This window comes from Cucumis melo, chromosome 7, assembly GCF_025177605.1.
Source record: "Cucumis melo cultivar AY chromosome 7, USDA_Cmelo_AY_1.0, whole genome shotgun sequence".
Taxonomy (NCBI): Eukaryota; Viridiplantae; Streptophyta; class Magnoliopsida; order Cucurbitales; family Cucurbitaceae; genus Cucumis; species Cucumis melo.
The window spans coordinates 22,268,665-22,412,843 of record NC_066863.1 but is presented as its reverse complement, the minus strand read 5'-3'; the positions used below and the strand labels follow the sequence as shown (position 1 = coordinate 22,412,843).

At 33.9% G+C, this 144,179-nt stretch overlaps 9 protein-coding genes and 1 long non-coding RNA gene across 31 annotated transcripts; 2 read left to right on the top strand and 8 right to left on the bottom strand.

Annotated features, from left to right (window-relative positions):
• Positions 1-20,673: 20,673 nt before the first annotated feature.
• On the bottom strand, positions 20,674-21,156 carry LOC103493240 (transcription factor bHLH149-like). Its single transcript, XM_051088110.1, has one exon. It carries the CDS (start codon positions 21,154-21,156, stop codon positions 20,674-20,676), a length of 483 nt encoding a protein of 160 aa, XP_050944067.1.
• Positions 21,157-59,611: 38,455 nt separating this feature from the next.
• LOC103503147 (uncharacterized) lies at positions 59,612-63,503 on the bottom strand. 6 transcript variants are annotated; one of them, XR_007822155.1, is made up of 6 exons: positions 63,275-63,500; positions 62,946-63,170; positions 62,693-62,803; positions 62,049-62,118; positions 59,948-60,037; positions 59,612-59,854 (listed from the first exon to the last, which is right to left on the bottom strand). XR_007822155.1 is itself a non-coding variant. In XM_051087032.1 (5 exons), exons 1-4 carry the CDS (start codon positions 63,307-63,309, stop codon positions 62,080-62,082), a joined length of 414 nt encoding a protein of 137 aa, XP_050942989.1. In that variant the 5' UTR covers positions 63,310-63,457; the 3' UTR covers positions 59,797-60,037; positions 62,049-62,079. The 6 variants fall into 6 exon arrangements, 4 of the variants coding, with proteins under 4 accessions (XP_050942989.1, XP_050942988.1, XP_008465524.2 ...); XR_007822156.1 differs by having other exon boundaries at positions 63,271-63,457; XM_051087032.1 differs by having other exon boundaries at positions 59,797-60,037; positions 63,271-63,457.
• Positions 63,504-90,709: 27,206 nt separating this feature from the next.
• Positions 90,710-95,390, bottom strand: LOC103492962 (solanesyl diphosphate synthase 1, chloroplastic). Of its 2 annotated transcripts, none has more exons than XM_008453558.3 (6): positions 94,618-95,390; positions 94,382-94,509; positions 92,953-93,080; positions 92,749-92,852; positions 91,710-91,837; positions 90,710-91,540 (listed from the first exon to the last, which is right to left on the bottom strand). In XM_008453558.3, the coding sequence occupies exons 1-6, from the start codon at positions 94,844-94,846 to the stop codon at positions 90,992-90,994; spliced, it is 1,266 nt and encodes a 421-aa protein (XP_008451780.1). In that variant the 5' UTR covers positions 94,847-95,390; the 3' UTR covers positions 90,710-90,991. The 2 variants fall into 2 exon arrangements, with proteins under 2 accessions (XP_008451780.1, XP_050942987.1); XM_051087030.1 differs by having other exon boundaries at positions 94,614-95,220.
• A 1,382-nt stretch (positions 95,391-96,772) lies between these two features.
• On the bottom strand, positions 96,773-101,473 carry LOC103492960 (mitogen-activated protein kinase 19-like). 7 transcript variants are annotated; one of them, XM_008453552.3, is made up of 10 exons: positions 101,033-101,473; positions 99,923-100,331; positions 99,613-99,740; positions 99,482-99,541; positions 98,759-98,908; positions 98,481-98,636; positions 98,134-98,345; positions 97,927-98,028; positions 97,532-97,674; positions 96,773-97,331 (listed from the first exon to the last, which is right to left on the bottom strand). In XM_008453552.3, exons 1-10 carry the CDS (start codon positions 101,054-101,056, stop codon positions 97,237-97,239), a joined length of 1,479 nt encoding a protein of 492 aa, XP_008451774.1. In that variant the 5' UTR covers positions 101,057-101,473; the 3' UTR covers positions 96,773-97,236. The 7 variants fall into 7 exon arrangements, with proteins under 7 accessions (XP_008451774.1, XP_008451775.1, XP_008451778.1 ...); XM_008453553.3 differs by lacking the exon at positions 97,532-97,674; XM_008453556.2 differs by lacking the exon at positions 97,532-97,674 and having other exon boundaries at positions 97,183-97,331; positions 97,927-98,045.
• A 6,788-nt stretch (positions 101,474-108,261) lies between these two features.
• On the top strand, positions 108,262-110,644 carry LOC127150149 (uncharacterized). Its single transcript, XR_007822154.1, has 2 exons — positions 108,262-108,503; positions 109,756-110,644. It is a non-coding gene; the product is annotated as an uncharacterized LOC127150149 (long non-coding RNA).
• Positions 109,239-113,155, bottom strand: LOC103492959 (ribokinase). The gene is made up of 4 exons (XM_008453551.3): positions 111,382-113,155; positions 110,180-110,365; positions 109,782-109,977; positions 109,239-109,574 (listed from the first exon to the last, which is right to left on the bottom strand). Exons 1-4 carry the CDS (start codon positions 112,018-112,020, stop codon positions 109,483-109,485), a joined length of 1,113 nt encoding a protein of 370 aa, XP_008451773.2. The 5' UTR covers positions 112,021-113,155; the 3' UTR covers positions 109,239-109,482.
• A 158-nt stretch (positions 113,156-113,313) lies between these two features.
• On the top strand, positions 113,314-115,329 carry LOC103492958 (ABC transporter G family member 10). Its single transcript, XM_008453550.3, has one exon. It carries the CDS (start codon positions 113,314-113,316, stop codon positions 115,327-115,329), a length of 2,016 nt encoding a protein of 671 aa, XP_008451772.2.
• A 359-nt stretch (positions 115,330-115,688) lies between these two features.
• On the bottom strand, positions 115,689-121,337 carry LOC103492957 (cold-responsive protein kinase 1-like). 10 transcript variants are annotated; one of them, XM_017045714.2, is made up of 10 exons: positions 121,127-121,336; positions 120,922-120,972; positions 120,426-120,447; positions 120,211-120,276; positions 119,814-119,931; positions 118,841-118,956; positions 118,519-118,732; positions 118,198-118,435; positions 117,283-117,433; positions 115,689-116,340 (listed from the first exon to the last, which is right to left on the bottom strand). In XM_017045714.2, exons 5-10 carry the CDS (start codon positions 119,884-119,886, stop codon positions 115,990-115,992), a joined length of 1,143 nt encoding a protein of 380 aa, XP_016901203.2. In that variant the 5' UTR covers positions 119,887-119,931; positions 120,211-120,276; positions 120,426-120,447; positions 120,922-120,972; positions 121,127-121,336; the 3' UTR covers positions 115,689-115,989. The 10 variants fall into 10 exon arrangements, with proteins under 10 accessions (XP_016901203.2, XP_050942981.1, XP_016901202.2 ...); XM_051087024.1 differs by having other exon boundaries at positions 120,211-120,447; XM_017045713.2 differs by lacking the exon at positions 120,426-120,447.
• Positions 121,338-124,573: 3,236 nt separating this feature from the next.
• On the bottom strand, positions 124,574-129,968 carry LOC103492956 (protein DJ-1 homolog A-like). Its single transcript, XM_008453546.3, has 8 exons — positions 129,669-129,968; positions 129,354-129,554; positions 128,774-128,923; positions 128,490-128,672; positions 128,186-128,266; positions 127,022-127,222; positions 126,811-126,951; positions 124,574-124,995 (listed from the first exon to the last, which is right to left on the bottom strand). The coding sequence occupies exons 1-8, from the start codon at positions 129,807-129,809 to the stop codon at positions 124,789-124,791; spliced, it is 1,305 nt and encodes a 434-aa protein (XP_008451768.2). The 5' UTR covers positions 129,810-129,968; the 3' UTR covers positions 124,574-124,788.
• Positions 129,969-138,564: 8,596 nt separating this feature from the next.
• LOC103492955 (epidermis-specific secreted glycoprotein EP1-like) lies at positions 138,565-140,260 on the bottom strand. Its single transcript, XM_008453545.3, has one exon. The coding sequence runs from the start codon at positions 140,243-140,245 to the stop codon at positions 138,827-138,829; it is 1,419 nt and encodes a 472-aa protein (XP_008451767.2). The 5' UTR covers positions 140,246-140,260; the 3' UTR covers positions 138,565-138,826.
• Positions 140,261-144,179: the final 3,919 nt, after the last annotated feature.

Sequence of the window (144,179 nt, the reverse complement as noted above, 5' to 3'; positions counted from 1 at the left end):
TCCTCTCTTGATCTTCAATCTTTCTTTTCTTTTATCTAATTTTATTTGATCACATTAGACTTCAAATGGAGATAATGGAAGCAAAGTAAACTTCTTCCTATTTAAAATAAATGAGTATTTATTTAACAATCCATTGTAGGCGACCTCCCTCTTTATATCACCCACATGCATTGGTACTACATCACAAAGGACTTCATTTTTATTTCTTTCCAAGGTAAAAGAAATAAGAACTTGGGAGTTTACCTTAAGTTCATCTTTGTTTGTCAACCATGGAAGCTTGTATGGTTTTGGATGTGAAACGAGTAGTAAGTTGGAGTCTTTTTATGAGAAAAGTACTTACCGCATTGGTGCAACTTCCAATATTAATTACCAGGCTACATGGAGTTCCTTCAATCAAGCATCTTTTGTGAAAGAAGTTCTCCCTTTGATCTCTGACCCCTCATTCCTTGATTTGCACATTAAGTACTCGTCTTGCAACTAAGGATATGAAGCTACCTCCTTCAATGTACTCATTGTCATGTGCATCAGATTCTTCCTCAAGTTGTGTCAGACCCTATCTCGAAGCACCTCTTCAGTAGGCTTAAGATGTGGCGTGAAGTCGACCGAAATCGTTCTTCTTCTAACAATGCCTGCCAGCTCTACTTAACCTGTAACTCTAATCTAAATCCCTTTATGACTTTAAACATAAAATGCGAACAAAAGTCTAACTTGAAAATAATAGGTTAAAGCTTTACCAAACACTTTCAGGTTTACCCAACCATTGGTTTATTCGTAGTCTTATATAGGACAAAACTAAGTCCAGAGTTCCAACCATGGTAACACCAAAAGAAAACTCAACAAATTCAAACCTTATACTAGTCTATTATAGAAAATGACAACTAAATCTTCTATTAGTTTAATTACAAATTATCATGCATGCATAGAATAAGCTACACAAAAATCTAGTCAAACTTCTAGCATAGTAGTCAGAGCTTTAACAAGAGTCAGAACCACGATCTCTACCTGTAAGGGAATTAAACATTGAAAGGATGAGTTATAAAGTTGGGTGAGTGACAACTTTTAAAACAAAACATATATTGAAAAACTTTGAAAAAATATACATAAACTTAGCAAAATAAAATTCTTTTCAAACTTAGCTTTTAACTTTCTCTTTTCTTTCTTTCTTGCCATACCTTAAACTTTTTACATCTATGAGACGACTCTAAGCGTGAAAGTCCTATCTCTCGAGACAGTACCTGTGACATGAAAGTCTAGGTGTCAGTAGATTCTTATCTCACTATAGCTATCATGAGATGAAAAATCTAGGCATCCGTAGAGGCTACCATCTCTTACATAATCTATGTGATGGAAACTCTAGGCATCTATTGGATACCTTCATCACACGACCTCTATGCACAGAACAATCTCTCCCATAGGGTTGCTATCAGATCAAGACATCTCGATATAGACTTAAGCATTCCAAGATAGGAAAAACAATTTGTGTCCATATTACCTCGTGTAAAGAGTTATAAAACCGAACAACCTGAAAAGATCAAAGAAAATACAATTAGGCAAATCCAAATGAATGAAATAAAGCATAAAAGTTGAAAGAACGAAAGCATATCTATTCTAATAACTGAAAGTGTACCCGTACATTAGAAGGAAACAAAGAACAACAAACATAAAAGATAGAAAGTAAATAAAGTAGAGAAAAATAAAAGCCTCAGAGGTTTGAAATTTTTTCAATCATTGGAACTTGAATTTCTTTTATTTGAGTGTAGTATATAAGGCAAATATTAAACAACAAATTGATCAAAAGATATAAATAGAGACATAAACAAACTTTTTGAAAAGATGAAATGAAAATCAATTAGAAAATGCATTACAAAGAACACACATGTGAATGATCAATATAAACAGTCAATCAAAAAAGCCATACCAAGGAAGGATGTATGTTTCTAGGTGGGATGAGGATGAATGAATACGACTACAGATGGGAGTATATTTAATAGAGCTGGTTCAAAGAAATTTATGATGAATGGATCATTTACGTGAATGAAGTTCAACAACTACTGAAACAAGTGAAGATGGTATAATCACTCCCAAGTTTAAACTAAAATGGTCGAGAGTTGAAGATGAAGTTGCTGTTGGAAACTGTAAAGTGTTGAATGCCCTGTTCAATAGGGTGGAATCAAATGTATTTAAATTGATAAATATGTGTACGTCTGCAAAGGAAGCCTGAGACATTCTAGAAGTTGCATATGAAGGAACCTTTAAGGTCAAGACATCTTGTCTACAGATTCTCACAACTCGTTTTGAAGGACTTAAAATGGGCCATGACGAAACTCTTGCAGAATATAATGTAAAGGTCCTCGATATTGCAAATAAATCTTTCCTATTAGGAGAAAAAAATTCTCAAATCAAAACTTGTTAGGAAAGTATTACGATCTCTTCCTCAACATTTTAACATGCTGCAATTGAGGAAGCCAATGATATCACCAAGATGAAATTTGACTAATTATTTGGGTCGTTGAAAACCTTCATATTAACACTTGAAGAGGGCGACTCAAAACGGAAGTCAGGTATTACCTTCTAAATAGTTAGCGAAGAAAATGCACAAGCTCAGAAGGAGCCTATTAGTGAAGAATCCCTTGCTGAATCTATAGTTCTCTTAACAAAGGAAATGTCAAAGCTTATAAATCAACTTTACAAGCATGTTGGAACAAATAAAAGTCAGAATATTCGAGATGCCTCGATATCTTCGTCATATTCAAATGCTAATAACAGTTTCAGTCTGAACAGACAAAAATAGTATGACAAAAATGACAGGGGGGCTGCATTCTCGAGATCTAAGAAAGGCAGCCAAAGTACTAAATGCCATGAATGTGAAGGGTTCGATCACTTTCAAGCCGAATGCATAACATTCCTGAAAAGGAAAAAGGAAAGCCTGACTGCAACATTATCTGATGATGACATGTCATCATATAGTGATATTAAAGAATTTGGTCTAGCTCTCATCGGCATATCATTTGAAAAGGAGATTATAATAGAAGGTGATACTAGTAAGCGAAAAGAATCTGAACCAACCAGAAATAATCTAGGCTCATCCTCAAGTAATGAAGCTGAAAATAATGTTGTAATGAAGAAATGAGAAGCTGATCAAATGGCTCTCAAACAACTAAATGAAAAGGTTCAAGTGTTGGTTGAGGAAAATCACCAATATCTAATGTCCATGTTACACTGAAAGCAGAGTTGAAAGAAGCCTGTTATGAGTTTGAATTGTTTTCAAAGAATGTCAAGATGCTAACCTTTGGAACGCAACACATGGAGACTATTCTAAATGATGAAAAATCTCCATCAAACATAATGGGACTAAAGTTTTCAAAAGGATGTCATGGCAATACATCAACCACTGTTCTTGTGAATGCTTTAAGTAATTCAGACCTTCCTTCCGAAATTAAGGAAGATCAGCAGGTACACAGAGAAAAGAAGAGACGCTGGATCTGCCATTTTTATAGGAGACCTAGACATATTCGTTCATTTTGTTACCCTTTACATGGTTTTTCAGATTTTACCAAGTCTGTGTTTAGAAATAATGTGTGGAAGAAGGTAAAGATCGAATGGAGGCCAAAGCAAAGAGATGAAAGGTGTAATGTTGCACTAAATTTAGTTCATTCCATGAGAGCTACTGCCTGGTATTTCAACAGTGGATGCTCTTGTCACATGATAGGAAATGCTGCATTCTTCACTAAATATAACAAATGAAGTGCTAGACATGTTATGTTCGGTGATGGAGTCAAAGAAAAAATTATTGAGAAAGGGTCAATAAATTAACCTAGTCTTTCGTGTCTTCAGGATGTCAAGTTGGTAAAGGTCTCTTTGCCAATTTTATTAGCATAAGTCAACTATGCGATCAGGGCTTTCTTAGTAAAGTTTGCGAAAGACAAATGTGAGGTGTACAACCACAAGAATGAAGTAATATTAAGTGGCATCAAACACTTGATGGAACAAAAACATCAGAGAAACATGCAACAGCGGAAAACTAGGATCATGCTTTACTCTATATGCATCTAAACGATTTAGAAACTAACATGCTGCAACTAAACGAAAGACCTAAACAAAGAATAGAGAAGGTAAACGATGAGCTTACCTTTGTAGTCCTTAACTTCTTCTTCGTTCAAAAACTTCTTCTTGCCTGAAGATCACGAGCAAAGGACAACCACTATGTTGACCTACTAATCTCAGGATTAAGAATCGAGTTGTGGGACTCGCTTTTATGGAGGAACATTTAGAGAGATGGATGGAGGAAGGTGTACGGTTTAGAGACTTTTCATAAAAAACATCATCTTCTCATTCTGTAAATGGAAGTTTATAAAGAAAAATTACATGCAAAATGCATGCAATTTACTTTATGAAATCTTAACACCTAATTAATCCATTAACTATTATTGGAATTAGTGGCTTATAAATTCATTACATGCTACCACATTTCCCACTAACATTTAGTAATAAATATATTAGTCAAAGGGCAATTTGGTCATTTGTCCAATTAAGTCAAAGTTGAACTTTGACTTTTCTTAGTTAAAGTCAACTTTTTGATTTTTTGCTATTTTACCCATCTTGACTAATTCTAACCTCCCGAGTACAAATCCGCATTCATTTTTCTAAAATTCAAATCATATTTGAATATAAATCTGGTCAAAGTTTTGTTTTTCAAATTTAAAAGTCAACATGTTGACTTTTACAACTTTGACCGTTTCAAAACTTTCCAAGCTTCTACATATGAATCCATATTCATATTTTTATTATTTAAATCATATTTAAACATAAAGCTTAAAGTTTATATTTACCGACTTATATCATATATACTTGTCGGTTTCTTTCTCTTTACCTAATTCGAACAATTCGAGTTATTCCAACATATTGTTCTAAGTTGAATCCATATGAGCTAGTAGGGGAACCTAATGGACCTATAGATCATGGGCTCCAACAATTCGAGATTAACTGGCTAAACTCTTTTAGACCAAGCTTAATCAACATTCGTTAACTAATGAGTCGTTCCACTAAAGACTCGTAGTTGCACTCCCCTCACTATAAATATATTTCTGTCCACCTGATATAACCCGATGGGTAAGTTGATCCCCACCTGATATAACCATGATGGGTAAGTTGATCCTTCACAGGTTGTTCGTAATCTTGGCTGGGTCAAAATACTGTTTTACCCCCCGAGATTACATCTTGCTCCTTAAGACCCACTGATCTACTATTGAACAATTGGTTTAAGGTCTAACCTATAAACCTGAATCCTTCTTGGATCAATGAGAAGGTGGGACCCCTTGTTCAAGACTTGGATTCAGTCCTTAAAGGAACAACCTATCTACTATCCCAGAAGTGGGTAGGAGTGAATTCCGTCTTGCACCTTATGTTCCTAACTATCCACTCGATCTTATCCCTGAAATGGGAGGCTTATTGGGCCAGCGAAGATGAGCTGCCCTCACCTATGCAGATCTAAGGATACTACCGAGTGAACAGAAGTTCATAGTTAGTTCAGGATTAAGATCAAGTTACCTAGGTCATTATAATTGAAATAGTCAGTTTATATAGTTTACAGCGTTATAACTAAAAATGACTATTTCGTGGTTCCAATCTTATGCAAACCATTTACATAGGATGCCCCCACTCTCATGTCTCCACATGAACGATTCAGGATTACGTCGTTTGTACTAACTATGGAGCGGGTCGCATCCATAGTGTTTTTCTAGAATAAGGCGCCCAACCTTATTTATATACTAGAGACTATTTGGGTTATTAACTCGAACTTAATCCATGTTTATGTTTTTACATAAATTTCAAGTGTATTGACAAACTTAGTAAAATAGCCTGGGAAATTTAATTTATTGGTTTTAAGATTATAACATTCAATAATAAACTTATTGAATCAAATAACAAAGTACGAGTTTTAGGACATAAATTCGAACAACTCTATGATAATTGCTACCACTAAGACTCAGAAATAGCTATTTATAACCTGTCAAAAACTAATGAACCAACTTTGTGGTATAAACATCTTGGTCATCTTGGCAGTGGAACAATATGTAAAGCTATGGTCATAAACGAAGTTCTAGGTATTCCAATGTTAAAATCTAATGTGAATGACTTTTGCAATGAATGCCCAACTGGGAAACAAACTAAGGCATCTCATCCGTCTCTTGGGAAATGCACTACTTCCAAAGTGCTTCAGCTTTTACACTTGGATCTCATGGGACCAATGTAGGTGGAGAGCCTAGGTGGGAAACGCTATGCCTGTGTGTGTGTTGATGATTACTCTAGATATACTTGGGAGAAATTTATGTGCGAAAAGTCTAAAGCATTTAAGGTTAGTTATGCTTTGTTCCTGCACGTTCAACGTGAACATAATACTGGAATTGTTTGTATTTGTAGTGATCATGATCGCGAGTTTGAGAATAGTGCTTTCAAGGACTTTTATGAATTTGGAGGCATATTTCATGAGTTCTTAGCTCCCCTTATGCCTCAATAGAATAGAGTTATGGAACCAAAAAATCAAACCCTACAGGAAATGGTCAGAGTAATGATGCATGCTCAGTCTGTTCCTCTCCATTTATAGGCAGGAGCTCTAAATACTGCTTGTCATATACAAAATCGTGTTATACTACGTCTAGGGACTACAAAGATAAATTATGAAATATGGAAGGGACGAAAACCAAATGTGAAATACTTTCATATATTTGGGAGCTCTTGTCTCTCTCTTGGAGACAAAGAGGTACATCGCAAATGGGACTCTAAATCTGATCGTGGTATTTTCCTTGGTTATTCCACCAACAACTGTGTATATCGGGTGTATAACTAACGAACTACGATGGTAATGGAATCTATAAATGTCATTGTTTATGAAAACAACAATGATAGACGATGTGATAAAACGATGAAGCCCATTCTTTCAACAGAACCTGGTCTGCGAAAACAGAAATTCCTCTTGGGAAAGATAAAGCAAATGATAGCAATATGAGTCCTTCAGTTGATCCTCCAGTTAATTGTCGCAGTACTGACTCCAGCGACAACTTAGTTCTGAAACCTTTTATCCCTCACCAATCAATAACTTCGAAATCACACTTCCCCTTACTTCTCTCTGAATAAAGTTTTTGGTTCCTTCTTCTCATGTATCTAAAAATCATCCTATCAGTTCTGTGATTGGAGATGTTAGTAGCACTCTAACCACTAGAACGAAGGAGAGGAAGGATTATGCAAAAATGATTGCCAACGTATGTTACACTTCACAGGTTGAACCTACGTTCGTAAAAAAGGCCTTGAATGATGAGAAGTGGATTCTAGCACTGTAGGCAGTACTTCATCAGTTTGAATGTAATGCAGTATGGGAACTAGTTCCTTGTCCCATACATGTAAATATTATTGACACGAAGTGGATATTAAAAAACAAGATCGATGAACATGGAGTCATTACTTGAAATAAAGCATGACTCGTAGCTTAAGGGTATGCTCAAATTGAGGGCGTCAACTTTGGAGAAACCTTTGCTCCGGTGGCACACTTAGAAGCAATTTGCCTCCTCCTTAGTTTCGCATGTATTCATTAGATTAAATTGTTTGAAATGGACGTGAAAAGTGCATTCTTGAATGGTTTTCTTTCTGAGGAAGTTTATGTTGCACAACTGAAGGGATTTATCGATCCCGTTCATCTTGAACATGTCTACAAGCTACGCAAGGCTTTGTATGGGCTTAAGTAGGCACCAAGAGCTTGTTCTAATCATCTATCTGACTTTCTAGCTCAACAAGGATACAATTGTGGCGATGCTGATAAAACTATGTTTATCAAATTGCTCAAATTTATATTGACGATATAATATTTGGTGGATCCTCTATTGCTTCGATTTCTGTGTTTGTTTGCAAGCAGATTTTGAGATGAGTATGGTCGGTGAGCTCACGTTCTTCTTGGGTTTCCAAATTCAAAAACGTTCTTCTGGTATTTTTTATCTCAAGGAAAGTATGCTCGAAACCTAATCTCCAACTTTGGCTTGGATAAAGCCAAGCCTAAGCAGACCTCTGGTGCTCTTCATCTCAAGCTCCTCAAAGATGACTCAGGAGAGAAAGTGGATGAAAGTTTGTATCGCAACATCATTCGGTAGCCTTCTATATCTTATCGCTAGCCATCCTGGCATAGCTTTTGCTTTATGTGTCTGTGCTCGTTATCAAGCATCCCCTCGTGTGTCTTATCTTTATTCTGCATAAATAATTTTGAAATATTTTCTGGATACAACCGATTATGGTATGTGGTATACATTTGATATGTTGTCTGTCCTTATGGGATTTTGTGATGTTGATTGGGCAGGTTGTTCAGACGATCGAAAGAGTACCTCTGGTGGTTGTTTCTTCTTAGGAAATAATCTGACAGTGTGGTTTAGTAAGAAATAAAATAGCATTTCATTGTCTACCACAGAGGCTAAATATATCGCAACAGGAAGCAGTTGTACCCAGCTTCTTTGGATGAAGCAAATGCTCTTCAAATATGGTATTCCTTAGACTTCAATGCTTCTATACTGTGACAATATGAGTGCGATCCATATTTCAAATAATCTAGTCCAGCACAGTCGTACAAAGCATATTGATATTCGCCATCATTTTATTCGAGAACTTGTTGAATCCCAAGTTATCACTTTAGAACATACGAGGAGTTCTATCCAACTTACAGATATTTTTACTAAACTGTTGGAGGTTTCGGTATTTGAGGGCTTACGGGCATCTATTGGAGTGTTCTCATGTCCAGAATAACAATTAATTTATTTGGCTTGGGCCGAGCTTAAAGGGTTCTCATCTTTCTCATGGGCCGATTTAAGATTTCCCAATTCACAAGGAATCTATTTGAATTTTATTATTATTTATTGGCCGCTTACTTAAATGTTTCATCTTCTACGTTTCTTGGTGTATAGGTTTTGGTCATTTTAGTTTCTGTAGAGCACAACTTCTAAACCTTTGTTTGTTTCAACTATGGTTTCAACTCGAAAGGCTAAGATCATCTACCTACTCCTGCATCCATGGATTCTCCATCTTCCAAGGTTGTTCCTCCTGCTAGTGGTCGTTACATTAAGAGTATACCTCGTCATCATTCGTATAAATGTCTTCATCGATTGGGTGAGATTGAGAACCTTACGCTCCCTATTGTTTCACCTCATACTTCTGTTGTTCCTCATGTTACTATGGGAGTATGATGCTTTTGCAAGTCATTCCACCACTCAAAGCTCTCACAAATCGACTTCTGTACCTTCTACTCCTCTTATTTCTAGGTCGTCTACTTCATCGACTGCTCTTTGGTCTAGGGTTTCTATCGAAACAATCCAGGTTGAATCAGACACAGATTCGTCTGCTGGAGAGGACAATGTGGTTCTTTCCAAGTTTTTTCATTGCATGCATCGTATGTAGTCACCTACACGTCGTTCTGTATCTCTCCTGCTGTCATCTCTAACCCCACCTCCTCATTCGACTTCATCGGTGCATGCTACTACAACTGTTGTTGACACATCTAATTCACCTGATAATACTGGCTTTATGATTCCTGATGTTCGAGGAGAGTTTTCTATACCTACTGATGTTCCTTTTCACCGCTCTCCATCTCTGGTATGTTTTTCTGAGATTCCTGGTATGCCTGTGGAAGAGAATGTTGAGTCTTCCACTATTAGTCCCTTTGAGGTTCTTGCTGCCGCTACTGATCTGTCTTCTTCCACTACTGTTCATTTAGCTCCAATTGAGCAGCATCAACAACCTCGATCGGGTGAGGCTGTGGGTGCTCTTCTTTCCCTAAAATGCTTCGTTGTCCTCTAACCAAAGGATAGTATGTGATTACCACAAAGGCTAGATGCCAAAAACTTCCATCTAATGATCCAGCTGTTCCTGTAGATAGGGTATCCTTCCACTCTAAGGATAGTGTGCACAAGTGGAAGTATGATATGCAGAGGCCTACTGTTGATGAGTGGAATATATGAGACCTACACTATTCTTGCACTTTTTTGATTGAGTTGATTAAAGCTACTGGATTGATTAAAACAGTTGAAGATGTTAGCCTGTTTTATCCCCAACTCATACGTAAATTAATTGTAAACTTGCCTGCTGAGGTCATTCAACTACGAGATTCTTGCACTCTTTGTGGTATTTATGTTACTATTTCACCTACTTTGTTGAATCAATTTCTGGGGTTATCTGTGCCTGATGATTTATCCATTAAATAAGCAACTGGCCATGGAATTAACAGGGGGGACTATTCGCTCTTGGCTAAATGATGGTCAGTTACCTGTTGTCTCTTTGAGCATAAAGTGTGGAATCCTACACAAAATAGGTATTGCAAACTGGATCCCTTCTACTCATGTATCCACTATATTTGCTGCTCTAGGGCATTTTCTATACTTAATTGTTGCGGGGTCCGTGCTGAATGTTGTGAGTTTGTATTTCATCATCTGCTGCACCATGTGGATTCTTTTTGGATCAACATTCCTATTTGATTTCCTAGACTTTTGTCTACCTTTCTTTTATCTCAGCATGCTTCTTTACTTCTGCATGTGGATGTTGCTGGTTCTGCACCCAAGACATTGTCTTTGAGCTATCGTCTGTTTCAAGGGGCTCATGTTCCAGATTTTCCCTCTGAATTTTGTCTTGCTCTAAGGGGTTATGCATCACAATTCTCTGAAGCTCCTATCCCTGCTGATGGGTTGCATCTTTCTTCGGCAACTGCTACTCGGGTCTTTTAAGTATTGACTGAGGAATCGAGGGCACTTACCAATACTATTTGAGACTTATTAGCCCATAAGAATGCAGTTATGTAGTTCTTCAGGAGCTTCTTTGTCTTGTACTCTCATCTTCTACATCTGGACGCCCTTCCTAATTATATTTGCTAGACCGCAAAGGGAAGAGTTTTGGTTTTGGATTTTTGCTTCTTCTATTGTTTGGTTAATGTTTTGTCTGATTTTCTTTAAATGGTTTCAAAACCTTATTAGTTTTCGTTGATAGCTGCTTAGTGATCTGGATTCTGATGATCTGATTTTTATTATTTCTGATTTAATGTATCAGTTTATGATTAGCACAGAAAAATGTATGAAGTGTGAAACCTTATGTCATAACATTGTAATCATTATGTTCTTAGAAAGTAATATAATCTCTTCTCATGGGTCTGAAGCCCCGTATATGTAGATGTTGTATCATCGAACTGGGTTACCTATAAACCCGATATTTTCTTTTGATTTTTTAAAAAAATATGAAAGAAATAAAAGAAATTGGAAATTAAATATAATTTTTTTATATATATAATTAATTATGTTTATAAAATAAAAAAGAAGTGAAAAGAAAGGATATAAAGGAAGAAAAAAGAATAGAGAGAAGAGAAATTCCATTTTTCTTTTTCTTCTTCTCTTTCCACCGCCAAGTTTCTTTCATTCCATTCTACACCATTTTTTTTTCACCATTTGTTCACCAAATTTCAGAGAGGTTTCAAAGGGTAGAATTCTGAGAAAGAAAGAAGAAGAAGTTCAAAAAAATGTATGTTGAAGAAGACAAGGAGTTTGCAAGACAAACTTCTCTATAGTTCATTAAGCACATCTCCGATTTTTTTATTGATTTCAAGCTATAAAAAAAGATTTAAGAGGTGAGGTTTAAATTTACTGAAAGCTAATTCATTTTTGAACAAATTTTATGAAGAAAGCTATAGCAAATAATGATGTTCATTGGGTGAATTTTGACAGAGAAGACAGGGTAGGTTGTTTTTAATCGAAATCAAGAGATCTCCGATTTTTTTAGTATTTCAGGGTGTACCGATGGAGTTAGGATCTCTATTTGGTATGGTTGGAAAGATTATTCAATTTAATACAACTTTTATGAAGAAATCATGAACCAAAACGATTGAAAATAAGTTAAATTGTAGGGACAAGTTAAAGGAGTCGTGATGTACGCGATTGTTGGAGTGGTTCTATTTTGAGGGATGTCTAAGATTATACACAGGGAATCAGATTTACATGTCTTGAGATAAGTTATAGAAGACCTCAAAATGAAGATTTTGACATAAAGAAGTTCTTTAAAAGAACTCTCATTTTAGTTAAGTATTGGAAGAGTTATGATCATTTGAATTTCATGCTGCAAAGCTGAAAAATTTAAGAAATGTGTGGAATATGGTTTTATTTCTTAAAGTTAGACTTCGTAAGCATCATCTTTAATGAGCCATGTCAAGCATAACATTTGAAGATCATAATGTTTAGGTTTCTAATAAATAGGTCAGCTTTACACACTGGGAAACTAGTCTAAGACTGTAAGTGACAAAACAAGTTTTGAAAATGATTCTTAAAGAAAAAAAATTGAAAACTATTTCTTATAACTAAATGTTTAACGTGCTTGACTACGAGTTTATAAATGATACATGATTTCTATGTTAAGCTTTCGAGTATGAGTTTTGAGCTTAGTTTTCATAATGGAGTCCACATGTTAGCATGTAATTAATGAGTTTTGAAAAGCAGTTGAAATGACATTTGTTTAAGCAAAGCATAGTTTAAGCAAAAATTATTTTAAGATTTTCGATTTTCCACAAACAAGCTGAGTAAGTTTGAGTTTATGCAAGGTTAAGATAAGCATACATGTTTTAATGTTTTCATATGCTTTATGATATTTCCATTGACTACATGACTGAGATCTTGAGCTTGAGGCTAGAGGATATCGTGTGTACACAGGTTACGTTTCGTTGTTGACATTGAGTCTACTCTGTGATGATACTGTCGTAAGTGCTGGGTGAGCCCCACTACGACAAAGACAATGGGAGTGCTGGGTGGGTCCCACTACATTTGTAGAACTAGTAAACGTTGGTTGTATTGGGCGTGCCTTGCACAACGTAATGAAGTCATGTTAGTTAAATAGTTTATAAATAGAAAATGTCTTGCTAGATTTTATAGATATACGTATTGCATGTTTGAAGGAGCTATTTTTTGAAAATATTTACAGTTAATGCTTTGCTTGTTAGATTTATACGTTTTCAAAGATTATTACGAGTTCAAATTTATAGTTTTAAAATATTGTCACTTACTGGACTTTATAGCTTACCCTTCCAAAATGTTTTACCCACTTTCCAAGTAGAGATCGAGTTCCTGGTGCCTGATAGACTGCCTTAGTCTGCTAAAGCTCCAAAATCGATTGCCAGTACATGGTTAGAGTTGTGCATAGAGTCTATTGTGTTATGATGTATATATCTTTGTATGATATAGATACTTTACAGTTTGTGTAAGCTTTAGGAGTTGCGATTATGTAAACCTTTGTTGGTTATCTTTTGGTTAAGGTGTCTCTAAGTTTACTTGTGAATTCAGTTATTTTTGGGCTACACTTTATGTATGTATATGAATAGTCTAGGTTCTGCTGTGTTGTGTTGCATGTATGATAGTTTATATACTAGATTAACAAGTTTATCACGTTAAAGAATTCAGCAGAGTCGACAGATATCGGTAGAGAAATGCATTGTGAGTCGACTTCACGCCGTCTTTCGGTCTAAGCTAACAGGCAGTCCGGTAGGGGGTGTGACATTACCAAAGTTGTTTATGTTGCTCTACTTAATTATCATGTTTATGTAGTTATTTTGGATGCTATTAACTTCAGAATCAACAATATTTACATCTGTAACTGAACATTCACTTTCTCAAGATGGGTGAAATTAAGTTATGATGTTGACAAAACACTACCAAACAATAATCGTAAACATTTGCCTAAATATTATGCACAGTAGACCATACAAAAATCCCAAGAAAGACGGGATATGACAATCAAAGATTGTGAGGTTCTAATTCAAAAAATGGGAGTCTTATTAAAGAGGAGCCTTGCTGGGAAGTTGCCTCAGATAAGTGTAAGTATGAGGCATTTTTCGAGGAAGGATGCGATAAGAGAAAAGGCTCTGCGAAAAGAAATGTTTAGTTTAAGTTCTATCGGGTTAAGGTAAGAGATGCGATAAGAATAGTTGGTGAAGAAGAAGTATGCGTTGAATGCCAGAAGCTAGGTGTTTAATGTAGTAATGTCGGAAGAGGTACCTACACCTATGGTAGTGTAGTGAAAAGTAGATATTCTATTGACAAGACTTAGATGACTTTCTAAGGAAAGCAAATTTCTGTTGCTTTCCAAAAAGATAAGAAGAGTCAGACGATCAAAGAGTTTGACTTTTTAGAAGATAAGGTTGGTGTCTCAAGGGAGCGTCCAATCACTGCTGACATTTTAGCCTACGTATCGAGTGTAGGTTGGTTGCATGACACGAAAAATTGATAAGGAGACACTTGTAAAGCATGGAATAGACCAGCGGATGTGAAAGACCACTATAATTAAGGCCAAAGGCTGAAGGAAAAAGGAATTTTCCTATAGATGATGGATTTTTTTGGTGAAAACGACGAGAGGAAGTTTTGGATGCTAAATGGTCGGTTGAGAGGACCACTAGGAAGAGGAGAAAGTCGAAAGCAGATAAGGAAGGAGTTAAGGCTAAGTATTTTTGTGAGTGATCCTTATAAATAAAAAAATGTTGTGAGTGATTCTTATAAATAAAAAAATGCTGTGAGTGATCCTTATAAATAAACAAATGTTGTGAGTCATCCTTATAATGATCAAATGTTGTAAGTGACAAAACAGATTTCTATAGTGGCTTTCAAACTTTTATTTATGTTTAAATGTTTTTTATGATCGAATACAAGTTAATGAATGGATGTTGTGAATGGTTCTTTCTAAAGTAAAATGAGTATTTCTGTACTATCGAATGGTTGTTTACAATGAAAACGTTTGCACTTATGATCTTCGTTTGGAAAGAAACATTTTATAAATGCTGTACAAATATTCTTTCGTAGCCTTGTGTATATGCTTATTGCATGACTTTGCTATTGCTGTAATAATCAGTGTTAAGACTAAGTTGTGAGCTAATACTCCCTTGTTATTAACTGAGTAGTTTATGCATTATGGTGTGGCATGATCTTTCGTAATATGCTGGTGGAAATCCCAAGTAACTTGCATGACGTTGGTCGAGTGTGAATTCCAGGTCTCTCAGCGAGAGGAAAATTCTAGGTCGGGGTGATTTGTGATGAAATCTTAACGCTGGATGTTGGTTGAATGTGAAAGCCACGTCTAGGCGAGGAATGATGATGAGAAGTTGGTTGAATGTGAATCCCAGGTCTGAGAAAAGATTGAACGTGATGAGATGTTGGTGGAAATCCCAGGTAACTCGTGTGACGCTAGTTTAATGTGAATCCTGGGTCTAGATGAGGGAAAAATCCCAGGTCCTGGTAATGAGTTGGAACTTGTGTTGGCTTGAGCGCATGAAAATTATTGTGCTTGTGGTTTGATGCATTAAGACTTGTTTGTGTTTTGATCTTGTTCTTATTTATTATCTAAATCTTGTTGTTTTTCCCAAAAGGTTTTTCTCAAACCTATCACTCACTAAGTCCTTTTGACTTACGTTTTAAGTTTTCTCCTCTCTAGACGGTATTTTGATCCAGCCAAGATTATGAACAACCTCTGAAGGATCGACTTACCCATCATAGTTATATCAGATGGACAGAAATATATCTATAGTGAGGGGAGTGCAACTAAAAGTCTTTAGTGGAATGACTCTTTAGTTAACGAATGTTGATTAAGCTTGGTCTAAAAGAGTTTACCAAGTTTATCTCGAATCGTTGGAGTCCATGATCTATAGGTCCATTAGGTACCTCTACTAGCTTATATGGAGTCAATTAAAAACAAGTATGTTGAAGTAACTCGAATTGTTCGAACTAAGAAAAGAGAGACAAACCGACAAATATATATAAGATATAAGTTGGTAGAAATAAACTTTAAGCTTTATGTTTAAATATGATTTAAATAAATATGAATATAGATTCATATTTAAAAGCTTGGAAAGTTTTGAAATGGTCAAAGTTGTAAAAGTCAACATATTGACTTCTAACTTTGAACTTTGACCGGATTTATATTCAAATATGATTTAAATTTTAGAAAAATGAATGCAGATTCATACTCGGAAGGTCAGAATTAGTCAAGACGGGTAAAATAGCAAAAAGTCAAAAACTTGACTTTTGACTAAGAAAAGTCAAAGTTTGACTTTGACTTAATTGGTCAAATGACCAAAATGCCCCTTTGACTAATTACTTAATTAACTAAAAGTTAGTGGTCATTGTGGCAGCCTATTGTGAATTAGAAGCCACTAATTTCATTAAAGAGTTAATTAATTGATTAGGTGTTAAAATTATATGAAATAATTTGCATGCAATTTGCATGTAAATTTCATATATAAACTTCTCATTATAGAATGAGAAAGGATGATGTTTTGCTGAAAAAATCACCTAAACGATACACCACCTTCCTTTCTCTCTAAGATTTACTTCACAAAACCGAGTCCCACAACTCCGTTCTTGGTCATGAGATTAGTAGGTCAACTTAGTGGTTGTCTTTGCTCGTGATTTTCAGGCAAAGAAGAAGCTTTGGATCGAAGAAGAAGTTCAGAACTATAAAAGGTAAGTTCATCGTTTACCTTTTATGCTCTTCGTTTAGGTCCATTGGATATCATGTGCATGTTAATTTCTAAATTGTTTAGGTGCATATAGAGTAAAGCATGATCTTTTTCCTTCCGCTGCTGCATGTCTCTTGATGTTTTCCCTTCATCTTGGACATGCAAGGAATGGGAAAAGGCTAAGCTTGGGTAAATGGGCAAAGCATATGCTGATTTTGGCCATCTTTCATTGAGGACAATGATAGTTGTAGTGCAGCATGTGACTACAGAGGTAGATACAACCCTAGAAAATGTGTGGAAAATTGCGGAAATCCTTCTCAAAGATGGTATCATGTTCCAAGATCATTTCTTTCAAGCAACACAAACACATTGATTTTATTTGAAGAAATCGGTGGAAATCCACAACAAGTATCAGTTCAAATAATCAAAATATGAACTATATGTGGAAATGCTAAGGAAGGAAGAACCTTAGAGTTGTCTTGTCAAGGAGGATATGTCATCTCTGAAATCCAATTTGCTAGTTATGAAAATCCAGAGGAAAAATGTGGTTCGTTTAAGCAAGGTTCATGAGATGTTACAAATAGTGCTCTTTTTGTGGAAAAAGCTTCCATTGGCATGGAAAGTTGTTCAATTTATGTATCTGCAAAGTTATTTGGATTAGACAATGCTACAAATTTATCTGCAAGATTGGCAGTTTAAGCACTATGTGCACATAATTAATTAATGGTGTAATAAATATTCATTTCTTTTAACAAACTGTGTATTTTTATTTCTTTCTTTTTCATTGTATATGATTTTTTAGTCACAAACGTATAAGAAATTATAAACACCTTGTGGTATATTAATGATGTACCATATTGAAAATATTGGTCTATCGATGATAGCCCATAAAAGTCTCGATTGGAGTATGTGACTAAACTTTGTTATAGTTGATTTTTTGTTTTAAAACGTTATTATATATTTTGTCATTATTCTTAATTTTAAAAAAAATTAGCCATTATGCCAAAACCTCCCTCGGAGGGAAATAGATAGATAAATTATAAATCTTTGGTTATAGAGTGAAACCCCATTCCGTGACATCATCTTGCTTACTCTCTCTAACCCTCTCAACAGCCAACCACCGAATGCAAACTTTATTGACGTCAACCTCATCGTGACAATGCTCTGCTGCCAGTAAGGTCAATCCACCCCGAAATTTTGAATAATACTTGTCCTCAAGCATCACCCGGTATCATTGCTTGTTCCCAAGCACTATTCCAACCCCAAAACTTACCTTCCTCTTTGCGTCCCTAACCTTCTCATAATACAGGTTAATCTGATTCGCTATTAGGGTGTACTCTCATTGCATACTCCCTACTATGAAAATATTTCCAGGTTTAGCACGGGACAAGTTTAATACTTAAAATACGCTTGTTCATTCCCTAGAAAATATTACATTCAATTTTAAGAAATGGCTAATTTTTTTGAAGAGTTTTGAATCCTTTGTTGCGAAGAACACTTTTTATTTACTTATTAGGCAGGGAATTTGCATTGAGTGGAAAATCATAGACACTTTATAAGTTCGTCACTCTCTACAACTATAACTCTTATTGACACTTATTAACTCAACTCTCAGTTTTTTTTATGCTTTGCTTCTTATTTTTGGTGAAAGGAGACAACATTGGAGTTGTTATTTTGATTGAATTAATGAATAAAAGAATTTTTGAAATTTTCACATTTTTTACTTCCTTTTAACTTATGTTAAAATGCTTTATAGGATTTTCAAAAAGTTTCAAAAGCTTTAGCTCGGACCTTGCACACCTCTAAATTTAGAACGTAGCAAGGTCCTCATTGTTAAAAAATGAATGATAAGTTTACTGTAGAAAATTCTTACAAAAGAGGTTTGAGGTAATGCTTGCTTATCTAATAAACTATCGAGAAATATTTGTTAAGTTTTCTTAACAAGTTAAACACCTAAGTAACAAATGAAACATACTAACAAATGAAACATACCTTACACCATTATATCATTGAAGTAATCATTGAAGCACAAAGAAAAATTGAAGCATTTAAATGCTGGAGTGAAGCTTGCGACAAGGAAAACTAAACACGTGATAATTGCATCAAATTTTGTACTTGTGTTGTAAATACGATATATACAAAAGGATATAAGTTGCATAAATACGAATTCAAAACTTACAAAATAAACAACCAATACAAATTCAACAGCGTTAAGGATCTCTTCTTGCTCCCTTAACTTAGTTGTTTTCTTCTTCTGCCAAGGCCTTAACAGCTTGCGCTTTAACCTTGTTCTTTAACAGCTCAGATTTGTCCTACTCGTGTTTCTCTCGGGCCTTTTTCACAACCCTCTCAAATTCTGTTTGGGCCACAAGCGAGGAGGTAGTTTCTTTATCTTTCTCGCCTTGTCTCCTGTTCTCCTCTTGTCTTTGTGTTTCTTCCTCGTCTGCTTTCTCCTTCATTTCTTTCTCTCCTCTTGCCTTCTCCTCTTGTTCCTTTCTTAGTTTTTCCTTCTCTTTCCTCTCTTTCTCTTTTTATTATTTTTATTCTTTTTCTTTCTTCTTCTTCTCTTCCTGGGTTTAGACAGTTTTTGACTATAGGCATTTGACGTACTCAGTTGCATTCGCTTTTAATCGCATCAACTAAGATTCCTCTTGTCATCGGTGAGAGATGCACTCAATATGTGGGTAAGGTAAAGTCCATGCATCACAGATTGCTCTGGTACCACAGACCTTTTCACACGATCTTTGGCTGAACGTGTGATTCACCATAATCAAGTGTTTGTCCAAAATCAAAGTGAATACTTTATGTCTAATTTTGAAAGAGAAATTCTTGGGCAAGACTGCCATAAACTTGCTTATTGTTATCTCCATACACATAATCCAAGCCAAAAACTTGGTTGTTAGATTTGTGTGTGGTTTGCATGCGACATTTGCTCATCTTTAGGTCATATGTTAAGCTCTAAGCGGTTGACTTAGTAGGCGATTAGGATAGCATTATGCGATAAAAGGTGCTTCCTACCTGTATATTGTCGATTTCCAATTGAAAAACATGTAGCACAAGTTTTCCGATCACTTGCTCAAGTGTAAGTGAAATGATAGGTTTCCTGGGTAAGCAAAGGTCTAACTTAGGGAATTTCTATCAAATTTTAGCTAAAAAGCTTACTTCTCATTTAGGCGGTATATAATAACTATATAATATAAAGTAAAAGTATGTTATGTGCTAAAGCTAATATTTACACTAGAGATTCTGTAAAAGGTCACATGGAATGGCGAGAAGACGAAAAATGAACTAACTTATGTTAAAGAAAGTGTGAAGGAAGGTTTTAGTGTTATAAGTGATTAAACTAGTCCTTGATGCAGTAGAGATCAGTTAATCATCTTCCAATTAAGGCAAACACCTCTTATTGTCTTAAACGCCACACTTGCTCATCTCTCAGGATGAAAATGATAAAGTTTAATTAAGCGATAACTATCTAGAAGTTGTTACTTATAAGACTCATATTGCCTTTCTTTTAAGGGTGACAACCTCTCGACACCAAGTTACCACTCTTGTTCTCCCTATTAGAAAAAAGACCTTTCTTGACGGTTGTAGTTTTTATTTCTTGACGTTTTTTGAAAAAACTGTCAAGAAAGGAGTGATTGAAAGGACAAATTGTCAAGAATTTTTATGGAAGATCAGTTTTCAGCTTTCTTGACGTTTTTTAAACATCAAGGAATATGTATTTTTTCTTGATGTTTTAAAAACATCAAGGATTATCTATTAAATTCTTGACGTTTTCTAAAACGTCAATAATATTTATAAATTCAATATTCTTGACGTTTTGTAAACATCAAGTAATATGTATTTTATCTTGACGTTTTAAAAAATTAAGTTATATCAATTAAATTCTTCACGTTTTAAAATGTCAAGAATTTTTATAAAAACACGGAGGTTGTTATTTTCCAAATTTTTGGACGTTTTAAAAACGTCAAGAATTCCAAAAATTTCCAAAAATTTCCAATTCACTTCCTCATACTCTTCAATCCACTACCTCGAATCTGTCTCAGCGCAAGGCGATCCTGATTTTCGAATCTATGGAATAATTACAAATCTCAAGAATTGTTCGAGATTCTGCAATATTCATTTGATTTTCGACGAGGAGTTCAGGAGCGCCGCCGTAACTTTTACCTACATCTCTAAAGCCGATATATAATCCGTCGCTTCTTCCAGAAGATTGGAAACGAGAGTTTCCGACAATTAAGAACCAAACCACCAAGAATTTTCACCTTTCTCTGCAACATCGGTAACTTCCTAGCCTTCTTGTTCTTAAGCTCTGGTTTACAAGCGAGCAATATTGTTTTCATCCTCTGTCGTCGTCTAGCAAACCTCTGGTGGAATCGAGTGGCTAGAATCGCTCGACTCCATCGAGTCCTTCCCTTGATTGTAGCGACAAGTATAGAATCTGCAGTTTGGCGAACAAGGTTTCCGTTGCTTAGAGATGAGGAGCGTGGATTAGTGAATCGGCAAAGCGCTTTCGCGAGCATAAATGAGTAGATCTGTTGTTGGATATCAATTTTCCCTCTGTATTGTGTAGGTTTGACGATTAGAATTTTAGGTGGTTGCTTATTGGCTAGGTGCGGCAATAAAGTTGTGGAATTGTTAGATTCATCGGCGTCCATGGAATAGTATAAGAAAGCGTTGAATTAGAAAGAAATCAACGAGGATCTGCAAGAGGACAAAGAAACAAAATAATTACATGAGGCAAAAACAAGGAAGCGTAGCAATTGAATAAAGAAGAATGAATGAATGAATTGAAGGATAGCATACAATCGTAGTGAAAATAAGGATCGAAATTTTAACCTAGATGCATCTAAAATAATTTAGATGTTAACATGCTTAAGTCAAAAAGCCCTAATTACACTAATTAGGGTTTTGAAAAGAACACTTATCTTCGAAGCTCCCGATGCTCCAAATCTTCTCACATCACGAATTCAGGACCCCACTAGAGTTGGTCTGCTATACTCCGGACTTAGAACCAGATTGTGGAACTCGTTCAATGAAGAAAATAAAGAAAGATGGATGGAAATTGGAGAAGGGAATTTTAGGGTTTGAGATTTCGGAGAGAGAAAAACTTTAAGTTAATTTGTAATTCAAAATTACAAAGTGACAAAAATCTTCTTCAATTTGAAAATTGCCCTTTAAATAGACTAATTACATGCAAAAATTGCATGTAAATGAATCACCAAAGCCCAACACCTCATACTCTACTAACCATTAGTGGATTTATTCACCATTCAATTATCTCTTAGTAGGCTCGGTGCCATCATCATAAGCTAGTGGGATTATCCAACAAAATGTTGAATTTTTCCACTTACTTTAGTCAAGGGGCAAAATGGTCATTTGACCATTCTAGTCAAAGTCAAACTTTGACTTTTTAAGTCAAAAGTCAACATTTTGACTTTTTATCATTTTGTCCATCTTGACTAATTTCGACCTTCCGAGCATGAATCCACATTTATTTTTCTGCAATTCAAATCACATTTGAATATAAAGCCGATTAAAGTTTGACTTTTCAAAGTCAAAAGGCAACATTTGACTTTTTAAAACTTTGACCATTTCCATCAATTTTGAGCTTCCGAATATGAATCGATATTCATATTTTTAACATTTAAATCACATTTAAACATAAAGGTCATTCCACTAAAGTTCCGTAGTTGCACTCCCCTTACTATAAATATATTTGTGTCTATTTAATATAACCATGATCAGTAAGTTAATCCTTCACAGGTTGTACGTAACCTCGACTAGGTCAAAATATCGTTTTACCTCTGAGACTACATCTTGTTCCTTAAGTCCCACTAATCCACTATTGAATATTTGGTTTAAGGTCCAACCTATAAGCCGAGTCCCTCTTAGGCCAATGAGAGGGCGGAATCCCTTGTTCAAGACTTGGATTCAGTCCATAAGAGAACAACCTATCTCCTAACCCTAAAGCAGGTGGAGTGAATTACGTCTTGCACCCTATGTCCTAGCCATTCATCCGGTCTTACCCCTAAAATTGAGGCTTATTGGACCAGCGCCGTTAAGCTGCCCTCACCTGTGCAGATCTAAGGATAATACTGTTTGAACAGAAGTTCATAGTTAGCCTAGGATTAAGATTAAGTTACCTAGGTCATCATAATCGAAATAGTCAGTTTATATAGTCAATGGTGTTATAACTTAAAAGTGACTATTTCATGGTTCCAGTCTTATGCAAACTCTTTACATAGGATACCCCTCACTCCCGTGTCTCTACATGAACGATTTAGGATCACATCGTTTGTACTAACTACAGAGCGAGCCACATCCATAGTGTTCTCGAAATAAGGCACCCAACCTTATTCATACACTATAGACCGTTTGGGTTATATACTCAAACTTGATCCATATTTATGTCTCTACATAAAGTTCAAGTCTACACTAGATAGCCTCGGGACCTTAGTTGTTTGATTCAAGATTTAGTATTCTATTTTCACTAACAATTCCTCAATAAACACTTTATTGAATAGAAGTTAATTGTAAACTATAAACTACGAGTTTTAGGACATAAATTCCAACATTAATGAATGAATATGCCGTTGAGAAATGGAGAATTGAAGATATTGAAGAATTGAATGGTAAAATTTATTGTAGTTCAGAAGCAAAGACGGGTTGTTAGAGCTCAGATAAAGAGAGATGCCTATAGTGATCCTTTGACCAAGAAGCTCAAGATCAGGCAACAACCTACTTATGTATCGAACAAGCGTAAGTGTAAATTGATGAAGAAAAAATGCAGAGTACGGTTTTCTGTTTTGCTTTCTTTTGTTTCTAATTTATATTTTCAATTCAAAGTGTCTCTGTTGCGAATTGGTTGTTCTTTTTATTTCCTTTTTTCTGATTCTTACTGTTTTCAGGAAGAGAAGGAAGCTTTACAGATGGGTCTGACGAACATGGAAGATGTTGAAATGGCTGTTGTTGAAGGTAATGAAGCTTTCTTATGCTTATTGTTAAATTGTGTTACTTGATGAAACTGGGATGCTATTGCTAATTTCATATTTGAACTGTTTGCTTCAATTTTCAAGTTCCTATGGGGGGTTTCTTCCAATTTTAAATCGTTGGAATGGAGGAGCGAATGTGTTTCATTACTAGGTATTAAGTTTTTTTTTTCCTACTCTTAAGTTAGTTTAGGAATCAAGCGGCTTTTAAGCTAGTCCAGATCGATTAATTATACAAATGACGTAATGAATAGAGGCAATTTTGGTTAGATAAGTGTTCCCAACTTGCTAGCTTTTTCTTAATAGAGATGCTTTACACATATTATAAGAAGTGCTATTTGGACTCTGTGAGTTTGTTTAAACTAAGAGTGGCATGGGAATCTCTTATCCCTAAGAAGGTGGGATTGGAATCACTTGAACAACGACGTTCATAACAATGCTCTGGTTGTGGAGGCTTGGTAGCGACAAAGTATGGTGGATAGAATGATATTTTTATGTATTCTAGTTTACTCTCCTCTTTATATTCTAATGTAATAAGATTAGGATAATTTGGTAAATTCAAATTAATCTTAGTTAATGTTTGATTAATTAAATTATAGTCTCTTAATTAGTTTTTATTTACTTTTAGTATCCTATCTTACATTTAATTCTCTTTAAATAGAGGATTCTTTTCATGTATTAGACAACTTTTGAGTCATAATAATGACTTTGATTTGATTCTTGGAGAAGGTTCTCCTTTTATCTCCTTAGGCTACATCATATTCTCTTGGTAAATTTTTCTAAATATTGATTTTATCGTGTTATTATGTTCATTGGAAGTTAGCAGCCTTGCAATTATTATCAATTTTGTAGGTCTGGTAAGCAGTATTGACTTGTTAGAGCCCTTGTGCTACCTCCAACAGAAGATATTGAGACATGGTTAAAGTTTGCTTCTCTTTGTCGAAAAGATATTGAGACATGGCTAAAGTTTGTCAGAAGATATTGTGGGAGAGTTAACCAAGCAAGATCTACTCTTGTTAAGCTTTTACAGGTTAGTGTTTCATATTTATTTTATACGTATACTTTTAGAGGGAAGTTTGGCCCACCCCAACTTCATAAGCAGGGTTTAAACTATTCAACTTCAGTAGTAAACATTATTGCATTTATACATTTATTGAGGAGTTCCGTCTTCTCCTTTTCCTATTTTGCACATATATTGAAGAACTTCATCTTACTCATGATTTTGCACAGTATGATCCAGAAGCTTCTAAAAATGGATGGTATTCTAGACCACCTCAAGTGATGTTGGCATACTTGAAATACCAATGGTCACTTGGGGAGGATATTTTCACTCAATAACATGTGCTACAAACTCTAAAGGTGTCAATGACAGTCTACAAATGTACATCAATTTCTCATTAAAAGAAAAAAGAAAACTCCGATGAATAATATATTTCATTTAGATTTCTTTTCTTTTAATATGTAGGTAATCGTGTAAACTTTGGTTAGTCAACCATATCTGGTTTCTTTATTCTCTACTGCATTCTGCTTTCAAATCATCAGCCTAGGACTTGTATGGATTTTAATTGATAAGAACTGTATGATTTTCAATTAACAATGTTCGTATTTGTTCATTCTGTTACAGAAAAAAATATGGAGATATGCACGGTTTAGCTTAGTTGAGGTTGAAGTAAAAATATCCATTGACTTATTTAAATATCTTGAGTTGCAAAGCTCTTTATTCGAGCTTTATTTTAGCATATACTATGTTAAAAGGAACCATTTATCATGTTTTTCTCATTTCCTTGATTAAGCTCTTTTTACTAGTTTATGTGCTTATTTTCGCCATCTCACCACATAACGTCTTTGTACCTTCTTCAGGATATCCTCAATCTTCTCAGTTTATGGTTTAACCATGGAGCCACTTGCAGATGTCCAAATGGCACTATAAAATGGATTTGCTCATGTAAATATCAACATGTGGCTTGTAGTCTTACCTTAGATAATTGCAAGGATATACTCAAATAATTATGTAGTAAGAGAACTCATACAGTCACTATTGGTTAGAATTGGGCAAAGCCATCCTCAGGTTTGTTTCCTATATCATCCTTTTGCATTATGTTTAGGTTCGGGTAGGTACATCAGGGTTTCCTATGCACATGATATTTTCCTTCTCTTGATATAAATTTGAATTACTGGGTTGCTGTGTGAAATTTGAAATTTACATCTTTTATTTATTTCAGTTCATAATAAAAGTTAATTGAATAGGCATCCTGCATATTGATCTTTAGGTTATTTTGCTTATTGTCTAACTCTTTTGTACTATGAGCTTGAATCTCATTTTTATCTAATAATAGAGGCTTGTTTCCTTAAAAAAAAAAAGGAATAGGCATCCTGCGTAACTCTCACTTAGATATTGGGGATAAGCTCAAAACAACATTTTTGCAACAAAAGACACTATATAGATGAATCCCATATGGAATTCCTAAAAGTTCTTAATCTAAGAGGCAGTGGAACTTCCCAAATCCCAAATCCCAGGTCTAAAAGACCTACAAAATGAAAATCAAAGAACATACTGGGAGCAGTAACATCAAATTTTTTCGACATAGAACTTTTTTTGCAACTTGTATTTAAGGAGGTGCCTAGTCATAAGTTCACTAGAGCCAAGTGATCATTGATTTAATTAAATTGTTACGTATCATTAAGATATTTAGATATCTGAACCTGGTTATAATTCTTGATTTCTTTGTCATAATCCACTAGTTGGAAAAATCTACATAAGGTCAAGCTTCTAAAGAAATAGGCTACTTTGCAATAGAATGGGGTTCATTTTGCTGTTTAATGATCTGTAGTCTTTCCTTGCATTACTATTCTCTCTTGTGATTGCTTTAGAGGTTAATTTTTTTTTTTTTTATGGAAAGGTGTCCAACGGGATGACTTTTTCTGAAAGTGTTAAAATCTCTCTTTTTTATTTTAACAAGAGCTTATGAACCCTCTCCTTGTAGCATGTAAATGGATTAGCAATTTACACCGAGCTGCAGCTCAAGAAGTTGTTGACAAAGTTCGACAACATAGTGACGTTCTTGTTGATTAGGTTATTTCAAAGCAAATGTACATACTTTTACTTGTAGGCTCAAGTTGTATATAAAGAATTGATTCGAGTTGCCATACTTTGGCATGAAATATGGCATGAGCCTTTAGAGGAAGCTAGTCGTTTGTACTTTAATGAACATAACATTCATAAGAGTTGAATTGTTCATTGGTGAATTGTTCATATAGAGGGGGGGGGGGGGGTTGATAGGTGAATTGTTTATAAGAGTTGAATTGTTCTGAAACTTTGTTGTGGTAGCTATTCTGAAACTTTGTTGTGTTGTGTAGATGATATACTTTTGGGCTAAGTTAGTCAATTATAGGATGTTGAGTTGAATTCTTGGAAATCTGATAGAATTTTTTATATTGGTTTTGTAATTGATATGAATATTTACAAAGTTTTGGAAATGACATGGTGAAAGGTTTTATATTTGATGAATATTGTCGTTTATATGTATTTATAGAACAATTGCTGGACCACTGTACAGGACTAATGAGAGCATAATATAGGAACAAAAATATAATTGACGGTTCTAAAATTTCATAAACAGTTGCATTCTTCATTGTTATTAAATGTCATAAATAGTCATATTCTTGACGGTTTTTGTAAAATCGAAGTTCTTTTTGGATTTTTTAAATAAAAAGAATAATAGAAAATGGAAATTAATTATATAATATATTTATATAATTAAAGGTTTTATTTAAAAAAAATGAGAGAAAAGAAAAGATAAAAGGAAAGAAAGAGGAAAAGAGGGAAGAAATATATTTTTTTTCTCTTCTTTTCTTTCTTTCGGTCATATTACCCTCTAGTACCAAAACAATCTCTTCACCATTTTATTATCCATACTTTTAAAGTTTTCTTTAGAGAGAAACATTGGAGAGAACCTAAGGAAGAAGAAGAAGATTTCTTAGTTCTAAGGTTGAAGACGAAGGGAAAAAACTCAAAGGAAGTTTCAATCATGGCAGATATTGACCTACTTTGCACGCTTTTGGTTTTTTATTTGGTTTGATTTTCTCAAGAAGAACTAAGAGATAAGGTTTAAATTTACTGAAAGCTAATTCATTTTTTAACAATTTTCGTGAAGGATGTTTGAGTCAATTTTGTTGTTAATTGGGTAAGATTTGACAGAGAAGACAGAGCAGGTGTTTTCCACGCGAAATCAGATATCCTCTGGTTTTTTTAGTTTTCCAGCGTGTATGCGTTAAGTTAAAACCTCTAATTGATATGGTTGGAAAGCTTATTTAATTTCCTATACCTTTTATGAAGATACTGGGAGCCAATTCTTTTAAAAATATGTTAATTTATAGGGACAAGTTGAAGGTCTGTAGAATGTGCGATTTTGGAGTGGTTTTATTTCGTGGTGTTTATGAGATTTTCTACTGAGCATTTGGGTTACATATCTTCAGGTAAGTTATAGAGGATATCAAAGGAAGATTTGGACGTAAAGAACACTAATTTTGGTTAAGTAGTGAGGGCGTTATGGTCATTCCAAGTTTGTGTTAGAAATCTGAAAAAATATACAAAGTTGTTCAAAAAGGATTTTACTTCTTAAGCTTTGTTTTCGTGAGCATCATCTTTAGTGCGACTTGTTAAGTCTATCTTTAGAAAACCAGAATATATAGAGTTCTAATACTCGATTTGGTTGTTGACAGGCCGAGAAGAATTAAACCGAGCTTACAGACCAAGGATCTAGCTAAAGATAGTGAGTGACTAAACATATTTAAAACAGATTTCTAAACTGTTATTTATGACTATATTTCTATGAATAGTACATGATTTCTAATAATGGTTTCTAAAATGTTATCTATGATTATATTTCTATGGATAGCACATGATTTCTATGAACGGTTCCGAGCATAAGTTCAAGCGGAAAGTTTTATGATGAAATTTGTAGATGAGCACGTTATTATCGAATTTCTGAAAACTAGTTGAAACTGAATCATTTTAAGCAAGTATTGTTTTTAGATTTTCAGTTTTCTACAAACAATCTAAGTAAGCTTGAGCTTTATGAAAGATAAAGATAGCAGACATGTTTTTATATTTTCTTATGATTTTCTGATGTTTACGTTAACTACATGATTGAGATGTTGAGCTCGAGACAGATGGTCAATATGAAAGGACCATCCCCAGACAGATGGTCAGTATGAAAGGACCATCCAAACCTTAGAGGATATGTTAAGAGCATGTGTACTTCAATTTAAGGGAAGTTGGGATACCCACTTGCCACTTATGGAATTTGCTTATAATAACAACTATTAGTCTAGTATCGGTATGGCACCATATGAGGCCTTATACGGCAGACCATGCAGAAGTCTCGTGTGCTGGAATGAAGTGGGAAAGTGAAAGCTAGTAGGTCTTGAGTTTATTCAGATTACGATAAACAATATTAGGTTAATCAGAGAAAACTTGAGAATAGCCCAAGATTGACAGAAAAGTTATGCAGATAAGTGACAAAGAAACTTATAATTTCAAGTTAAAGATCCAGTTTTCTTGAAATTATCTCCGTGGAGAGGTGTTATTCGTTTTTGGCAGGAAAGGTAAGATAAGTCTTAGGTATATTGGGCCTTATCAGATAAAAAAACGAGTGAGACTAGTAGCCTATAGTTTTAAATTGCCAACAGAACTTCACATGATGTTTTTAATGTATCCATGTTAAGGAAATATATACCAAATCCATTACATGTGTTATGAGAGCAACAAGTTGAGTTGAAAGAAGATTTGAGTTATAATGAAGAAGTAGTTCGAATCCTCGACAAAAAAGAAAAGGTTTTGAGGAATAAGACAGTGAGTGACAAAACAAATTTCAAACAGATTTCTAAACTGTTATTTATGACTATGTTTCTACGAATAGTACATGATTTCTATGAATGGTTTCGAGCATAAGTTCAAGCAGAAATTTTTATGATGAAATTTATATATGAACACGTTGTTATCAAATTTCTGAAAAATAGTTGAAACCAAATCATTTTAAGCAAGTATTGTTTTTAGATTTTCACTTTTACACGAACAATTTGAGTAAGCTTGAGGTTTACATAAGATAAAGATAGTAGACATGTTTTAATATTTTCGTATGATTTTCTGATCTTTCCGTTAACTACATGACTCAGATCTAAGTCACTTTTGAGCTCAATTTTGATGCTATAATCTTTGTTATTGTTATTAATGATTCCGAGACAGTTTCTTGACAAAGGATAGCTTGGGTAAAACATTTAAGAATTTTTTTAGAATGAATTTACAGTTTTGATTAAGGGCTCTAAAAGTTGAAATTTTTTTTGTCCATATTTTAGTAGACATGTTTTAATGTTTTCGTATGATTTTCTAATCTTTCCGTTAACTACATGACTCAGATGTTGAGCCCGAGGCTATATGGTACTGTGTGCACACAGATTAGGTTCTGTTATTGACATTGAGTGTACTCCGTAACAACGATGCTGTCGTGAGTGCTGGATAGGGCCCACTACGATAAAGACAATGAGAGTGTTGGATGGACCCCACTATATCGTAGAGCTTGTAAACGTTGATTGTACTCGGTGTGTCCTACACAACGTAGATTTGTCATGTTAGTTAAAATGTTTTGATATACTTGATATGCCTTGCTAGATTTCAATGGTTGTACATACTGAGTATTTGAGAAAGCTATTCTTACTATTATTTGTTTATATTTATGACTTGTATAAAAAGATTTATATGTGTAAGCTTTCACGTGCTCCTATCTTTAAATTTATAGTTTTAAACTGAGTCACTCACTGAGCTTTATAGCTTACCCTTCCAAAATGTTTTACCCACTTTCCAGGTAAAGATCGAGTTCTCGATGCTCGATAGAATGTCTTAGTCTACTAAAGCTCCAATATCGATTGCCAGTACGTTGTTAGAGTTATAAATAGAGTTTGTTGTGTTATGTTGTATATGTCTTGTATGCTATAGATACTCTACAGTTTGTGTAAGCTCTAAGAGTTGCGGTCAGTAAACCTTTGTTGGTTATGTTTTGCTTAAGGTGTCTCCATTAGTTTTACTTGCGAAATCAGTCATTTTTGGGCTACACTTCATGTATGTATATGACTAGTCTAAGTTCCGCTATGTTGTGTTGCATGTATAATAGTTTATATACTAGATTAGCAAGTTTATCATGTTCAAGAATTCAACAGTGTGGACAGATAGCGTTAGAGGAAAGCAATGTCAATCGGCTTCACGTCTTCTTTCGGTTTAAACTAGCAGGTAGTACGAGAGGGGTTGTGACAGTTTTTGTCGTGGATACTCATATTCTTGATGGTTTTAAATTGTCATGAACACTTATACTCTTGACGGTTTTAAACTTTCATGAAAACTCGTATACTTAACGGTTATAAACTGTCAATGTTCACTATTCTTGACGTTTTTATCAACTGTCAAGAACTTTGACTTTCTAAACACTGTCTTCAATGACGATTTAAAAACCGTCAAGAATAATAATTCTTAACAGTTTAAAACCGTCAAGAGAGTCTGTATTTGTAGATTCTTTCTGTACAAAAATGATAGAGGTTTAATTACAAAGATAGAGCTTGTCTCTAAACTCCCTCTTGCACACGTTAGCTATGTCCTTGCTACATACACCATCGAGAAGTTGGCAATATACATTGGCCAACTGAAGAAGTATAACTCAACTAACTAGATGAACCTCATAAGTTAAACCTCTCATCAAGAACTTATCACGAGTCCAAACTACTTATAACACTTTTGACAAATAAAAAGTAAAGACATGATGGATTGAAAAGGGCATAAATTTACACATGTTAGAGCCAAAAGTAGCCTTGTCAAGTCGCATAAACTCCAACTACCATTCTTGTCTGCAAGTGAATCTTCATCGCGTGATGATGTGGTTCCTCGCCAAGATATATTTAATCACCATGCAAGCTTCTTATAGCATAGCTTCTTCATACACTCCTCTCATGTGTGCAAAAGGGAAACCCACACAGTCGCCACCGCACTCTTACGTCAATCTGCGTTCAGCTACTATAACCGACTGTTCGAACGGGTTTGATTTTATTAATTCACTTCGTTTTAATGTTGGATTTGAGAGGTAGGGAACATTTCGAACCTTATTTAGCAAGGTATTGTTGTTCTATACGAGTTTCTTTAGTAGTGTTGGTCTAAGTCACTTTTGAGCTCAATTTTGATGCTATAATATTTGTTATCCTTATTAATGGTTCTGAAACAGCTTCTTGACAAAGCATAACTTGGTAAAACATTTAAGAACTTTTTTTAGAATGAATTTACAGCTTTGATTAAGTGGTCTAAAAGTTGAAAAAAAAAATTGGTCCATATCTAAGAATTTCAATTAAGGGGTCTAAAACTTTTTTTAGAATGAATTTACAGCTTTGAATAAGGGGTTTACTTTGAACATGAATTTTAATTAAAGAGTTTTAGTGCTAATTGAGTATAATGAGAATGATTAAAACCCACAATTTAAGAGATTGTTAAATAAATATCTTGAAGTCAAGAGAGTCTATTTTTTTTTGTTCCGTATTTTAGAATTTCAAAAGGGTTCGGCAAGCCAAGAGAAAGATTAAATTGATATAAATTTAGTTTTGACGTCCTAGAATTCATTTGAGATAGGCAAAATGTAATTAAACATTAAGGCATGCTAAGAAAGTTTATGTGATGGTATGTCTAGTTTATGATGACAATTTATAAAAACGTGCTATAAAGTTTTAAGTTACCATGATATGATTATATAGTGTGAGATCCCTTATTGCACGTTGTGTATAAGTTAGTTGGCAACTACCCTCCTACCTATAGCTATGTACACACTAGATTTGTGTACTTTCAGGTCAGCTAGATTTGTGTACTTTCAAGTCAGCTAGATTTGTGTGCCTAATGGCCAAGAAGTATGGTTCTAAAATTGCATGCATAGTAGTAATGACCCTGGTTAGGGACCTAAAAAAATTGGGTTGTTAAATGCAAGTTCTTGAGTTCATAATTGCATCGATATCTCTAACTTGCAAAGAAGGTGATATAAAACTAGGTGTAATTTAATGTTATGTTGGCTCCTTTGAATTTATAGTAGAGTATGTCTTTCTTGTTTTGTATTTACTTGATTATATCTTCTAGTGGGCTCATTATTGAAGAGTAGGCAATATGTTAGAATTGATATTCTGCTTCGGAAATATTCTGAAAAGTGTGCCCTTTGTTCACCCTTCTCTTGAAATATACTGCCATGTTGCACCAAGGTGGTTTAAGATAAATTCTTGAATCATCATTTGGATTTAGCACATTTTTTATTTCCTTCTATTTTTGCAATAAAAGTTGAAAAAGGAGATGCATCATGCTTGCAAAAGTTATGGAGAAAAGGTCATCCAAAAGTAATTTTTTTTAACTGACAAAATGGTGATGATTATCTATCATGTTACAGTTGAACACTATCATTTTTGGTTTTGCAGTATTATGGTTTTGATGGTAATTGAAGAGAATTTCTCGATATTAACATAAATTAAATTTTCAACAGTTTTTCTTTTTGTAATTTTGTTTTCCCCCGAAAGTCTGTTACTTCCTATTGTTCTGTTGATCATTTCTTTTTTTGTTCCCTCTCGATTGACTTGGATTTATTTATCTTCATTGTTTCAACCATCACCGTCACATATCCCACATCCTACATCGTGATATATAAATTAAAGAAGTATTTTTAATAATGAAACAATAGTTTCACTAAAAAATCAACATCTTTAATTTGAACATGAATTGTAGTTAAAGAGAATTGAGTGTAATGAAAATGATTAAAATCCACAATTTAAGAGTTTGTTAAATAAATATCTTGATGTCATCTTTGCTTTAGATGGATAAATATAATATTTATCTATATATTTACATTCAATTGCTTATATTATATTAGCTTAACATAAAGTTGATGCCTTGCAACATTAATTATGCCAAATGTGAAAAATGAAAAATATAATCCTAAGTTGTCGGCGAAAAAACATAATTTTGTTAATTGCATATAACAGTTGTAATTTGGTAAAAGATTATTTAAGGATAAGGTCAACTAGAATTCTACAATTTCAGAGGATACAACTCATATTAAAAAACTTTTGTCAGTCGTTTTTCTATGTTTAGAATTGATCAACAAATTAAACATATATATAGATAGGAAAGAACTTTCACCTTATCACTATGTATTCTATATAAATAAACACATCGATTCAGGAAAACAAATAAACCAAAGACATAAGTTGTGGGATCAAAGATGTTTAAGCTTTAATGGGTTATTGCAACTCTAGCTTGCTTGACTTTTTGCATAGGAGATAATGTTTCATATGATTCAAATGCGATAATTATCAATGGACAACGGCGTATTATCTTCTCATGCTCAATTCATTATCCACGCAGCACTGAAGCAATGTGGCCTGTCTTATTCAAAAAGCTAAAGATGGTGGACTTAATGCAATTGAGACGTATATTTTTTGGGATTGTCACGAGCCACAACGACGAAAATATGACTTCTCTGGACGTTTGATTTTATTAAATTCTTTCAGCTTATCCAAGATGCTGGACTTTATGTTGTCATGAGGATTGGTCCTTACGTGTGTGCCGAGTGGAATTACGGAGGCTTTCCAGTGTGGTTGCACAATATGCCAGGAATCCAACTACGAATTAACAATCAAGTCTACAAGAATGAAATGCAAACTTTCACCACAAAGATAGTGAATATGTGTAAACAAGCCAATCTCTTTGCTTCACAAGGAGAGCCAATAATATTAGCTCAAATCGAGAATGAGTATGGAAATGTGATGACACCGGCTTATGGAGATGCAGGAAAAACGTATATCAACTGGTGTGCTCAAATGGCCGAATCTCTCAATATTGGCGTTCCATGGATTATGTGCCAACAAAGTGATGCCCCACAACCTATCATTAATACATGCAATGGATTCTACTGTGATGACTTTACTCCAAACAATCTTAAGAGCCCAAAAATGTTCACTGAAAATTGGGTGGGATGGTTCAAGAAATGGGGTGACAAAGACCCTTATAGAACTGCAAAAGACGTAGCATTTTCTGTGGCAAGATTTTTTCAATCTGGTGGCGTCTTCAACAATTATTACATGTATCATGGAGGTACCAACTTTGGACGAACGTCGGGAGGTCCATTCATTACTACATCTTATGATTACAACGCCCTACTTGATGAATATGGAAACTTGAATCAACCTAAATGGGGGCATCTCAAACAACTCCATGCATCAATCAAGTTAGGAGAAAAGATTCTCACTAATGGCACACGCTCAGACCAAAATTTTGGTAACTCTGTAACTTTAACGAAATTCTTTAACCCAACAACAGGGGAGAGGTTTTGCTTTTTAAGCAACACAGATGGAAAAAATGATGCCACTATAGATCTACAAGCAGATGGAAAATATTTTGTACCAGCCTGGTCTGTAAGCATTCTTGATGGTTGCAACAAAGAGGTTTACAACACTGCAAAAGTAAATTCTCAAACATCTATGTTCGTGAAGGAGAAAAATGAGAAGGAAAATGTACAACTCTCGTGGGCTTGGGCTCCAGAACCTATGAAAGACACACTGCAAGGAAATGGTAAATTTGCGGCAAACCTTCTTTTGGAACAAAAAAGGGTCACAGTTGATTTCAGCGACTACTTCTGGTACATGACGAATGTTGACACTAACGGAACATCTTCACTTCAAAATGTGACTCTCCAAGTGAATACAAAGGGTCATGTGCTTCATGTTTCGTTAATAAAAGATACATTGGGTCACAATGGGGGAGTAATGGCAAGAGTTTTGTGTTTGAGAAACCCATTCTACTAAAATCGAGAACCAACACAATAACTCTTTTGAGTGCCACGGTTGGGTTGAAGAATTATGACGCATTTTACGATATGGTGCCAACGGGAATCGATGGAGGTCCCATCTATCTAATTAGAGATGGAAATGTGACAACTGATTTGTCATCAAATTTATGGTCTTATAAGGTTGGATTAAATGGAGAAATGAAGCAAATTTACAACCCGATGTTCTCACAGAGAACAAATTGGATTGCACTAAATCAAAAATCCATTGGAAGGCGAATGACATGGTACAAGACTAGCTTTAAGACACCTGCTGGAATTGACCCAGTAGTCTTGGACATGCAAGGAATGGGAAAAGGCCAAGCTTGGGTAAATGAGAAAAGCATAGGTCGATTTTGGCCATCTTTCATTGCTGGCAATGATAGTTGCAGTGCAACATGTGATTACAGAGGTGCATACAACCCTAGCAAATGTGTAGGAAATTGTGGAAATCCTTCTCAAAGATGGTATCATGTTCCAAGATCATTTCTTTCAAGCAACACAAACACATTGATTTTATTTGAAGAAATTGGTGGAAATCCACAACAAGTGTCGGTTCAAACAATCACAATAGGAACTATATGTGGAAATGCTAATGAAGGAAGCACCTTAGAGTTGTCTTGTCAGGGAGGACATGTCATCTCTGAAATCCAATTTGCTAGCTATGGAAATCCAGGGGGAAAATGTGGTTCGTTTAAGCAAGGTTCATGGGATGTGACAAATAGTGCTCTTTTTGTGGAAAAAGCTTGCATTGGCATGGAAAGTTGTTCAATTGATGTATTTGCAAAGTCATTTGGATTAGGCGATGCTACAAATTTATCTGCAAGATTGGCAGTTCAAGCCCTATGTGCACATAATTGATTAATGGTGTAATATATATGGTGTAATAAATATTCATTTTATTAACAAACTATGTATTTATATTTCTTTCTTTTTCATTGTATATGATTTTTTAGTCACGAACGTATAAGAAACTACAAACACCTTGTGGTCTCTTAATGATGTACCATACTGAAAATATTGGTCTATCCGTGATAGCCCATAAATGTCTCGATTGGAGTCTGTCACTAAACTTTGCTATATTTGATTTTTTTGTTTTAAAACGTTATTATATATTTTGTCATTATTCTTAATTTGAAAAAGTAGCCATTATGCAAAAACCCCGCTCAAAGGAAAATAGAGAAATAAATTATGAATCTTTGGCTGTAGAGTGAAACCATCATCCGTGACATCATCTTGCTTACTCTTTCTAACCCTTTTGACAGTCAACCACCAAATGCAAACTTTATTGACGCCAACCTCATCGGGATAATGCTCTGTTGCCAATAAGGCCAGTCCACCCCGTAATTTTGAACAATGCTTATCCTTAAGCATCACCTGATATCACTGCTTGTTCCCAAGCACATTCAAGCTTCAAGACTTACCTTCCTCTTCACGTCCTTAAACTTCTCATAATGCAGGTTAGTTCGATTCGCTATTAGGGTGTACTCTCATTGTGTACTCCCTACTATGAAAATATTTCTAGGTTTAGAATGTGACAAGTTTAATACATCGAATACCCTTATTCATTCCTTAGAAGATCTTACTTTCAATTTTAAGAAATTGCTAAAATTTTCGAAGAGTTTTAAATCCTTTATGGTGAAGAATGGTCTTATCGAAGTTTAATACATCGAACACGTTTTGACAATGCTTCTAGCTCGCACAATGGTCTTATTGCATAGACGCCTACACTTTTCGCCTAATTGTTATGCAATAGAACTCACTGCTTTCCTAACTTGTCAAAATTTACTACTCTAAAGAAAAAATAAAGGGAGCACTAAAAGATAATTAAAAAGTAACTATTAATAAAAGTACTATACAAAAAATTGTTAATGCATTTTGGCGATGAATATGAAGAAAGTTCAACATTACAAAAGCATCCATGCATTCTGATTCTTGAATGTGGATGACTTGGTTCATTGCTATCAGTGCTTCGCATAGCCATCTTATACGTATATCTTTCTAAACGACTATGATCATTTGCGACATGACTCTCTACTAGACGACCATTCATCGAAATATGTCCCTGCTACACGATTGCGCACTACATTGTTGCAAATGGTCTATTCGTCCTCTTATTGCATAGTCAGTTAAGACAAGGTGTCTTATCGAGCTTCTCGTGTGGACACTTCGTTGATGCCTTAGTAAAAACTCCTCTACAAAAGAGGTTAAACAGTTTTTAACTCTAGGCATTTGACGTACTCAGTTGCATTTGCTTTTAATTGCATCCACTAAGATTCCTTTTGTCATTGCCGAGACATGTACTCAATATGTAGGTAAAGTCCATGCATCACAGATTGATCTGGTACCACAGACCTTTTCACACGATCTTCGGCTGAACTCGTAATTCACCATAATCAAGTGTTTGTCCAAAATCAAAGTAAATACTTTATGAATAATTTTTAAAGAGAAATTCTCCGGCAACATCGCCATAAACTTGCTTATGGTTATCTGCATACACATAATCCAAGCCAAAAACTTGGTTGTTAAATTTGTGTGTGGTTTGCATGCGACATTTGCTCATGTTTATGTCATATGTTAAGCTCTAAGCGGTTGACTTAGTAGGCTATTAGGATAGCATTATGCGATAAAAGGTGCTTCCTACCTATGCGTTGTCGATTTCCAATTGAAAAACATGTAGCACAAGTTTTCCGATCGCTTCCTCAAGTGTAAGTGAAATTATAGGTTCCTTGGGTAAGCAAGGGTCTTACTAGGGGAATTTCTATCAAACCTTAGCTAGAAAGCTTACTTCTCATTTAGGCAGTATACAATAACTATACAGTATAAAGTAAAAGTATGTCGATGTGCTAAAGCTAATATTTACACGAGAGATTCCGTAAAAGGTCACATGGAATGGCGAGAAGACGAAGAATGAATTAACTTATGTTAAAGAAAATGTGAAGGAAGGTCCTCATTGCTGAAAAATGAATGATAAGTTTACTGTAGATAAATCTTACAAAAGAGGTTTGCAGTAAAGCTTGCACGCCTAGTGAACTATCGAGAAATATTTTTTAAGTAAGTTTTCTAAACAAGTTAAACACCTAAGTAACAAAAGAAACTTAGCTTACACCATTATATCATTGAAATAATCATTGAAGCACGAAGAAAAATTGAAGCATTTAAACGAGGGGAGTTAAGCTTGCGACAAGGAAAACTAAACATGTGATAATTGCATCAAATTTTGTACTTATATTGTAAATACGATATATACAAAAGGATATAAGTCGCATAAATACGAATTCAAAATTTACAAACAAAAAACCAATACAAATTCAGCTGCGTTGAGGATCTCTTCCCGCTCCCTCAACTTAGGTTTTCTCTTCTTCCGCCAAGGCCTTAACGCCTATCAGTCTGTAATGACGCTCATTTAATCAGAGTATTCAACGTCTGGATTTAAGTCTGAGTCACTTCATTTTGTGTCCTGAGCACAGCCATCTCTGACTTTAAGCTGTGAACTTGAGCTAGATGACAAAGATCTGAATTGTCAAACTTAAGTTCTAATACTGACAACTATTTTTTAGTCCCCAGCTACATTTCTTGTAAGTTTGATTGCCATTGGAAAACATCTTCATATTCTATGTAACATTGTCATTGACAAACTTGAAGTATCAATCCTCGTCATCTTCCTCATCCCTTACTGTCTCTTTCCGTTTGATATGCTATCTCGTTTTGCCCCTAATGTAGTAAGAGATGAGGTTGCCAAGATCGACAAGTTTGTTAGCGATCTCAGATTAGACCTCTAGGGTTTCATTCGAGCCTTCAGGCCAACCACCCATGCTGATGCACTGCACCTGGCAGTGGATATGAGTATGCACGAGAGTGCTATCCATCCAAGGTTGTAGGAAGAGGGTCAACCCCAGGTCGGAAGAGGAAGGTTGAGTTGCATTCTATTGTAGCGCCACAAAGGAATCTGAGGTCAGATAGTGTTTTTCAGCGGCATTGTCAAGAGATTCCTATAGTAGGAAAGACCTTGAGAGAACTACTTGTCTGTCGTAGCTGTGAAACTACTTGTCAGTTTGTTAGTGCAAGCAACCAGGGCATATAACTGACTTTTATCCTCAGAAACTGTTTGAGACTACCTCGAACCAAACTTCCACTTTTCAGCAAGGATGAGTATTTGCCACTACTCATCTGGAGGCCGAGCAAGCTGGTACTGTGGTGACATATACGCTCCCAATCTTAAGGCACTTCGTATTTGTGTTGCAAAACTCTGGGTCGTCTCATTCTTTCACACCCTCTGTATTTGTTCAGCATATGTGTTTAGAGGTAGAACCATTGGGTAGTATACTATCTGTTTCTACTCCATCTAGTAAAGTTATGTTGTCCAAGGAAAAGATAAAAGCATGTCAAGTAGAGGTAGCAAATCATGTGTTAGATGTAACCTTGCTAGTTTTGGACATGCGATATTTTGATGTAATTCTAGACATGGATTGGTTGTCTGTCAACCATGCAAGTATAAACTATTCTCATAAGGAGGTAGTTTTTAACCCTCCTTCAATTGCTAGTTTCATCTTTAAGGGGGCAGGGACTGTGGTCCTACCCAAAGTTATCTCAGCTATAAAGGCCAATAAGCTACTCAACTAGGGTACTTGGAGTATCTTGGCTAGCGTAGTAGACACCAAAGAGCTTAAAGTTTCCTTGTCATCTAAGCTGATAGTGAGAGAATATCCCGACGTTTTTCCTAATGAGCTTCCAGGACTTCCACCTCTCAGAGAGATCGATTTTGCTATTGAGCTAGAGCCAAACATTGTTCCTATATCTAGAGCTCCTTATAGAATGGCCCTAGCTAAGTTGAAAGAGCTAAATGTCAAGTTGCAGAAGTTGCTAGACAAGGGTTTCATTCGACCTAGTGTGTCACCTTGGGGAGCACCAGTACTGTTTGTGAAGAAGAAAGATGGATTGATGCACCTTTGCATTGATTACAGAGAACTGAATAAGGTGACAATAAAAAACTGCTACCCATTACCCAGAATTGATGATTTATTTAGTCAATTACAAGGAGCCACTGTGTTCTTTAAGATTGATTTACGTTCAGGCTATCACTAATTGAGAATTAGAGACAGTGATATTCCTAAGACTACTTTTCGTTCTAGCTTTGGGCACTATGAGCTCATTGTAATGTCCTTTGGTTTGACCAATGCTCCTGCTGTATTTATGGATCTGATGAACAGGGTGTTTAAGGATTTCTTAGACACTTTTGTTATAGTTTTTATTGATGACATCTTGGTTTACTTCAAGATAGAGGCTGAGTATAAGGAGCATTTGCATCAGGTTTTGGAGACTCTTCGAGCCAATAAGCTATATGCTAAGTTTTCTAAGTTTGAGTTCTGGCTGAAGAAGGTGTCTTTTATTGGCCATGTAGTATCTAGTGAGGGAGTCTTTGTAGACCCAGTGAAGATTGAAGCCGTTACTAGTTGGCCTCGACCTTTACAGTTAATGAAGTTCGTAGTTTTTTGGATTTAGTAGGTTATTATAGAAGGTTCGTGGAAGATATCTCTCGTATAGCCAGTCCTTTGACTCAGTTGACTAGGAAGGAGACTCCTTTTATTTAGAGCCCTACATGTGAGAGTAGTTTCCAGGAGCTTAAGCAAAAGCTTGTGACTGCACAAGTCTATAATGCCAAGTGGATCTGGAAGTTTTGTAATCTACAGTGATGCCTCCAAGAAGGGATTGGGTTGTGTTTTGATGCAACAAGGTAAGGTGGTTGCTTATGCCTCTCGTCAGTTGAAGAGTCATGAGTAGAACTACCTTACCTATGATTTAGAGTTAGCAGCAGTGGTTTTTGCATTGAAGATATGGAGACACTACTTGTATGAGGAAAAGATACAAATCTCTACTATCCGTAAGAGCCTGAAATACTTCTTCACCCAGAAGGAGTTGAACATGAGACAGTGAAGATGGCTTGAGTTAGTAAAGGACTATAACTGCGAGATTCTGTATCACCCAGGTAAGGCGAATGTGGTAGTTGATGCGTTTAGTAGGAAGGTGTCACATTCAGCAGCACATATTACTGAGCAAGCCCATTTGCGTAGAGACTTTGATAGAGATGAGATTGCAGTTTCAGTAGGGGAACTTACCTCACAGTTGGCTCAGTTATCAGTGCAGCCAACTTTGAGACAGAAGATTATTGTTGATCAGCTAAATGATCCATATTTGGTTGAGAAGCGCCACCTTGCAAAAGCAGAGCAGGATGAGAAGTTCTCCGTACCCCCTAATGATGGACTTATGCTTAAGAGGTGTTTATGCATCCCGGCAAACAGTGCAGTTAAGGCTAAGCTTTTGACTGAGGCCCATAGTTCTCCATTTTTTATGCATCCTAGCAGTACAAAGTTGTATCAGGACTTGAAGCGTGTCTATTGGTGGAGAAATATGAAGAGAGAAGTAGCAGACTTCGTTAGTAAGTGCTTGGTGTGCCATCAGGTGAAGGCACCAAGATAAAAGTCAGAAGGTTTGTTGCAACCCTTGAGAGTGCCAGGGTGGAAATGGGAGAGTGTGTCTATGGACTTCATTATAGGACTTTCTAAGACTCTGAAAGGTTATACAATGGTCTGGGTTGTTGTTGACAGACTTACGAAGTCAGCCCATTTCATTCTAGGGAAATCCATTTACACTGCCAGTAAGTGGGGACAGTTATATATATGACGGAGATAGTAAGACTAGATGGAGTGCATATATCGATCATTTCTGACAGAGATGCTCATTTCACTTCGAAATTCTAGAAAGGACTTCAGCTTGCCTTGGGCACGAGGTTAGATTTCAGCACAGTCTTTCATCCTCAGACAGCTGGTCAAACAGAGCGTTTGAACCAGATTTTGGAAGATATGCTGCGAGCTTGTGTGTTGGAGTTTTCAGAGAGTTGGGACTCTCATTTGCATTTGACGAAGTTTTCCTATAAGAACAGTTACCATGCCACTATTAACATGGCACCGTTTGAGGCTCTATATGGTAGGTGTTGTAGATCTTCTGTATGTTAGGGTGAGATTGGTGAGTAGAGAATGTTAGGCCCTGAGCTAGTTCAGACCACCAATACTACCATACAAAAGATCAGAGCTCGTATCTTGACAGCGTAGAGCAGACAGAAGAGTTATGTTGACGAACGACGTAAGGATCTAGAGTTTGATGTGGGAGACATGGTTTTTCTGAAGGTAGCACCTATGAATGGTGTTTTGAGGTTTGAGAAGAAGAGAAAGCTAAGTCCACGTTTTATAGGGCCATTTGAGATAATTGAACAGATTGACCCTGTAGCTTATCATTTGGCATTGACTCCATCGTTTTCTACAGTCCATGATGTATTTCTCTATGTTGAGCAAGTATGTAGCAGATCCGACGCATGTAGTTGACTTTGAACTATTACAAATTAATGAGAACATGAACTATGAGGAGCAACCAGCTGAGATTTTGGCAAGAGAGGTCAAGATGCTCCACAGTAAAGGAATTACACTAGTCAAAGTTTTCTAGCGAAACCATGAAGCTGAAGAGGCCACATATGAGAGAGAGGATGGCATGAGAGCCCAGTACCTCGAGCTGTTCGAGAATTAGAACTTTCAAGGACGAAAGTTTTTCAAATGAGGGAAGATTGTAATACCCCAAATTAAAGTAATTTTAATCTTAATTATCCCAAGTTTAATTTTGACTAATGTTGAAATTTCTGGGTGTTATTTGATGGAATTGTTGAAATAGTTTGCTTTAAGCTATTCGTAATTGAGGAAATTTTGATTAATTATATATGATTATATAATTAATCGAATTTGAAGTAAAAATAATTATATTGTGAAGATAATATAATTACTTAAGAATATAATGTTTTGGGGAAGATTAAAAAAAAAAAGACTTGATGGGAGGAGTTATTGAAGAGAGAGAAGATTTGAGTTTTTAAAAGACATTTGGTTGGTTTTAAATGAAGAGAGAGAAGAAGTTGTTTTATTCAGAAAAGATTGAGGAAAGAGGGAAAAAGAAAAGAAAAATAATAATTATTATACTATTATTTTGCTTAAATAGGACCCTTGGGATACGTACGCCACTATTCATCATCCTCTTCCTCACAAAACCCTAAAGCTTTACCTTCACAAACCCTAGCTGTTGCAAGTCTGCAGTCCACCTCCCTCCACCGCCGTAGTTGTCTCCTCCATCTCCATTCAACAACTTCTACAAAACGTCGTCGGCCACTGCGTCTCCTCCATCGCAGTCAGTCGTTTTCTGTCGCATCGTTCTGCCAAGCAGCAGCCGTCGACGAACTGTCAGCTGCCACCATCGTTAAACGTCAGATCGAGCCATCTGCCCAACCGCGTCAGTCATTTGAATAGGTTTATCATCAAGCCACGTCCCACTGAGTTGTCATTTGAGCCATGTGTGTGTGTGCGAGTCGTGTCTTCCTCAACCGTCGGCCGAGCAGAGCCGTCAGCCATCCAAGCCGCGCACGTGAGCCATCCTTTCAGCCGAGCTGCACGCGTGAGCCACCTTCTCCCTTGTTGAGCCGCCAAGCCGTTTCTGAGCCGCCAGTCTAGATTTTGGTCATTTTTCCCTCATGGTTTGGTAAGTTGATTGGGTTTTTTGGCATACCCAATAAAGATTAATTTTTTGACCCTAGCAAATTTAATTTTTGATAAATTTGGTTAGATTTTTAATTGGAAGTTTGAGCTGTGGAATTTTCCCAACCAAGGTTGAATTGGAATTCAAACTCAACCTTAGGTAAGTTGAACTCAATGATTTTGAGTCTTTAGGGAGTTGTTAATTAAGTTATGAGCTTAGTATTTTAACCTTACTGTTTAGGAATTTTTCTTAGGGAGTTTGACCTTTCTGTCAGGATTATATTTTTGGATTAAACTAATCTCCCAACAAGAGATTCTCTTACTATCCCAGAAGTGGGGTAGGAGTGAGTTCCATTTTGCACCCTATGTCCCTAGCTATCCACTCGATCTTACCCCTGAAATGGGAGGCTTATTAGGCCAGCGATATCGAGCTGCCCTCACCTATGCAGATCTAAGGATACTACTGAATGAACAGAAGTTCATAGTTAGCTTAGGATTAAGATCAAGTTACCTAGGTCATCATAATTGAAATAATTAGTTTATAGTTTACGGTTTTATAACTAAAAGTGACTACTTCGTGGTTCCAATCTTATGTAAACCATTTACATAGGACGTCTCCACTCCCATGTCTCTATATGAACGATTCAGGATTACATCGTTTGTACTAACTACGAAGTGGGCCGCATCCATAGTGTTTATCCTGAATAAGACGCCCAACCTTATTCATACACTATAGACTATTTGAGCTATTAACTTGAATTTAATTCATGTTTATGTCTTAACATAAAGTTCAAGTGTATTTGACGAACTCAATAAAATAGCCTCGGGACCTAAATTTATTGGTTTTTAAGATTATAGCATTTAACAATAAATTTTATTGAATCAAATAACAAAGTACGAGTTTTAGGACACAAATTCCAACAAATTGTATATTTTACATTTTTGTATTATTTATTTGTCGGTTTTCTAACATAAATTGTAGACTGAAGTATAACTCTAAAACACCTATTTATATAGTAATAAAAAATCAAACCTATTCAAAAACTAAACCAATATAACACATACATATTTCCTTTTACACCATATATATGAGATTTTTTCTAATAAGCAACATATCAAATTAATATAAATTCTATATATTCCAAACTAAATTTAATTTGAATAAGAACACAATATGATTGTACTTAGAATTATTTTCATTTAAGTCAATTGTAAAAATGATAATCCTATTCTTAACCAAAACACCCCGTAAATGAACTATTCTCACTAGTAGAAAAAGAGCCTACAACTTACATAAAAATGATATTGGGGGCTTAAATCTTCGGACCAAATTCGTAAATATAATAAATGATAGTGATAATGAGACCCGTGCTTGGTAAGTTACTAAAGTCATTCCAACAAAATTTATCCTCCACTCGGTGGTTATTTTTTTTAATTTTTTCTTTCAAATCATTATCCAAACGATTTTGAATAATGTTGGTTAAGTTGCGCAAGTTCTAATTACAAACTTAGACTTAGTGTATCTAAAAGAGGTGAGTTAAAAACTTCCAAACAAACAGAATATTCAAATTAGAATTCACAGTACTCATAGTTCACCAATAGAAAAATTTTATTGTATCAATTCTAATTACCCAACAGGAAAAAACATCTGATAAAGAAAATAAACAAACAACCAAGAATAATTTGGAATGAAGTCTAAAGGAGAAGACCTTAAACCACAAGACTTCAAAATACTAAAAGATTCAAGAATAAGAAAATGGCTAATTATATAAAACTAGCATTGAATCCATTGGGAAGGTTCTTGTGGTGGGGTGAGATTTTAATCTTGTGGGACTGTGCACAGGGGAAGAGATAAACGGAGGGAGAATAAACGAAAAAACAAAGATAAAGAACTCACCGATGGCAAACTCCAATGACGAACTGTTGCCAAAAGATTGGGCGGACGTTGAAGCGTGGGTGGAGGTGGAACCATTGGCGGAAGTCGGATCATCGGCGGAAGTCGAATCGAGACAGAAGTTGTACTTGGGCGAAAGTCGAACATGGGCCGAACTCAAACCTGGGCTGAAGTCGAACGGTGGCTAGACGTTGAAGACTCACCTGATGTTGAATACTCGTCGGACGAAGAAGAAGACAGAGGGGGTTACGAATCACAGCGGGCGCAAATGGGAGAAATTGCAGCTGGCGCAAATAGGGGGGTTGAGAAATTAGGAATTTTATGGGGATTTTTAATTTTAATAAATTATTCTAAGAAATTTGGGGATTTTTTATTTTAATAAACCCTAAACCCTTTTATGACAACAAATAACTATCACGAAAAAATAATTTCTGAAAACGTCTTTTCCCGCCCAAAAAGCGTATTTTGATATATTATGACAATTGTTTCTTCTCTCCTCTCAATTTTTCTTATAATGAAGTGTCGTAGGTCACTTTTCTTGTAGTGATGCATAGTACTTATATTTAGTAATTTACAGTTTTCTACAAAAATCTTTCTTTACAGCCTTTTTACTCTAGAATGCGGGCTTCACATAGGATGTCCCAGATCTTTATTTTATAGAAAAGTGGGTGGCTCTTAGCCGATGAAATGAGCTCACCTCTTTTGTTTACAAATATCTTAGTTAGAAACACTTTAAGTTTTTTTACTGTGCCAACTCTACTTAAAAGTCTTTTGGTATTCTCGAATTGGAGACTGAGAAAGGTGTGAGTGGCCAAAATCTTTGAAAGAGTGCTCTTATAATTGGGGTCGAGAGAGAGAAAATTATTCTTTGTGATTGTAGAAATTTTTCACATAGTGAGTTTTTTCTTTTCCATGGTTTTTCTCCAAGTTGGGAGTTTTTCCACCTAAATTATTGTGTTTCCAATTTTTATTGCTTTCTTCTATTTCTGTATTACTTTTTCTGTTTACTCCTACTATAAAATTGGGAGGTTTTGTCACAACATGATTATTATGGAAAATGGATATGGGCGGTGAAAATGTCTCTTTAAATTGTCATAATTGGTGTGAAGAATGTGTATGAGGGCCGAGAGCTTCTTCATATTTGCAAGCCTATGTATTTATCCGAAAAAAAAAATCGTGGAGTGAGGCTCTTTTTTCTTTTTCTTTCATCATTTATTGTGGCTATTTTTCTTTCGCAGAGAGTTTTATAAGCTTTGTAATGAGAGTATTTTTCTTGAGAGAAGAAAAGTGAGAAATTATTTCATATTTTTCCCATCTATTTTAGTGGAATTTTGCCTGGGTGTCACCTGCCGTTTTTTAAACTTGATTTATTATCATTTTTGTTTTGTTTGAATGCTTAGATTGGTTTATCTATTCCTTTAACCTAGTTAATTATAAGTTCTTTATTCCGCATAATTTGAAACACATAAACTTGATATGGGATTGTTGGAAAATATTTATTGTCTTAAGTTGAGTTGATTAATTTAGAGTGATATACTATTACACCATCCATCACCGCTGTGTCATTGAGTCAACAATTATTCAATTTTCAACAATTAATTAATAAGATTATATATATAATATATTATATATTTTGCAAACAATCTATACGTTTAATTTTTGATATTTGAAGTGTAAAATATCACAAAATTTGTAAGATCGTATGAGTTGTCTTACGAGATTAACAAGTTGGAACACCAACATACTTAAAAACATGACAAATCCAATCTTTTTATCTTTTCTCCAAATTTGAACCAATCTATCCAATACTTTCCTAATAAAATGCATCAATCTTGAGTTGACATATGGCCCTTTTTTGTATCATTAATTTTTTTTTCCTTCCATTAATCAACATAGTTTTAAGTTTGATTTTTCCAAAAAAAAATTATAACAATCAATTATCTGACTAATTCTAAGTCTCTTAACTCAAAAATTGGAATTTTTTTTTTATAGGCATAAGCCAAAATCTAACAGATCATACATAAAACAAAACCAATGGAATAATCCTTCCCCTTCTTTCCTATAAAGCTAAAGAATGAAACTTTAAAGTGGGATTCTTTCTAAATGCCAAAAACTTATATACTCTACTTTTTCAAGAATTACATACAATATTGAATTATTGGCTTATAAATATAGCAAAAGGAAAAGAAAACTTGAAGAGTGTTTTTTGGCCAAGAGATATTGTTCATATTATACCGGTAAAGTCCCAATAATGTTATTGGATTTGAAACCTTCCATCCTCATTGCCATAATTTGCACTTCTTTAGTAGTTGTTGCTGCGATTTTATGTTGCTTTTGTATGATTGGAGGTGGTTACAAAAAGAAAGATGCACATGGATTGCCTACTCCAAGTGTAAGTATTGGACGTTCAAGGCCATTGCAAACGTACCGGGATGTTGAATTTGGACAAGGTATTCGAACTTATAGACAAGACTCGACTCCAAGAAGCGAACAAAGCATTTTTCCTGACACACGAGGTTCTCAAAGAGATGAACAAAGCATTTTTCCTGACGCACGAGGTTTTCAAACAAGTGAACAAAGCATTTTCCCTGACACACGAAGTTCTCGAAGAAATGAACATCTTCGTATTCTACCGGACACACAAGGTTCTCGAAGAAGTGAACGAATCGACCGACAAGATAATACTCGAGAGAGCAGAATCAAGGACGGTGGGATGGCCATCTTGGCTGGAGCAGGCGCTGCTATAGCTACTGCAGCTACTGTTCTTGGTTTAAGTAGTTATCAAGGAGGAGAAGATATTGATGGTGGCTATGTCGATAATTGTGGCGATGGTACCGATGGCAGTGGCGTCTATGGTGGTGGTGGCGGCAGCAACAGCTGTGGCAATGGCTCTCAACTTTGAGGTTTGATGTAAAGTAAAACAAGGTGTGCAACACCACAAAACTTTTCCATTGATATTCCTTTTTGTTGCTTAGTACTTCCTCTTCCCATTGTTCTTTCCTTTTCCAAAACCTTTCATCTTTTAGAAGGAACCTATAACTTTTGCTTTTATCACCACCTTATTGGCCACCTTATTTTCAATATTTCAGTGATTATGTAATAAGTTTCAAATCACAAGGTTAATTGAGTATAACTCAATTCGTTAACATATTATTCTAAGAGATTAAAAGATTTTAATCCCTACATGATCAGTTCTCATATGTTGTCCAACTCAAACAATACTATTAAAAATATTGATAATTTTATAAATGAAAATTACATTTAGTATGTTAATCATACATATAATTATTATATTACGCTATTATTTTATATTGAAACACGTACGAACTTAAAGTGTTAAATATGTAACTTTCTCATCATGAAGTATAATATATTTTTTCTGCTACACATTATTAAGTTATTATTAACAACATTTCAATACACATTAGGTATAGTTAAGGTGTCTTTTACAAAAATAGAATAAGCAGTAAAATATTTACATTGTATAGAACAATTCCAAAAAACGAAAAAAATACACAGGTCCATAATGGAAAATAGTAAAAATGTATCGCCAACTACACCGTCAACAATGCACATAATATATTTGGTACACGATCCTTTAAATTTAACTTTTGTTTGGTACACGATCATTTAGATTTGACTAAATTTGGATAATCAAATCTAAACGATTTATTTTTTATATTCTATCGTTTAATTTTGGTTACACGATCGTTTAATTTTATTACATGATCGTTTAGATTTGGTTACACTATTGTTTAGATTTGTTCGATCGTTTAGATTTGGCTACTTCAAATCTAAACGATTTTTTTAAAAGGAATTTGGTACACAATCATTTAGATTTGGCTAAACAAATTTTTTCAAGAATTTTTGGTACACGATCGTTTAGATTTGTTTGCACGATCGTTTGAATTTGTTCACATGATCATTTATTTTTTCAAGATTCTTTGGTACACGATCGTTTCGATTTGGTTAAACGATTTTTTTTTCATTCTTTTGATACACGATCGTTTAATTTTTCTACACGATCGTTTTTTTTTTTACGCGATCGTTTAGATTGGAATAGTCCAATCTAAACGATTTTTTTTCAAAATTCTTTATATACGATCTTTTAGATTTGAAAAAAATCGTAGCGAAAAAAAAAAAGAAAAAGAAGAAAGACGATAAAAAAAAATCAGATTTAGTTACCAAATATAAACCACGTAAAAAAATGAGGAAAAGAAGAAAAATGATGGAAAGAAATCACTACACACACAAAAGGAAGAAAGACGATAAAAAGAAATCGTAGCGAAAAGGACAAAAAATACTAAATCTGAAATATTTAAAAAATGTCTAACTTTATGGGTTTTGTTACACGGACTGTAAATATTTTAATAATTTGTTATATTTATGAAAAAATTTCTATAATTAACATCGTTGGTGCGAGAAACTCGCCTCCCTAGCTAGCCTACTCTTTAAACCATACACATAGATGGAGTCAACTTGTGCAAGATACACATATTGATGTGTACCAAGTCAAGCGCACTTCAATGTCCAATTTAGTATATTAAGTATCAAGCTCAACTAAGCATAGAAGAAATTACTTACCATTTGAAGTTGTTTGTGTTGAAGTTATTTATCAAACCCTTTCTTCCACACTTTTAATATATGTACAATGTTGACAATGTCAAATTGGGCATGACTCTCGAGATTGTAGGGCGCTAATGGAGTGCTTGGCTCAATCGTTCTACCTTTTATGAAATTAAACTAACACAATTGAAATTTAAAAATTTGACTTTTCCTGTAAGACCTATGCAAACCTCTGTTTCCTTTGAGTTTGGGTCTAAGACAATTCTCATAAACTTTTAAATCTTGTTTAGTTTTCATATAGAAATTAAATTCACTAAAATTAAACTAATATATAAATTTGTGCAACAAATACATTATCATGCAAAATTAAAAGCTCAAAAAATTATTACACTTTTGAAAGTTATTGATGACGACCAAATAAACATAGTATCCTCAAAAGTTCAAAAACTAACTTATAATTTAAATTTTATTTTTTTACACACTTCTTAATAGTAGAATTTGTTAATTTGTCATTCTTACCGTATTTACAGTGTTGGGTTATGGACTCATCAATTTTTATTTGAGGTAACTATGGAAATAGCAAAATCTTAGATAGAAAAAAAAATAGCAAATCCCAAAATTATTTTGATTTACGACAAAACCGTCTACCATATTACTTTTTCCATTTTTTTAGCCCGGTTTACCCCTTTGCGAATGGTAATTAATCACATACAAATACAATGTATTTGTTGATGAAGATTGAACCAATATCCCTTAAAGATATGACTTTAGTTTCAACATCCCTAATTATTAGGATACAAAATCAAGTAATTAAAGAATTTGATCATATTATTTATAAAAAAATATATTAAAATAATACATGTTACAAATTTTTTATAACAATTTCAATCAATATCATCCCCTAAAATCGTCAATTTAAATTCAAAGTTTACCTTGTTTCCATAAAAAAAAATTCAAAAATAAATTCAACTATTTTGCATTTTTTATTTTTAAAATTATTTATAAGAAAATATACATAAATAATACATAATACATATTTAATATTCTAACATTTTTTAACATTATTTTCCACCCTATTTTGACCTTTAGTTTTAATTCAAATTTGTAACACTATTTTAAAATCCAAATTATACATATTAATTTTATATTCTTAATTTGAATTCCTAAAACCATGTCATGGAGAATTCTTAATTTTAGCATTTTTTATTTTTTAAATTATTTACGAAAAAACTTACATAAATAATAGATAATACATATTTGATATTCTAAAATTATTTTTAACATTATTTTCCACCTTATTTTACAATTAGTTTTAATTCAAATTTTTAACACTATTTTAATTTTATATTCTTAATTTGAATTCCTAAAATTATGCCAAAAATAATAGACAATATATATAGTTATTTAACTCAACTCCAAAGGTAAATTTAACTATTTAGCATTTTTTATTCTTCAAACTATTCATCAGAAAATAGACATAAATAATACATAATACATATTTTATATTTTAACATTATTTTCCACCCTAAACTATTGGTTTTAATTCAAATTTTTGACACTATTTTAAAATCCAAATTCTACACATTGATTTTAGATTATTAGTTTGAATCCCTAACATTATGTCAAATATAATGTTTGAATCCCTAAAATTAATCTATATAATTTATGAAAATGAACCAAAGAAAAAATTTGAAGCAGACGAAGGTATGGAAATGGACGAAGCGAACCTGAAGATGCGAAGGCTGAAGATTGAAGATTCAGATGAAGATTTGAAGACTCAAAATAATATAGCAACCGATGAACCTGAAGATGTGAAGGCTAAAGATTGAAGATGACAACCTTAAGAAGCAAAACGAAAGGACCTTTTTCGAATGGACGAATGTTGAAATAAGTGAACCTGATGATTGAATGTTGAAGTGAAACGGACAAAGCTGAAGATTGGAGATGTGCCGGACGAAAGAGATGTGAAGGACGACGTGAAACAGACAATGTGCCAGACGAAGGAGATGCAAAACGGTCGATGGGTTCTCTTCTGATGTGAAGGAGATGCAAAACGAACAATGCAAAGGACGAGATGCAGACGAAGTTTAGGTTTTTCAATTTGAAGCAAATGAAGTTAGGGTTTTCAAAGTAAGGGAAGGAAATGCCAAATAATGAAGGAAATGCTTGAAGATCTTTTGTTTTCAAATTCCAAATAATTATGGAAGATCTAAATCGGTGGCCTACACAAATTCAATGAGATGCGATAACCTATAGAGCTTTGAGGATGTGATTTGATGGGTTTTTTTCTGTTTTGATGGGTTTTTTCTATTTTGGGAGGAAAGTAGAAAAAGTAGAATATTCACTTATGGATGCAAAATTTTATTTAATTATAGGGTATTTGGAGATTAATAAACAAATGTATTTAGGAATCACATTTTTCACTTAGATAGGGGTATCTAAGGCGTTGTCACCCAATTTTTATTTAAAATTCTTATGTTTTGCTATTTTGTCGATTTAAAAATAAATTTGTCATTTATACAAAAGTAAACCTCTAATTTTATCATTTTTTTTTTTTGTCGGCCATTATCATTTTATAGTTTGATATGAGTGCAAATGGCCCACTAATGAATATTATATATATATATATATATATATATATTCAAATTTGAATTGATTCTTTCTTTATGACAATTATTTTTTAAAACTTTTATCAAACGGTACAAATTCAACAAAATTAGTTGAAATTCAAATTATAAAAAGTTTAAAATATATATCATAATTAAATTGAATAATGGTTAAAAATAGAATATTTGAAAAAATATTTAAACTTTATAGAAAAATAAAATGTAATAAATTTTATCTTTTAGTGATTTTATTCTATGAGGTGTACATAGTTTATCAATTTATAATAAATTATAATTTAATATTAACGTGAAAATAATTAATAAAAAGGTAAACTTACATAAATGTAACAAAACATCATACTATTTACGGCTCGTATAACAAAGCTCATAAAGTTGGTCATTTTTTAAATATTTCAAGTTTGCTCTTCATCTTTCTTTTACGATTCGTTTTCCTCTTGTTATTTCTTTCATCGTCTTCCTCTGCGATTTCGTCTTTCTTCTTTCCTATTTTTTTTCTATAATTTCTTTCCATCATCTTTTTTATTTTTCAATTCTTTATTTACATCGTTTTTCTTCTTTTCCTCTTTTTTTTTCATTTTTCCATCGTCTTTCTACTTTTCCTTTTTTTTTCATTGCGATTTCTTTTCATCATCTTTCTTCTTTTCCTTTTTTTTACGTCGTGTACAAAAAAATAGCAAAATCTAAAAGATTGTGTATAAATAATTTTGAAAAAGAACCATTTAGATTGAAGTAGCTAAATGTAAACGATCGTTTAAAAAAAGTAAACGATCATGTAAAAAAAATAAAAGATCGTGTATAAAGAATCTTTAAAAAAAATCATTTGGATTGGAGTAGTCAAATGTAAACGATCATGTAAAAAAAAGTAAACGATCGTGTAAAAAAAATAAACGATCGTGTAAAGAAATCTAAATGATCGTGTACCAAAAAAATTTAAAAAATCACATACCAAATTTTGAAAAAAAAAATGGACCCAAATCTAAACGATTGTGTAACCAAACTTAAATGTAACCAAATTAAACGATCATGTAACAAAATTAAACGATGGAATTGAAAAGATAAATTGTAGTCATATCTAAACAATCGCGTATAAATTGTAGTCATATCTAAAAGATCGCGTATCAAACAATAACCATATCTAAATGATCCCGTATCAAACAATAACCAAATCTAAATGATTGCAAATATATTACGCACACGTTATTGACGGCGTGGTTGACATGACATTTTTGGTATTTTACACGGTGGACCTCTTGACTTTTTCCGTTTTTGAAATTATTCTATAGAGTGTAAATATTTTGCCGTTTTTTTATATTTTTGAAAAGACTCCTAATAAAAAATCCATTTTAGTTCATATAATTTCATTATATCAATTTAGTATTAATTTATCAATATTGTAGCTAGTTTTCTAATTCAACACGTATTCACCAGCTTGCAATAGAAGTTCAAACTCTCATTACCCGATGCTTGCTACTCACTACTCTCACTTAGTCCTCATTTTTTGTCTTGTAGAGGAAGTCATTGTAGGTACTTGATGTTCAATATCCTCACACTTCATCTCCTCACTCAATCTTTGGTAGTCTTGCAAAAAAAGTCATGGTAGTTACGTGATGCTAGCTTTATGGTTGATCTTTATCCTCTCTGTTTGCTCCTTATCACGGTCATGCTTGACCACAGTGTGTTGTTCGTGGTTATATGACCATCATCCCAACACATTTTATTATTGCTTTTATCGTATTTTAGTTTCTTTATATTCTTATTGTAAATAACTTCGCACATTAGCACATACAAGCTTGCCACGTTAACTTTTATTTAGAATGTACAATGTGGGATAAAACTGATCATCATATCCACACATTCGTGAGTTAATATATAAAGCTATTGTTGTCTCTTATTGCTTATTGCCTTATAACAATATTTTTTCTCAAACGTGTTTTCAAAAATTTACAAAAACCTTTTCCTTTAAACCTATTTTCTAACACATTTATTCAAAAGCGGGGGTGGAGGTTGCGAAATGCGTCCCTTGTGTCATCAACAATTTGGATTTAGTTTGACTGACTTGTTCTAGTGTGGGAACAAGTACTACAAGATTGCTCTGAGATGCTTACGAAAGTGCAATCATGACAATCTTTGTTCATGTTGTAGAAGAAATGGTAGCTATCTCTGAAATCCAACGAGCAAACCCCGTAAAACATAAAAGATGATGGAGATAAAAAGCATACATAGGGCAAAAGGAAAAGGAATATGAAAGAAAGACAAACTAGTAAAACAAAAAGATGAAGAAATGGTGAGATTGAATGGAAATAGAGGTTAGATTGAAAAAAATTGTAAAACAAAAAGGAAAATGAAAAATAAATGCTTTGGAAGTTAAAGTCGTAATTTCATATTGTGCTGACATAAGTAAATGACTAAAATTCATTGATTTCCCAGGTTGCGGGTTAATTTTCATTTGTTCTCCTATAAAGCAACCCCTGTTTTGTGTGTGTATATATACACTCACTAATTAATTTACATCACTGTTAAAATTAATTTAAATATATTCTTTCATAAATTTTTAAAATTAGTTAGTGACATTAACATAAATGATAATGAAAAATCGAGATTAAGATTTAATAGAAAAAATGTAAGAATCAAATTGAAACCAGAGTTAAATTTCATTGACAAAGTTATAACATTTTAAAAAGATATAATCCGACATCAAAGAAAATTCAGAACTTTAAAAAAAATATATTTTAAAAATTAGAGATGAATAGAAACTAAACCCATAACTTAAAAGAAAAAAATTATTTTGACTTGCAATATTTTATCTCCTCACTTGTCCAACCCCTTGTTGAACATATTTTAGTCAGCCTTAGCATAATTCATCCCTTTGTTTGAATCTGAAATAATGCCGAAAAACAATTTCTTGAGAATTTCTAGTTAATATTTAATTCTTTCATAAATTTCAAATTAATAATTTGTTGCATTTGAGTTTAATCTTAAAAGATAAAACGAAGGTGAGATGGGAAAGCATCATTTCAAAAATAATCGAATGTATTAATTTAAGATTAGTTTTATTTCCATCGATTAGTTTAGGGCCGATAAACTATCAAGTTGATTTATAAATATCTCTTATATTCTTTTTCATAAAGTATAAGAAAACTCTCTCTAGTTCTTAGGAGAGACTAACAACAATCATCGTAAAAATTGGATTTATGATGAAAATTAAATCATTAAAATTTATATAATAAGTATCGATAATATTTTTATTATATAAGTTTGAGGGCCTAAGTTTAAAATTTATACAGGTTTGAGGATTTAGTTATTATTTTTAAAAATTTAAGAGTATAATTATAACTCCATCCATATCTTAGGGAGGGTGTTTACAATTTGACCTAATAATAAGGCATTCAGTTAATATGAATCCTTTATTTACAACCATGAAAGTGTAAATTAATATATTTGTATACCAAATTACACTGATGAACTTGAGAGGCCATTTGGAGTGAGAGAATTGAGGTGGGAATAGGGTGGGAATGGGTATGGGATAAACATGTCTTTGTTTGGTATAAGGATTTGTAGTTTATACATCTCATGCATCATTTATCCCCATTAACTAATACCATCCAAAATGATGAGTTCTCTTCTTTATTCACTATCTTTTTCCTTTTAATACATCTTTTTATTCTTTTGTTTTATATATTATTAAAATTATTTTACATGAAAACTAAATTTGTAGTTTCTAAACTTACATCAAAATTTTAATTATAGTGGATGCATTTAAGTATTTAACTAACCTAATTTAATAAATTAATATATACCTTCTTTTTATTTTAATTTAATAAATTAGTTTATGTATATACATATCCTTAAAAAGAATTACATGATTATGTATCATAACCTAAATGATCATAGACTATTCATTTAGACTGTAGTACACAATCATTTAGAAGAAGATTACTCATGTGTGCATGTGGCTGATGAATCACGTGTTGACTATGGTATTTTTGGTATTTTCCGTTGTAGGCCTGTGGACTTTTTCTGTTTTTGAAATTGTTCTATAGAATGCAAATATTTTACCAGTTTGTTATATTTTTTAAAAAAATTCTTATATACATATACTTATAATTTTTAATAAACGGTAAAGAACTGATGCAATAAAACTATTAATTAATTAATTATATTTATAGTTAGTTAATGATCATTATGATTTATACCATATGAATTTATTTCTTAATAATTTTATAATTAGTTTATCAATGATTAATTAGAATTGTTAGTATTTTATTAATTAATACATCACAAATACATATATTCATCAAATTACTCATTTTATTCTCTGGGTATTTCATTTGTAAACTTAATGGTGAAAACTTAAATAATATTATTAATTAATTACTAGTATTTGTAAAATGAGTAATTGTCCATTAAATAATAATACATAAAATTTATTCTCATACACATTCTCATGTACCAACCTGACAAAAAGAATTAAGTCTTACGCACATTCTCATGCACAACCAAACACATACATTCTTAATTCCCAACAATCTTATTTTCAAATTTATTATTCTCAAGCATCCTTAGTTTCCATAAATCTTATTCTCATCTCAATTCTCTCGATCCAAATAGCTCCTTAGAGTATTCACTACAAGAAATTTTGAATCTCCCGACATTGCTTTACACCGTAGGAAGATATGGCATCTGGAGTTAGGACATCTCTCGATGCACAAACTAAGATGTCGGGAGAGGCAAGAATTCTCAACGCTTTACTTAAAACATCGGGATATATCCAAGAACTCCCAGCGCACAAAGTAACACATCGGGAGTTCTTAGATATATTCCTACGTTTTAAGTAAAATGTCAGGAGTTCTTGGATATATCTAATGCATTAAGTAAAGCGTCGAGAGTTCTTGGATATATTTCAATGCTTTAAGTAAAGCGTTGGGAATTCTTGAATATACCCCGATGCTTTAAGTAAAGTGTTGGGAGTTAGCCTTTAAAAAACCCTTCCCTCTTCACAGATCTACGAAGAAGGGGAAAGGGATGGGTAGAAATGGAGTGCACTAGGGTTGCTCCTTCGCCGTCAGGGTCAATGTCATTGTCGCTGTTAGTGTTGGTGCATCGTCGTCGTCGTTAGTGGCCACTCTGTCCGCCACTGCCACTGCCACTGCCACTACCTCCATCTTCATCTCTATCACGAGCTCTTAGTTGGAGGTAATTCAAAGTTTAAAATCCTAAATATAAACCCCCTTTGAATTTGTTCTTAATTTCATTTTCTATCTGTGGGTTTCTTTTTTTCATTCTAACTCTCCCAATATTTCTTGTTGATTTCTATTTTTGTTAAATTCAAGAGTTTGGAATGGGGTTATAATTGATCTTCATGTTCTTCACAACAATGGTGAGTTTAGAAGGTAAAGTGTGGTCTTTTTTTTTTTTTTTTATTTACTGCTAATGAGTTTGCATGGTTTGATTTTTGTCTAAATCCTTGTGTGTGTTATGCTGGTTTGCACGCAAAAGCTACAAAAAAGGAGAAAATTGAAGAAGATGATGAAATAGATGGTTACCCAAGCAATGAAGATGATGGTGATGGAGATGGGAGGTATTTAAAATATATATATATATATATATATATATATATATATATATATATATATATATACTACCTTCCATTTAATAATGGTAGGTATTTAAAAAAAATAGAGGATTTCCCGACACACATCATCACGTCGGGATATGTCTAGGATCTCCCGACGCTTCATTTTGTGCGTCGAGAAGTTCTTTTTCGACTCATTTTGCCCGACTTTCGTCTCGACGCGCGTTTGTGCGTTGGGAGATCCATTCCTGACAATTTTGCGTATATCTCTCGATACTTTTACGCGTCGGGAAATCTCCCTTTTCTTGTATGGATTCTTTTGTTTATATGCTATTAATTACACGCATCAAATAGGATGGAAGGAACATCATGTTTTTAATATGTTTTAACATATATTTGTATAATAAAACTTTTTTAGAAGGTATAATGGTCTATTAAATTTTTAGAAGTTTGTACTGTTGACCTTCTGTGTAGGGTGTTTATGACACAAAACACTAATTTATTGCCATTTGCTTAAGTCATAACACACCATCTCATATTTGTTAACGTATTGTGTTAGGGACCATCTCCCTAATGTGATGACCATTGTTATCGCAGTCTTTATTTTTTTGCTACGATTTGCTATAGCTATGACTACATGGTCACCCTTATCTCGATACATCATAAAATATTTGTTATGTTTCCTTATTTTTCTTAAAAAGATAAAGATCGCAATACATCCAATTTAAATGATGATACACATGGTCATTCTTTGCTAAAACAAATGCGAAGATAGATTATGACAAAAGAATGTTATATACCATAAGTTTGTGAGAGGTGAGTCATCAATCATAAAGACTTTTTCAAGATGAACAACGATACAAAAACTCCTTTAAACATACCATGTTTAACGAGATATTTTTAACGGGGCGTGAAATCAATTATCCTAAGGTATGTATTAGAGGCACAAAGATCTGTTCTTTTTTAAAAAAAAAAGAAGAAAAAAAAAAGAGAGAGAGAGAGAGAGAGAAGAAGAAGATATACCCATTCCATTAATACACACAACGAAGACTAACCTTTGAAAAACAAAATCAAAATGAAAAATTAGTTATGACTAGTATATCATACACTCCTGGTGCAATTATTTGTACACAAAGTGCACCTTTTTTCCAAAAATAGTTTTTTTTTTTTTTTTTGTTGCTATCCATAAAAATCTCTAAAATAAACCTAAATTTATTGCCTTGGGAAGAAAATGAGACATAAAGTTACACCTGTGGAATGAAATGGTTGTAAATTTAGTATGCAAAATCTGCAGTTCTATATCCTTTAAATAAACTTCAACCAACTAATAAGTTAACTAACACCTATTGAAGTACAATCAATGGCAAAGATGTATATTGGACTGGGGTCAGGTCTCAGCAATAGCTCATTTAGAATAGCCACAAAATGAAGTCCTGAAAATTTAAAAGCGAAGAACCATGTGAATGGCAAAAAAATAGATCCGCTAGCAAAAAAAGGGTGAAGCATAAATGCCTCCACTGTCAGCAATGCGTTTGAGAAAGATGTTTCCTGTGAAATTTTTCATATTGAGCAAAAACGATAGCCATTAAACAACCTAATTTAAGGCTGAAAATTAAACAAACTAGCAGGAAAACTAAAAAAGTAAAAGGTACAAATATGCTTAATAAATACCACAAAGAACAAAGGGGCATAGAAACTCCTCGGTTGGAAGAAGCAAAAATAGTAAGAAAAGCTCTCAAACTCAACTAGGGATAAGGGAATGGGATACAATTGAAAAAACAGATGAAACCAATCAAATAGAGACAATAACTAAAGGAAGAGGAATTTGAAATAGTAATATTTTAGTTATGGTAGATTATAATAATTGGAAATATCGACTTTTATACTTGTACCCATACATGAAGTAGGTAAATAGCCACCCACTTGAAGTTGGTGACCCAAACACCAATTATATGTTTAAGGGTCAAAATGATTGTCACTTAAGAATAATAAAAATGTTTCCTACTTCAAGATTTCAAACTCTCATATGAAGTTATTTAAACTTTATTTTTAGCTCTCAAGATGCTTTTTCACCTGAGCCTCCAAACACCATCAACAACCACCACCGCTCTTCATATAATTTTTCACTATAGCCTCAATACTTAACTCCACCACCATGGTCCCATCCACCTTGCACCAAAAAACATATAAAGAAAATAAAAGAATAACAACCAGTTTGGCTGGACCAGCATATTTCTTCAGTACCTATTTGCCTAAGAAAAGAAAGAGAAACTCCATTACTTCCTCTAAGATCCCTTCTATTGAAAACCATCACTGCTGCACAACAGGATAACCATACGCCCGCAATATCCAAGAGAGCCAATAAGTTTCCAAAATCCAAAAGGTTCTCTGAAGCTTCACCATTAAGGCTCATCATGACCAATTGTTAAGCCTCAGCTGTATCAAATATCTACGATAATTTACACTTTTTGGTCATCATAAACAGATTACAAAAGCTTCTTCCAGATTGTACACCATCTAATCTAGTTCAATATTTGCACAAGCCAAGCATTACCCTCTTTCACAAGAACCACCAAAGAACCTTATAAATTCCCGAAACACAAGTCACTAGCCATCCTAGAAGTATAAATGTAACACCCCAAGCCCAGGATTCGAACCAGTATTCAGAATCCAGATTTGGTGACTGATGGCCACGCATTCCCTGCGTCCTTGCGACCCGACTTTAAATGTTTCAAATAGTGAAAGTTGTCTTCATAAACCAATACAGATCCTGTTAGCATGCTTTCTCCTCACTCAAATGTATCTTAGGAAAATAACTTGAAGGTCTCCCAACGTAGGATTGCTCGAAACTAAGCACGCTTAACTTCGGCGTTTTTATGATTGAGCCACCGAAAAGGAAGGTATGCCTTGTTGGTATAGATAGTGACTTTTAATTCTTTTAAACTTTTCTTAATCATACTTTAATGTCCTCAAAATCCCTCTCACTCGGATATGATCTTGGTTCATTTATGTCCCCCTCCTAAACTCGAAACATTATGATAAAAGAAACCTGCCTGATTTGAAAAGATAACCCAAAAGGAGTAGATTAAAAACCTTATTTGTGGAAGCCCGACGAGAACTATTATATTTTGCAAGATCAAACACCTCCCTCCATTCCTTAGAAATACCTCTAAACATTGTACACTTTCCTTTGAAGAAAGAACCGTAGAAACACACAAAAGCTGCATGATTTTTTTTTAAAATAAAATATAAATAAATAATCTTTTATTTTTATCAATTTTAATCACAAAAGCTGTCTATAAAGGATCGAATGTGAAGTGGGTGGTCAAAACGGCAATGCGTAAACTAAAAGGAACGGTAAATAAATAAACTTTATCCGACAAACAGATAGCCATACAGAAAACAGCAACAGTTAACAAAGAAAAACTAAGCTTAACATAATACCATTTTTCTTTGAAGTTAGGCATATCTGAGTTCATTGATCCAATGGTCCGAAACAATCTGGTGGCCAGACCTGACAACAGAACAACAAAGAAAATATTAAACTAAGCAAAAGTGAGGGGAAATGCTTGAAGTCCAGAGATGCAAAGCTCCGATATAAAAAGGAAAGAGACTATCTAGCTTCCAAGTCCAAGCACCAATGTAACTAGAAAGTACTTTCATAATCCGGTGGACTTCTTAAACAACTAGAACAGGATCCAAATCATAAACCATGAGAAAAAGCCACAAGAGGTTTGAAATTTCTCAAAACCTCTTGCCTTTGTTCTTGACACAAACCATTTGAAAACAATTGCATAGTTAAGTGGTTGCATTAAAATTTAAACCCCCATATGATCAAATCGCCTCCGACAAATTTGTAATGATATAATATTCATTCGCATAGAAAATGGCAACCAAACCCTTTTATTATACTATAATCCTATCGGCCCAACATGTCTCAACGCAAGGATAACAATCATTTTTACCTTGAAGGAAAAAACATAATTAAACAAAGTTCAAAAGCATTCAATTTCGCAACTACAACACAAAAGAGGGGGAAGCTAATAAAAACAGAAGTAAAGATGATGATGATGATTGATATATCTTACTCTCAAAAACGCTTTCCCTTCAATCAGACCGTAAGGTACAGGCCCGAAATGCCGTGAATCACGAGAAGCATAGACATTATCTCCTTGAATCCACACATGCCCTTTAGGAACCTAAGCATCCACCCCCAAAAAAGAAACCGAAAAACTAAACAAAGAAACGAATCAAACAACACCAAAAAACCCAAAATCAAAACCAAAACGAAATTTCAAATTTCAAACCACGATCATTAAATTCAGGTCCGTCAATCCATACCACAGCCGATTGATACTGGTTGGAATTGGCAGGGTCCGGATAGAAATTAACCTTATCACCCTCGACACCCACAATGCGCTTCGTTAACATCTTCCTCGGGTTCCGAGGAGAGCGAACCAGCACAACGTCGCCGGGGCCAACCCTGCCCACTCGGTGCGACACGTGCTCAGCCAAAAGAACATCGCCGGTCAGATTCAAGGTTGGGAGCATACTGGGTCCGTACACCTGCAACCGGAAGATATTGAAGTTCGCCATATGAATCAAAGTGGGAAACATAAGGAGATAAAAGGTAGCAGAGGAAGAGGAAAGAGTAGGAGAGAAGTACAGACGAGAGTGGGAGAACAAATATAGTTATTGGTAACATGAAGCAAGCAGAGGAATTTGGCTATGATAACTGTGCGATCGATTGCCTCCTTCACTATGCTTCTCCACTGTCCCATGGAAGCTCTCTTTTCACACTGAAATTTCTCTGTAGTTCGCTTGGAGAAAGGGTCCGCCGATCTATGGTGAAAACGGAGTTGAAGAGTGGGCTGGAACATTGGGCCGGCCAGTAATATTCAATGGAGAGGTTTCAACTACAAGGTGCGTTTGGGGAGAGAAAAAGTTAAAAAAAAAAAGATTATAATAATGTTAGGATTGTGATAATCTTTCTTATGATAACATGTGTTTGGAGTAAAGAATATAAAAGGTAGTATTATAATAGTATGTGTTTGGGGAGGGATTATGATAGTAGTGTTATAATAATATGTGTTTGGAGGAAGGATTATGATCGTAGTAATTTAAAAAATAATAATAGAATTTAGATTTGGTTATGGTAATGGGGTTGTAAGAAAGTAAAGATGGAGTTATTTAGGGATTAGGATTATTTATCATATTCTTGGGTCAAACCTAATTCTTTTCCCCTAAAACCCCACCCCAAACGCACCCGAATAGTTGAAGAAATATGTAGAGGAAATGGTAGAAAATTTCGAAAATATCTTAAATTATATACTCTTTACTTAAATAGGAACTCACATCTTTAGGACCACTTTATTCTTATCCTTAACTATTAATATATATATAATTTTCAATTTTAATAAATGTTATTTCCTTAATTATATTATTGTTATTATAATTGTATACATTATAATTTTTTATTTATATTTACAATTAATATGCAATAAACGAATAATTAAAAAACATTTCTCATTTTATCTTCATTTAATTTTCTTAATTATAAATACAATATCTTTATAATGCAATAATATATGTTTTAATATGGTAATATTATTAAAAAAGTATATCTTCATCTAATTTTTTCCATTTTTTTCCTCCTCTGTCCTCTCTCTTCGTATTTGCATGCTCTGTTTTATAGGTATATTAATTCATGGTTGTATTTTTTGTTTATATTTCTCACGATTAATCTTCTCTATTTACATTCTTCATCTCCCGAAATTGAATAATTTGTCGATTTTGTACACAGCTGGTTATCTTTCTTTTTTCGTCGAAAATCCTCAACCGTCGGAAACTTAAGGTTATATTATAGAGCTTCACCATCGTTTCTTTATGAATCCATCCGCCTTCACATATATTCGGTTAGTTAAGATTTTGTGATATATACACAATTTTAAGTAGTTAGATTTACAATAATAACGTTACATGAGTTAGATTACATTTTGTGATATATACGTACATATTACAATAGTTAGATTATATTTCGTTATAGTAGTTATTTTTCTTATATGTTCATGTAAATATATACCAAATGTACTGTATTTTATATTTAGATCTTACGTTTTAGTAGTTATTTATCGTAAATGTGTATTGAAATATATACTCGTTCATATTAACAAAGTACATACATTCGTCCGGATTGACATTCTTGGAGTATATTTAATTTGATATATACCCCTTATTATTTTCAATAATACATACATTTTGTCATATAGTAATACTTTCATATGTTTTTAATATGTTTTACAGGATGACCAGAATTGCAGTATACTTCGATGGGTTTTTCAATGAATCACACAATTACGTTAGTTTTAGTGTGTCCGAGATTACAGTTAATGAACATATGTGCTATAAAGATTTGTACAGTAGCTTTAGATCCAAGTTAGGCAATATTATTGATATGAACAACATTGATATATACCTTTGCCTAGATCCTATAGAATGTGTTAAGAATGATTTGGCTATAACGAATGATAATGATGTTAAATAAATTTACCATATAATAACATCGAATGATGAGCGTAATATTGCCCTTATTGTTCATTATGTTGGTCCTTTATCTATTTGTTTGGTACATTTTCAACAGCAGATTTCTTTCTTTTCCCCTTGAACACAATTTTGAACAATTTTCTTCTCGCTATTGGTACATTGTCCTACTCATAATCGAATACAACTAACATTAGTTTCTATTTATACATAAATCTGAATGTAATATACAATTTTATAATATGTAAAAATCACCAAATATACCTCATTAGACTCCGTGTGAGAAGTTTTCAGTACATCATGCGATATTTGTCCTTCATTATTCTACAAACAAATATAATTAAGGGAATTATCATTAATATATATACATAAGTACATATATACGTCAGTACATATATACATCATATGTAATATATGCAATATATATACAACAGTACATATAACAAGTACTTACTTGTTTTTCTTCGTTCTTTTTGGGTATAATGTACATATAACAGTACATTATGGCTTCTAGAGTTTCAAAAACCATATCCGTTCTCATAAAATTTTTATCATTGTACACCACTATCTGTGTACCTATCGCCCTTGTAATTCTTCTCCATCATCCTCAGGATAAATTGTTTGTATTGGTTCGTAATTCAGTGGTTCTTCATTTTGTATGTCCTCCTACGATATATACACATTTTAAATATATGTTTAACTATATATACAATATTTAATTGTAATTAAGTAAATATCAAATATACCTCTATATTATCTTCTATCAAAATAGGATTATCCTTGTTAGATTTAATCTTCTTCAGCCTTGATCCAAGGCATCTTTCGTTTCTTCTAACCATTGTTTTCCAAACTTATCCTACAGAGTATGCAACAATATAAAGTATGATTGACAGTATAACAACATGCATTACTTAAATATATACAGACTTCAAAATGCATGTTTAATTAGGAAATACCTACAACGTGCATTACTGAATATATGTTCTACACATATTATTTTTATATTTTTTCGACATTACATTCACAGTAATTGATCAGTATTTGAATCTCCTGATCACCGATTGACTGTGTATTTCTGCGCACAAAAAGGATTTCCATATATACCCCATTTGTTTCCACTTAATAATCGAAACAAAATAACTTACCTGAACTATAAAATTATTCTGAAGAGGATGTTGCAACGAAGATGGCTGAATATTTAATTTCTGCTAAAAGATGAGTTTTTGAAAACCCTAAACACATTTTCAAGCTCTATCACTGCGCACGAAATACATTTCCATATATACCCCATTTAGTTCACAATAAAAAGACGAAAAAAAATTAGTCACCGGAATGGAAGAATGCGGCAGAACACTCACGGGAATGGAAGAACGCTGAGGAAGGGATGAAGAATGTTGATGAAACCCTAACGATTTGTTACAGAAGAACGCCGAGGAAGAGAATGTGTAATGCCCGTTGTAGAGTTGCCTTTCGTCGTTCAAAAATGCCTCAATATACGGCATTAACGTATCAGTTTCCTTTTTTATTTTATTTTTTAAATTCATTAATAATTAAATAAGGGTAATGTAGTAATTTGGGCAAAACTTTTATGTACAAAATTAGCTAATTTAGTACTTTAGTGTAATATATAAGCAATTTAGGTCCATTGTGTAAAATCATAGGCCTAATTAGGCTATTTGAGTTAAAACCCCATAGTTTAAAGGTCGGTTTACCATCTTACATAATAGACTCTTTTCATTCAAAAACTTCATAAAAGTCTTAAATTGGTTATAAAATGTACGGCACAGTCTACCTTATTACTCATTTTCATTAAAAATACGAAATAAATAAATAATAAATAATAAATAGAAAAAGAATATACATGGGGCATTATAGGTGTGAAGTATGGTAACTGATTAATTCTGGTGATTTATTAGATATACTATGTAAATATGATAAGTGGTTAATTATACTATGGTAATATTATAATCAAAATTACACCTTAATTTTTTTTATTTTTTTTTTGTGATTCTGTTAAAAGAAATTCCCGTAATGATCTTTCTCTCACTTTCCAATCTCTCTCTCCGTCCAATATTTCTTTTGTTTTGTATTGTTTTTCATATATTCCACGTAATTATAATATATATTTAATGTTCTATGGTATATGTAACGTTGAGGAAAACTGAATATGTTTACTGTAGAGACTTTGACGAAAGAATTAAAGATCTAAGGAATTTTATGAAGAAATGGTTGACTGGGAAGATATGTTAAATTGGTTTATGAATAGTATATTGTATATTTTATGAACAAATGTCGTACAAGCACCTTTATCGTGTTTGAAAGGTTCAGATTGTGACAAGTGGTGTCAGAGCCAAATTGACTTTTTGACTGTTAAGACGTAAACATGTCCATAACGACACAGTTGGGCAAGGGCCATGTAGACCAATTGGTAGAGCTCGACAAATTACCCATACCATCGATGAATTAGTGTAGGGGCCAGCGGAGGCACGTACCCCCTCTCACATTATCGATTTTTGTATTTTAATATTAATTTTGAAGTGTTGGATTACAATATATATTAAATAATATATTGTTTTTAATAAAGTATGGTTGTAGCATAGTGGTTAAATCTATGTGATAAATCATAATACTTGTATTGTTTAATACTAATTTTGTAAAGTAAACATATCAATATAGAGAGATATTTTAAAAGAAAAACAACAATATAGAAAATATAGAGTTATCATCTTCAAAAAAAGAGACACATACCTGATTGTGATAGATCTTATATAGAAGTCAATTTAGGAGAACTAACTATAGTCTGATCTAAGAACTAAAATTTTTAAATATAATTATAATATTCAAGATCAAGTTCGTAGAGCATATCTACAAAAAGGTTCTTGTCAACCTCGAAATCATACTTTGTCATTCAAGAAATTTAGAGTAAAGTTAAGACGATTTAATCCAGTTTGGTTTAAAAAATATCATAATTGGTTAGAATATAGCATTTCAAAAGATGTTGCATTTCATTTATGTTGCTACTTGTTCAAATCAAAAGTAAATGAAGAATCAGGAGGGGAATGTTTTGTTAGTAAAGAATTTTCCAATTGGAAGAAAAAAGAGAGATTTGAAACTCATCTTGATGGTCCTAATAGTGCATACAATAAAGCTTGAGGAAAATGTGAGGCTCTTTGAAAATAAAAGCAACATATTGTGTAATACTAATTTTGTAGAGTAAACATATCAATATGGAGAGATATTTTAAAAGAAAAACAACAATATAGAAAATATAGAGTTATCATCTTAAAAAAAAGAGACAAATACCTTATTCTAATAGATCTTATATAGAAGTCCATTTAGGAGAACTACCTATAGAACCTAATCTAAGAACTAAAATTTTTAAATATAATTATAATATTCAAGATCAAGTTCGTAGAGCATATCTACAAAAAGGTTCTTGTAAACCTCGAAATCATACTTTCATTCAAGAAATTTGGGACAAAGTCAAGATGATTTAATCTAGTTTTGTTTAAAACATATCCTAAATGGTTAGAATATAGCATTTCAAAAGATGTTGAATTTCGTTTATGTTGCTACTTGTTCAAACCAAAAGTAAATGAAGAATCAGGAGGTTAATGTTTTGTTAGTGAAAAATTTTCCAAGTGGAAGAAAAAAGAGAGATTTGAAACTCATCTTGGTGGTCCCAATAGTGCGCCCAATCAAGCTTGGGGAAAATGTGAGACTCTTTTAAAGTAAAAGCAACATATTGAGACTTTTTAAATAGGATGTCTGACCAAGCACAAACTGAGTATCGAACTGGATTAGGCGCATCAATTGATTATACTTGATGTTTACTAGACAAGGTCTTGCATTTCGTGGACATTATGAGACTAACGATTCGAAGAATCAAGGTAACTTTCATAAACTATTGCGATGGTTGTACAACCATAACAAAGATATTGAAACCGTGATTTTGAAAAATGCTCCAAATAATTTGAAAATGATTGCACCTGATATTCAAAAAGATATAGTGAACTTCATTCCAATAGAAATTGTTAATATAGTTATAAGAGATATGAGTGCCAAACAATTTTCTATCTTACTACACGAATCAAAAGATATATCTTCAAAGGAGCATATGTCAGTTGTATTACGATATGTGGGGTCATGTGATTGAACAATAATTTGTTGGAATCCTCCATGTCAATAATACAAGTGCCTTATCACTTAAGGAAGGTATTGATGGTTTTTTTTCAACATGGGTTAGATATTGCTAATTTGCGAGGACAAGGGTATGATGGAGCAAGTAATATGCAAGGTGAGTTCCATGACTTGAAAGCACTTATTTTGAAAGAAGATGAATGTGCTTTTTACATTCATTGTTTTACTCATCAACTTCAATTAGCTCTTATAAATACTGCAAAAAGTCATGTGAAAATTGACGGTCTTCTCTTTATTGCTACAAATGTAGTGATTATTATTAGAGCATCAGCGAAACGTCGGGATATTCTACGAGAGAAACATACCATGAAAAATTTTGAAGCTTTAATTAAATAATGGTGAAATATCAAGTGGACGAGCATTAAATCAAGAGATATTAAAAGATCAAGAAATACTCGGTGGGGATCACAGTGCTTTAACAAGTTTAGCTACAATATTATTATTAATATCGTTTTTCTTTTTCTTTTATTCTTTTTCTAAAAATAATTTCAACTCTCTCTCCTCATTTAATTTCTCATCCAATTAACTTTTATCTTTTCCCAAAATAATTTTTCTTTTACTAATAATTATATTTTCACACAATATAATTATTTTTCTTTTTCTCCCTCAATAAATATCTTTTCTCCAAATAATTATCTTTTAACAATTAATTTAAGAAAATTATCAAAAATGGAAAAATTTAACAAATTATTTACAAAATATAGTAAAATTTTAAATTCTATCAATAATAGATATTGATAGACACTGATATGCTTCTATCAGTGAAATTGTTGTATCCAATGCACTTATTTGGTTTAGTTATTAATCTCAAATATATATATATATATATATATATACACATCATGCTTATATCAAATATAATTATAATAATTATAGAATTTTAATAAGTTACATAATAGTAAGATATATATTTTATGTACTTTCTTATATATACACGTGTATATTTAATTATTTTTATAGATATAGCTCATATTATACAATAAACAACTTTAATAATATTCTATATAGAACTTGGTATATTCAGAAGATCCAATTAATCTGATCCAATGATATACCATGTAATAAAATTAGTTGTTAACAACTATAATATATTTGTTTCACATATTGTATATATCGAGTTTTTCGTTTGCTAACATATATTGAATATGTAGTTTCATATTGACTTCAAAGAATAATATGAAAAATATAATGTGTTAATTTAGAAACAAATTCAACAAAAATTATAAACAATATAAATGGTTGATTTAGAAAACATAATTTTATGAACTATTGTGTAACTTTTGTAACAACCTCTATTCATGGACTAAAATATTTGGTACACTATCACTAATATAATTGTCCGAATCGTTAAAAAAATCATTATAATATACTGGAACGTTGGATATACCTGGTAAGATTATATATATATATATATATATATATATATATATATATATATATATATATATATATAACTATAATATATGTCCATAATATCATCTAGTATATAACAAACAAACATGTAAACTGATCCCAAATTTATATAGTGTAAAATTATGAACATTTAAATATATGAATAACATTGAAAATTGGATGTAATGTAATTGTTATAAATTGAAAATACATTCTTCTTAAAATAAAGGAAAATTATTATTTACTAATGTGAGAGAAAATCAATTGAAACCTAAAAATTCATAATAATAATCATTTCAAAACAACGTATATATAATGAAAATTGGGTAGAATATAGAACATAAAAAAAATTCTAAACTCATCGAAAAAATGAAGGAGATGAACGACAATTAACAACCGGACGATGAATCAATTGAAATATGAAGGATATGACTGAAAGAATAAAAAACAAGAAAATCAGTTGAAAATAAAAGAAATGGACGGTGAAAGTGGAGCATGTAAGGGGAGATTGTAGATATATTTGTTAATTAAATTCAATTAACAACTTTCATAATTGTATGTCATATATACCATAATCAGTAAGAATCAATAACAAATGCAATCAAATAAATTAAATAAAAATAAAAATTACATAACTAATAGTTCAAATATGTCAATTTTAATAATAAATGCAGTCTAAAATATTTATGGTAAATAAAAACAATAAATATCATATAAATATTTTATTTTTAATTAATGATAATGTCAAATTCGTCCTAAGAATTGACTATATCTTATTAATGAAAATAATTGGGAATTTAAAACATTTGTGAAATAAAGTAGCCATATTAAGTCATTCCTCTAAATTTTTCGCATAGTGCAACATTTTAAAATCTGTCCGTCATAAATTCATCATCAGCAAACCATGTTGCTTATAGATGATAAAAATTTATAGTGATAGAAATCTATCGACATTATACTTTCTATATTTACAATTTTTAAAAATGATATTATATACTTAATTATTATTCATAAAACTTCTATGCATTATATTTATCATTTATTTTTCATATATATATCCTTACATACAAGAAAAAGAAAAAAAAAAGAGTATCCTAGATGGGTGACTTCAAATAGGTAAAATATGTCGAATGATACTCTATTGACATCACACTTAGGTGATATTACTAAAATACTCTTGCGAAAAAGATTCTCAATCTTGCTTTCTTACCAGTCTCACTCATCTCGCCTCTTTTTCTCACTCACACATCACTAATCTTGCTCGCTCAATTTCAGCTTCACCACTTTCGCTCTCAATTAGTCTCAGTCTCGCTAGCTCTCTTTATCAGTCAACCTAATAAGCGACAAAGAAGAAGCTAGATAAAGTAATATGTTTATATTCATTACCACAAATACCTTAAATTGAGAATTGGATTATGAATTATTAAACAATTAAAGAAATTTACATTCTATTTTTATATTGTTAATCAGTTTTATAACTTCCCCCGTTATAACTAATTATTTCTTTTTCTCATATGTGTATCAATACCATTGAGCAAACCATAAATAAAAAGAGAAAGTCAATTATATTTTCTTAATCTTCTAATATGGTATCAGATGAAATTCTTTCCCACTGACCTCTTCTTTTAATTTTCTTTTTTTCTTTCCTCCTTTGACCCTTTCCCTCTCTCAACCGCCTTCCCCTGCCACCAAAAGCTCCCAAAATCTTCATGGCCGACCAAAACTCCCAAACTCCCAATCTGTACCCATCCACTACATCTCAGACCCAAGAAAATCCTTCTCCAACTTCTAATGGCTCTCAAAACCCTATTGATCCAAACAAGGATACCTCAACACATATTACCTACACCATAACGATAACACTAGTTTAATACAAGTTATTGAGCCATTCATAGAGAAAAATGATGTTTCTTAGAGCCGCGTGATGATCATCGGATTATCAGTCAACTCAACTTTGTCGATGGTACCCTTCCCCGACCAAGTGACGATCTCCTCCCTTCGTGGATCAGAAATACAACATCATCATCTCTTGGATCTTGAATTCAATATCCAAACCAATCTTAGCCAGTATCCTCTTTGCAAATTCAATAAGAAGTATTTGGCTTGACCTCAAAAAGTGTTTCCAAAGGAAGAATGCCCCTTGCATCTTCCACCTAAAAAGATCGCTCACAATCTTTTCTCAAAATCAAGAATTGGTAAGCATGTACTTCACCAAATTTAAAATCCTGGTTGATGAACTAAACTCATACAAATCTACTTGCACTTATGGAAATTGCCGATGTGGAGGAAATCAAGAAGTAGCAAATTTTCTTTAAACTGAATATCTCATGGATTTCCTCATGGCGTGGATGAATCTTATGCCCAAAGTCGTAGTCAACTACTCCTCATGGAACCTATTCCATCTATCTCTCGAGCTTTTTCCCTTCTTCTTCAAGAAGAACAACATCGAGTCATCGATTCTTTATCCCCTATTGTCAATACTCTAGTTGTTGCCTTTATTGTAGCCTTAAATAACCCCAAAAGCAATTCTACACACAAACAGGGCAAGGACAGACCTATTTGTACCAATTGTAACATCCCAAGACACACTGTTGACAAATATTATAAAGTACATGGATATCCCCTTGGATATAAAACAAAGCATCAAAGAACCAATAATAATAACTCAGACTCTTCCTCTAGCAACAACACAAACTCAGTCACAACTTAAACCAATGACTCCTCTACAAACTTGAGTAGCATCACAAATTCAACAAAAGATTTATTACAGTGCCAAAATCTTCTAAACCAACTTCAATCTCAATTTCCAGCTTCATCAAATAACTCCACCAATCACATAACAGGTACTCTCTCTAATTCATACTAGATTATTGACTCTGGAGCATCAACTCACATATGATGTTCTAAAGAATTTCTCACTGATATTTAACCATGCTCTACATCTATTAGCCTGCTAAACAAAAATACTTATCAAGTAAAAAATATTGGCACTGTAAAGTTGTTTGATACACTTATTTTGAAAGAGATTCTCTAGGTCACGCCCCACCCTAAAAGTCGCTTTTAGCAACCAAGTAGAGGGCTACTGCTTAGACCCTGAACACTTACCACATTGTGTAGTAAACGTCGAACGCCTAGTAAACAGAACAATTTCTCTTTTACAACCTTAACGTAGGGCTTAAATGTCAAGCTTTCTTAACATAGTAGTAGAATACGACCACTTACATTTCATTAGCTTAGCCTTATCACTGACCCTTTAACACTTAGCTTAACAACATATTTTAACTACTTACGCAACAGACACAAGGTAATGCAGCGGAAGGAGTACAAACTTCTTTTTCTTTATTAACATAACACTTTACAATAAAGTACAAACAAAACTTAGGCTTTTCCTTACAACAAGACTTGGACATAATCTTTAGGCCCCCATTCGCCGAGCACAACTTTTCCAACTTGACGTCTAGTTTGCTTGCCTCATTATGTAGAAATGGGCCTTGTTCTCTCTTCGCCACCAAGGTGCAGCTCTTCGCGCCATGATGGGAAAGACATGGCGAAACTCTCTTGGCACTGGTACTTAGCCTTCGCTTTAATTACTACCCGTTTTTCTCCTTTGCCTCTTCAATTGCTCCCTCAAGGCATATGCTCTAAGGTGTGGAGCTTCTCTTTCTCTTCCTTACCCCGTTCGTCTGCAACCTCAAACTGGACGACAACCGTCAAGGCTTCCTTATCCTTGCCTCATTATTCAGGGTTCTTACGCCTCTCTTCCCTGCTTAACTGAGCTTTGGGCATGAATGAGTGGCAACCTTACCAACCGCCTCCTTAAACGCATGACGAGATGCCATGACTAGCACATCATGTAAAACTACAGATTTCTTTCCTTTGATTGGCTAGACAACCTCAAGACTAACCTTCGCATGGTCTCAACACTTGACAACCTAGGAAGAAAAAACTTAAAACATAAGTCAAACGGACTTAGTGAGCGATGGGTTAACTTAATTCATAAGTCAAACATTTGAAAAAACCTTTCTGGAAAAAACAACAAGATTCAGATAATAAATAATAACAAGATCAAATCACAAGACAAATAATTCTCATTGCATCAAACCGAAGCAACCATCACCACAAGTACAAATAAGTTCCATGCGTTCAAGCCAATACGCATTCCAACTCATCAACAGGACATGGGATTCTCCTTTGCCTGGACCTAGAATTCACATTCAACCAACGTCATGTGAGTTACTTGGGATTTCCACCAGTGTCCCATCATATTCAATCTTTTCTCAGACCTAGAATTTTCACTTGACCACTGTCACGTGATAGGTCATATTTATTCTCGATACACACCCATTACAAACAACAAACATAAAGGTTAGCTTCCCAACTTACTTTCCTTACATGATATCATAATAATAATTGTTAAAATTATTAGAATTAGTGGGCTTAACCCATTAGGAAGATTTATCCTAAATATTCTTTCCTTTTTTTATCTCTTTGTACTTTTCTATTTATTCCCTCTTGTACCTATTGTATGAATATCATAAAATAATAAAACTAAAACATCGTGCTTTTTCTTCCGATTCTTGGGTTTCCACGTAAGCTGGTTTTGTGTTCATTGAATTCAATATGGTATCAGAGCGAAGCAACAACAAAACCCTAGAAAAAATTTTAGGAATCACCTGGACCAAAACAGTTGTCGCCGCCACCGTTGCTGCCACCGCCGTAGACACCACCATGGAAAAACTACTCTAACAGATTCAAACGCCGCCTATCCAATGGGCCAACCTTCGCCACCATCCGCACAACCTTTCGACCAAAAACCACTTCATGCACCGCCTCTGTCAGGCGCGTGGGCCTACGCGCTGCCATCCGTTAATCTCACCGTTCATCCCATCTGCTTCTACGCGTCATCGCCTGTCTAACTGTCTCACCCTTCCGTCACCCACCGCCACCGCACCGCCCATCGCCTCGGACAGCAACCTTTAAAACTGTCAAATCTGTACAGTAGTACAAATCTGTCCGTCGACCCTTTATAGCAACCTTTCTTCTATAGAAAATGGGGCTGACCAACACCATAACAGATTGAGGGTTGAAGCGGGCGAGTCATCGACACCCTCTGGTTATCGACAGCCATATGTTCTTGGTCTCGGGATTATTCAAACCTACATGAGAGCTATTTTTGAAGTTTGTACATCCTTGGCACAGACCGATCTACGGATGTATTCCAAGAACCCGATAATTTTGCTTCCTAACGTGCCTTCAAATTATATAATTAACTCTGTTGCCTTTAATGCTCAATCCTTAACCCATGATAATGGAAAACCAATTCTCGTTTGTGAGCACTGCAAGAAACAACGGCATACCAAGGATAAGTGTTGGAAACTCCACGGTCGACCCCCTAGAGGTAACAAACGCTCCTCCAACGAGCAATAGAACTCAGGGCACACCGATGTTAGGGAGACTGCCAGCACCTCTCAGCTCATTGGTCCTACTACTAGTCAGACTAGCTCTCCTACTCTAAGTGTCATTGCTCAATCAGGTTTGTCAGTCCCTTGGCCTTATTAGTGTTGATGGGACGAATCCCTGGATTTTGGACTCGGGGGCCACAGATCACTTGACAAGTCTCTCAGAGCATTTTGTCTCTTATAGCCTTTATGCCGGTAATGAGAAAATTTGGATAGTCGATGGCTCTTTAGCCCCGATTGTTGGGAAATGACAAATAGTCCTCTTTGACGGTTTCTCCCTCCAGAATGTTTTGCATGTGCCTAAGCTTTCTTACAATTCGTTATCTATCAGTAAGATCACCCGTGAGCTGCACTGTAAAGCTACTTTCTTACCTGAGTCTATTTTCTTTCAGGACATGAATTCGGGAAGGACGATTGGCACCATCCGGCATAACAGGAGACTTTACATCCTTAATGATGATACCTCTGATAGTAGTATCTCTACGACTTGTTTACTGTCTTTCTATTTTAGCACCTCTAAACATGACTTTATGTTGTGACATTTTCGGTTAGGTCACCCGAACTTTACGTATATGAAATATTTGTTTCCCCATCTCTTTCTTAAAATAGATGTCTCCTCGTTATCTTGTGATGTGTGTACTCGAGCAAAACAACATCGTGTTTCTTTTCCCTTACAACCATATAAACCCACACAACCGTTTACCCTTATCCATAATGACGTTTGAGGTCCCTCCAAGGTCACCACCTCATTTGGGTAAAGGTGGTTTGTAACCTTCATTGATGATCATACCCGTCTTACCTGGGTCTACCTTATCACCAATAAATCTGAGGTTTCCTGATGTAATAAGAACAAAGGTTGTAATCAGTTAGAATAAAACAAACTGTTGTTAGTTAAGCTGTAAACAGCTGTAATCAGTTAGGGCTGTTAAAACTGTAATTAGTTAGACCTCTCAACTGTTTCTAAAACAGTTACTTGTAACTACTTACAAGAAACCTCAATAAATACCCTCATCTCTCAGCAATTAGGCAAGAGAGAATTCCTTTGAGAATTTAATTCTACTTGAATTACATCAAGTGGTATCAGAGCAGCCCCGATCCTTGGATGGATGGCTAGCCGGAGAGGAAACAACCCAACCGCGAGGGATAACCGCGAGCAAGAAGAGGTGGAGGAAATTGCCACCCTCTCTCCAAGGACATCTACGGTACGCTTGTTGGCCGTTGAAGACTCCCTGGGAGATTTGCACGGAAAGACCAATAGAATGATGGATTACCTGGAAGCGCTGACCCGAAGGATGGATAAACTACCAGCCCCAGCAAGGATTGAAGCCTATGCTCGAAATGATGGAAATAGAGGGGGTCGATGGGTATGAAGGAACTACAGAAATTTTTCTAACCAAAGAAGGAGACCAACGGATATACCACTACAATACGCCGACGATAACAGTCAAGAAGAGTACGAACATTGACAAAACACGCAAGATCATGATTCTTCCAGTGGTGACGAACAAGGAAACATTTGGAACGATGATGGAGAATTTCGAATGGCCCAAGGCTATAAAGAACAAGAAGTACGGAGAGAAACTTATCATGATTACAAGATGAAAATCGACTTACCAACTTACAATGGTAAACGCGACATTGAGTCTTTCCTTGATTGGATTAAAAACATCGAAAACTTCTTTAAATATATGGATATTCCGGACAGAAAGAAGGTACACCTAGTGGCTCTAAAGCTGAAAGGAGGAGCTTCAGCATGGTGGGATTAGTTGGAAGTAAATAGGCAGAAGAGTGGTAAGCCTCATATTCGTTCATGGGAAAAAATGAAGAAACTACTAAAGGCACGTTTCTTACCCCCGAATTATGAACAGACATTATACAATCAGTATTAAAACTGCCGTCAAGGAAGTCGAATGATGGCTGAGTACATTGAAGAATTCTATAGACTGGGCGCAAGAATCAACCTGAGTGAAAATGAGCAACATCATATTGTAAAATTCATTGGAGGACTATGATTCGACATTAAGGAAAAGGTGAAATTACATTCTTTTCGTGTTTTGTCTGACCCATCTCCCTTACAGAAACTGTTGAGGAAATGATGATTGTACACCTGAAGAACTCCAATAGAAGGGTAGCTTGGGAGACAAACCCTTCCAAGAAACAATCTTATGGCAAGAAGACTGATGAACAACCTTCAACGTCAGTGGTGGATAAGGGTAAAGCTATTGATATCCAAGAGACAAACAAGAAGAAGAAAAGTGTAGTCAGAGGAAAGACCCAAAACAACTACACACGCCCATCTTTGGGAAAGTGTTTTCGATGTGGAGAGCCCGATCACTTATCCAACAACTGTCCACAAAGGAAGACCATAGCACTAGCTGAAGATGAAGACACCTACACGAGCGAAACAGATAGAGAAGAAGAAGAAGAAACAGAGCTAATTGAAGCCAATGATGAAGATCGCATCTCCTGCATTATTCAAAGAGTCCTCATTACTCCTAAAGAAGAAACGAATCCCCAACGTCACAGCCTATTCAAGACGAGGTGCACTATCAATGGAAAAGTCTGTGATGTTATAATTAACAGTGGGAGCAGTGAGAACTTCGTGGCAAGAAAACTTGTGACTGCTTTGAATCTAAAGACAGATCCACACCCTGATCCATATAAAATTGGATGGGTAAAAAAGGGAGGAGAAACCTTAATCAACGAAATCTGCACTATACCACTCTCCATCAGTAATAGCTATAAGGATCAGATTGTGTGTGATGTAATTGAAATGGATGTGTGTCACTTACTACTAGCAGACCTTGGCAACATGATACTCGAACCCTACATAGGGGGAGAGAAAATACCTACGAGTTCCAGTGGATGGGAAAGAAAGTTATCTTACTTCCATTAGCAAAGAAAACACAGAAGGCATAAGGCAGAAGAATAAAAGGTAGCTTTTCATCACAGTAAATGGAAAAAAACTATTAAAAGAAAGGGAGCAAGATCTTTAAGGATTAGTAGTCGCTAACAAATCTCAAGGAGAAAATAGCGAGATTGTTGAACCAAGGCTGAAGGAATTAGTTGCAGAATTCCCTCATTTAAAAAAGGAGCCACAAAGACTGCCACCACTTCGTGACATTCAGCATCAAATTGATCTTGTTCCAAGAGCATCACTACCTAATCTACCCCATTATAGAATGAGCCCCGAAGAATACCAAGTCTTCACACAATCATATTGAAGACTTACTAAAAAAGGGCCACATCAAGCCAAGCCTAAGTCCATGCGCCGTATCAGCACTACTCACACTAAAGAAAGATGGAAGTTGGAGGATGTGTGTAGACAGTAGATCTATTAACTGAATTACTATGAAGTATCGGTTTCCTATCCCTCGGATTGGAGATCTTTTGGACCAACTAGGCAAGGCTACGGTCTTCTCAAAAATTGATTTAAGGATCGGCTATCACCAAATACGGATCAGACCAGGAGATGAATGGAAGACAGCCTTCAACACAAATGAAGAATTATTTAAATGGTTGGTAATGCCTTTTGGTTTATCCAATGCACCAAGCACCTTTATGAGGTTGATGAATCAAGTACTATATCCATTCTTAAACCAGTTTATAGTGGTTTACTTTGATGATATCCTTGTGTATAGCAGCAGTCGTGAAGACCATCTACAGCACCTAAGGAAACTGTTTCAAGTTTTGACTGAAATAGAATTATATATAAATCCAAAGAAGTGCACATTTCTCACCAAGGAAATCGTTTTTCTTGGGTTCTTGATCAAAGAAGGGAAGATAGGTATAGAACCTAAGAAAGTAGAAGCTATACAATCTTGGCCAGTACCAACATTCATCAAAGAAGTGCAAGGTTTTCTTGGCTTGGCATCTTTCTACAAAAGATTCATCAGGAATTTTAGCTCAATAGTGGCCCCTCTAACCAACTGTTTAAAGAAAGGAAATTTCAAATGGGAACATATGCAGCAATAGAGTTTTGAAGAAATTAAAAGGAGATTAACTTCTAGCTCTATTCTTCAATTGTCAGATTTCGCATCACCATTTGAAGTAGCTGTTGATGCTTGAAGAACTGGAATTAGAGTTGTATTATCCCAACAAAGCCATCCAATTGAGTATTTTAGTGAGAAATTGAGTGCATCAAGGCAGTCTTTGAGCACATATGAATAAGACCTTTATGCCCTTGTTCAAGCACTCAAACAGTGGGAACATTATCTCCTATGTAAGGAATTTGTACTTCTAACAGACCACTTCTCTTTAAAATATCTCCAATCACAAAAGAGCATCAGCCGGATGCACGCTCGATGGATCTCTTTTTTACAGAGATTTGACTTCGTCATTAAACATCAATGTGGTAAAGAGAATAAAGTGGCAGATGCCCTATCCAGAAAAAGCTCCTTACTCACTCTCCTATCCATGGAGATCGAAGCATTCAAACACCTTCCTAGCCTATATGAAAAAGATGTGGATTTTTCTGAGACATGGCTTAAATGTAGCAACTTTATCAAAGCTGAAGACTTTCACATAATGGAAGGTTTTTTATTCAAAGAAGATCAGTTGTGTATTCTACACACATCACTTCGAGAAGCTCTACTAAAAGAAGCTCATTCAGGACGGTTGGTTGGACACTTCGGGCAAGATAAGACCTTTGAAACAATCTCTAAGAGATACTATTGGCCTCAGTTGAGAAGAGACTGCAACAACTTTGTCCAAAGATGCCCTACTTGTCAAAGAGCCAAGGGTACAAGCACAAACGCAGGCCTATACTCACCACTACCTACCCAACTTCCATTTGGGAAGATTTATCAATTGATTTTGTGTTTGGACTACCCAAAACTCAAAGACAAACATGACTCAGTCATGGTTGTGGTCGATAGATTTAGCAAAATGACACACTTTATATCTTGCAAAAAGATAAACGACGCCATCTACATAGCAAATCTCTTCTTTAGAGAAATAGTTCGATTACATGGAGTACTAAAGACTATTGTCTCTGATCGGGATGTAAAATTCCTAAGCCATTTCTGGAAAACACTATGGAGAAAGCTTGACACGACACTTAAATACAGGTCAACAGCACATCCTCAAACAGATGACCAGACAGAAGTGACAAACAAAACCTTAGGCAACTTGATACGCTGCCTTAGTGGAACAAAACCGAAGCAATGGGACTTGGTTCTTGCTCAGGCAGAATTTGCCTTCAACAATATGAAGAATAGATCGACCGGCAAATGCCCATTTGAGGTTGTATATACAAAACAACCAAGGCTAACCCTTGACCTAGCATCACTCCCCACAGCTATGAACACCAGTTTAGAAGCAGAAAAGATGATAGAAAAGATCTAAAACTTACATGACGAAGTACACAAACACCTAAAAGAAACAACTCAATCCTATAAAGAGGCAGCAGACAAAAAGAGAAGATAAGCTACCTTTACTGAGGGAGATTTAATGATGATTCACCTCAGAAAAAATCGATTTCCAACTAGAACATACAATAAGCTAAAGGAAAGACAACTAGAGACATTCCGTATCATAAAGAAAATTAGAGATAACGCCTACAAAATAGAACTACCACCAGACTTACACATTCATCCTGTTTTTAATGTGGTAGACCTAAAACAGTATTATCCTATAGATGATTTCAACTTAGCCACCTAAGTCACTCGAGACGAGTTCAATGCTAGGGGGTGGAATGATGTAATAAGAACAAAGGTTGTAATCGGTTAGAATAAAACAAATTGTTGTTAGTTAAGCTGTAAACAGCTCTAATCAATTAGGGCTATTAAAACTGTAATTAGTTAGCATCTCAACTGTTTCTAAAACAGTTACTTATAACTACTTACAAGAAACCTCAATAAATACCCTCATCTCTCAGCAATTAGGCAAGAGAGAATTCATTTGAGAATTTAATTCTACTTGAATTACATCATTCCCACTATTTTCCAAAACTTCTATGACATCATTGAAACACAATTGCATAAAAAAAATTGTTATTCTTCGGAGTGATAACAGTCGGGAATTCCAAAACCATAATCTTAGTGAATTTCTAGCATCTAAGGGGATTGTTCACCAAAACTCGTGCGCCTACACTCCTCAACAAAATGAAGTGGTCGAGCGAAAAAATCATCACCTTCTGGAAGTAGCTCATTTCCTTATGCTTTCCACTTCCATTCCTTCATACCTTTAGGGAGATGTCATTCTTACAGCAGCTCATTTAATCAATAGAATGCTTTTTGTATCCTCCACCTTCAGACTCCCTTAGAATGTCTTAAGGAGTCATATCCCTCTACTCGTCTCGTTTCAAAGGTTCCTCTTCGTGTGTTTGGGTGTATCGCTTATGTCCATAATTTTGGCCCTAATCAGACCAAATTTATCCCTCGGGGTCAACCTTGTGTGTTTGTTAGGTATCCCTTCACCAGCGTGGTTATAAATGTTTTCACCCGCCGTTCAGGAAATACTATCACTATGGATGTTACTCTCTGTGAGGACCGACCCTATTTTCCCGTTAGCCATCTTCAGGGGGAGAGTGTGAGTGAAGAGTCTAACAGCACCTTTGAATTTATCGAACCTACTCCTAGTACCATGTCTGACATTAATCCTCACCCTATAGTCTTACCTACAAACCAAGTTCCTTGGAAAACATATTACAGGAGGAATCTTAGAAAGGAAGTGAGGTCCTCTACAAGTCAGCCACTGACTCCAGTCTAAGACTCCAAACCTCCTTGAGTCAAGGTATGAAAAACCCTACTGGACCTTGCACTAATAATACAATGAATGAGAATGACAAGTCTGATGTTGTTGTTCTTAAAAATGTGAAAGAAAAGAATAGTGGTGATGAAACCGAGATTAAAACAGAAACCAATAACAATGAAGCTGAACAGGGTCATACAGGGAAACTTAACAAATATGATCCTTCTCTTGATCTTCCTATTGCACTGAGAAAAGGTACTAGGTCTTGTACAAAGCACTCCATATCTAATTATGTGTCATACGAAAATCTCTCACCATAGTTCAGAGCTTTTACTGCCAACCTTGACTTTACCACAATACCGAAAAATACTCATATTGCTTTAGAGTGCCTTGAATGGAAGAATGTTGTCATGGAAGAGATGAAAGCTCTTGAAAAGAATAACACTTATGAGATATGTGCTCTACCCAAGGGACACAAGCCTATGGGATGCAAATTGGTGTTCACTCTCAAATACAAAGCAGATGGAACACTTGACAGACACAAGGCAAGGTTAGTTGCAAAAGGATTTACTCAAACCTATGGTGTTGATTATTCAGAAACTTTTTCTCCTATTGCTAAGTTGAATATTGTCAAAGTCCTTCTTTCTGTTGCTGTAAACAAAGATTAGCCTCTATATGTTAAAAATACTTTTCTGAATGGAGATCTAGTAGAGGAGGTCTACATGAGCCCTCCGCCTGGCTTTAAAGCCCAGTTTGGTCAACAGGTTTGTAAACTTGAGAAATCCTTATATGCTTTGAAACAGTCACCTAGAGCATGGTTTGATAGATCCACTACTTTTGTCATGTCCCAAGGGTACAATCAGGGACACTCTGATCATACTTTATTTACAAAAGTTTCTGAGATAGGGAAGATTGCAGCTCTGATAGTTTATGTGGATGACATCGTTTTGTCTAGAGATGATTAGGCAGAAATCAGTCAACTTAAGCAGAGAATGGGTAATGAATTTGAAATCAAGGATTTGGGAAATCTGAAATATTTCCTTGGTATGGAGGTGGCCAGATCTAAAGAAGGCATCTCCGTGTCTTAGAGAAAATACACCCTTGATCTGCTAACCAAGACAGGTATGTTGGGATGTCGTACTGCTGACGCTCCTATTGAATTCAACTATAAACTAGAAACTCTGATGATCAAGTTTCAGTTGATTAAAGAACAATATCCTTTGCTGTGAGTGTTGTCAGCCAGTTTATGCAGGTTCCCTATGAGGAACACATGGACGCTATCAAAAGAATTCTGAGATACTTAAAAATGACACCTGGTAAAGGGTTGATGTTTGGAAAGACAAATAAAAAGACCATTGAGGCATATACTGACTCGGATTGGGCAGGATCTATTGTTGATAAAAAGTCTACCTTTGGTTATTGTACCTTTGTTTGAGGCAATCTTGTAACTTGTAGGAGTAAGAAGCAAAATGTTGTGGCCAGGAGCAATGCTGAGACCGAATATAGAGCTATGAGTTTGGGAATATGTGAGAAAATTTGGCTCCAGAAAGTCTTGTTTGATTTTCATCAGGAATGTGAGACTCCATTGAAGCTCTTTTGTGATAATAAAGCTACTATTAGTATTGCTAACAACCCAGTTCAGCATGATAGAACTAAACATGTTAAGATTGATCAGCATTTCATCAAAGAAAGACTTAACAGTGTGAAAGGATATTATTTGAGGTAAGTCATTATCAAAATGATAGGTTGTTATGGATGTAAGTATGCAAAACAAGAATTTATTCCTAGTCTAAAATAAAAGAATACAAGAATAGAGAAAGACTAGATGAAATATGAGGGTTAAGGATTACCTCAATTACCTTTCAAAGTTATCTTTTTAACCCTTCTTACCTTTGTGGAAATTGAGAGTAGTATGGGGAAGAAGGGTGTCAAACCCTAGAGAGCACTTAGGATTCAAAACTTCAAGATTCAAAAACAAGGTCGATTAGTAGCTTCAGGATCTAAAAGAAAATTAGAAACACAAAAAGGAGGGGTTTGTGGAAGTAATTTTTGAACTATAGTAAAGAACAAACATTAAGGGATGATTAGTGACAACAAGTAATTCAAGTAAAGTTTTTCTTTCAAGTTTAGTAGAGGGACTTTTTCTTGGGTAATTACCATGTTTCTTATCATTGAAAAAGAAAGAAGATCAATTAATCTTTTCTTGAATATGCAAGAATGGAATTTTTACAAAAAGAAAGTAACCAAATCTCTATTAAAACATGATCAATTTCAGCAACCAAAGCATGTTCAAATTGAGGCAAAATTCATCCTATTCAAGATTTTCTAAGGAGAGGATAGCCACTACCCTTAGCAAAATTAATGCCCATTTCAAACTTGTCATGCAAGAATCAATTAGTAAAAAATTAAAGACAATCTCAACAATTAATTCATCATAACAAACCATTGCAAATCAAAATTTAAGTTCGGCACTTTAAGAGTTTGTAAAGAAATTTCAATGAAAAATTGATGGGGAATACTTATTTGTTTTATTGAAATTTCAAAAGAAATTGCAAAGGGAAACAAGTAATCAAATAAAAAATTGAAAAGATATAGAAAATAATTTAATTCTCAAAGAAGACATGGTAATTTAACCCAAGAAAAAGTCTCAAAAGATTACCTTAGCCCACGAAGATTGATGAAATTCTTGAAGAGATGTTGAGGAAAGAATCCATTTGTTTGACAAAAGTAATTTTTTATTGATAAAATTTCAAGAATTTGCTACAAGAATGAGAAAGATGATTTTTTTACATTGGAATTTCTTATCTTTCTCCCAAAAAAATATGAGGGATTTTATAGAAGGGAAAATGGGAGAAAAAAGTGGAATTAGTTTAAAAAACTGCCGTTTTGCTGTTAATTTTGGGGAAGATGACGAACTGGGTCACAAATGGGCTTGGATCGAGTCTTGGGTTGGCCCAATTGAAGAGAGAAAAAAAAAAGAAATACAGCTGCTGAGATTTGAACTCACGATAGGGGAGAGGCGCGCGCAAACGAGGGATCGACATGTGGCGGACGCGTGGGTCGCAAACCGGTTCGAATCGGGTTTTAGGGTCGTGCGAAAAAAATGAAAGGAAAAAAGGGGTGCGCCTGGGGTTCGAACACGGACTTCGAGGTGGACGCGTGGTGTCATCTGGTGATGCCACGTGGTGCGATCTGGTTCGTTCGATCTTTTCCAATTTTTCGGTTTTGCCCTTGAACTTGTTTTTTACCGTTCTTCTTCGTTATAACTCCGATTTAAGTGATTTCAGTGGCGTTAGACTCGTATCAGGGTAATATTCTGCATAAAAATGACATTTTAGTGAGTAAATAGATAAAGGTTGGTAAAAATTAGTCTAATAATGTTAGGTCTAAAATAGCTCTAACACAGTGGGAGCATATGCATTTCGTACATCCCTTCGAGCCAACAGGTTGCTGATGTCCTCACCAAGGGGCTTCTCATACCGAACTTCTACTTATGAGAGATACTAAAGAACAAACATTGTTACAAAGATACTCGTCTTGTATAGGTCGAACCACTTGCAATATTTATTCATAACTCGTAAATAAACACAGAAAAGAATCAACAATAAATTATAGCTTAGCAATCACGTCGAATCTTGTTTTGTCACTCACGAATAACTTAGGCTCAACTCCATCCTTCTCTGCTTTTGGATTCCTCTTCTCGCCTAGCGATTTCCTCGACCAGCCATTTAGTATTCAGAACAAAACTCTCTCTTTTCCTTTTTGGTTTTTGGTCCTTTTTATAGTGACCTCCTACATCCAAGGGTCGCTTCAACACTATACACGTGTCTCCTTACCGATTCGTTGTGCCATGCAACCAACCCAAACTCGACAAATAGGCTAAAATGCCACCGGCGGTTGGACGTTTCCTTGAGACACCAACCTTATCTCCTTGGAAAGCCAAACTTTTTGAAACGTCTAACTCTCTTTATCTTCTCGAGAAACAACATACATTTATTTTCTTCCTAGAGTCGTCCAGTCTTGTCAACAGGACATCTACTTCTCGCCAAACTCACTTAGGCATAGGTACTTCTGGCGTTCAACACAGGCCTCTTCCTTGCTACTTACTATTATTGCATCACATACATTCACGCAATATGACTTAGACAAGCGTTACTCTTTGTGTCGCCTTCTTCTCCTTTGCATGTTCCCTTACGAGATGTCCTATACTCCTATCTGTAATGACTTCCTAGCAAGGATCCTCTCCACCTGGACTTCCTTTCTTTGGATCATGGCCTCACACATACTCCTTTAGCGAAATATATTCTACTATAAAAAATCCCTTCGTTTAGTATCCTTGTCGCATGGTCTTTATCACGATGTCGGTAAGCGATTAGGGCTTTACACTCTATATGCCTGACTTCATCTTCAACTTACTTTCTATAAGTGCAATTACAAAGGACTCTTCACTCTCTGTTCAATTCCTTACTGACACTTGTATCATTCAGGACAAGTAAACTTCGAAGAAGATTGGCAGTGCTAAACTCTTCTAAGGACTATATATCTTTGACCAACCTACACATTTTCCATCCATCTGTGCTGCACTAAAAATAAAGCATCCTTATGGCCAAGCAAATGGGCCACCCTTCTGTTGAATCTTTAAACTCTTTACAAATTCCTTCATTTTTAAAACCATCTACAATAGGCAAAATGTCTCATTGTACTATATATCCTCTAGCAAAACAAAGAAAACTTTCTTTTACTTCCAAGAACCATTTGTTTTCAAATGCTTTTGATTTAATTCATATAGATATTTGGAGACCTTTCTCAACAAAAACATATTCTGGATATTCATATTTTCTCACCATTGTTGATGATACCACTCGTTACACTTGGGTTTTCATGCTCAGACTCAAATCTGATGCCATCTACATCATGCCACAATTTTTTAAATTCATAAAGACCCAATATGGCAAAGCAATTAAGAAAGTGAGATCTGAAAATGCACTTAAACTTAAATTCACCACATTTTTTTAACAAAAAGAAGTGATACATCAATAAATGTGTTCAATGCCCACAACAGAACTCTGTCGTTGAAAGAAAACATCAACATATTTTGAACAGAGCTCGTGCTCTCTATTTTTAGTCCCAAGTTCCCCTAAACTTTTAGGGAGATTGCATCCTCACTATTGTTTACTTGATCAACAGAACCCCATCTAGGTTACTACAATGGGAATCCCATTCCAAAAGCTAAACAACAACACCTTGACTATAACACGTTGAGAGTATTTGGCTCCTTATGGTATGCATCATCACTACCCCATAACCGTTCTAAATTCCAACCCAGAGTTATCCCTCCAATCTTCATTGGCTATCCCTAAGGCATGAAAGCCTACAAACTATATGACATTTAGCACGAAAAGATCTTCATCTGAAGAGATGTAATCTTTCATAAAACTATCTTCCCTATAATATTCCCAAAACCTAAATACCAATTGATCATGAATCTATCAGGCTTCTCACTACCAAAACCCTTCCATGAATGTAACTCACATTCACATACCACATTAACCCTAACCTCAACCTTACAAACCAATACCACGTCTATAAGAGATAAAGACCCTATAAGCAATAATACTGAATCTAATGATTCTAAAAATCTACAGTCGAAAAACAATGAAAATATGGCTAAAAATAGTGATATCAATGAAACGTCTATGTCTCAGCAAGATAGACAATCAGAAGATGTACACAAATAAATAACCAAACCCTCTTCTACCTACAAGCATATCATTGCAGCTTACTTACCACACAATCCCCACCAACCCAAAAATCCACCAAATATCCCATAAACCAATATCAAGTCTTATCCCCCACATATGAACACTCTTCCCTTCAAGCCTCCACCCAAAAAGAACCAAACTTTTACCATGAAGTAGTAATATCCCAAGAATGGCGCAAGGCCATAAAAGCAAAACTAGAAGCTATGGAAATAAACCAAACATAGAGCATTGTTCCTTGCCTAAAGACAAAAACTCTATTGGTTGTCGTTAGGTCTACAAGATCAAACATAAAGCTGATTGATCAATTGAAAGATATAAAGCACGTCTAGTGGAAAAAGAATATACTTAACAAGAAGGTCTTTACTACTTCGAAATCTTCTCACTTGTTGCCAAGATGGTCATTATTAAAACCTTCTAACCATAGTTGTCTCAAAAGAATAGTTGTTAGTCCAACTTGATGTAAATAACGCCTTCTTACATGGAGAATTGTTTGAAGTGTATCAGCCTACCATTAGGCTATAAGCCACAGTATGAAATTCAGGGGGAGAAACTAGTATGTTAACTCCACAAATCCATCTATGGATTAAAACAAGCCTTAAGGCAATGGTTTACAAACTTCTCAACTTTTCTAATTTCTCTAGGATTCCAATAGTCCAACACTAACTACTCTCTATTCATTAGAGGCAAAAATAACTCGTTCATAGCTCTTCTTGTTATGTAGATGATATCATCGTCACCGATGCAAATGAATCACATACAAGAATTAAAAAAGCACTTAACCAAAAGTTTCTCTTAAAAGATCTAGGGCCCTTAAAACTCTTTCTTGGCCTTGAATTGGCAAGAAGTTCATCTAGCCTTTTTCTCTCACAGAGACATTATGCTCTTCAGCTTATTGAAGATACAACCTTCTTGGTGCAAAACCAACATCTGTCCCTATAGATCCCACAACAAAATTGAATGCTTCTGATAAAGATATTCTTCATAATGCCACTCCATACAGATGTCTTATTGGTCGATTGCTTTACTTAACCATATCACGGTCTGACATAACCTTTGCAATACACAAACTAAGCAAATTCATGGCTAAACCAACCCTAAACCACATGAATGTAGCCAACCACCTCATCAAATACCTCAAAGGGTCCCTCAGAAAAGGCATCATGCTACCTAAAGTTCAAGATTTCTCAATCAATGCCTTCGCTGATGCAAATTAGGGCTCTTGCCCAAACACCCATTGTTCAGTCACAGGATTCTGTGTTTTCCTTGGAAACTCCCTTGTTTCTTGGAAATCAAAGAAGCAACAAACAATAGCAAGATTGTCTGCAGAAGCTGAATATTGGGCTCTAGCCGTCACTACATGTGAAGTCGTATAACTTCGCAACCTTCTTAATGAACTACAAATTAAAGCTCCATCTCCAGCCCTCATGTTTTGTGACAATCAAGCCGCCATCTACATTACAAATAATCCCATATTCCATGAAAAAACCAAACACATCGAACTAGATTACCATTTTGTTCGAGATAGAATAATAGATGGATCCATCAAACTATTACCAATTTTCCAATCAGCTTGCAGACACTTTTGGGTGTCCAAGACATATTTTCCCCACCTTGAGGGGGAGTATTAAACAATAAAAGAAATTTACCTTCTGCTTTTTATTTTGTTAATCAGTTTGATAATTTCCCCATTGTAACTAGTTATTTCTCTTTTTCATGTATATAAATACCATTAAGCACACCATAAATAAAATGAGAAAGTCCATTATATTTTTTTGGTCTTCTAATATGAATAATAAGAAAATTATGAATTCCTACCTTATTGTCATCCATTTCTGTAAAATGACTTCAATACGCTGATGGAAACGTCCAAAATCTCAAATTAATGGAGGGAAAAAACCATAGAAATTAGGAAATTCAGAAGGAGAATCCCAAAGTTAAAAAACAATTGAAGTTGGTTGTCATTGTAAGATGACAATCGCTGAGTCAAATAAATAGACTTCAATCTGTAAATAGGAGAAGCAAAAGCGGATGGGGGAGCAAGAAGAAGAAGAAACATAGATGAAAGTGAATAAAATGTATATATTTTATTAGAATTTAGTATACAGAGGCTATGAGAAATAGGCATTCCATGTCAGGCAACTTGCATCAAATCTACAATTCAATATAATACTATGAGCTGTTATTTTCAGTTCAACACGTTCAACCAATATACAACCAACCAACCAGTAACACGACAGAGCTTGTCGATGGCAAAAGGTATAGTCTCTTTTTGTGATTTTCCAAGGCATTTCGCAGACTGTATCCTTTGTTCAAGTTCCAAGTATATTCTTCTTAAACTAAACTAATCGATCCGTTCTAGATTAAACGTTACCATATCCTCGAGCGCAAACCGAAAGGCACTTGGTGGTAGGCATTGAAGGTTTTGTATAGCAAGATCAGCCTTTTGTCTAGCTAATTCCATTGCTCTTTCAATGCCACCACTGCTCTTGACTAAGCGAATGGCTTCTTCGAGAGACCCTGGCTCACTGAATTCTGATTCGATAATTTCTTTCAATTTCGGTTCTCTCTCCAGAGCAAATATAACTGGGGCTGTAAGATTTCCTTTTGCCAGATCAGTGCCAGCCGGCTTCCCAAGCTGCTTTGTTGATTGTGTAAAGTCCAATATATCATCGACAATTTGGAAGGAGAGACCGAGATTCTTTCCATACTCGTACATCTTCTCAGTCATATCACGATCAACCCCACTAAAGATTGCAGCACCTTTCGTACTAGCAGCAATCAAGGAAGCTGTTTTATAATAGCTTTTGATCAAATATTCTTCCAGTTCAACTTCACAATCAAACAGGCTTGCTGCCTGCTTTATTTCACCACTTGCAAAATCTTTAATAACCTGTAATAGAACTAATTGAAACTTATATAAGCTAGAGGTTGCAAATCAAGATCCAGTTACTCTGATGCTTCATACATAGTCAATAGAAATTGCCGAATTCAATCAATAGGTATGCATACACATCCGCGGGATATTACAGACTTACTAAGTAAATGGGAACCAAATTTACCTGACTGATAAGTTTAATGACTTCGAGGTTTTCGAGATTTGCAAGACACCATGAAGACTGTGCAAACATGAAATCTCCAGCCAGCACCGCCACTCTGGTACCGTATAATTGATGCAATGTTTCCTTCCCTGGAATAAACAGCCTTAACCATCAGGACAATATCTATGTAGCTGAGCTAATGGAAGCTGTAGAAGGCAAGGGGAATTGGTAAATAAAGCTGACACATTAGGAATGTATGAGAAAATGCAAGACGGATAAACTTGGAAGTCCCATCCTTTCAGAAAATCTCAAACTTTACACCAAATTATTAAACTTATTCTATCACTTGATGCTCTACTCTACATTTCAGTAACCGACCCTTCTATCCTAACAAAACTGTATCCTGAAAAGGTATTGAAGCCAGAAAATTATATGTGCATTTGGTAATAAAATTAAACTAATTGGTTGCACGCAACTACCAAATTACTTTAGTCAGTACTGACATGGCAAACAAGTGATGAACCAACCATAATATCATCATCATTTAAACATTCGAACTGGTGGCATATCTGCCAAGAGCATAAGATTGATACCCCTTCATTTGGATGAAAAAAACAATGAGGAATGCAGGCAGTCTTTTCTCCAGAGTTCCATGATGGATCAGTGAGACTGTAAGGATAGGACTTAGGAGTGGGAATATTGATTAGAAAGTAAGTGGAAGTTTGTAATTAACCTAGGAGAGTGTTGGGAGGATTTTTTATAAATGAAGAAAATTGTGATATAGAAATATGGTTCCATGTTGTATTCTTAGAATCGGAATCCTTACAAGATCACAGCCTCAACAGGGATGAAGAAGAAGAAAACAATGGAGTGAACTCCAAACCAAAGAGAAAATGGCCCTCTAATGCCCATTTCCCAGTAACGAAGAGGAAACATTTTAAATTCGCTAAAAACAATTTTCATTATTTAAGACTCATACCAAGGTCACTCTTATTACATAGCATTAAACAGACAGCATTGACGAGAATCTCTGAAGTTTGCACACGTTAAAGGGCTATACCTCTCCTCATATCACTATCATCTAAGACATCATCATGTATCAAGCTCGCAGTGTGGATCATTTCAATGATCTCCGCCAAACGCCGATGCTCCACAGTGAGTTCCCTGGAGGCAATGCAAACCAAATTAAGAACTGAATTTTTTTCAATGCCATATTAAGTTCAGATTTTGAGGAATGTGTTTACATCTGGTAGAAATTACTCACTCTAACCCAACCAACCCGGCTGTTGCTCTTGACACAAGGAATACTAAAGCTGGTCTCATCCTCTTCCCTCCAGCACCAAATATCCGTTGAGCAGCAGATACCAAGGCAGGGTTCTCCTTACCAACCATCTGCAGGGCATTTCCGTTAGTTGCCTGACTTGAGAGCTTTAAGACTTTGAATTAAGTGTTAAAATAATAAAACAATTTTTAATAAAGAGGATAGAATGTATTACAGAATTCCACATTATATATAACCAACATATCCACCGGGAGATTTAGTATAGGCCAAGGGAGCTCAACCACCCACACACTTTATCCTCCTAATATAATATATATATATATATATATATAAACTGAAATAATACCGAAACAACAGCTAGCCCAATGGTAAAACCATTCTAGGTTCAAGCCCCACTCCTTACATTTTTTTAAAAAACTATTTTTACTGAATCAATAAAAAATTTTAGATCCGCCGCTGAAGATATCAGAAGATAAAGACTCCTAATACACTATTCTTAAAACAGTGCTCATTCAATTGTGAAATGCCATCCCTGACGTCCAACACCTATCCTAAAACTTGAAACAGAATTCATAAAAAGAAATCGCACAAGTTCCCATCCATTATCAATCTGTTGATGAATGTCAAAAAGAAGAAGAAATAAGAAAGCATACAACATTGGAGTTATTTCAATCAGCATTCAAACATGTACAGTCCTATTAAAACATAATACTTTGCAAACAAGAAGATACAAGTTAGCTATCCAGTAATACACCAAGAAAAATCTTTCTTTAATTAAACTTTCTTTGATGAAATACCAATTTCTTCTGATATCCATCTACCACATTTTGTATTACTGATTGTAAACACAACTTTTTTCCATCGAAATCATTCAAATTCCTCGAAACCCTTTTCATAGGAAATCCCTCCAAATTCTATGCTTTGATTAAACTTTATTCCAAAAGTAGTCTCCAAACTCAACCAAGCCTGCCTTATTTGATCTAGCTATAAGGAAATGTTAGAGTATCTCTGTGATTAAATTTTCAGCAATTTAATTTTGCCTATATATTTATCTTGCAAGTGACATCAATCAGCACCAATTTATCAGTCGATTTCAGCCAAATAAATTGCGGACAAAAATTTAAAACTAATATCTCCGTAGATATATTTTCCATAAAAACATTGGTACAGAGAAGTAAAATTCAGATTAGAGGAAGTTGCCCAAAATTTAGGAAATAAAGGCCAACATCAGAAACTTATCTTAAACTCAAAAGGTTGAAACTAGAGTTAGATACTCAATAATAACAATAATAATAATAATAATTTAAAAAATAAAAAATAAATAAATAAAAAAAAGACCATAGAAGGCAATCTCAGCCAGCAATAAAACCCCAAATCTACATAATATAGTGTGAAGTTCGGCACCACTTACAGACAGAAGATTTTGGTTAAGCTTCTGGAGATCATCAGCTACAACTTCAAACATACTTGTCGACGAGATTGGGCTTCTGGACTCCTCCTTCCTCAGTTCCAAGAATGATTGAGGACCACCATTAATATCTGTTTTAGCAAAATAAGAAAAAGAAACAGACAAAAGCTATTACCTCAAGCTTTTACAAACCAACCATTGAGATAATGGAGCTGCATAAAGGCAGAAAGTTCACTTGCCATTTAAAACAGTTTCTGGTTTCGTAGTTGAGAACACTCTGCACTGCCCAACCTTACGTCGGGAACAAATCAAAGTTCGAGCTTGGTGTCTCCTCTTTCTACCCTTAGTGGACAGTTTGACATGACTCCTAACCGTATGTGGATCCAATGGAGTGTTGGAAGAACAACCACAAGCAACATAATCCAAAACATGCCTTCCAAAGTCAAGACTCTGGCATATGACAGACATCGTTCCTAGTCAGACCCAGAAATCTAAAACCACCAAATATCAAGCTAAATTCAAAAACCCAGCTCAAAAATCCGCTCAGCTTCTCATAGGCAAATCATCAAACATAAAATGTGCACGAAATAAAAGATGGGTACGGAAGTAGAAGAAGAAGAAAAAGAGAACCCAATGAGCTTCACAAAAGTCATTAACATGACAATTAACCGATTTAGCAGGGAGTGATAGATTACAAACAAGTGGGAACTAAATTGAGTGGATAGAAGAAGCCCACATAGGGGACTCTCTTATTTTTTCTTATCAGTAGTTAAAGGAAGGGGAAGCTATGAGGTAGGTGGCTCTCGTACCAAGAGAAACTTTTCTTTTGGTTTGAGAAACAACCGTGAGCCGCGTATGATGCCTAAGCGCCTTGTAAGTAGGCGACAAATCTACAGCTTCTTCGGAGTTTAGTGGTGGAGCTGAAGCCAGCTACTGCCGCCTCTAATTCTAATTGGTGATATCCAAATCCCCCATTTATGTGATTTTGGTGAATTCCTCGGTGTAGTAATAATACGGATACCAATCCATACGTCAAATATTGAAATGTATTTTTCAGATAAACTTGGAAGCATTCAACTTTCATCCTGCTTTTTCACTCTTTAATAATTTTTAAATATTGCTCTAAGTATGTGTTTTTTAAGTTAGTTTTTAAAATAATAAATAACTGGATATTTTCAAAAATATGGTCAAATATTTCCATAACAATTCTAAAAACATAAACCCGCCATAAAAAATATTAACAATGAACGTAACATATAATATATTTGACAACGTTTGTACACCATTGTTTAGATTTAATTACACTATCTAAATTTCACTCTTTAAACAATTTTTTTCTCAAAATTTGGTAGTTTAGATTTGATTAATGCAAATGAAAGAAAGGAAAAAGAAAAAAGAAAAAGAAGAACATGTCCCAAAAAGGAAGGAGAAAACAACACAATAGAAAGAAATCATAGTTACCCAAATCTAAACGAGTAAAAAAGAAAGATGGAAAAAATGACATCTAAAGAAAAAATGTTGATAAGAAAATCACATATGAAAGACAAACTTGAAATATTTAAAAAATGGATGCACTTTGTTACGGACCGTAAATCTTTGTTATATTTATGAAAATTTTCCTAAATAATCCTCTAAAAAATTTGTAAGAAACTTAAGATTTTATTTTCTACTACAACAGTAAAATTTGAATTATTAATCTCTTGATCGTTAATATATATGGTTTAATTTTAATCTATTGGATTCTATAACAATGATGATATAAAAACGTTACTTTGCTATCAAAATAATAATAATAATAATAATCTCAATTTTTTTAAAAGAAAAAAAAAAAGATGATTCTTTTCTGCAACATTTTGTTTTTTTGTGGTATAGTCTTTTTAATAATTATTGTTCTTTTTATAGAATTGCTGTATTTTAAGTTAAATTATAGCAAATAATGTTATTGAATAATTTCAATAACTACAAAATTGTTGATACATAATATCAGAGTGATATCATCATATCCATTTGCTCATTTCTACGTAGATTACAATAAACATTCTATTACTCTAATATCGAATACTTTAATAACCTTTTTTCATGTTTCACTATCTAAGGCTGATTAAATTTTCCAAAGCATAAGAAATGTATGTCTAATCCTTAGGAGAAGATATTTTTATCGAAACAGTCAAGTTGTACCTTTATCTAAGAGATTTTGAATTTAGTTATTGGTCCCTAAGACCTCGCAATGCTACATTTTGATCTTTCAACTTTTTACTAAACAGAATAGTATTGATGTCTAATAACTAATTTATAAAACTAAATTAATTATTTTTTCCATACAACAATGGGATGAAAAATTAAACGCCTCACTTGCAAGATAGAAGGTTTCACGCCAATTACAGTTAGCTTCAATTTGAAAAAAGTCTCCAACTTATCACCATTTTATTGATTATGATTCACATAGAGTTGGCCCATATTACAAAATACAAATCTTCATTCAAATGTATATACAACAATTAGGAATTCATAATTACATGGGATGATAAGACGCAAATGCATTTAACAAAAAAACCATTGGAAGTAGGCATAAAGCCTACAACCACAGCAATTCCATTTCAATCAGAAATACACTACTGTTGGTTATGCCTATCTCAGTTGCTTCATTGAGCAGCAAAGGCAATGGCTGCCACTCCCAACTTAAGCCTCAGCCTGCAATAGCTTCTCTTAGGTTCTCCAATGGATGAATCATTCTACGGATCTACTGTTGCTCGTGCCAGGTAATAACGGTTAGTTTCAGAACAAGCGAACAACTGTGCAAGAATCTCATCAAATTACAGTGCCGGGAAATCAGGGATTGAATTAAGAAAATTCCTCATTCAGAAATCCAAACTTCTAATTTGTGAGGTTAGCTTTGAATAAACATCTTTTATGTTTCGGTGCTCATACGGGAGAATAGGTCCAGCAACTCGTCCTAAATTTGCAGCAAAACCAAAACAAGCCGTATATCAGTAAACACGGTGGTAGTTGGGCTTGAAAGAACTAAGATAGTAAAATCTTGCATTATACAAGCTTACAAGATCCTCGCCCAAAAGATACTCTTAACAGAATTTGTCCATTGAAAAGAAAAGACAGAAACTTTGAGGGGGAAAACCGTGAGAAATATGTTCATACCAGTAGGCACTTTAGGTGGATGATAAGCCTTCGATGGATTCCCAAATGTTCTATCTGGTAATCCCATACTATTATTACAAACTTTGGGATTTCGCCGAACAGATTCATGATCAGGTGAAACCAAATTTGTGCAAACGGTGGACCTAAGAACGGTTAATAAGATGGTTGACACTGTAAGAACACAACCTTAGATTAAAAACTTATATTACCCTACACCCGTCCCAACCTAACTATATGCTATAGTAATAATATGAACTCCTTAGCTATTTTGCTACGACACAATTATGAAAAAACACCCTGCAGGAAAGAGGAACTCCACACTTTGCTCCTGGGAGTGATTAAGAGGCATGAGAATGAATGAAAAAAAGTACTTGGTTTAAAATTTAACCTCATACCGTGGCAGGGAGAAGTGTTTCCGTTCTAGAGGTAAAACAGGTGCGCTTTTACCGTTATTCTCCTTGTGGAAGGTGAATTGGCTTTTAAAATGGCCTGTAACGCTGACAACGATAGGAGACTGTCATATTAGGTACTAAAACATCACCACAAAAGAACTCGAGAATCACTTGAAAATCATAAGGTTGAAAAGGAAAATTGATATGAACCTAGGATAGTGTAGCTTTGTAGTCTCAGTTCCATTCAAATAATCTTCACGAATTTGAGGATGATATTCTAATATTTCTCTGTACAACAATTCCCTAACATCATCCTTTGTTAATTTCTGTCTCTCAAACTCAAATTCCGATCTTGAGATAGGCTGACAAGAAGGCTCTCTTTCAACTTTGGCAAGGCCTTTAAAGTAAGGATCAGCCAGAGCCTGATAACATATACATATGAGAAAGGGGGTTTAATTGAATCATAGCGAAAAGAGGTAAGTAATTTCTTTGACCACAACTTCATAATCACCAGATTCACATCTGCAAAATTAACAATCAAAATAGAGAACTTTTACCTCCACAGCCGATGGTCGATCCTTTGGATTAAATGCTAATAGTCTTTCCAATAAGCGGATGGCTGTAGGATCTGCCTTGGGAAATCTTTGTGAAAATGGAACTGCAGATTTCTTTTTCATTTCTGTCAAATATTTTCTGACCTTTTCATTCCGAACCTAAACAGTACCAATAAAACATGACTACTATAATCAAAGCAAAAGGATAGAACAAAGATCAATCAGTAAACAAAGTGGGGATGGGATAATAAGTGAGGAGAGAGAAGATGCAAGGAACATACTCCTGCAATGGTTTCCAATGAGGGGGTCCCAAGAAGATCAGTAATCAAATCCAACTGATGTGCAACACTTTTACCCGGAAAAAGCGGCTTCCCCATCAAAACCTCAGCAAATATGCAGCCAACACTCCAAATATCTATCGCAGGAGTATACTATAAACAGAAGATAACAAACATTAGATAACCAAAAAAAAGTAACTTTGAACAAAAATTTCAGAAAAACATAGATAACCTGACACAGTTACCTGAATGAAAGATATTTCAACTTCCAGGACAGTTCAATAGTCCCCCCTGAACAAGAATTATTATAATCTATGCATTATTGTTTCCTATAAAGCACTATATATATTACATACTATTCATACGTGATGAAAGCAAAAGTAATTCCAACTGAACCATGGCCAGTAAATCACTAGAAGATGGAAATTTGACCTTTTCTCCCCTTTTTGTGGCCTTTCCTTGTGAGTGAAGGTGGTTTGGGGAAAATATTTTACTTATAACATTGAGAGAATCAATAACATCATAGGTAACATAAGTCATCGTAAGGCTGCATTATCATATTGATTTGCTATACATTGAAAATTTACATAACCATCAAAACTAAATGTCCAGGAAAGAATTCAAAACAACAAGTTCACAGTTACATCAAGCAATTGCAAAAATTAGTAAAATAAAAAATCAATAACAAAGATAGTGTCCTCCAATGTGAATTAGTTTACTGCCTACCTTGGAACAGAACGATCCACACAACTCCGGAGCTCTGTACCATCTAGTAGCAACATAGTCCTGCAAACATTATCAGTTAGAAACACAAAAAACAAATAAATAATTTACAAGTAGTAGAATAAAGAACATACTGTCCAAAATACAGTCGTTGGGGTATCACTGAAAGCAACTCTTGCAAGTCCAAAATCACAAATTTTAAGCTTGCAATTGGCATTTGCTAATATATTCTTTGGCTTCAGATCTCTATGATACACATTCGCTGCAAACATAACTTTTACGAGATCAATATACCCGATTTAAAACAAAACAAAAAATTCAAATACCATTTATACCAAAAATATAAGAAAGGAAAAGAAATATATACGTGAACACTGTTGCCACAGATAAAATACAAGCATGCAGTCACATGTATTATAACAAAAACAGAAACAGCTGAAGTACCTGTATGCATGAATTTCAATGCACGTAGCATTTGATAGAGGAAGAATTGATGATGTTCACGCGTCAAGTCATCATTTGCTTTAATAACTTGATGAAGATCAGATTCCATAAGCTCAAAAACCACATAAATGTCCCTAAATTCCTTTTTAGAAGGTGGTAACATAATGCGCTTGATGTCAACAATATCAGGATGCCGCAGCAATCTAAGCAACTTAACTTCACGAAGGATCCGAATAGCATCAGATGCGTGATCAAAAATATCATGAATTCTCTTTATTGCAACTTTCTCCCCAGTTTGCATGTCAATTGCAGAACAAACAACCCCATAACTTCCCCTTCCAACAACTTCAAGAATCTTATATCTGTTAGCATCCCCATATTCAGTAAAAAAGTTTACTTCCTTGGCTTCCTACAGATGAAATGAATTATGTTGACGTCATCAGAAATTGAACAAAACCAATCATATAAAATTGAACAAATGCAATCCAATATTGAGTAAGATGTTCCAAAAGTAAAAAGTAGAGGGGAACTAATACCAATACATCACCACTGCAAACATAATAGTTAGACATAAAAATTGCTACTAAAACAGTGAGATCAAACACAGTATTTCTTAGGAAATCCTATATCCAAAAGGAAATTACAACAAAGAATCCATCTCAAACAAAACAAACCAACTTTCATCATCATAGATCTTTCTAATCCTCCATGCCCATGGCTATCGACTACAAAATACCAATAAAAAAAAACACGTCCATTTTTGTCTCTAAATCCTTGACCTTTGCAAGAAAATATCCCTATATCATGTAATAAAAACAAAATTTTAGAGAATATAAAGCCCTGCGGAGATAACTCTGCTACTGCAAAGAAAACGATTCAGAAAGGATCGATAGAATCCATCCAATAGTAGCATATAACCCTACGGTGAAGAAGATTGAACTAGTAGAAACATCTAACAAAAGCCCATTACACTAAACATCATCCAAAAACAGATGAGCTCATTCAGCACCAGGATAAATACAAGATTGAAAAAGTTCCATGTTCCTTCATCATCTAGAAATCGTTTCAAACCATCAAAACAGTACACAAAACAAAGAAACATTAAGGAACCTTCTTTGGATGATCTTGTGGCATCTTCTTCTTCCTCCTCGCTCCTATTTCACTTGTTAAATCTTCAGAAAAGACTCACCCACATTGACCAAACACAAAACCAGAGAAGTAAAAAGCCCAAGATCGGTCTCAAAAACCCCCAGATCGAAAATCCACTGTGAACCCTTAAATTCCCACAAACAAAACAACAAACAGAAACTGAAAAGAAGCTTCAAACCCCTTAACAAAAGAAACCCAGCAAAATGGGCGGCAAAAAACAGACGCAGATCAGAGGTGAAGAGAGAGAGAAGGGAATTAAGAAATGAAATTGAAAGGCGAATGGAATATATAAATATATAGCGAGAGAGGGAATTTTAATTGGAGTGTTGCGTGGTTTCTTCCTTATCCACACTCGCAAATTCCTTCCTTTGTTTCTACTCTCTGTGATTTTTCAAAATTGGTTGCGGTGATGACTGACTCTACGGCAGTAGGGGTTTTTATTGTAATTTTTGGATAAAAATGCCTAATTTTTAATCCAAATTTAATTTAAGTTTAATCTTATCCGATTTTCTAAACAACTTTTTTTTCTAAACAACAACAACAATAATAATAATAATAACGTGAGCTGGACAACTTTTGATTGATCTTTTACCCAAGCTTTCAAGATTTGGAAAGAAAAGTTTTCCCTCGACTATTTTTAGAGGTGGTTTGTATCAAGGGGAATAGGGAAGGTAATAACATTGTTAGGAATAAATTATGCATGAAAATATAATGTATGGAAATAAGATGCTTATGAATTAATTATAACTATGTTTGGTTGTGTAGGAAATGTTATAACAATCGATCTATTAGCTTTCTATCGTTCAATCTTTTATACGATCATTTAGTTTTTTATACGATCGTTTACTCTCTTACACGGTCGTTTAGCTTTCTTACACGATCGGCTAACTTCACATAAAATCGTTTTAACTTCCTATACGATCGTTTAACAAAATACTCCTTCAAAACTTGATGAAAATAATGATAATGATTTTGAACAAGTTATTCAAATTAAAACGAAATTAAGTCGTTAATTCACATATTCGCAAGAAACAACAATACCCCCACCTCCCCAAACATCCTCCATAAGCAAACAAGATCAAAACAATTTATTCAAAAACTTAATGAAAACAAAATGATAATGATTTTGAAAAAATCATGCAAATTAAAACGAAATTAAAGCCGTTAATCCACATATTCATGAGAAACAACAATACCCCCACCTCCCCAAACATCCTCCACAAGCAAACAAGATCAAAACAAGGAATCAACAATGAAAAGCTTACATTTCTCTCTCTAAACTATGAATTGACCGAATGAGAGAGAAGTAGAGAGAGAATCTAATCGATGTGACGCTTCCAATGACGACTGACTAGAAAACAAGAAACCATAGAAGAGAATTGATTATATGTTAAATAAGGAACGATTCAACCATTGAGGGAAGAAGAAAAATTGTGAAAACAAAATGAGAAGAAAAGATATGGTTGATTGATGAAGGAAGAAGAACATATCCGTTGAGGGAAAGAATCGCAAATCCTTGTTCTCGACAGGATTGGAAATCCTCCCTTGTGTTAAATAGTAAACAACCCTGTGAAATATCTTTTCCAAGGTAGAAAAAAATATACCCATCAACCAAACTACGCTTTGTAAGACCATATTCTTTCTCACTCTCTGACCCACAAACCAAATGGCCCCTTAAGATATTTGTCTCTAGCATTTTTTTTTATGTAATTAAATCAACGTTTGTTGCCAACATATAAGTTTAGCTTAACTGCATATTTCTTAAAACAAGATGTTCGCGTTCAAATCCTCCATCTTCAAGTTGTACTTAAAAGACCTTCTAAAAGAAAACACTATTTATTCTCTATGGATATACATAATTAAAAATCTCTTTCAGAAATTTACTTCGTCAAACATATTCGTTATCTCATTTATCACATTTTTCTTTCCGTTGAAAATGTTAACAACTTGGAGGCAGTTTAATTCAATGATTATCTACTTATGGTGAAGAGAACCAACTAATTTCATATCTTTAGATATCGTCATCGCCACCATTTCAGCTATTGGAGGGGGAAAGTCGATCTCATAGTGCATGGCAGAGGTAGCAGAAAATTTTCCATTTGGATTTGTGTTATCACTCCAATACCTATCGAAGGAGAGGTGGATAGCCAAGCTACACCAATGTTTATGGTCACAAAATTTTGTAGAGGAGAATGCCAGTCTTTGTTCCCAGAAGATGGAATGCAACAATTGAAAGAGTGACTTTGGTTTGAAGAGCAAAGGATTTCAAACCTTCTTCAAAGTATGAACAAATCCAAATGCATTTTGATTCAATGGAGCTAACTTCTTTTCCCTTAAGAGAGTTGTTTTGGTCATTCCAAACTGCTCAACAACCTGTTGCGATTAAGCTTAAAGACTCAAGAGGTAGGGCTTTATTTAATGCTCTCCAACGATCGATGAAGCAACCACTGAAGTTACTTTTTGTCAAGTAAGAGCTTGAAATCTTTTTCTATATTGATTTAGACTTACAATAGAAAAAAAGGATATGATCAGGATTTTGAGAATAAACAACACAGAAGGGAGCCACATTGATTTCTTCTTCGCATAATTAAACTCATAAGGATATGATGTTTTTTAGAACTCTCCACTTGAACATCTTGATTTTTGAAGAGACTTTTAACTTCCAAACATTGTTCCACATGTTTCCTACGGTGTTCAAAATGGATGAACTATTGCAAAGCCTTGACCGTTGATACCATTTGTAGCCTGATTTCATATCGTAAGACTCATATTTCTCAAAATAAAATGCTAGATTATTCTGTCTTGGGAGTCTCTACGCATAACTACTTTTTTGATTATATCAAAATATTCACTTGTCATAGCCTTTTTAAGTAGATCAAGATTTCACTCCATTTTGATGGATGAAATCAACCACAAGGTGTAGCAGAAATCAGGGAGACACTCATACCATATCTTGATCCATTTTTCATCTAATCCTCTCATCAAACATATCTTGATTACCCTTCTAAGAGGTTTCGAAATGTCAATTGTCACTTTTAGACGCATAGTTTCATCCCAACACAAACCTTCTTGGTCGCAATCAACGTCATGAAATAACTGATCATTAGCATCACCAAGTTTACTGGTCATGACTTTGTTTTGAAATCGGAAAGGCAAATCTAATAAGCGAAGGCTACCCTTTTGAATTTTAAATTTGATGGTTTGAAGTCTGACTCCAGGTTCTTCTGGAACAAGAAAATGTTTACAAATATCTCCACTGGGTTTCTAGAGATAATTGTTGGCCACAAAAGTTTCCTAAATTAAGCAATGGTCAAGTTAATTGACCATAGATTTCTTCTTCGATTTCAGGGTCCAAAGGAATTGGCGTTAACTCTTCATCTCCTCATAGGAGGAAAAGTCCCTCATTCTTTCGCCTCCCAAGGAAATCCTCGTCGCTCAATCATCGTTAATATTTCTACTAATAACTATAATTAAAATTAAAGGATGAATTTAAGGATAAAATTGAAGCCAAATTTGGAAATTATTTAATCCTCAGTTTTAAATTATTTTTTTTTTTAATTATAACAAAATTTGCTAATGGGATCTTTTTGTAACAAATTGCAAGACTTTAAGTAAAACTGAAACCGATATGACCAAAATTAAATGGTGTTATATTGACAAATGCATTTTTGTATTGACCATAAAAGTAAATTTGAATTTATGTAACGAAATGGAGAAATGTTTATAATTTTAAATAAATATTAAGAATATGAGATAGTGTATGATTGAAGAAATGATATATGTTTCCCATTAAAATATTAATATTGAAGAGTGAATTAGATATGATTGTCATAAAAATAATAATGTATCCCAAATCTCAACCATACATTTAGTCAAACACTTAAACCATCATTCCATTTGTTAAAGTTGCCTAATGGGCCCAAACATTATGTAATATATTTCCTAAAAAAATAACATTATATTATTTGATGCACAAAAACAATAATTTATGGTTATTTAACCAAAAGAAAATTATTGCTGGAAGGGAGAAATAGTTATAAGCAGCATAGTTCCAAAAAAATGTCTACTTCAGATACAAAATGTCCAACAAATTAATTATTGTATCAAGAAATAATTATTGCCTTAAAAAAAAAAAAAAAGTAATGGTTGCATAACATCATGCTTATCGTCTCACCTTAAAGTTATTGGACACGATATGCTTATAACAAACCATGTAAATAAACCAACTTTACTACAAAAAAGATAAATAAAATAAAGCAAATGATTTCGATTTCCTTTCAACAAAATGGTAACATATTAAACAGAAAGATAGTAATAAATGATAATAAAAATAAACCAAAAAGGATGAGAGGCTTATGAACTCCAAAATAAACACTTTAAAATTCATTTAAACATAATAATTGAGAACTAAGGATCGATATTAATACTTTAAAATATTTGTATTGTTAAAAAAAAATGTTATCCATAAGAATTTTTCTTTTTTGCAGAGTCTCTTAAAAAATATAGCAAAATATTTACACTGTATAAACAATTAAAAACACATGACCGCCATAGAAAATACCAAAAATGCTCCCGTCATCGATGCGTAATATATTTGGCTATTGTGTGGTACTATCATTTAGATTTGTTTTTACAATTATATCGTTTAATTTTAATTTGGTTACGATCGTTTAATTAATTGGGTTTTAGATTTCCCTACTATTTTCAAAATTTGGTATACAGTCGTTTAGATTTGGTTACGATTGTTGGATTTATCTACCCTAAACTATTTTTATTATATTAGGATATTTTAAAAAAAGGTAAAGAAAGAAGACAATAAAAAAAAATCATTAGAAAAAAATGAAGAGAAAACTAAAATAAAATAGAAAAACAAATCTAAAATACTTAAAAATGTCTGATTTTGTTGTCGTAAATATTTGGGTAATTTGTTATATTTTACGAAAAAAATTTAATATTTTATTTAATTTTCATTTATTTATTGAGAGAGAGTAAATTAGAATAGCATTTCCCTAAAATACTTGAGTAAAGTCAAAGTGCATTAGTATTGGATCCTATTATCCCAAATTCTCATATTCAAACCTTTTCTATTCCTTATACAAACCATTCTTTTATTTATCTTTGCTTTTTCATGATTTAGGATTTTTCTTTCCTGGAAAGTTATTTAAACAAAAGAGTTTAATGGGAGAATTATATATATATAAATATAAAAATGTAAAGTACCTTTTTGGTAAAAAAAAAAAAAAAAGAAGAAGAAGAAGAAAAGAAGAAATTAATTTGATAGGATGCAATAATATTTTGGGGATAAATTAAGACAATGTGTTTTTCATGTGGTTCTGAAGCTCCCAAAGTTATTGTTTAAAGCATTATATACGATTTGGCCCCCACATTCCACTAGTTAACAAAATTTATCATTTTTAACCTTTGGGTCATGGGTCAACCCTTCTAAATTCTAATTCAATTCTTTTATATTTCAAAATAAAATAAGAAAATAATTTTTTTAAAAAATATTTTAAATAAATTTACCAAAATATCACTATTTTTCAGTCATAGATCAAAATTGATTATTATTTATGTTTATGGTGATATTGATAATCTAGATTCTGATATTTTGCAAATTCTTTGTAATATTTAAAATTAAATTTGTAAAAAGGTAAATACTTATATTAATTAAAAAAAAAAAAGAGACTTTCTTTCATAAGAATCTGATGCTGGGAAAATATTCCCTATTTGAATATATATGAGATCAGGAATAGAGATTTTGCCTCTCAATTTTATTTTGTTTTTTGGATAACGACTTAATTATATATTATACATTTTTTCCCCTATTTTTGCTTTATTTAATTTTTAAATTTTATATTATAGATGGAAAAGAAGAAAAAGAAAAAGAAAAAGAAGAAGAAAACAAGGTTATATAAAATTGATGGGTTGTGACTTCTAAGCCATAATCTTGAGAAGCTTCAACTTTAGGAAAAGCATAAAAGCTAGTTGCCTTTATTTTTAGATTATTTATATACACTGCTTATAAAATTTTAATTTTGTATACTATAATTGACATCTACTGTTTGTTTTTAGAAGTTTAATTTACTGAAATTTTTTAAAAAAATATATTCTTTAAATTTTGATAATAAAATGATTGCACAAATAATTGAATTATTTTTAGAAAAGATTAATTGAAGTATAAGTTACCTAAACATAAAACTATCTTGAAATAATGGACCATTTGAGTCGGGACTCGGTACATTAGATTCATCACTCATACCAATAATTTCCTGTATGATGTGGAGAGGTTTCACCCACACCTTGATAAAGTGTTGTATTTATGTGCTTTTCAAAATTAATAAAATCCATACTAATAATAATAATGTTTAACGAAACAAAGACCATCTAATTTATTTTGTGGAATGATGTGGATCGACATCTCAAATGAAACTTAGACATTTAGGAGAGGTATAGTTACGGTGTATTGTTATTAATGAAGGAAGAGTTGGGTTGGTGAAAGATAAATGAGATGAACAACGTGTAAGAAAGGTCATGGATAGAAGAAGGAGAAAATGCCTTGCATCAAAGGGAAAGAATTTGTTGGTTTAAAGGGTTATAGGAGAGACACACATACTTCTCTTATTCTTATGTACTACTTGAACCTGGTGGTTGTTGCTGCTTTTTTTTAAGTTGCAATGCTGCGTTCATAACCATATATATATCTATTATACATTATAATTCATTTATTTCATCTCTCTATAGAAAATTATTGAAAGAAGTCTGCCCACAACAACTACGTCCAGAGACCGTGCATCAAATTTTAACCTTTATAAGAAAAGATCATCTCAACTATCGATAAACTAAGCTTACTTTAATTGATATATAAACACACATCTAACAATATTAAAGTGGAAAATAATTATGAGAGAAAGCTATAACATCATTGGACCTCCAACCTCTAGAAAGAAAGGTCATTGGAATAACAACTATGTTCTAGTAGCTTAATGAATTAACTATTTTTATAAACTAGGAGTTGCTATCATTTTCGAGGGTTGTAAACAATTTTTTTCCCTCTTATTTATGCTCTCAAAATATTTATGTTTGTCATGATTTTGTGGTCCTCCTCTCCTCTCTTTTTCTCTAAGCTTTGCCACACACACACTGTAGATTTTATGGTCCTCAAAGCTCAAAGCTTTCAAGGGAGGCGTCCAATTGGTGTAATATAAGAAATTAAAAAGAAAGAAAGAAAGAAAGAAAGATCAGATGTGAAACAATAGACGTTACTACGATGTAATTATGGGGACAAAATCCGCAAATATAATGTAGTTCTAATGTGATCCTTCCACTATAAATTAGACGCTTATATTTTAATTTTACTTTATTGTTGTGTTTGGCAAAGGGAATTGTAGAGCAGAAGTTGTGAGTTCCACACTTTGTTTGGCTTAAGAAACTGGTACTCCTCACTCCTTAAAAAAAACAATAAAATATTTTATTGTTTGCATACCTAATACAAATTATAGTAAGGTATAATCCATATTCGTATAAGATTCATTCCTAATAAGTCGTAATCTACAAAATCTTTTAGTTTTGTGGTTACTTTTTCTTTACTTCCATTTTTTGTATTTAAATTTTATCAAATGATCTAGGACTTATGGTTTAAGATCATACCTTCAATTGAATGGTAGAGCTGTCTTTCCATTTTTCCATTTTTTTTTTAGCGTTAGGGTATAAAGGGAATGTTCTTTTGTTTTTCTCAAATTATTTTTGTCAATCTTAGACATGTAATCACAAACAGAGTTTAGTGTTCCTTTTTTTTTTTTTTTTAAATTAAAAAAATATACCAAAAAAACTTTCAATAGTACCCAGCAAGTACCCCTAAGATAGAGGAGTAGCAACCCGACAATTGACCCCTCAAAAAGGGTAGGGACCAAATCTACCAGCTGCAGGAGCCATAGGTACGAAAGAGGAGAACCCCTTCAAACCCCTACTCCACATTTATCAACTTAATGACCAAAACTATTACACACTTGTGCAGCCTCCAAGCAATTTCATCACTTATACCCTTGACACGCGCGTATAAACATGAAAAAAGTGTTTTAAATCTTTTCCTTATATCAAAAACATTTGAAATGTCATTAAAACAATGCAATCTTAGTCTTCCAATGGGTTAGGATATGCGGCTCATGAATTTTGGTGAAAGAAAACAGTAAGAAATTTTCTTCTGGGTTAGTTCTTACATTTTGTATGCTTCTTCAAAAATAAGATCTGCAAAGCCTCCCAAAAGACAAAAGACCTAAAGAAAGCTGAAGCTCCAATTGGTCTGGCTAAGAATACTCTTATCAAATAACTTAAAAGTTGAAAAGGGCGGCTTTGTGGATTGTTTATTCACATCAAGAAAGTTAGCATGTTCATTAAAAATTAAATATGTTCCCTCAAACAGATTGAAGGAGATTCAGCACTGATTCCCTATCAGGCATGCTGGGAATGGCTCCCTTCACTTGAACACAAAGTGAGGCTGCAGCAGCTGTTCAAAGTAAGAACAAATATCAATCAATTGACATGGAATAGAACACGGTCCTAAGCAGATAAACAGCCCAATGCTTGTCATTTACCGATATGGTCTAATTTTAATTTTATTGGATCAAGAATTTTGTAATGTAAGAAACGGATTCTTTCTCCCCACCCAATGGTGATGATGTTATCAGGTAGACAATGTGATAAGAAGACGTACCAGCAAATTTCAGGCATTCCTCCTTTGACTTTCCTTCAACGAGTGCCACAGCAAAAGATGCGGTGAAAGTATCGCCAGCTCCAGTAGTATCAAGTACTTCCGCAGCTGATATGATGGATTGTCTGATTGGTTTTTCCCCTTGGGTAAAAAAAGCAGATCCTTTGTCCCCGAGTTTTACAAGAACTTGCTTGACACCCTGAAATTGAGCATTTAGAAAAGTCATGAGAGATGGAAAAAACACTCTGGGATCCGATCATGATCTTTGATGAACAACAGCCAAGCCAGCAAATCCTTGATTTTACAAGTTATCAGCAATTTGTTAAGACTAAAGTAACAAATTTAAATTTTTAAGAAATATGAAATCAAGGAAAACTTTCTTCAGTGTATGGGTGACTGACCATTTTATAGCATTTTTCTACAGCTTGTCCAATTTGTTCGAAGCTTTCAGTTGGGCATCCTGTTAGGCGACTTAGCTCACTTTCATTTGGACTAAAAATATCAACATGGTCAAGCAGTTCTTGTGGGATAGGAGCGTCAACTCCACCAGCATCCAATATAACTGGAACCCCAGCACTCCTGGCAGCCTGCAGCCATTATGGCTAGTGAGATAATTCTTTTTTTATTTTGGAAGAAAACAAAACAATTCATTGATGAATGGAACAATTCAGAAGGTCGAGCCATTATGGCTAGTCAGATAATATGAAACAATATCTCAAACAAAAGATTAAGAATTTGGAATAGCTCCAACTGTAAAAAAAAGGGAAAAAATTATCTAATGGAGGGATCAGGAGCAAGGAGTTCAGAATGATGCACAGGGGGACCAATTTTTTTTCATGAATCAACCATCCCAATTTCGTCAAAAAGTAGTTGAGTGTGAAAATTCTGAATGACAAGATAAATTATTTACAGATCAAAAAACTTTGTTGAGCTACTTTTCTATCGCTGAAATTGAACTTAACAGCTCTAAATAAAAGGACCCAAGATACTTCAGATAAGTTCAACGCTCATGTATCTTTGACATTTTGTTTTTCATTTTAGTTTTTGATAAGAAACAATTTCATTGATGAATGAAATAATCCAAAAGGATACGAAAGGTCCATATCACAGGAATACAAAAGATGTACAGTTAGCAACAAGAAAATTTAAATTGTGATCTTTGAGGAATTGGAATTCTTTACAACAAAAAAGAGCATTGAAAATGGATGGATCAAGGATTTCGTTGTATGGTCTAGCACTAGCCTTGAAAATTCTAGCATTCCTTTCTTCCCAAATCTTTGATAAAACTGCACAAAAGAGGCTGTTCCATAAAGCCAGGGTATTGTAAACCCACTTCTGTAAACACTTCGAAATTGTTTTAAAAGAAAATAGGGATCCATCGCAGAAGGTCTTAAGCTTTCTACTGCCAGAAAAATAAAAATCAAATTCTAACAAATGTCATCGTACTTGACTTCAAAAGTAACTGCTTTTCTATAGCACAACAATTCAGCCATTAGAGTAGTGCAGAATCAGTCCAAATAATTAACCAATCATAAGAGTAATGTAACTGTAGAACTAACAAGTTAATGCAGGAAGAAAATTAATACTCAATCAAATCCCTGACCTTTGCAACTTGGATATTGACTGAATCGGGAATCTCCCTCTGTAGCAAAACGATCCCAGCATTTCTTATAACCTCCAAATCACTGTCAGATAACGCGTCAGGCCAACAATTCATATTAGCACCACCAACAATGATGATAGAATTCTGCCCGCCAGACTGTAACATCACCACCGCGTGCCCCGTCGGCGCTGCCGCCACAGTAGCCAAATGATCAAGCCGGACGCCACCATCCTCAAGCGCCGCCGTGATCAGCTTCCCATGAGCATCCTCGCCAACCTGACCCACAAAGTAAGTTGGGTACTCGAGCTTGCCACCGCAGCAGGCCTGATTGGCCCCCTTACCGCCGGCCAGAGTCTGGCCACTTTTAGCGGAGATAGTCTCTCCCTCCTCCGGTAGCCGATCGATCTCCACGTAGATGTCAGCATTGGCTGAGCCGACGACGACCAACGGGGGTGGCTCGATGGGGGTCACTGGAGTTGGGGATTTGGATGAATCGATGGAGAAACGGGGAACTGGGAGTCTAGAATTGAAAGGGTTTTGTGGATTTGTGAATTGAATACGTGGGGAAAGGATTTTGGTGGACTTAATGGGTAGTGCGAGGAAGTTTTCCGGCAATGGCGACCGTGAAATTGCGTTCATGATTTCGTCGGAGAAGGAGTGGAGTTGACAATTGAAACGTTTTTTTCTCTTGCTCTTTACCCTTTTAGTCGCTCAAATCTCCGGTTCCTACGCTACAGCTCTGCTTTGTCTTATGACAAATTCACAAGCTGTAAACTGAATGACAACATCTACCAATATCCAATCAACTAATTCTAATAATATTTTGTTTAACGAATAGTTCAAGATATATTTAACCCTGATGGATTGAAATAGTTTGAAAACATGCCTAAATTAATAAAATCATTTCATAACTTGTCGCATAATCAATTCATATAGCATGATCTTTCGTAATCGAACATAGCTAAATTAATTAGACGCATTAGCAACCAAATGGGTTGGATTGAATTGTACCATACATCGGCTGAATAGAACAAGCTAAATTTTGATTAGATACATTAACCAAGAAAACCAATGCACACGATAACATTTATAAACTAAAATTTCAATATCTAAAAATAAAATAGTTATCAAGCACGTCAATTTTTTAAACATAAATAAACAAACAATCGATCCTTCTCATTTGTTTAAACTATTTGTAAGTACAGTAGAGAGTGCGAAAATTCGAATCATATACAAATTATTAGTATCCTTGTATTTATATTTACAATAATTTCCTGGAAGAGATTTGAATTTTTGCACATTTTAATGAAGAGGAAGAATCAAAGAATCACGAAAAAGGAAAATAAAAAATCAAAATGGTTTCGGTTACGTAATCAAAATATTTCAAAAAATAAAAAATAACTAACTCCAGGATAAGCACAGGTGTAGGATTTTGAAGAATGGGTGTACGAAAGTTCCATGGCCTCAATGGTCAGCATAGAATTTTGAAAACAAATGGATGAAGTGTTAAATTGAGAGTTGGGCAAAAGATGGTGAAGCAACCCAACACACAATACTCTTCAAATTAGGCAGTCAACATGCAGCTCACCAGAAATGCAACTTCAAATGAAAAAATCATTTTATTTGATGCAAGTTCAAAACTCATCTATCCAAATGATGATAAAAATTTGTCATCCAACCATGTCCGCTTTGAATCAAAGATGAAAATATAAGTTGATATGTCCATCAATATATCCATAAAATTGAAATCTTGATCATCAATATCGACTTGGATATTTTAAACCTCGCTTCAAACAATATCTACAATTTTGTCCAATATGTTAAATAAATATTTAAATTGATATATATCTCATCTTTAGCCTAAAAATGAGAAATGAAATGGAGATCATGGTCAGGTCAAATATTGTTGTTCAAAAGCTGCCTAGCTTATGAATGGAAAATATCTATGTTTTTACTCTTCTTGCCCTTCCATATATAACTTCTCACAATATTCATAAGTTTGGTGGGTTAGCTCATCTTCTTATAGGCATTCTTAGAAACGAATTCTCTCTCTCTCTCTTTCTACAGCTTTATCTCTCTCTCACTATTTTCCTGTCTATCTTCTTCATGGAATTGCCAATGAAGAGGCCTATTTCAGGTGATCAGAGAAGCCATTACAGAATAGAAGCAAAAAATCTTTGTTACAAAATAAGTGAGAGTTTTGATGGGTTGAATTGGGTGTGTGGTGGTGGTGGTGGGAGTTCAAAGAGAGGCCCAAAGTTCATTTTGAAGAATGTAAATTGTGAGGCCAGAGCTGGGGAGATTACAGCCATTGCTGGTCCTAGTGGGGCTGGCAAAACAACGTTGCTAGAGATTCTTGGAGGAAACATACCTTTGAAGAAGATTTCAGGCCAAGTGCTTGTAAATGATCAGCATATGCTTGAGAAAATGTTCCCAAGAATTTCAGGATACGTCACGCAGGACGATGCACTTTTCCCATTCCTCACAGTTGAAGAATCACTTATGTACAGTGCTCTACTGAGGCTTGCTGGTGGGAGAAAAGAGGCTGAATCTAGAGTGAGGAGGTTGATGAAAGATCTTGGGTTGGAACAAGTAGCAGGATCGAGGGTTGGAGGAGGATCAAACCGAGGCATTTCAGGAGGTGAAAGACGGAGAGTTTCGATTGGAGTTGAATTGGTTCATGACCCAGCTGTGATTTTCATTGATGAACCCACCTCAGGGTTGGATTCAGTCTCAGCACTTCATGTTATGTCAGTGCTTAGAAGAATGGTCATTAGCCAAGGTAAGACTGTTCTTTTAACCATCCATCAACCTGGTTTTCGAATCCTTGAACTTTTCGATCGTCTAATTCTGCTTTCTAGTGGAGTTGTGATGCATAATGGATCACTGGATCATCTTGAGGAGATGCTTAAGCTTGCTAATCATCAGATCCCTCACCATGTCAATGTGCTTGAATTTGCCATTGATGTTGTGGACAGCTTGGCTATGCATACTTCAGAAACTTTCAACAGACTCCATTACCTACAAAACAGGGTTGAGAATCAGACAATAAGAGTTCCACGCCTCGACAAGGACGAAGAACATATTTCTTACCAGAATTCTAGATCCAAGGAAGTTGTAATACTAGGACAAAGATTTTTCAAAAACACATTTAGGACCAAACAACTCTTTGCTACAAGAGTCATTCAAGCCTTGGTGGCTGGAGTAGTACTTGGGACCATATTCTTCAAAACTGGGAATAATAATGGCAGAACTGCATTGCAAACCCGGCTCGGGTTTTTTGCCTTTAGTCTCACTTTCTTGCTATCTTCAACAACAGAGGGGCTTCCAATCTTCTTGAGAGAGAGAATGATCCTGATGCGAGAGACATCGAGAGGTGCTTACAGAGTATCTTCCTATGTTCTAGCAAACACCCTTATCTTTCTCCCATTCCTTTTGATGGTCTCTCTTCTCTTTGCAGCCAGTGTTTATTGGTTGGTTGGCTTTAAAAATGAAGTTTCTGGGTTCTTTTACTTCTCTCTAGTCGTTTGGATGGTCGTTCTAATGTCCAATTCATTCGTAGCATGTTTCAGTGCTCTTGTTCCAAATTTCATTACAGGAAACTCAGTAATAGCAGGGCTAATGGGTTCTTTCTTTCTCTTTTCTGGTTACTTTATCTCAAAGAAGAACATCCCCAACTACTGGATTTTTGTGCACTATTTGAGTCTTTTCAAGTACCCATTTGAGTGTTTCTTGATAAATGAGTATGGAGGAGAACAAGGGAAGGGAAGATGTATCGAGTCCAAAGAAGGAGTATGTACAACATATGGCGAAATGTTCTTAAGACAACAAGGTCTAAAAGAGTCACAGAAATGGACCAATTTGGCAGTAATGTTGGGATTCATTGTTGGGTACAGAATCCTCTCTTTTGTGATCTTGTGGTACAGATGTAACAAAATCAGAAGCTAGATTTTATAGCCTATAGGGTAGATATTTGTTTTTGTTTCTAGTTTTTTTTCTTCACTTCATTCAAATTTATTTATATTTTCTTTGTTCAGATTTGTTAAAAATTTAAAATGTTGCATCTTTATAAAGAAGTAATAAGATACACAAAGCACATTCCATGCAGATCCGCTATATCTTAATAGTAATAGTGAGGAAGTACTTGGTTCATCTTTTAAGAGATCATTTAATTTGAGAAAGAAATAAGCTTCTGCTTTTTTTGCTAAAAATTTGGTTGTAGTTTTTGTTTTTGGGATTTCTATTTGAGTTTCTCTTGTTCTTTGTCTAAAAAGAGGGGAAGGGAGAGAGAGATCAAACAATCAAAATGCACAACACATCAAGCAGCTCTATATCCTTTACGTGCAAATATTGATACATTTGTTCATACTAACATAACCAAGAATACAAAGAATAGTTCGATATACACCTCGAGAACACAACACGTCATGTGATTTTCAATGAAAATTCATCACTAAAAATTCCTACAATGACAAGGTTAGATACCGACACATGAAAGTGGAAAAAGTGCCATAGTAGAATAGACTTCATGTACTCATGATAGAACAAAAAATAAATATATACCTCCCTTTAATTAGAAGGCTTGCTAACCAACAAATAATTTCTAACTCAGTTACTACGATCAAATATTGAATCGAAGGTTATCGTAGCATATGAGGTGTCCATGTGTCCTGATGATGAAGAGTTTTCAGCTGTTGACTCGCCTTTCTTGCCTAGTACATCTTTTCGAAGCATGAACTCTGAAAGCATTCCTGGTCTGGATATTGTTTGATCAGATATATCAATTTCACCTGTTAGCATCTTGACAACAGTAGCCATAGATGGCCGGAGTTTTGGCATATCTTGGGTGCAGAGAAGACCGATTTTTAAGTATCTACAGGCCTGCTCCGTCACAAAGTCTTCACGTAATGATATGTCTACCAATTCCAACAATTGCCCTTTCTCATGATGCTCCCACACCTGTAGCATTTACCACTATTGTTAGAATTACCAGCACATTTAGACGAACAAAATATTCCAAAATAGCCATTGCATGATAAAAAAAATTTCTTCACATTTTATTGCAAAAGGATGCAGGCCATATGCTTCAATATTTCCATCCTTGCTCAACAAAATTTATAGGGATAAGTATAATCTTCTTCAAATAAATAGATTTTCCTCTGCTCGCCAAATTCCGAGTTATATATAAATCAACAAGCAAATGCAGATGCATGGAGCGTAAAAATAAACAAACGGAAGCACAGACCTTGAGGCCTGGGGAAAGAGAACTAGAAGCAGAAGCCGAAGTACTGAAATATATATGTGTGTGTACCTATCAATCTTGATAAAAATATTCAATTATGTATTACCCGAAGAGAATGATCCTGAAAGTTGAGGGATAATAGCATGGTCAATGATAACACCCAACTTTCTAGAAAATTCAACTCAAAATGTAATGTAAATAATTTGCTGGATATTTAGACTATGATTTCATTTTTGTTTTAGTTGAAGTCTGAATTTAATGTTATATCCAATGCCAGAAGAAGGGACTGTTTACCGTAAGTTTTGAACAAATATTGGAATGCATTTCAGAAACTATAATGCTGCTCTCAAGAGCAATATACATAGCCAAATACTATACTAAAATTTTTGGATTCTTAGGCTGAGGATGGGTAGGTTTAAAAAGCACTACATGGAAGGAATCTAGAAGTTAACAAACCATAGAGTAACATTAATACAGTCTCGTTGGCTAGGTTTTGATGCCCATCATGATGAAGTTAGTGCACATGTTTATAAAGTAATTTGGTATCAATTACAAGGAATGCCCAGTTATCGAAGGTTTTTCATTTGAGTTGTACAGTCAACTCCAACTACATCCATTCCTACTTTTTATTTTCATCTAAAACAGCAACTAAAGCATACCATTTCAAGAAGATACGGTTCTTCAGCAGGTAACCGTCTATTTATGTTGTACCTCCCACAAACAATCTCCAAAAGTAAGACACCAAAACTATAAATATCTGTTCTTCTTGTCGCTTGCCCCCGTATGGCAAATTCAGGTGCAAGATAACCTCTTCATAAACAATACAGCAAAAGAGTTAGTTTTAAAATCTTTTTTCCCAAAAGAAAGTAAAAATGGTAAGTTTGCAAGGGGAGGTTGCAAGACTCGATAATAAGTGTCAGACTTGTCAGAATTTGTAGTTAAAAAACAGGGAGAGCTAAGGTTAGTGGAAACAGAAGTTCTCTTGATAGGCAAGAGGTCTGTCAGATCGTTTCATACCTTGTTTAATTACTATCGTTTGAATATCACAAGGTTAGACAATTGCTTCTAATTCAAACTCAACGCACAAATAAGGGTTAAAATTATTTGGGTGTTAAAAGGAAAATAAAGGAGGAAATGTTCTGACTCCTAAGAGAACACCTACCTCTAAAGAACAGCACGAACTAGCATAGAACATACAATTTGTCAGCATCACCTTTTACTATCATTGCAAATTCCAATTAGATCAGAAATTTTTTTATGACCAAAAGTATGAACTTCTACAAACATATGTAGTCCGTATATCGTGTTTAGATTCTTTGATACACATTGCTAATTGCATACTGTCTTGTATGAATGTTTAATATACAAACAAGATAAACCATCATCCAGACTCAACACAAGAGCGGTAACAGAAATATATTACATGAGGACACCAAACAAAAACAGTCATCATCACAAAGCTTTTCAGAAAAAGATACTAAATAACATAGGGAGAGTAAATGTCATTTTCATAGGATTTAGCTCTGTAATTTTCTGAGATTAAAAATTTAACATCACTAGCATGGACAACTTACACTGTCCCGGCAACACGTGTACTAACATGAGTCAAGTGAGCAGGGAGTAGTCTAGCAAGACCAAAATCAGCAATTTTTGGGTTTAAATCCTTATCCAGCAGGATATTGCTTGCCTTGATGTCTCTGTGTATAACATGCGGCTGAACTTCCTCATGAAGGAACGCTAGCCCCTGTGCAATGCCAATGCATATTTTACGCCTTGTTTGCCAATTGAATTGAATATTCCTATGTCCTCTACCTATTGTATGAAGGTCTATTAGAATAAGTTGTTTCTGAAAAAACTACAAAACTGAGAGAATAAAACAAAACAGGATATTTAACCACCAAAAAGCATCTTGTCAAGACTGCTATTTTCTAGGTAAGGATAGACCAGGATCCGGTGCTGCCCTTCCACACAACAACCACGCAACTTAACCAGGTTATCATGATTTATAACTGAGATCACATTGATTTCTGCCAAAAATTCCCGTGTCCCTTGGCTTGAATCCATGGATAGTACCTTTATGGCAGCCAAAGTTCCATTTCCAAGCCTTCCCTGCTCAAGTGAAATAGTTCAAAACAGAACTCAGTACCAGGTGAGCTGAGGAAACAACTTTTGGACATTAGTTATCAGCAAGAAACCACAAAGCTGCTTCAGCTATACCTTGTAGACAGATCCAAAACCTCCCTGTCCAAGTTTGTTTTCAGACCTGAAATTTTCAGTTGCTTTTCTAAGTTCTTCGTATGAGTACAACCGAACGTTCGGAATATTTGAAATCTCTGTATCAATTATAGAGCTTAAACAACATCATTTAAGGAGTTCAAATCATATGGCATGAACGATCTCAGTGCTCAGAAAATATCACTAATTTTGATGATTTATTATCTCTTCAAGATCATGAAACCAGATCTTGTTTTCAAATTTTCTTCAAATGACAGACCATGAAACAGCTTGACTTCATAAAGAAGAAGAGGAAAAGAGAGAAATTTAATCTAATTTTAATATCAAAATTGAAGACACGGAGTGCAGACACATTAGCCAAATAAGGATATAGAAAATCAAATTGCAAGTTTTCCACAAAAAGAGGATAAAAAAGAACATGGGAAAAATTAATGGAGGCAAGATGTTTGTGGCAGAACTTTGAAGAGTTTTTTTTACGGAAAATAAATCTTTCTAGTAAACAATCTGAAATTGAATCCTCATACACTCTTAGAGAAACACTGCCACGTAAGAGCAGTGAGAAAGAGGGATGAAAAGAATGAAATCCGTTTTTCTTTCTCTCTAATTAAAATCTTGGACTCAGACAACAGTGCCCATTTTTATCAACAGACCTTTCCTTTTTCTGAAGGTTGTAACTATGATTCTAAGCATCTAATGTTGGTCATCTATGCTGCACTTAAAGCAAGGTTACACCAAAAAATTTCAAGAAACTCGACAAAAATTACATATAAGGAAGCCATTGATTTCTGATGAGTTAGATACTCTTTCATCAGTGTAGACCTATTCATTTAAGCAACAAACTTGTGTTGGTGCTGTGATCGGTAATGCAGCCAAAGTTCTAGCCAAGTATCTCATACAACAGCCATCATAAATTATTGCAGAATCACTTGTGCTAATTCAGTCTAAACCAGCATACCTTCAACAACGGCAATTGTTTGTGCAGCCGACGAATCTCTGTTTCTTTTAGGACCAAAACAGAAACAAGTCATCACAACTTATATTATGTTCAACTTCTGATCCAACAAGCAAAACCTCTGCCATTAAGAAAGAAGAAGAAAAAGAAGAAGTAGTAGTCAATTTTAGAGACACCCACAGTATGAGTTTATCTAGTACTCAAGTTATTTATGGAATTATCTAATAAGCAAAAGAAGAGGAACAATATAGGAATCTGATAGTCGTTTGACATCAGAAAATGAAAAATATTACTGAAACTAGTGTCTGATTTCTTAACAAGAAATTATGTGTTTTATCAGAAGAAAAAGTTGCATCCTTAGATGTAAGAGAAGCTGGCCTACTAATGGTCAAAATCAAACCTCGTAAAAGTAGAAACGAACGAGTAGACTGTGAGTACGATCATGATGGGACCCACTCGTTATAATCTGGTGTTTAAGCATATCAGAATTCAGAACAAGCTATACGAAAAAGTAATATAAATAAACAGTTAAAAACAACACTGTCCATTATAGTCTGGCCACTTCGAGAATCTTAATTGATCTCCAGTAAGTTTCCACTTTCCGAGATAACGAACCTTCTTGTGTAAATTGGCACCGCTTATGAAATAATCGTAAGAAAGAAGCGAAATTAAGGCGCTCATAATTTCAACGCTGACGCATATAAGCAATTTAGAAAGACATGATAACATTCATTTTGAGAATCCTTGAAATTATCTCGATCCAAAGAAAGTAACTAGAATGAGAAACCAAGAGCGTTTTTGTGTTTCACTTGATTTCATCAGGATTGACTGAAAAAACAACAGCTCTCTTGAGCTTAGAGTAATCCATTCAGGCAGCCGATATTTCAAAGTAACCAAGGAATTAACAAGCTTCTAATCAGTTCTAACGAAAATGAGCTAAATTCAACGCGGATTATGCAACATAACTCCAGAAAAACCTACAGAAAACTGAAGAGCAGAACCTTGAGAATTTAGGCATACGGTGAACGATAATACAAGGAAGAACATTCAAAATTATGTAAACTCTAACTCAATTCTCATCCAAGTACAAGAAAACAACAAATGAACTTACCTCAACCGCCACCTCTGACTGGAGGTAGAGCTCGAAGAAATAGCTTCCTGTCTGACGGAAAGGAGGATAAAAAGAGAGCGTGGTTTAATTAGTCAGAGCCGCCAACGAGAGAAGAATGAAACCGGAGGACGAACAGAGTGGAAACAGATATGAAAATTTGATGTTGTGAAATGCAACAAAAATTGCAGAAAGAGATGGAGATTACAATTGAGAAATAGCGCGTGGAATTGGTCGGTCCAAAAACGAACGGTGCGTTTGCACAAAGGACCGGAAAGAAGAAGATTATACTTCTACGCCGGCTACTCACATTCGCCAGCCAACCATAAACCCACTTTCTCTCTCTCTCTCTCCTCACTCTATTTCCTTTTCTTTTTTTTTTCTTTCTTTCTAAAAATGGCTTTTCGAGTAGTCTCTATATTTCATATCTATTGAAACATTTGATTATTATACAACTATGATGGGAGTATACATTGGTGTTTTTTTGATAGGTGATTCTACTTCCCACCTCAAAAAAAAAAAAAAAAAACGTAAATGTCGATAATTGTATCTTAGAAAACTTTATGAGACATTCAAAATAGGCAACAAATCCTGACTCCTAATAAATTTATAATACACATCTTATCTACTTTTAAAATTTTATTTACTAATTTAAGTTTATTTTTTTAAATTTTTTTAATTTCAAAAATATCTGTCCAAATCATCCTTTAATCCATATTTCCATCAAAATTCTTTTAAAACCTTGGACATTTCTCCTTTTATAACATAACTAAATTCAACCTTAAGCATTTCTTAACCAATTTAGAAGGGGTCAACTATTTTTTTTTCTTTGAAAAAAACGTCTTTACATATTTAGAAAATATCCACATTTGAAGGATACTCAAATTTGACATTCCTCCTTTTCTTGATTAAAATGGTAGTCTTTTTATTGGAAAAGAATATTGAGCTGCAAAAAAACTATATATTCAACAAATTATTAAAAAGGTAAGTTTATGTCAATCTATCAACTTTTGGCATATAGTATTTATTTGTATATTATGCAGCATCACATCAACTCTTGAAATATTACAAATAAAGAGGTATAATGTTTTTTTTTTTTTTTTTTCATGTTGTTTCTGAAGATGATGGTTGATGGTGGATGCCCACTATATAAATAATAAGCAAAAGAAATGGCTGAATGACACAGATGAAATTGGTTAATAAAGACTCTCTTTTAGTATGTTAATTGATATTTAGTTAATTTGCTAATTTGAGAAATCACACAAAATGATGAGTAAAATGAGAAAAAGTTATATTGGTAGTGTTTAATTAATAAGTGATGGACCTTTCTAAAGCTTTTTAACATTGTAATGGGGTGAAGACCATTGACTTTGTTGACATTATTTTTCTTATCCTTATTTAGGGACTATAATTGACTCCACTGATTTAGTTAATAAGTGGATAAAAGTTATATAGGTTGATATTAAGGGGTCATTATGGATGAAGATACTTACTTTTTTTTACTTTTTTTTTTAAATAATTTGATTGATTAATCATCTTTTTCATGATAATTCTTTTTCTATCTGCAAGGGGATTGTTTTAAATGGAAAACCCACAAAATATATATACATATAAATAGAGCAAAATTTAATTATGTTCTATCAATGCTTATTATTCATAGATAATGACATTTTACTCGATCTATATTAATTTTGGTTCATTTGATTGTACTTGAAAATAAATATTTTCTAACATCGTAATTTATTTTAAAAATGAAATAAAAGAAGTTAATAATCACTTTATAAGATAAAACACAGGTGAAAGCTTTCCTATATGGACTTTTTTATTTTCTATGAAGGCTTCCTTAGATAAAACACACGTAAATAAACAATTTTTTTAAATAATAAAAACAAAACAAACTATTTACACTTAAAAAATTAAAAAAAAAAATCATTTAGTTATAAATTAATTTTATAAATATTTAAAAAATTTTCATATATAACAAACCACTACAACAAACTAGTTGTTTTTTAAATATTTTATAGCTCTTCTATTTTCGATTTCTTTCTATCTATTTTTGTTCTTCTTTTTTTTTCACTATGATTTTTTTTCCATCGTTTTTTTCGTTTTTTTTCTTTTTTATGTTTATTTACATTTGGGAATGAGCCAATCTAAAGATCCTAAAAGTTCTTCAAAAAAGCATTTAGATTAGAATACCGGAGTACTAACCAATTGTACCAAACAAGTCTACCAAATATATTATTAGTTGTTGATGACATGGTTGGCGACATTTTCTTTTTTTTTTTGTATTATTTATGGTAGGTCACTTTTTCCATTTTCAAAATTGTTCTATGCAATGTAAATATTTTGTCATTTTGTTATATTTTTTAAAATTTTCCAAAAAATATATAAATATATATAAAGTAAGATCATCTTCATTTTTTTATTTTTTTGTTGAATAAGTGTCATACATTTTTTATAATTTAGGGAAACTTAGAAGAAGGGAGAACAGAAACAAATACAGTCGTGGAATTTGGAGATAAATAATAAATTCTCTTTACCTTTCAAGAACTACTTCAAAACGTATGGAAAACTTCCAATTTTTCTTTCCGTCAGCATTAAATTTTGAATATTCTCTTTCACAATGTCATTTCTTTCAAAAAAAAAAAAAACAAAAAAAACAAAAAAATTACAATAATCATAATATCTTTTAAAAAATATGATTAAAAAATATAACAAAGCCATGAAATATTTAAACAATTTTGAAAACGAAAAAAACTCATATCCACAATCAAAAATAAAAGAAAATGTGATGTCAACTAGGCCATAATATATTTTTGGTTGTCTATCCAAATCTAAACAATTTTGATACACATGATCGTTCATTTTTTTCAAGATTCCATTTAGATTTGTTTACACGATTTTTTGGTATACAATTGTTTAAATTTGACTCAACAGTTTCCTTTAATTATTTTAGTCCAAGATCGTTTATTATTTTTACGTTTAGATTTAGCTACTCTAATCTAACGATTTTTTCAAGATTCTTTATATACAATTTATATTTAACTATTTTTTGCACACAACCAAATCTAAATGATGTAAAAGAGTAAGAGAAAAAGAAAAAAATCGATAAAAAAATCACAGCAACGAAAAAAAAGACAAAAAAACAAACCTTAAATATTTAAAAAATGATTAACTTTATGAATTTTGTTACACGACCGTAAATATTTTATTGGTTTGTTATATTTACGAAAAGATAATTTTAGAACATTTATGAAAATAGCAATATGAAAATGACTAACCTCATAAAAATTATAAGATTTTGTTTATTTACAATGGAAAATTCTCAATGTCAGAGTTTGAGTTCATCATTCTTGAGTGAAATTCTAATTTTGAGTTGAATATCCATCAACTCCCCTCAAGACAAGATTAACCCAATATTCTTGTAAAAACTTGTGAGATTTTTATTCATTAAATTTTGCCATTTGAAATTTTCAATACTTCCTCTCGAGACTATGCCTTTTTGAGTTTATCATTCTCGGAGTCCTTGGATCAAATATCCATTCGAGCTTCCTAAGATTTTCTACTGCTACTATCACAAAAATATAAAGTTTCAGTCCAAGTTACCTTTTATCTTTTCAACATATCACCCCAATATGGATTCAGAAAACATAGATTAAGAAAGAAAACCTCAAGTTGTGACCCTGTATTTCACTTGTCAGGTTAGATAGAACTCACTATATTATTCCACAAACATATATACAAAATTTAGAAGTGGATTCACAGATTCAAATGAGAATCCAACTCTCAAGTTATTACAAAGTTATTCGACTCATCCATGGTAGTTAAGAAAATGGAACACTCACAGTGAGAAAAACGCTGGATTGACCTCTAATCCTGAATGAAGACCATTGTTTTTCCCAGCTGAACTGCCGTGTCTCTTCCAAAAAGCTTCTCTACGATTGCCAGAGAAAACTCCATCGTTGTTCCTGGTCCCCGGCTTGTAATCAGGTTTCCGTCAACCACCACTCTGTTATCAATCTCGCTTTTGTCGGACAATTTGTCACATAATGCAGGAAAAGCAGTAGCTTTCTTATCCTGAGCAAGGTTGTTAATTCGTCAAACGGAGTATTAAAATCAAATTTTAGTGTATGCATCGTGAATTAAAATTTTTAATTTCATAAATAATATTCAAAAATAAATATAAATAATCAAGTCTGAAATATATTTTAAGACAAAAATAGAAAGAAAAACAGTAAACAACTTTAAAATAAGTGAGAATAAGAAAATACAATATAATCTCATATGTATGTAATGTAAAACAACAAACGAAATTATCAAGCCAACTTAATGTGATACACGTAGTGTACTGTGAGAGGGAAAAAAATAATGGAAGAAGAAAAATAATAAATAAATAAAATCTCCTCCCAAAAGAAGATTATCGTATTGTCTTTTCCATTTCCCATAGTTTTTTTTAAAACAATCATCGAAGAAAAATGAAAGAAAACAACGGCATACAAAAACAAAAAAACAAACCCACCAAAATACCCCGACTAAAGGAAGGGGTTCAAACCAAAGGAAATGTTTCCTAGAGAATAATTACAAAAAAGCTTCAAAACTGAAGCTCAAAGGAACGTGATATCTCGCCAAGGACCAAACCTCACAAGGGTCCCCTTCATTCCCTCCTCTAAACACATTATAATTCCTCTCCCCCAAATATCCCAAACCACTAGACACACTATGTGAAAGGCGGATGGAAAAGGAACTTTTCAATTATGGCACAAATGTCTCCCTGCCCAAAAATGCAAACATCAAACTACTGCAAGGAAAAACTCCACACCCTCTTCCCATACTAACAGCCCAAAAGAGATGATCCAAGTTTTCCTCCTATCCAAGTCTTCCTCCTATCCAAGTCTTCCTCCACTTTCCGACAAAGAACACCGAAAAAAAGTCTTCCTCCACTTTCCAACAAAAAACACTGAAAAAAGGCCCCACTAGTGAAGTTCCCGATCGAGAGTGTTCACATGACCAAGGAAAACTTGTCAACTAGAAAAGCCTGACTTTCTTAGGAATCTTAATCCTCCAGTGACATCGAACAAGGACTCCCCGAGGGGAGCGGGATCCAATAACAACTTGGCAAAGTATTTACAAGAAAACGCTTCAGTAGGATTAGGACTAAACGCAAACATCTCTTCTTCCCTCCCTAAAAGTGCATGCCTCCAAGACCTAGTGTTTCACAAATTGAGAATTCCTCCCGAGGACCCAACCGACTCAAAGGACCTCCCACTCAATCCTCCTATTCCTCCAAATACTTCCAATACTTCTAATGCAAAAAGAACTTCTTTTAGTTTCCCTAAGAATGCCAATATCCGAACTCTCTTCTCCAATAACCTCCTTAACAAGTCTCCTTTAATTTGTCCTTTCAATATTAGACACTACTGGAGTTTCGAATAGGATATAACCCATAGTCTATTCAAATTAACTAATTAATGACCATGGTCAAAATCAAAATTACTAGTGAAAATCCTTGCGTTCTTCCTATACCAGGTTGGAAATTAGGGAAATACGACTGGATTATGGAAATCAGGGAGTAAAAAAAGGCTAAAGTTGTCAGCTAAACTTTTTAACTGATGATATGCACAAGTTCAAAATAAGGAGTGTTTGCCTGTAGATCATATGAAGAATATTTCAAATTGTTTCAGTGTCTCATTTTCAAAAATTTATAGTGCAATTTTCTGAGCTCACGATTGTATGAAAAAGCATGAAACCAATGGCTGATTGATTACAAGCGATGCACTCTGGTTCAGCTAAAATTGTGCAGTATGAGATTTATTATTTTCAATTTGGTGTGATCTTAGTGTAGATGGCCGTAATCAGGAGAAAAAAGCAATTGAAAATATGCGCAGATGATACCTTCAGCAAGCCGTGAGGTTCTAAGACCAAAGCAGGGGATGCACATATTGCTCCATAGGGTCTGTTTGATTCTCTCTGCTTTTTTAGCAAATTAATCAGTTTTTCAGATTTTGCTAACGCTTCTGCGCCACCAAGCCCTCCCTGCAAGCATGCTGGTCAAAATTAGTTCAACTCAATCGTTAATACATACGATCCAAAAATTTAAACTTACAGGCAAAACAATTAGATCGTATGACTGTTCAGCAGCTCCGTCAAGAAGTAAATCTGCCTCCAGTTTAACTTTTCGTGATGCAAGAATCTCTAGCGTGTCCTCAACAGAAGCCACCATCACTTTCCCTTTAGCTCTCCGAAGAATGTCAATGATCATAACAGCCTCCATTTCCTCAGTACCATTAGCAATAGGTACAAGAATCTGAAAGCAAAGTATGAATATTAATCACTATCACCTGGTAATTCTAATTTCAAATTAAAAGAGGCCTATCATTTAGTGGGAATCATTGTTTTGTGTTAGTATAATATGTGAGATAAATTTAAAATGTACACCAACACTGTTTACATTAAATTATCTACTTAATAAGCTAATCCCAATGTGATAATTCTTTATATTGTTCAATACATAAGCAACCCTCAAAAACACTGAAAATGTCCCATGATTATGGACTGTGAATTGTGGACTGAGAATTGTGAATTTTGATAAATAACAATTAAATCCTTATCTTAACTGAGGTGTTGAACTTTGTGTAGATATAACCATTTTTTGCTGTGAAAAAGATTTAAAGTTCTTCATGCATTAATTTGGTTTCTAAATCTGGACTTAATCTCAACTTCCAGTCAAAAAATGTTACTTTCCGACTCTTTAAAAAACCCCAGGACATATCACGGTGTCACACGTCCCAAAACCAAAACCTAAACCAGAAGGAAAAGATAGCTTGCCACTATCCAATATGATTCCGCAGGTAAGCAGATGCTACCAGTTTATTCTAGTAATCACTCAGGCATACATGTCAAATAACTCCCTTTCTCGAGGCAATTTAGCTTTTTGCAGCTGCCTTCCAGAATGCTGTCATGTTCTTCCGTTTATTTTCTCTAAAAGACAACCAAGTTGCATTTCATCACAAATGAGCTTCCAACCTCCAGAAGCTATGTTAATCAGAAATTATTTTCTAACTATCTCTGTCATAGACCAATAGACCTAGCATCCAACGACTCCAATGAGATACATACTGATGTACAGATATTGAAATAGATATTTGCATCATATTTTAAACATGGGGGAAAAACACTTGCTCTTTCAGTAAGCAGAAGGGCCAATTATTAGATGAATTAGTTACAATGATTGCAACCACGATATCTGAACAGAAGGCATAAACCTTACCCTTGGGCCATCATCAAATGTCCACTTCACTTGATTTTGCTCAGCTATGGTATATTCATGACCATGGTTGGAACGCAACAACTGATTAGACAATAAAAAGAAGCATATGGATAAGCAAATGATACAGCAACTCAGGGTTTTCACAAGAAAAAACAAACATTATTCTGGAAACAGATGAATATCATATGTGATGAGAAGGAAACAAAACTAATAAACAAAGGAAGTCGACGTCTCCAGTACATTAGTTCAATGCACACACGCATACACAAACATAGCAGAAAAATATTGGAGAAAAGCATTGTACCAGAGGTCCAGAAACTTCATCGGCTTTTTCTTTCCCATACAATTGCTCAACAAGTGCAACAGCAAACTCCAAGGTAGTACCAGGCCCACGACTTGTCACAACTTGGCCATCAATCTGTACCCGGGATTCAACAGCAGTTGCAGTAGATCCCAGTTGCTCCATAAACGATGGGTAGCATGTTGCCTTTTAAGGTCAAGTTTTAAAATAAAAAATCAATTGAGTAATCAATTCAGTATAAAATCAAAATATGACTTGAATCTCAAGAAAAATATCTGCTAACTTACTTTCAACCCCTTCAGCAAACCCCATGATCCAAGCACCACTGCAGGTGAAGCACAAATGGCAGCATAAAGTCGACCATCAGCAGCTTGCTTCTTCACTATGTTCTCCAAAACTGCACAATCTCTTAGACTGGTAGCACCCGGCATACCTCCCTAGAGCATGAAAATAGCAGAAATTTCATGCTTCAGTAAAACAGACGGTGAATGAACCAAACTCAGTGAAAAAATGGTAAATGAGAATCTGAAGAACCAGAGTAATTCATAATGGTAGCATCATTAGGCTTAAAATTTCAAAGCAGATAAATCATCCATAATCCAACCAATATAGCAATGTAGAAAACTGATAAGAAATATTTATGACCTAACGTGATGGATATAAATGCAGTGGTAAGACTAGTCCCATTATACTGAGATAACTTCCAATAAAATCAAAAGCCTAATAATATCATTACTGGGAGATTCAAAATGTAAGGAATCGGACTTCCGATCATAAACTTCTCTAAAACAAACTAGCGTGGAAATCACAAATGCAATACATAGCCAAAGCATAGAAATACAGAAACGAAGGAGAAAAAATGAGTACAGGAAGTGCGATGAGATCGAAAACAGTATCTGCACAATCTGAAATGAGGGAATCCGCAACAATCTTGATCTGATGAGCAGCATCAACACGAATATGATTCTCCACGGAAGCAACGGTAACATCAGCTCCAGCACGTCGAAGCACGTCAATGGTGATGACAGCCTCAAGCGGCTCGGTGCCGTTCGCAACCGGAACCAAAACCTAAACAACCAACGACGAGGTTGCAAACGCAAACAAAATGTCAAAAATCAAACAGCACAAAAAGACAACAGGGTAAGAGAAGAAGATATTTCAATAGAGCAGCTATAATAGGACCTTGCGAGCAGGAGGAGACGCCATGGAAGCACGGATGGAGAAGAAGCGGTGTCTGTGAGAATGGAGTTGAGGAGTGAGCTTTGTGGCAGTGAGAGAAAAGCGTAGAAGGGGCAAATGAGGTACTAAATGGGAAATTGCCATATTTGTTGGGAGGGCAGAACGGGTAATTTACAGTAGCTCTCGATCTTCTAGAGCCTAGAAGGCATTGGAGATACCAGCTTGAGCTTTTTGGCTATGGCGGAAATAATTTGGTGTATCATCCTCCATGGATGTTTCTCGTCGTAGGAGATCACGTTCACTAAGATTTTGCCACGTCATTGACTGTTTATATAGTATACGATGGTTAAATTACCGATTCAAAAATGGTTAAACTATAATGATAAATTTCATGTCTCTAAAAAACTATAGTAATAAATTTATTAGAACGCAACTAAACTTTGACATACTAAAATCTAACGTGTAAAATTTAGTGTCAATCACAAATTGTCACATTATTTACCAAATTAACAGCAAAAACACAAATAATTGAAGTTGAGACTACTTTAAAGTTAACCTGTGTCCCAAATTAAAACTAAATAACTAAATATCTAAATTGCTTTATAAGTCCATTGTTTTAATTGGATTAAGCGGTTCAATTAAATAGTAATTATTTAGACTTAAATTCAATGGAGTAAAAAAAATAGGTCTAATTTAGTTCAAAGGCTAAATAGGGCCCAATTCTATATGGTTGGCCCAAGGGGATCTGATCCCTGGACCAACCAAGCCAAAGCTTGTAAAGCTCACCGTACAACTTTATAAATAAATGCCTAAAGAGAATTCTCCCAATAATAAAAAACTTCCTAACTCCCGAAGCTGAACTACACCAACCGAAAGAGAATCAAAGAATAAAGTATTAGAGATCGAACCACATCACATCATAATTTACATCAACATAAGTTCAACTCTATGAAACAAATCTCTCCCACGATTGTTCAAAGGGAATCATCTAGAAACATGATCAAGGTTATGTCATCGCGCAAAGCATCCTTAAGCAATTGATGGAATCTTCTAAAGTTGGGGTTGTCATCAAGGAAAATCCTTTGTATGATAACTTTGATTCTTTCTCTAGTTTTCAAAGAGGGAAGCACACTTGTAATGTGATGTGTAATACCCGAATCTTTTATCCCATTTTCTTACTAAGAGTTGAAGAAGGATTAGGTGTTGTTAAAGAGTCTCAAGTCAAGTCAAACATCCTGAAACAACATTCTGAAGTTTAGAAGAGCCAAGTAAGAGTCTCGGGTTATTCATCTCAGGGTTGAGGCTCAAGGACTCGATCCTCTTTGACCGAGAGAAAAGATAAAGAACTTTGGTTAAGGTGATCTCGAGCAGTCTAAGGAGATCTCAAAGGAGATTTAAGACAGAAGGTAAATCCCAAAGCTAAGACAGACCATCTCAGTGCTTTCCAACTGAGATGAGAGATAGAAAGATTTTGGAGATGTATTTTCAAGCCATCTCGATGCATTTCGATCGAGGCTAGAGACATAAAGAAAATGTATTTAAGTTTTTCAACCACATTTCACACCTTTTTGGCCAAGAAAGGTAAATATTTTGGAGGATCTCGGGCCAATCTTTGTTGAGATTGATGAAAGACGCGTGATTGATGAATTTTTGAAAAGTTCCTGTTCCAAGGGCTTTAGCATGAGGCGAACGCAAAATTGTTTTAAAGCTCTCTTTAGACCATTTTTTTCTTATTTTTCCACCATTTGTTTCAAAGAGAGAAGGTAGGAGAAAGAAGAATAGCTTGAGAAAGATAGAGATCTTGGGGGTTTTGAACTAAAACAAGTAAAGAAAGTCAAGCTTGCATCAAAATCGTGTTTCCCTTTAAGAAGCATCCAAAAAGTATGAGTTTTGGCAAGTTTAAGTTGAAGGAGAAGAGTTAAGGTTTGAGGGTTTAATCCAAGTAAGTTTAAGCTTTTCTTTCTTTGTTTAAGAAGCTTAAGAGCAAAGTTTGCTAGCTAGGGCTTTTAATTTAGACTTTAAATCTTGTATAGGAGCTGGATTTGGAGTTACGACAAGCCTTATAGAAATGTTTAGGGGCAAGCCAGGGTCACAAAGACAAGAAAAAGATCAAGGTGAGCTAGAAAAGGGTTCCCTTGAGTAGAAAGGGGGAAAGAGAAGAAGTTAGGAAATTTCTCTTAGTTTGGAACCCATGTTTGACTTGAGTTTTCTTGTTGTTTCATGGTAAGAAGAGATAAGTCAAATCTATAGGTCAAGAAACTAGGCGAAAGTTTGTAGTGACAAAAATGAGTTTCTAATCTTGTTATATTTATAGCATGCTTTTGAGTTGAAGTGTTTGTATTGTGCTTGAGTTATAAATTATTTACAAAACATGAGTTTCAAGTATAGAAAGAGTTTGATGAGATTTATAAATAAGTATGCATGATCTAAGTTTTAAAGCATTTTCGAGTTGAATATGTTCCTTTAAACATGAGATTTCTGAGCAAAATATTTAAATGTTGAGTTTTATGAAAATATCTAAGTTAAAGACATGTTTAAGCAAACATGATGCAAGAGTGGCATTGAGTTAAAGAGCTCTAGTAGCTAAGTACAAGTTAAGCTAAGTTAAGATTTAAGTAAATATACTTAAGAGCAAAGCATGATTAAATGTTCTGATATTTCTAAGGTTGATACTAGATGCATGAATGAGATTTGCGACTGAGACTATGATGATATTATGTGCACAAAGAAGATTATTTTGTTGTCGATGTTGAGTGTACTCCATGACAACGATGCTATCGGGAGTCCTGGCTGGGCATGCCCCACTATGACAAGAACAATGGGAGTATTGAGTGTGCCCTACGACATCGTGTAGTTAAAATTAGAAAGGAAGACGTTGGGGGTACTGGACATGCACTACCACAACATAGTAATGTCATGCTAGCTGATCCTATGTCATTATTTGATTTGCTAGAAATAGTTGCCTAGATAAAGTGTTATGTAAAGATTTCTTTCTAAGTGTTTGCATACTTAGCTTGTTTTAGTAACATTGTTTTGTTTTCTAAAAGTTGTCACTCATGGGGATTTATAGCTTACATTCCAATGTTTTATTCCCCTTACTAGCAGATATCGTAGTTCCGATGCCTGACAGAAATCTACCTACTCTGCTAGAAGTTACATTAAGATTTTGCAGTACTATGTATTCTATTTTGTGCATGATGGTTTGTAATTAAGATTAGTATTAAACTTAGTTGTTATGTATGTATTAGACTAGTAAGAACTACTTGAGTTGAGTTTGCAAAGCTGTATAGTTTTGTGTTATTGAGACTTTGATTTCATTCATATCTATATGAGACTTGATTAAACAAGCCGACTATTAGTTGGATGCCTTGAAAATGTTATAATGTTTTATGTTTTTAGGTTTTAGATGTTTTCCGCCGTGTGTGTTTAAAAAGAGATAGTTTTAAGTTCAGGTTAAGCAAGGTCGGCATGTATTATTAGAAGGAGAACGATGTCAGTCGGCTTCACGTCGCCATCTCAGGCCTAGTGAGGAGGATCTCCGAGATGAAGTGTGACATGATGTCTATTATAATGGTTGATGTGACGATCAAGGCTGGTAGTTGTTCTAGAATGTTTGTTATGTGTTGAAATTAAGAAATGGATAGACTTTTTTTTAATCCTTTTTTAAAAAGTTAAGTGATGTCTTACGCCTCTCATCTTTCTTTTCAGCTCTTGCTTTCTTTCTTTTTGAGAACTTCAATAGGGTCATATTAATGACCATAAATTCCTTTATGGTGCTCTTCACTGTCTTTTTAATGCCCTTCGTCTTTTTCTTGTCCTTTTTTCTTGTCTTTTTAATGGTCGGGAATTTCTTAACTCTAAGGCTACTTTCTTTCCCTTTCACTATGTACTAGCACTTCTATTATTTATTGGTATGTTACATGCATTTGCAAGATTCTCCTTGCTATTAAGGTATGTTTAGTAGGCATTTTTCGTTCATTTTACATTATGTAACATATATGGCAAGCATATGTAATGACTTGAAATTTTTTGGGGTGTATTTTCAGGTTGTTGCACTTAAACAATTCGTAAACGAGGTACTGCGACTATAAACCTCATTCATTTATAGAGTCGGTTCTTTGTGTGGTCTACTGAATTGAATTTTGTAATAAATTCATTTCTTTCCTTCATCTTAATGTTTGTTTATTAAACGCTTTGTATACATTATGTAAATAAACAGTTATTTGCTTACTATGTTGAATTATAGTTTTGTTTATTTATTCATTTGCATACTACACTTACCATGTCTTGACTTTTGCAATGTCATTTACATTAATTAGCTACAGTTTTAAAAAAACATAATTGCGGTCACATGTAGTTGTCTGGAATTTTTTAACCCTCTAGACATAAAACTATTGTTTAGGACTTTTACTAACTTCCGATATAGAAATTAAACACAATAGGGGGAAACATAAATCAAGGTTATGTGAATTGTTAGAATATCAATACGTTTTTTACACATTATGGAAGTGTTATAAACTTAGGTCTTTTATAGGATTTTTATGTACAACTCGAATACCTTTTTAGGATTCTTAGTAAGTTACATAAGTTCAATGGATAAAAAAATCAAATGAAAAGCTATTTCTCATGAAAATACGCATACTACCTAAATATGGCTTTTGATAAGTGAAGTTAGCTTATTTTAAACGAAAATTGTAATTCATTGTGTTTGAATTCTATGGTTGTTTTGAAGAAAAAAAAAAGCAAAAGGTTGGAGAGTTTAGTTAACTACCGCATAAAAAAATGACAAAATGCGTTAACTCACCAAACTGTTTTCCGCTTAAAAAGAACACGTTATATAAAGTATGTGTCAAATGTCATTATTTTCAAAATGGGTTTACAAGAATATGTCGCAACATGTTTTACATGCTTTTTTCTACGCCTAAAGTGTTACAAATGCACTTAGTTCACTTACATAATGCGTTTACAAGAAAACTTCAACACATTCTTACAACCTATTTTTAACAAAAAAAATATTTACAAACGCACTTAGTTAATAATCAAACATATTTTCTAAATCAGCTTGCAAGAATAATGGCCTACAAGGTCCCCGGTTGTAACGTTCATGCTTCAACGATTGATAGCAGAATAAAATTGTTAAAGAGAATGTTCCATGCACTAGTCGAAATACGTGGCCCAACCTACAGTGGGTTTGGGTGGAATGATGAAGAGAAGTTCATAATCGCACAAAAAGAAGTGTTCGACGATTGGGTCAAGTTACAATATTAGTAATTCGAACAATTACTGTACTATAATTACGAACTCACTAATTATTTATTATTGCACTTGAATAGAGTCATCTGGCGGCGAATGACCTACTTAACATATCGTTTCCTCGTTATGACGAACTGTGGTATGTCTTTGACAAAGATCATGCAATAGGAGGACAAGCGAAGACTTTTGGGGACGTCGGGTCTAATGATCTTACTGGGTACGCGACATTTAGCACTGACGTTGTACTGGATATGGAGTTCTAGCCAATGTACAATCATGGACTGAACATGTCGAAGTATTATAAAATTAAATGGATCGATCTTAACAATTTACAAAAACGAAAAAAGAAGTTACAGACGACATGCGTAAGAAACACATCTGAAAACGTATGTAAAAAAAGTTTAGGAGTATTATAATGACATAAATGAATATTTATCATTTACAAAAAAATTATACTGTATTTTTTAAATTCATACAATAATATTCCTCATTAAAATAAAAATTTATCTTAAATCCAATTAATGTAACCCTTGCCCCAAACGAGTATTATCATAATACTACACTCATAACCCTTCCCTCAAACACATGTTATAATAATACTATAATAATAATCATTTCTTCAAACACATATTATAATAATACCACATTAATAATCCTTCCCCCAAACACATATTATCATAACACTAGGATTATCATAATCATTTTCTCCCATAACTCTTTCCTTCCCCTAAACACACTCTTAGTATATTGAAAAATACATATATTTTCACTATTAATGATTATAGTAGAATATATATATATATATATATATATATTACCAGTAATAGTTACAAACATTTTAATAATTTAATCGCTCTTTTTTGTTATGGCAAAGAATGTCTATTTTTATTTTAAACCTTATTTTAACACATCTTGATCATCTATTTATCAATACATCTTATGATGGTTAATTAGTGGATGAACTATATTATGATCAAATATTGTTCACTTACGAATACTTAACTTAGTTGTCGTATCTAACCTAACCAAGTATAACTACTTCATGTCATGTTTTGTCCATTAAAGTTTGATTTTTTTCATGTATAGTGTAACCATTCAACAGAAAATGGATTAATTAAAAGTAAAAGAATAAAGATGCTAAAATAATTAATGTCATCCTAATCAAGATCCAACTTCAATAATATTCCAAAGCTAAGCAAAGGGTAAAAAAATTGAACCTTTCTTTCTCTTCCTTACCTTTTTCTCTTTATTGGGTGTTTCGATGAACTTCAATTTTCTTTTTCTTTTTCTTTCATCCCATTACCCATGATAAAGTATAGATCACTAAAAAGGTAAGCAATTATTAACATAGTCATTCACCCTCACCCATCTTCTTAAACTAAAAACTATTAAAGGAAAACAATCATATGAATCAAAGAACAAATTTTATTTAAGAAAAAAAAAAGTTGTCTAAAATCAAATAACTTTACACAATTTTTATCTTATAGTATGGTCTTTACTCATTACAAATGATTGGTTATGAAATCTAATAGGACGCGCGATGCTAATTCAGTGAACTCTAAAAAAGAAATAAAATAAAATAATTTTCAAATACAACAAAAATATCTATGATAGATTATTATTTAATGTGTATTAAAGTGTGACATTTTGCTTGAGTAAGTATGTTTTTGTTTTCAAACTCTAAAAATAAAAAAAGGAAATGGTTAGTTAAAAAAGTGAGTAACATAATATAATTAGACATCTAAAAATAGGCTCATAGAAAATGTTGGTAGGTAGGATATGTTATTGTCATAAGAAAAAGGGTTTATATTGGTTTCTAGTATATTTTATATAAGATAATGATAACAATAGTGAAATATTTGGGCGGAATAAAAAAAATTCAAAGCGTTGGACTAATTAAATGATAATGTTAAAAGGATTAAGGATAAAATTAGATTAAATATAATAGTCCATGTGTTCATTTTGAATATTTGATGAAATTTTAATAGAGCAAAACTTGCAAGAATCAATGAACAAATTTGTTTTAGAAAGATGGTTTTCTTTTTCATTTATAAATTATTGAGTGCGTTAGACAAATCTCATTCTCACCTAATATTCTATTTGTAGTATTCTTATTTTTATTTTCAATCTTAGTCTTAGAGCCAAGAAGTAATGACACTATTTCAAGTTTTAAAACTATTCAAAACAAAAATATTCCATTATTTATTTCAAAAGAAGTAATTATCACTTTTGACTTTGGATTACATAATTTACGTAATCCAAATGATCTTATTTCATTTTCATCACCGACTAATTAACTTTATTATTTGGTCTCAACCGTTTCTTTAATACAATTATCTTTCCAAATTTACATTTTATCATTATTTAATAACAATAAAGTTAACTTTACAAAATTCTCACATTTTTTCCTTGGACGGGTGGAAGTGATGAAACATATGATCCCTGTCTATCTTAACTAGATAATGATTATTTCCTATTTTCTAAACATCATGCCAAATATCATGGTGAGTATGGACACCAGCGGGTCTAGAAATTTCATATAGGGAGGGACCATATAATAATCACACTAAAAGAATTCAAATGTTAAAAAGGTTACAAACATTTTGACAAAAGAATAAAGTTAATTTACATATATAGAACAAAACCCAAAAATATTTACGATAGTGTAACAAAAAATAAAAACCTATGAGATCACAATTGTATTTTCATAAATTTTATATTTGTCCTTGAATAGACTATTCTTCACTTTTTTCCTTGTTCTTTGCGATTTATTCATCTCCTCTTCTAAATTTTATTTATTCACTGTTCAAAGTATAAGATCCAACCATTTAAATCTTCTATTTCTTCATCCATCTTTGACAAGATGCTTTGAAGTTATTTCACAATTGTTTCAATATTATTTTTCATCTTCCTCGTATTTGAGAATATCAAGATCGTTTTAATACCACTTTAAATGATCAACACGATCGTTTATCACGGTTAACACGATTATTAGATTTGAAGTTTTTCTTGAGCATTTATATTTGACTACACGATCACTTGTCATAACTCACATGATCGTTTACCATGATCAACATGATCGTTTGCCATTGTCAACTTAATTGTTTATTATAAGCAATACGATCGCTTACCATAATCAACACGAATCATTTACCATAATCAACATGATCATTTAAAGTATATTATTTTACTACACGATCGTTTATCCTTGTAATAGATCTAAGACAAATTATGTAGTTATAGTAAATGATCATGTCTCATAATATAAATCATCGTTTAGACTGTAGTAACTATCATTTAGAAAAAGATTATAGCGTGTGTGGTCGACTAATCGCGTGTTGATTGAGTTATTTTTTGTATCACCTAGTATGGTTATTCCAGTGCACGAGTCTATCATTGTAATAGATCTAAAACGATCGTGTCGTAATGGTAAATGATCATGTATCATGATATAAACCATTGTCTAGATTGTAGTACACGATCATTTAGAAAAAGATTATGGGACATGTGACCGATTAATCATGTGTTGATTGAGTTATTTTTTGTATTCCACCTAGTGGGTTTTTTCTGTTTTCAAAATTGTTTAAATATTTAATGGGTTAGATACATTTTTTAAAAAATGAGGAAGAAAAATATTACACTGAAATTAATAATAAAAATAATAAAGCAATGTCATCCGAGTGAAGGATGCAGCTTCAATATTATTCCAAAATTAACCGAACAAAAAAGGAAAAAAAAAAGAAAAAAAAATACAATCGCTCCTTTTAAAGAACCATAAACCTCTAGAAATATACTGCATATCAGTACTACCGTATCAAACCCACTCTAATTATGTAAATTTGAAACACACACACATTTGGAAATTACATGAAAAGAAAAGGCGCTCAAAGGCTCGATCTTTTCTGAGTCTACTTATTGGGTGTTTTGATGAATCCCAAGTGAGTAGAATTGTCCACTTTGATCAAAGTTTTCAACTCATTTGCAACCCAACAAAGCGACCCTTTGGTTTGGTAAAAATACCCCAAACACTTGCAATCCAAATTACACTTTTTCTCACAATCTTTTTGGCTAAGCCCCTCTCCTTTGTTAAACTTGGTCAAAAAATGATCCACACCTTCAAGTTTGTAATAATGGAAGCTTTTGGGGTCACATGAACTTACCTTCTTCGCCATACATGTCTTGCTCCATCCCAACAGCCCCTTCTCCGTTGGGCAGGCCACACATTGGTTCTCCTCACACAACCCGAACTGCCCGCACCGCTCCGGCCACTGGCATTCGCTCTCCGTGTTCCCTGTATTAAATTCCCTATCGAACAACGTGAACGTAATCTCCGACGGGCTCCAGTCGACTTGGTCGTTGTATGTGAACAGCCGGAGGTTTCCGTCTATTCCTAATCGGAGGAATGTTAATGTGCTGTTGTACTTTGGCCGTGACAGAATTGGTCCCCCGTTCTCCGTCCCGGCAACTTCGTAGTTCAATGTCAACTCGGTGGCAAATCCTTGACCTGGATCTACCTCGGCTCGGAGAGTGACTCTTGCGAGAGTGCCTTTCTGGATTGTGAACCAATTCGAAGATCCGGCGAAGTAGCGCATTGGTTTTGGAGAGTTGGGGCTTTTGTAATACAGAGACACGGCTTTTCGTTCCATTACAAAGCTGTAAGGTCCATTCACGTTCAATTTCTCCGATGCGCGGCTTACTAGCTTCGTTACGCCGCCGAGTCGGAGCGATTGGCCGACTAGGAGTGTGTCCGTCGGTGAATCGAAGCTCTGCCAAACGAATTTGCCGTTGGAGTCGAGGAGAACCATGTTGCCATTAGGAAGCAGATCTAATTTGACGACGCCTTTGTTTGCGGTGTTGGTTTGCCATACAACGGTGCCGTCAGCTTCAGCGAGGACTAGGTTTCCGTCGGAGCCGAGAGAGAGTGTGGCATTTTCGCGAACTGGACGGCCGCGATTGGCTTCCCACACCCAACGCTTAGCGGATTCAGAGCGTAGAATCGCCATTCGAAGAGCGAGTGTATATGCATTTGGCGTTGTGTTGTAGAACATGAGCTGAAATGGGGAGTTGGAGATGCTCAGGGGTCTGTAAGTTCCATCATACTCAACGGCGAAATCGCCGAAATCGCCTTCATTGACGAACTTGAAAGTCTCATTGGGAGGAACAATGGCAAAAGAGAGGGAAGAGAAGAAGAAGAAAGAGAGCAGGAGAGGCGTCAACAATGGCGGTCTCATGTTCAGATGAAACTCTGCTTTTCTGAAATTAGAAGAAGACGGGATGATGAAGGGAGGAAGAAGATGATGTTTATTTATATAATCTGAGAATGGCATTTATGTAATATTAACAACAACATAATTAATTAATTATTTTTAAAATAAATGCAACTTTATTTATTACTCTTTAGCTTTTGGGTCTTTATTTACTTATTTATTAATCCACTGAAATTAAGTTTGGATATTGGCGGGCGCTTTCAGTGCTGTTTGTGTTGTAATTTTTTCTCCTTTCCTTTCCTCTCCTCTCCTTTTATTTTTATTTTTATTTTTATTTATTTGGGATTTGCGCTTTCTTTGACCATTGAAAAAAGTCAGGGATGGTTGGCTGAATTTATTATTCAACATGGTAATGTACTCTTGTATTGCTCTTTCATAACAGATTCATTACAACTTTAATTCCCAATCTTAAATTCCTCAACTTTCCTTTTATAATTTTTTAATAATGGTTGGGTTAATATAAAATTTTAAATTAATACAAATGTATTGAGTGTAAAATGAATATTAGATTTCGTGTGTAGATATATTTTGAAGATTTAGATATTAAAATATTAATAAATTTATTTGTCAAATTAAGAACATAAAAGCATATTTAAATACAAAGAGAGAATAAAGAGAAACAGTGAATGCAGTGTGATCATAGAAAGGATGTTTAAATTACAAAATTGGAGAAACAATGAATGCATTAAAACAGTGGACGTGTGATCTGTTGTCCCATCATATAATTATCCAAATAATTCTTTTATTAATATATTCAATAACGACAGCTGGCCGTCTAGTTGCCAATTATTTTACGTCAAAATCAAAATTTGACTTTATCTTAATCTTATATTATGCGCTTCACGTAACTTTTACCATTTTTTTTTCCTTTAAAATTTACAACCGAATTCTCTTATCTAGAATTTGATCACCCCACCTTTTCAAACTTTCTATCACTTATACCTAATTTTTCATATTTTGTTTATTTACTTAGATTATGCCAAAATTTGGACTAAACAGAAACAGTGTGTATTTATTTGATTTGTGTGGACCAAGACTCTGAACAAAAATAAAACAACATAATTTCTTGTCCTACTATATATTCAATATTATTTAGATATCAAGATACATATCTTATATTTTATATTAAATTGTTAACAGTATTTCATTTTATCATTTTTGAGGTTTTTATTGATTCACTCTATTCTTGCTAGACAATATACAAAGTTAATTTTCTTTCAATAAAGTTAGTTTATCCTATTCTATAACATTCTAATTTAGGTCATTTTATATCTATATCATTTATTGGGGTGGTTCGTGTATTATAGAAAAAAAATACGTTTAAAATTTTAGGATCAAAATAAAATAAAAAATAAAAAGTAAAAAATATGCAAATTAGAATAAACATTTTAAAAAACAAGGGGACAAAACTAAACCAAAACTAAAAATACAATAAATAAAAATAGTATATAAACCTAAAAAAAAGAAATATACAGTTTTAGTTACTCAGGAATGGTTAAATTTTAGTTCGATTTTCGCATTTAATTACCATAAAACTTTTTTATCCAGATTTCTCTTACCCTACCTTTCTCCCTTTCTCTGTCTCTATAAATCATCATTTCTCCTCAAGTTTTCGTCTCACCTTATTTTCGTTTGAACTTGCAGGCTAACCATTCAATTCAATGCTAGAGATATTTTGAGATAAAAATTATTTAAGATTATAATAGCCACTTCTTACTATAGTAGACTAAGTATGGTAAACACTATTTCAAAATCTATCCATTTATTATCGTATTTATCATTTTATTTATTATTTGTTATAGTATTTACTATTCACTTGTTAGACTAAAATAAATAATATATACAAAAATATATACTATTATAACTTAGAAACTATTTTGATTAAATTATAGTAACCTAGAATTCCTCCGTTGGAGTTTAAGAAGTAAATATAAATTGAGGTGAGATTTATAAAGAAACCAAATTTAATGTAAAAGAATGGAGATTGTCCATAATTCCTTCGTCTTCTTGCTGATTTCTTGAATGGACAATGGATCTCTGTGAAGCTCCTAGAATGGCCAAGAACCAAATTCCAATCCATCCGGTTTTGATGAGAGGGACCGTAGTTAGTGATTTTGGGGGTGGTATTAGCAGTGAAGAAGGGATTGGGGGGGTTTTGTATATATATATATATATAGATAGATAATTTTAATTAGAAAGGAAATGGATATTCTTTTTCTTAAAATTAATTAAAATTTCAGGGTTTGAAGGTTTGAGATGAAAGTTAAAGGAGAGAGAGGTTAAAAAAAGGGGAGAAAGGAGGGCAAGAGATATGTGGAGAGGAGTTTTTTGGGTCAGACTAACAGCCTTACTGATGCTATAGTTCTTAAAATTAGAACATCCAAAATCAAAAAATCAAACTAAAATAGTATTTTCAAAATCAATTTGATAAAATGTATCATGAAAGGTACGCATTGAATACTTCTCGCCTCCAGCCTCAACTATATAGAAAAGATGGTTTTCCTTTAAAAAAAATCATTTTTTGCTTGAGCTGGATGTAATATTTTGAACATTGAATATCTTAAATATTCTCACCTATCAAAATAATAACATATATCCATCTTCACCGGGTTCCATTCCCTTCAAAACTCACACTCAAATTTATCGCCATCAAACCGTTCATCTCCAAGCCGCAACCACATAACAAATTCTAAATAGTACGACAACTGATCAGACGGCTGAGGTTCGAGAAACAGCAAACAAAACGATGGAGCGGCGCTGCACCGGATAGAAAATTCTTCCACCCAGGGGTGCGCCGCCGCGATAGTTCATCATTATCGTCCAAGTGGACTTTCTTAGCCCACGTGTCCATCCAGTCAATCCTATCCCTAAGGTTATCAATAATTGGGTATTAGTGAGTTTGAATTCCCTATCTCTCTTTCTTCTTCAGCTTTCCTATCTCTTCGACTTCAACTTCTCTGCTATTATTATTTTATTTATTTTTAAATTTTACTCTTTTATTTATTAAATATTATTTGTTTTTATTTAATTTAATGATTACTTTTTAACTGTTATCGGTTTATCCATTAAATATTTATATTTAATTTTTTTTTTAATTTTCTTTAAATTAAATAACTTTTCGATACTTGAATAACCTACAAAATGTACAACAAACCTTTTAAAAGTTATTTAATCTTTAAATGTATAAGATTTTTCTTTAAAATAACTTAATTAAATGACAAAATTTGATTTAAGATTTATTTCAATTAAATTTTGAATCTAAATTTTTTTATCAAGTTATATACATAGTTTTTAAAAATGTAGCATTTTCTCTCTTTTTTTTTTACATCTTCATTAATTCATTATAATTTTTATTTTAAAAAATAGTAATTTATTCAACCGTAACGATTACTTAAAAAAGTTGAAAATTTCAGATCATATTTAAAGAAATTAAGGTAAATTGTTTTACGAACTAGAACGTTTGTTAAATTAAATATACAAAATTTGCGTATTTGATTTAAAATATGAATTAAAGAAAATTATTCTCACGTAATGATTACTTAAAAAAATTTATCATTTTTTATGAAAACTAGGACACTTTCGTAAATTAAATGTACAAAATTTGTATATTGGAGTTAAAATATGTATTAAAAAATTAATAATTTATTCACACATAATAATTACGTTAAAAAGTTGAAAATAAACGTCGTATTTAAAGAAATTACTGAAAATTGTTTTACGAAAACAAGACGTTTTGGAAAATTAAATATACAAGATTTGTGTATTGGATTTAAAATACAAATTTTTAAAAAATATATAAAAAATAAATTTCACAACACTATATACATAACCTTCCCCCAAACACCTCTTATCATAAAACTATTTTTTAAAACTTTTTTCTCACAAGCATGTTCTAGTGTTATAAACCAACTCTTTCCCCAAACGGCTCTTAATGTTTAAATTTGAAAAACAATCATTTAAAAAAAATTAGAGTATTTGATAACTCTTATAAATG

Excerpts from the sequence above, each read along its gene's own strand:
- LOC103492957 (XM_051087027.1), bottom strand. The coding sequence starts at position 119,886 with ATGACTTGTTTCTGTTTTGGTCCTAAAAGAAACAGAGATTCGTCGGCT. Across the intron at positions 118,957-119,813 it reads AACAATTGCCGTTGTTGAAG|AGATTTCAAATATTCCGAAC; the intron begins GTATGCTGGTTT and ends TAATTGATACAG. Across the intron at positions 116,341-117,282 it reads AACCGTATCTTCTTGAAATG|GTGTGGGAGCATCATGAGAA; the intron begins GTATGCTTTAGT and ends TAAATGCTACAG.
- LOC103492956 (XM_008453546.3), bottom strand. The coding sequence starts at position 129,809 with ATGGCAATTTCCCATTTAGTACCTCATTTGCCCCTTCTACGCTTTTCT. Across the intron at positions 129,555-129,668 it reads CGTCTCCTCCTGCTCGCAAG|GTTTTGGTTCCGGTTGCGAA; the intron begins GTCCTATTATAG and ends TTGGTTGTTTAG. Across the intron at positions 128,924-129,353 it reads TCGATCTCATCGCACTTCCT|GGAGGTATGCCGGGTGCTAC; the intron begins GTACTCATTTTT and ends TTCATGCTCTAG.
- LOC103492958 (XM_008453550.3), top strand. The coding sequence starts at position 113,314 with ATGGAAAATATCTATGTTTTTACTCTTCTTGCCCTTCCATATATAACT.
- LOC103492955 (XM_008453545.3), bottom strand. The coding sequence starts at position 140,245 with ATGCCATTCTCAGATTATATAAATAAACATCATCTTCTTCCTCCCTTC.
- LOC103492962 (XM_008453558.3), bottom strand. The coding sequence starts at position 94,846 with ATGTCTGTCATATGCCAGAGTCTTGACTTTGGAAGGCATGTTTTGGAT. Across the intron at positions 93,081-94,381 it reads TTAACCAAAATCTTCTGTCT|ATGGTTGGTAAGGAGAACCC; the intron begins GTAAGTGGTGCC and ends AATGCCCTGCAG. Across the intron at positions 92,853-92,952 it reads GCCGGGTTGGTTGGGTTAGA|GGAACTCACTGTGGAGCATC; the intron begins GTGAGTAATTTC and ends CATTGCCTCCAG.
- LOC103492960 (XM_008453552.3), bottom strand. The coding sequence starts at position 101,056 with ATGCCACAAGATCATCCAAAGAAG. Across the intron at positions 100,332-101,032 it reads CACAAGATCATCCAAAGAAG|GAAGCCAAGGAAGTAAACTT; the intron begins GTTCCTTAATGT and ends TTTCATCTGTAG. Across the intron at positions 98,909-99,481 it reads GTGGATCGTTCTGTTCCAAG|TATACTCCTGCGATAGATAT; the intron begins GTAGGCAGTAAA and ends TTCTGTTTATAG.
- LOC103493240 (XM_051088110.1), bottom strand. The coding sequence starts at position 21,156 with ATGGACGCCGATGAATCTAACAATTCCACAACTTTATTGCCGCACCTA.
- LOC103503147 (XM_051087031.1), bottom strand. The coding sequence starts at position 63,484 with ATGTTCCAGCCCACTCTTCAACTCCGTTTTCACCATAGATCGGCGGAC. Across the intron at positions 63,171-63,274 it reads ATATTTGTTCTCCCACTCTC|GTGTACGGACCCAGTATGCT; the intron begins GTCTGTACTTCT and ends TTCCGGTTGCAG. Across the intron at positions 62,119-62,692 it reads AAGGGAAAGCGTTTTTGAGA|GTCTGGCCACCAGATTGTTT; the intron begins GTAAGATATATC and ends TTCTGTTGTCAG.
- LOC103492959 (XM_008453551.3), bottom strand. The coding sequence starts at position 112,020 with ATGAACGCAATTTCACGGTCGCCATTGCCGGAAAACTTCCTCGCACTA. Across the intron at positions 110,366-111,381 it reads TCAATATCCAAGTTGCAAAG|GCTGCCAGGAGTGCTGGGGT; the intron begins GTCAGGGATTTG and ends TAATGGCTGCAG. Across the intron at positions 109,575-109,781 it reads GGAATGCCTGAAATTTGCTG|CTGCTGCAGCCTCACTTTGT; the intron begins GTACGTCTTCTT and ends TACTTTGAACAG.